This window comes from Thermobia domestica, chromosome 1, assembly GCF_964235325.1.
Source record: "Thermobia domestica chromosome 1, izTheDome1.hap1.1, whole genome shotgun sequence".
In the NCBI taxonomy this organism is placed as follows: domain Eukaryota; kingdom Metazoa; phylum Arthropoda; class Insecta; order Zygentoma; family Lepismatidae; genus Thermobia; species Thermobia domestica.
In genome coordinates, this window is record NC_137454.1 from 33634243 (window position 1) to 33778421 (window position 144179).

Consider the following 144179-nt stretch of genomic DNA (forward strand, 5'->3'; position numbering starts at 1 on the left):
AATTTCATTTCATAATACGTATTTTTAACAAATGTATTCCCCTTTCAGATGCAACTTTCTGATTCGTAAACTTCCCAGTTAACAGGTTAATTAACATTAGAAATTTGACAATAATAAGATTATATTATAAAACCATTGTTTTAACAATTAGATTTAGTAAATGACATAATCATTTTTAACAATTAAAAAAATATTTTTTTTTAAATTTCACATACCAATAAAAATAACTTTCTGGTCAGGTTAGAGAATATCATACTCGTATTCTCACTTACGGTTGGTATAGTTAATTTTGCTAAAAGGTGGCTCTATTTTTTTAAGTATAGCAGCACTAACGTTGGGAAGCTAGCACTAACCAGCATTAACGATTGGTACAGTTACTTTCAGTGCTTTAATTTTTGTATATGCGTACGCTGACGACGTCAAGTTGGCATACAACACAAAAGCCGCTCTATTTTTTTAAGTACCGCAGCATTAAGAGCCTGCCTTACTAAAAATAATACGAAATTTACCATTTTTCTTTTGCTTGATTATTCATCAGTGAAAGGAGATAATGAAATGCAAGTTACCACAATCATAGATAATGCTATTCTACAACAGAAAATATGAACCTGAAGAATGTTCAGTGTTGCCATCCATAGAAATTACAGTGGTGCCAGAAAAACAATTTCCCTAAAATCTAATTTAAGGCAGCGACTAGAGGAACAAACTCAATTGCATTTGATTACGTATCATGTTGTTTTGGTTTCTTGTGAACTACTTTTTAATTAACATTATTATTTACTTTTAATAACTGTGTGTTAAAACTATTTTGTTTATTACAAAATAAATACAACTATTATTTAAAAAGTAGTTCACAGGAAACCAAAACAATATGATACGTAACCAAATGCAGTTGAGTTTGTTCCTCTACTCGCTGCCTTAACGTAGATTTTAGGGAAATTGTTTTTCTGGCAACACTGCCATTTCTATGGATGGCAACACTGAACATTCTTCAGGTTCATATTTTCTGTTGTAGAATATCATTATCTATGATTGTGGTGACTTGCATTTTATTATCTCCTTTCACTGATGAATAATCAAGCAAAAGAAAAATGGTAAATTTTGTATTATTTTTAGTAAGGCAGGCTCTTAACGTTGGGAAGCCAGCACTAACGTAGTACTAACGATTGGTATAGTTACTTTCGTTAGTGCTTTAATTTCTGCATATTTACCTTATATACTAACTTGACGTCAAGTTGGCATACAACAAAAAAGCCGCTCTATTTTTTTTAAGTATAGCAGCAGAAACGTTGGGAAGCTAGCACTAACGTAGCACTAACGATTGTATACTTTTGGTTCTGTTGACTAAATGTGTGTATGCTAACTTGACACACGTTATAGCTTCGCTTCATATGCCTCTCTACTGAGCTGGTGAGGTTCAGACGGGTCTCCAAGTGTTTCCAACGTATTATTTTGTTACCGAAAAAACAGAAATGTTGAAGTGTTGACTTTATTTTATAAGAAACCAAAGACAAAGAACATATACGGTAAAAACAGGGTAGGCCCGGCCTCAGAGCCTCATAGTACGCTTCGCCACTATATATATATATATATATATATATATATAGGGGAAGGCGTTGTACCTTTGAAACAATCTACCTTTGAACACCTGTGCTTTTCTCGAATTCAGAGCTATCTAGGTGCAATGATTAAAATTCGTTTGAAAGAGTAAATGAAAAAAAGCACTACAAACGCGTTTGGCTGTTGTTTACTGAGTGTTGTACCGAGTAATGCTCCTTTTAATATTTCACCCCCAAAACGAAGATTTTTTGTAGTTACCTTTTGAATTTTGTGCTTTTCAGTTTTCTCAATTTGTGATATTTATTTGTCCAAACTTAGGGTAGAATCATTGGTGAATATAGTAATATTTTTAGTTTTAACTTCTGTTCAATATTTAAGCTAGTGGAGAACTTTTTTTTCGTAATGGTGACCCTCTTGTACCTATGAACATTAATGCATCGTGTACCTTTGAACGATAAATAATACTGTTTAAAGCTACACAATGTAAGTAGTTAAAACAATTGATATATTTTATAGAGGTTAGGTTAGGATATAAAGTTATTAATTATAATTTTAAGTAGTTTCTAAATATTCACTTATTGTATAACATTTAAGGTTATGTTAAGAGTTGTATATGCTCAACTTTATTGTTTACAAGTTTTTGTTAGAACTTCTCTTCAATTTTTAATTAATAAAATTTCAATTCTGGGGAACTTTTTATAGCTAAACCTTTTATTGCAATTTATAACTATTAATATTTATGTCTTCTTTTTATATTATTGCCTCAGAAAGGCAATGTGCCTTGTAAATATCACTTTGTTCAAAGGTACAAGAGGGTCTGTTCAATGGTACATGACCATAATGTACCTGTGAGCAAAACGGATGTGTTCTTATTACATCCTATAAAAGCTACTGTAATTATGTAACACGTTTAAAAATCATCCTATCTGATAGCAAAGAGATGGCACTTCAAATATACGACAAAAATTGAGGAAAATGTGCTGAATATTAGCACAAAAATTTCGAAGACTCTAAAAGTGTTCACGGGTACAACGCCTTCCCCTATACACACACACACACACACACACACACACACACACACACACACACATATATATATATATATATATATATATATATATATATATATATATGTTTGTGTGTGTGTGTCAATTCAGAAAAAAGACTAATTAATAACTTTTCCTGTTTTTCTTAGATGTTTCTATATTTGTTGAATGCGTGCGGTAAACTGAAAGCTATGTCAAAGTGTGTCGGGAAAATCAGTGTATACTATTCACGAACATTTAGACTTGCAATAGAAATAACTTATATGGTTACAGAGATAAACTTTGGGATTGTTTCGTTGGTTGGGGTAACCCCAAACATGTTGTACGTACGTGGACGATATACTGTAAATTTTATTATTTGTAACTTTAGTAAATATTCTATTTTAACGAGCTAACCATAATGAGGAACATGAACAAACTCATCTAATCTTTTGATTTATTTCAAAGGAAATCTATTCATAGACTAAATGAAAGCAAGCTACTCTGCTGAAGGGAATAACGAAATATGAATTTAAGGAAACTGTCATTAAAATGAAAACAGAGCATTATGTCTAAGTGTAGAAGTTAAAATGTATGCGTTAGTCTTTTGTTTCCTAGAACTGCAATCTTTACAAATCCAGTTCTTTCGTGTGCCATTCGACTCCGCGATAATCACTAACTTTCCAGTGCGATATTGCCAGTGTTGGGTATCTAAGTTACTTGTAAAAATGTAACGCGTTCAAGTTATTTTAATTTCCCTTTAAATGTAACGCGTTACTTGAACCAGAAATGTAACTGGAGGTTACCCTACTTCCAAAGTAATGCAGATAACGCGTTACTTTTAGGTCCGAAACTTTGAATACGTAAAAAAGAACTTTCTTATTATTTCAATTTTCCCTACTACTACTACTACTACCACTATAATAATAATAATAATAATAATAATAATAATAATAATAATAATAATAATAATAATAATAATAATAATAATAATAATAATTATTATTATTATTATTATTATTATTATTATTATTATTATTATTATTATTATTTATTTATTTATTTATTTATTTATTTATTTATTTATTTATTGATGATAAAGACCACAGCCGAGGCCAAAATTGTCATATATACAAAAATATACAATAACATATTAGGAGAGAAATACAAACAAAACAAAACAAATTAAAAATACATCAAGTCATCACGACCAAATACAATATATATATATATATATATATATATATATATAAAACATTTACACATAAGTTTGATACAAACTAAATTGTAAAATAAAGTTACAATGTAACCTCGATTCAATAACTATTAAATTAAGCAAGATGTATTATTAAGAAATTAAATATATTGAACGTAATAAAAATAAACAAATTACAAAAAGATTTATAATAATACACATGGACAGATATAAACAATGTAGGTAAAACAAAAACAATGAAAATTCAATAGACAATATACCAAACCATGGTGAATTTTGTATATTTATTAAATAAAACATTCCAAATATTGTTTTTTGAGTATTGTAAAATTCGGATCAAATAAATCAATTTTAAGAGGTTTTTATTTATATAGTCAACACTAGTAAATAGTGCAGAACCAACGAATTGATTATTACATAATACTGAACGGTAAACCCTAGACTTATACAGGGTAACTTTGATATATAAATATTCAATTAAATTCACTCTAGCGTGAATTATATCATGAATAAATTTGATTTGCCTTAAATTTCGCCGAACTTCCAGAGCTAGTAAATCCAGTTTAGCAAGAATCTCCCTATTAGTCATATCGTATAATTTAAATTTATATTTTAACCAAGTCAAGAAAGAAATCTGGACTGACTCCAGAACTTGAGTGATACTAGTAAGATTACGATTCCAAATTAAACTAGCAAATTCCAAATGGGATCGAACATATGCACAATATAAGATTTTACATGTTGCAATGTCTTTACAATCTCTAGCAACCCATTTGTTGAGTCCCAGATTCCTTCTAGCCTTGGAAACCATGGTAGAAACATGATGACCAAATAGTAACTTAGAATCCATCATAGCACCCTAGTCTTTGTTGATTGAAACAGCTTGAATTGTATGCTGATTTATTGGGTATGAAAAATACGATATATTCGTTTTCCTAGAGAACGATATAATTTTTATTTTGTTCATGTTTAAGGGAAGTAAATTTTGTACGGACCATTGATAAACTGAGTTAATATCGGCTTGTAATTTAAGGTGATCCTGATTACTTACTATTTCTGAAAATATCTTCAATTCATCCGCGTACAGTAAAAAGGGGCATTTGAAATAATTACCAATATCATTGACATATATTAAAAATAATAATGGACCCAAGTTGGATCCTTAAGGAACACCCGAAGAAATCTTGTACACAGATGACTTGAACCCATATATCTAACTACAAATTTACAATCAAACAAGTAGGAACCGAACCAAAGTATCAAAGATTTAGGAATTTCAAAGGAATGAAGTTTCTTAAGAAGAATATAATGAGATATTTTGTCAAAGGCTTTAGCAAAGTCAAAATAGATAGTATCGACTTGACCACGATTATGCACAACAGGAGAAACCAATGTCAAAAATTTATTCAAATTTAGTTCAGTTGACTTACCCTTCAGAAAACCATACTGTTCGGATATAATACAGTGTTCGACGGAACTATAAAGATAATTGTAAATAAGCTGATCAAAAATTTTAGGTATTACATTAAGAATAGAAATAGGTCTATAATCAGTTACGAACCTTCCATCAGTTTTCGGAATTGGAGTTACAACAACAGTTTTCCATACATTAGGATAGAAATGAGATGCTAAACTCCAATTAAGCAATGATGTCAAAATTTATTGCCTTATGTCTCTAATATTGCCTTATGTCCATCTTTAGCATTTATTTTATTATTCGTATACTTCCAAAATCTTTTAGGATTATTTTTTAAACTATTCTCAATTTTATTATAATATTTAGTTCTATCAATAGTAAGTTGCTTTTTAAAATCAGAACGAAATTTAGAGAATACATTATAATCCTGAAGAGATTGGGTTCTTTTATACTTCTTATGAGCATTATTCTTTTTTTAAAGCAAGTAAATTAAATTACGAGAATACCATCTCGGATATTTAGAAATTGATTTGGTTACTAAAGGAATATTATTCCTAATTGCATTCAATATAACATCATTAATATTTTGAGCAACAATATCGATATGGATTCAACAAAATATTGACCCAAGGAAGTCTTTGGACTTTTTTTTATATAAAGAAAGATAATCACCCTTTTGATATAACAAAAAGCTATCACTTGGTATCTCCTGTATTAGAGATGATAATTTAACAATAATCTCAATCGGATCGTGATACTGATCAGGCGGAACCAGAGATACCACAGAATTATTAGATTTAACATAGGTGTTGTACAAAATTAAATCAAGACCAGACGTCCCTGAAACAACGTTCAAATTCATATCATATAAAAAATTAAATAGAATTTTAGCCTTGATTTTAGAATAATAGTTTATATCATTTGAAAGATTTCTATTCGTCCAGTCAACTTTGGATATATTAAAATCACCAAAAATCACTACTTCATAGTTCAAAAAGTTCACTTTGGAAACAATATAATTAAGATAGTTCGTAAAACTTGTAACTGAATAAGTTAAGTGAAAATAACAGCATGCAACTAATAACTTTTTCCCATTAAACTTATTAATCTCAATCCAAACACACTCAATTTCAGATTCCAAGTCAAATCGCCTTTGACAATTTATATTTGTTTTAACTGCTAGCAAAACACCACCACCTCTGCTACACTGATCAGTAATATAATTCATATCAGAACGAAAACATTTATAAGTTTCAGGAAAATAGTCATCAGTATGTTGTTTATGATTAAACCATGACTCAGTTACAGCAATAATATCAAAAGAACAGTCGGCAACAGAAGAAAAAAATATATACTTTTTGTTCTAAGTCCTCGAACATTTTGATACAAAATATGGACTTCCGTATTGAACTAGTTATTGTTATTAACATTATTTATTTGATTTTCAAAATTAGTTGTTAAAAGTTTGCCATAAAACGGACCGATTAATATGCCACTGGGCCAAATCGTAGGATCATTAATAATCCCAAAGTCAGATTCAAACACTTCAACATGAAAAGAGGCATAAGTATCGTATTTAGTTTTTAATCTAGTACATTTGACATAGGTTACATTTCTATCACTCACAATAGACTCAACATCACTTTCTTTTACTGATGGATCAAATCTAGTAACAAATAATGCCCTTTTTCTACTTTTAGCAGCCAAATCAATTTTATCAGAACCACTACCAGAAATCAACTTACGTTGATTTTTATTTAAACCAGTACTAAAATTCCCTCTATTATCTGTCTCCCTTGATCTTTTGTTCTCTAATCTCCTTTTATTACGTGAAATAACTTGAACCCATTGATCTTTGTTCGCATCAAACTCAACTTCTTCCTGATTACAGTCTAAAAATTGTATATTCTCATTTCTAGTTAATTCTGGGAAATGATCAGGATCACTTATATCAACAACCTTAGGATTTTTACGAGAAGGTTCTACTGATACATTCCTCAAACAATTACAGGATTTATTCACAAGTAATTCATTAAGTTTTTCATTTTGAGACCTTAATCGCACTATTTCCTCTTTCAAACTTTCAAATTCCCTTAGAAATACTCTCTTCAGATAATTCAGTTTATTTTCATAATAAACTGAAATAAACTGAATTTCTCCAAAGAATCTTCAAAGTTTGAAATTATTATTATTATTATTATTATTATTATTATTATTATTATTATTATTATTATTATTATTATTATTATTATTATTATTATTATTATTATTGGACGTTCTGATTTTTTACCAATCATCGTAAATGTTTAGAACTGTAGGTTGATAATAATAGCGCTGCTATACCCTTTTATGCGTATAGTTAATTTCTAGTAATAAAGTAGGCCTTCTCATCAGTCACAGTTTATTCATAGAAACCCCTTACTGTATATCGTTAATTATGGCACCCATCAGACATATCCACAGTCATATATATATTCACAGGGCCGGATCCAGGATTTCTTGAAGGAGGATGCACCAATAACTACCACTACATTTGATTTAAATTTTTAAGTTTTTAAATGCCTTTAGGCATCTGTGGTGTGAATGAGGAATATTAGTTTGTTTCCTGCCACTTCCTGCCACTTCCACCATTTTCATTCATTTCTCATCATCACCGTCTCCTTTAGCCTAACCGGTATAATCGTGGGACGTAAAACTTAGATTTCATTTCAGTGGACCTACAATGCAATGCTTACCATTTAATTAATTTATGTAATTTTTCATTCAATGACTCATACATAGAGCTCCTTCGTGGCTAAGCGGTTAGCGTACACGCCTTTGGCGTGGAAAACCGGGGTTCGTTTCCCCGCGGGAGCTCATGTGGTTCGTATTTCACGTTAATCAGTAGGTCCCGTCTCATATAGCCTTGCTGATGAAAGGGATGTTAAACTCAAAATCAACTCAACTCAATGACTCATACAGTGTGATTCTTATCATTATCACCACAATGATGTTAAAGATTTTTCACTATTTCTCATGTTAGTTTTTATTTATCGTTTACATTTCATACCATCTCTTCAAGTATTGAAAACTAGCCATCTCTTCTACTTTATTTGCTCTGAATATTACAAGTGATACAACTCAATTATCCGAGGCACAATTTCTTTATTTTTTTCCATATGTATTTCAATCTTAAATTCTTTTCAGTTTTTCTTTAACTTTTGTGATATCATGTTAATTTTCGATTCAGACTCGCAACGACAGGCATATTATCTGGAAAGCAAATATTCCAGTACTTTTAGTTTCTATTAAATTAACCTGTATCCTAATTGAATTGAATTGGATTGAATTTTATTGTGTTCAATGACTATTTACATTGGCTGATTGTCACATGGTATAGAACATGTCAATGATGTGATCATACAAATACATATTCATATTATGCTAAAAACATAACTACTTTTACGATATTTCCTAGATGATAAAAATATGATAAAATATTGTGGTTTCCTTGTTTTCCTTGCAATTGTTTAACAAACAAAGTAATATTATGAAGAGGAACTTGGAGATGTGACTTCGTTCTCGTATTATATCCATGTTTATCCGAATTCTTATTGTACAGTTCTTGTTTCTTGTGTACTAAAAGTAATATTTCGTGTGTATATATAATGAAGGAAGTGGAAGGATATTTAGGTCTTTGAATAGCGGTCTGCATGATGTATAACATAAAGTATTGGTGATTACTCTTATCACTTTCTTTTGGAGTATAAAAACTTTCTTAAATTCAGTGGATGAACCCCAAAAGGCTATTCCATATCTAATTTTGTTCTGGAACAGTGCCTTACTGCTTTTCTGCTTAAAATAGGAACAAGTTACCTTAATAGGAACATTGCAGAGGATAATTCATGTCTTTGCTACTCTTCTAGATACTGGGGGGCGCGGTGGCTCAGTGGTAGCGCGTTCACCTCCGGTGCTTGGGATTTTTGGTTCGATCCCAGCTCGCGCCGTGTGGACTTTGTGGCAGACAAACACCGTGCTCGTGGGTTTTCTCGTGGTTCTCCCGTTTCCTCCCACTTTCTTCATTCCACCATTTCACTCATCTCTCTTCATCACCGTCTCCTTTAGCCTAACCGGCATAACTGTAGGACGTAAAACTTAAAGATTTCATTTCTTCTAGATACTAAATAAAAATATCATGAAAGACAAAATTTTTGTTAAATATTTTTTTCTTTTCAATTTCACTATCCTGTATCATTTCTTGCATTCCAATTTTTAATGGTTGGTTCATATGTAGCCCAAGTTTCTTAGGAGTTTGATTTCATTTTAACTTAAGCATGTTTCAGATTATACATATAAACAGATAACAGGCTTTCCTAATCAACGACTACTGCATACATTTTCTTCCTTTTATCTGAAAAGCTTTCATCTACTTTATTCGATTGAAACTAATTCGATCTAGTTATGTCAACCGGCTCGGCCCAAGTCTTGAGCCACCAGCTCATTTGGAATTCCGGCTCAACTCGGTTCAATTGAGCCAACAGTTAGAGCCGGTTAGATTGGGATGAGCCATTGGCTCGGTTTTGATGAGCTACTGGTTCGGTTCGGTTCTGCTCAGGTGAGCCATCAGCTCGAGTCGGCTCAGTTGTGATGAGCCATCGGCTCAGCTCAGGTGAGCCATTGTTTCGCTTCGACTCGACACAGGTGAAACATTGGTTCGGCTCAGGTGAGTCTGGTGACTCATCGGTTCTAGCCGGCTCAGTTAGGGTGAGCTGTTGGCTCGGCTCTGTGGTGACTAAGCCGTAAGCCGAGCCGCTTGAGCCGTTGATAACACTAATTGGATTTGTGCTATATTCTGATCTTAGTTTGAATACTCCAGCACACCAGGCACCGTAAACGGGGAGCTGATCGTAGTTGTGGGAGAAAAACAGGAAAGTACTGTCTTAGACAAATATAGTTTAGGCGAAAGAAATGAAAGGAGAGAGAGACTGGTCAATTTCTGTAGAGAGAATTTATTAACAATTGGAAATACCTGGTTCAATCACCACAAAAAAGAAGATATAAATGGAAGTCCTCAACAGAAAGCCGAAGATATCAGACATACCATGTTATGATTCAGGACAGGTATCGAAATAGCTTGAAGAATGCGAAGATCCTTCCAGGGGCGGACTGTTTCTTTGATCATAACCTTGTGCTATCCGAAGTGGATATTCAACTGAAAAATGTAGGCAGAAGAAAAGTAGGCAACAAAATGCTGAATACTGAAAAAAAATTAAAAACGAGGAAGTAAGAAATCTTTTCCTTGAAAGAATCGAAGAAAAATATTCAAATGACAAAAGGATAGGTGCAAGTAGTAACAGACGGTGGGAGTATATTAACTTTTGCATACAACAGGCTGCAGAAGAAGTAGTAGGTTACCGCGAACACAAAGCAGCTAAGAAACCATGAGTTACACAACAGATGTTACAGAATATGGGGGAAAGGAAGACGTGGAAACAGGTGATACACAAGAGGGCAGACAGATGTATAGGAAGTTAGACAGTGAGTTACGAAGGGAAACAGACTAAACAAGGAAAGAGCTTTACAAAAGAAAATGCGAAGGCATAGAAAGAAGTAGAAACAGCTGGAAATCATGAGGAAATGTACAAGGAGGTGGAATCTATGGAACTTAGTTAGAAGAAAACAAAGGGGTATTACGATAGCAGTACAAAATAAGAATGTGAAGGTAGTCAGCGAGAGAAGTGGTCTTAGGAAGATGAAAAGAATATGTTGAAGACTTATATGAGAGTAGGAATAGAACGTGAGCCTAAATGTTGAAATAGAAAATATTGGGTTCTAGTGAGGTAATGTCACAAAAAGATACAATTGGTTTATTAACTCTTATAGATTCTACATAGAAAAGGACAATTAAAGATATTATTGAGAAGAGGGATAGAAACTGATCGGGACATTGGGTAAGAAGAAACTGTATCGTAAGGGACATGCTAGAATAGGGTTGCCACACTTTAAAATTAGAAAAGCCGGGGATGAATTTGTGTGTCACAAATACTGACCTAGGATTCTTCGAACCATTTTTTTTTTTATTTTATAGATATACCATATTGACTTCACACCTAGTCTTCCTTTCCAAGCGTGGTGCTTGGGGTCCCGGGTTCGATCCCAGCCTCCGCCAAGTGAACTTTGTGGTGGACAAACACCGTGCTCGTGGGTTTTCTCGGGGTTCTCCCGTTTCCTCCCACTTTCTTCATTCCACCATTTCACTCATCTCTCATCATCACCGTCTCCTTTAGCCTAACCGGCATAACCGTGGGACGTAAAACTCAAAGATTTCATTTCATTTTCATATTTTCCTTTCCAAGCGCTGCTATCAGCTGAAGGAATTCCATTCCACTTCGCTATGCCTCTCTTGCTAAGCAACAGCTGAACCCTTATTGGTTCAACGCGTGGGTGTGTCAAGGATGTGAGCTGTAGTTCACATTTATGCCACGGCTCAAGACATTTTGGCAGCACTATAGTGATTTCTTTGTTAAGTGACATTTCCAATGTACTTTCCTAACGAAACTAAAGCAAAGCAAATTTAGTTTTTGCCTTTAATGTTTTAAGTTCAACAAATTTGATTCTAGAATTTTAAAGTAAGTATTACAGTAAGATATATGTAATTGTAAGGATATGTGTAAGGCAAGTTTTCAAAAATAAACAAATAAATAAATAAAAATAAAAATAAAAAAGAAACAAAGAAAAAAAGCAAGCGATATATGACAGATATTGTTCGTAACGATTTTCTCTCTGGGAAATAAAATAATTTCTAAATTTTTATCATAAGAAAGGAAAAACATATTTAGAAGTCTTGGTCCATCTCTTATAAAATTTTTAATCATTTTTAAAGATTGCTACTTGAAATCGGACTAACATACAAAATTACCACGGTTTCGCAATATATGAAATACAGCATAAACACTTTAAAAGAAAAAAAGAATGAATCTAATGTAAACAAAATGCTAAGGATACCGTAATTGAATTTGCAACTATTTCTGAATATATAAAGACTAGGTGAACACATAAACTAGGTAGAAACATAGACTTGTCCAGCTGAACTGGACTGAATGGTCATCAAAGAAATACGGAACCCATGAGATCATACATTAGTATTCATGGGTTAAACCAAAATGTGTATGATTATGTAACTTTTTTCTTTTTCTTTTTCTTTTTCTTTTCTTTCTTTCTTTTCTTTTTTCTTTTTACATATTTTTCATTCCCTTTAACTTTCTTTTAAAAAATCTCTATTGCATAAAATCTCCATTCCTAAAGCGGGATTTTTTTTGTGGTTAAGAGTAGGGATGGGTAAAACTTCTTTTTATAAAAACCGGAAACCGGTTTCTAGAAAAATCGAAACACAAATACCGAGATTTCGGTTTTCTCGAAAAAGCGGTTCGGTTTTTCACCGAAAACGGTTTCGGTGAAAACTTTTGGGAAACACACAAAACTATTTCTGCAGAAATGGATTCGGTTTCCGGAGAACAACGAAACACTATTTTGGTCAGAAATAGAACATTTTTTTTTTAAAAAAAGGCGGAACCGGTTTTGAAGAAAACCGAAACCGGATCCGATGAGAAACCAAACCGGTTTTGGAGAAAACCGAAACCGCTTTGTTGAAAAATTTCAAAAACGGATTTTTCTAAAAACCGGTGTTTGTGTCCAACACTAGTTAAGAGATGATTAATACAGGGGATGAATATAGGACCTAAAAATCGGGTGGTACCTGCTAAAATTGGGTAATATGGCAACCTTATGCTAGAGGGTATGGTGGGAAGAAAGAGAGAGAGTGTGTGGTCGAAAGAGGCTACAACTGATGGACGATATCAAAACAGGAAAATCCTACGTGAAGACAAAGAATTAACGGAAGACCATGGATCATGGAAGCTTCTCAGTTTTGGCAAGTGACCCACCAATAACGACAGAATACCTGTGATGATAACAGGTAACACAAGTATCAGTTGCAGTCCTTGTTTATCATACAATTTATACATGCAGGTGAAAGAAGAAGAAGAAGAAGAAGAAGGAAAAGTTGACAGAAAACACGCAAGATGATGATTTGCTGACTATTGATTACGTACGTATAAAAACCGAAGGCTACTCTCCATGATAGTTCACCTATAGTTTCATTAACATGGTATGAGTTGCGTATTTCGTATGATCAAGATAACTATGAGCGATATTCGAATAGGAAAGAGAAAGAAAAATACTAAACACTTCTTGCTCGTTTCGTGCAGAGGAAAGTTTGAAAGTTGCGTGTCCTTCGCAATCACAGCGAAATAAAACTTTCGTAAAGGGGCGCATTTTTAAGTAGGAATAGACATGAGACGAGAAGAGACAAAAATAATACGAGGTAAACTCTTTATATATATATATATATATATATATATATATATATATATATATATATATATATATATATATATATATATATATATATATATATATATATATATATATATATATATATATATATAATTGAAAGTGACTACGTTTGTGACAATAACTCTTAACACCTGACCGATCTTAATCAAATATTCAACATAAATAAGGTTCGGGCCTGGGATGGTTTTTATCATCTCACTTATGGGGCGTTTACACTTAGTCGATTTGCGTTCGATTCAGTTGAATTGACGTCACTTTCAACTTAATCGACCGTGTAAACGGGACTTCAATTTAATCGCTTGTTGATCGAAGGCGACTAATCGACTGGCAACTGAATTGAAAGACGTTCTATTTTCCTCTGCTATAACACCGCAAATTGTACCAATTACTGCTTGCTTGGACATCTTTAAAATTGCCAGTCGATTTCGAATCGACCAGAGGAGAGCGAGTCGACAAGCAGCATTCAATTTCGGTTGAAACAATTGAACACATCCATCGATCTGATTCGGCCTAGTTGCTTCGATTTAGTCGCAAATGCAACGAGTCGATTTAGCCGTGCGACTAAATCGACCAAGTGTAAACGCCCCATTAGACAGTCGTATGAGTGAGGGCCGTATGAGACAATGTATAACATTTTTATAACAATCGAATGGCCATATTGAATAGAGAAACTCATTCATCGTACACTAACATCACGGGAACACAAAAACCGTTATAACAGTAACCAAAACATTTATTTACTAAACAAAGCAGTAAAAATCTATCATATTTATCATTTTACTGGGGAAATTGTTCATATTGTGAATAGGGATGGACAAAACTGTTTTTCATAAAAACCGAAACCCGAAACCGACATTTCGGTTTTCTCCAAAACTGGTATCGGTGAAAACTTTTGGAGACACATAAATCTATTTCTGTGGAAACAGATTCGGTTTCCGGAGAACAACGAAACACTATTCTGGTCAGAAATAGAACAAATTAAAAAAAACGGAACCGGTTTTGGAGAAAACCGAAACCGGTTTCGGTGAAAAACCGAAAAACCGGTTTTTGTGCCCACCACTAGTTTTGAATCAGTCTAAATATTCCGTGATACACTGGATGTTCCAACGCGGATATTTTCCGAGATGGACATCAGTCATCCAGGAAATATTTTCAATTCAGTTTAAGATTATGTAAAGAAGTAAATTTTCAACAAGGGATCAGACGGGCCGAATGAAAGGGTTCAGTGGGCCAGCTGTTGTACATGGCTGGTCTATAATCAATGCACTTGGTGTATTGGCACATATATACTCAATGTTTATACAGAGCTGTCTCGTATTCGATTTGAGCTCAATTTTCATTGTTACTTCATGTGGCTCGGATTCCACATTAAGCTGTAGGTTCACGTCTAACGTAGCGTCAGTGCTGAGAGGGACGTTAAACTCCAAATCAACAAACTAATTTACCTCGACACTTGATTATACCGTGTAAACGAAGTTTGATGCCTAAGTTTTCAGAATGATTTTCTCAGTGTGGTAACGTTCTTGATTGAATATGCTTACCTCGAAATATCCCCTCAAATAAATGGAATGGGATTTTGGATTTTTTTTCTATTTTATCTTATCAGAAAATACTAAAGTACGATTGATAAATAATTATAGGTCAATTTTACAACTTTGGTTGGCCACTATTTTGGATCGAAACCATATATAGGCGTAGTTGTATTAGTTTGTTTAGCAAATATATTTCTAAGAATATATTACTTAACCAACCGATTTTATTATTTAAACTGTTTGTTTGGTGATTCCGTGTTACCTATCTATTTGAATTCGATTGGTTAAAAATACCAGTCTTTCAAATTAATAAATTCTTTAAAAATGTAAATGGTTTTAGAAGCTAAACATAAGGGACACTTGTACTTATATATTTTTAGTGGATTTATGCATAAACTTATGTTACTCTAAAATGTTGATATGTGTGAAATATAGAGGCATTTCCTAACAAATATGTGCTACAGTTTAGAATTTTAATCTCTCTCTCTCTCTCTCTCTCTCTCTCTCGCTATATATATATATATATATATATATATATATATATATATATAGAGAGAGAGAGAGAGAGAGAGAGAGAGAGAGGGTGGCCCATTTTAATCTTTCCACGGAAAAATCTCGAAAACGGTTGAACATAAATGAACTGAACAAAACTTCAAATAGGAAACACCATGCGGAAAATCAAATGGTGATATCGTGGTGCCCCTCAGGGCCCCTCTTCAAGGGGCCCGGGGTTCGACTTTAAAATTTTAAATGGAAACATGGGGCGAATGACACCTCGTTCGATAGATCTTTAAAAACTAAAAAGCGATGTGGTAAAAGATTTTTCATACCGATCACCGTATTCAAAATGGGCGCCACGATTTGTTACCTATATCAGATAAAAGTCCAGTAGCACTAATATGAAAACGGTTGAACATAAATGAACCAAACAAAAGCTTAAATAAGAAAGCCAGGGGGACATCGAATGGTGTTGTCGCGATGCCCCCCAGGGACGCCCTTCATGGGAGCCGAGGGCCCAACTCAGGCGTAACTTAGGGGGAGCAAGGGGGCAACTGCACCCCCGAAATTTCTGAAGTTTATTAGGATAGTCATCCAGTGTTATCTGTGAACTGAGCTGAAGCGAATACGACATCGTGTTGCTTAATTTTATGTTTTTGTTTCACTGTATTAAGGCCTTTAGGCGACGAACCAGATCAAGAGAAGGGAGGGGCAAGGTAGTGAAAAGACAGCGACCCTGGCCTAACAAAAGGTACAAGGTAAACATCAGTCACTCAGTCAGGATGGCCGGTCGGAACAGAGTTCGTGCCCAATGCTGCTCGTTAGGCATACACACTGCCCAGGATTTAAGGGTCTTCACTACAGGGAAATTAAACTACCGCTAATTTTAGAGTTTTTCTGTAATATCTTCAAAACAAATAAAAATATTCGAAAAGCAGAAACGTAGTGAACTAGATAATACGCTTTTGCATGTAATACCTTTACCACAATTCACCTATCTGCTTTTGATATGCCGCTACAAAACCCGCAAAAAACGCTAAATCTATCTAGGCCTACAATTGCAAATCGAAAGCAGATAGATGAGTTGTGATAACGGTATCACATGCAAAATCGTATTGTCTAGTTCACTACGTTTCCGCTTTTCGAATATTTTTATTTGATTTGAAGACATTACAGAAAAACACTAAAATTAGCCATAGTTTAATTTCGCTGTAGTGAAGACCCTTAAAGTGGCTTCAGCGAATAGCCGCCTTGCCAGAATGCTTATTCACAGTGATTTGCCAGAACATAGTCAATAATGAAAGTAACCTTGATCCATGTTCCTGATTTGGTTTGATAAATCATATGAATAGTCGTTTCATAGACGGAACCAAAATATTAATTAAAAATTAATGCACAAAGTTTGTAAAGTGACAAGTGTTGCACACGAACTAAATTCCGACAGGAGGTTGATTTGTCGAATCGCAGTGCCGGCGCGTTCCTCTACTACTAACTGGGTAATTGTCACTCATTTTCGATGCATGTGATCTGAATTGGTTCACACCTCACTTTATTGCTTTTTTCGTTTTTAGACATTATATGTTTCTTTACGACGGTAATAATAATTTATAAAAGTGTAGTGTCAATTCAGATTTTTTTTTTATTTTTCGGTTACATTAGAAATGCTTGTAATTTGAATAAAGATAGAACTTATTCTGAACATGTTTTTTTTTTGGGGGGGGGGGAAGGTCACAGATCCAATGTATAATTGTGATTGAACTATATCTAAAAATAATTTATTCATGTTCAGAGATGTTCATAACTTCTCCATTACTGATTCTGACTGTTTCTTAGGCAATGGACAGTTATTAAAAAAAAAATCGTCTTATCTATGCTGATATTATTACGAAATGTTCGACTGTAAACTGTCTTTAAGTCTGAAAAAAGTTCTAGAATAACAATGGGAATGGAACTCTGATTTTAACCACATCTGATAATTTCTTGCAATAAATGTTTTGCTACATCCATCTTAATAAAGCGTGCTGAAGAAAGGGGATGCGGTGTACGTTGATGGTCAAAGGAAGTACAGTACATGAGTATTATCTTGATTTGTGAATTTCACATTAATTTGCTATTATGCAACCACACATAGCACAGTTTAACATCAAAGAAAAGTCGTTGATAACACTTGCAAACCAGGTTTTAATAGTTGATATTATTAGATAACGGTGATCTAAGCAAGATAAATGTAATACAAACAAAAATTATAAACAAATAATTGCAGAGATACAGAAATCCGAAATGCTGTGAAAACGAACAGCAGGACATAAGATTAGAGAAAACTATTCACCGAAGAGCGAGTGTAGCATGGTACAGTCACTGACATCTCACTTTTTCTAACTAATGGTAATATTGTGAGTAAATGATGATGAAAGAAATTATAGAATGAACAGTGGTGATCTCGAACAAACCCATTAACACAATGTTGTCCACCACGGATTTACGTACTAGTCCAGTCAATATTCGGTTTGATCCCCAACAAATTGCAAGAAGAGATTTTTTTTTGTTTTTGTGGTAGAAAAAAGCATTCTGAACAACATATCAAAAATTAGCAAAAATGAAACATTCACTTGGCCGCCATTTTGGAGTTTGTTACTAAACACCTTTCTCGGAAAAAATAATTATATCTTCTCACAGAATTAAGATAGAAACTTCGTTCTTAAGTCAAATTGATGGTAATAGATAATATAAATGAGGAAAGGTAGTACAGTCTTATGATGATGCCGACATTTTTAAATATGGCGGCCATTCTTCCAAAAAATTTGTTATATTCGGTTCGTTATCTACCTTAATTGGCACATAACTATGAAACCGTTAAAGTTTCAAAAAAAAATCATCCGAAATAACTATTATAGAGTAGAATACGTCGTCCAACATGATGTCGTCCACCACGAATTTACGTACTATAACGTATTAAAAGAGTACATATTTGTTCTGAACTATTACGCTGGACAGAATAATTATAAGAGATGCTCGATGTGTCATCCGTCACCTCAATACAATACTCTGCACAAATTGACAGTGATTCACGTACACGATTGGAACGCATAGGTGTATTATGAATCTGCTAATCTACCACGAATTCTTTGTTCCAATTCATGTATTTCGTTTATTTGTGTTTTGTATACAATATATTTTTAAGGTGTGCCACAAATAAAAATTCAAAAGATTTAGGTCAGGAGTGCGAGGAGGCCACTATATGGGTCTTCACTGCCCTATTCATCCGTCTTTGTAGTACTAATAAAGAAATACACGAAAGTCTCGCAGAAAATGTGGTGGAGCACTGTCGTGTATAAACCAAAGTTGAGTCTTTCTCAAGAAAGGAACATTTTCCAACTATTCCGGAAGATTTCGTTGAAGAAATTGCAGGTATGTTGCACGTGTGAGACGTGATAAAATGTATGACCCTAGAAGTGCGTTCCCCAACATGTCTGCCCAGACATTAATCGAGAATTGATGTTGGTGTCGGGTAGGTAAATTTGTGTTAGGTTTTTCTTCTTCCAGTTGTTGTTTGTTGTGAATATTGACAACACTATCTTGCGTGAACCCCTCATCAGCAAATATGATTAATGAAGGAAATAGAGAGTTTTCTACCCACTGATTAAGATACCACTCGCAAAGGTGTTTTCGCGGACAATAGTCTCTTTTTCCTATTCCTTGCATATCTTGCAAGTGAAAGGGATAGAGTTGTTCACGAAACACTTTCCACACAGTTTCATGTGAAACACCTAGCGTTGCTGGCCTTTTTGTACTGGTACATGGATCTTCTTTAATTATCTAAAGAATTCTGTCTTCTCGAGCAGGTGTCAAGACTGTCCGAGGGTGCCCAACTAAATCATATGTAGCATGCATATACCGTATAGATAGCAGCAAAAGTACTACGGTTGGGAACACGATTTGCAAAATATTCATGATATAGTAGTTGTGCTGTATGTGGGTTCCCATAGCCATGACCATACATAAGATACATATCTGCCATTTCATTAAATGTGGACTAATGACGGATGACACATCGAGCATCTCTTATAATTATTATTGTTACCTAGATTCTTGTTCACCGTAGTACGCAGAACAAATATGTACACTCTTTTAATACGTTATAGTACGTAAATTCGTGGTGGACGACAACGTGTTAATGGATTTACTCGAGATCTCCCGTTTCCTCCAACTTTTCATTCTATCATTTCTTTCATCATCATTTACTCACAATATCTACCATTAGTTAGAAAAAGTGAGATGTCAGTGAATGTACCATGCTACACCCGCTCTTCGGTGAATAGTTTTCTCGAATCTTTTGTCCTGCTGTTCGTTTTCACAGCATTTCGGATATCTCTATCTCTGCAATTATTTGTTTATAATTTTTGTTTGTATGACATTTATCTTGCTTAGATCACCGTTATCAAATTATATCAACTGTTAAAACTTAGTTTGCAAGTGTTATCAACGACTTTTCTTTGATGTTAAACTGTGCTATGTGTGGTTGCATAATTGCAGATTAATGTAAATTCACAAATGATGATACATATCTAGAGTACGTTTGTTTTATGTTGGCACGCTTCCCGCCTAAAGAACGGATCTATCTGCAACGCGTTGTTGCCACGCCACAATTAAGTTGAGAGTTACAATACGCTAGGAAATACAGCAAAACGCCAACCACTCACAAATCTCTAACACACTTGTTTGTGTGGCAACTAAGCACTTCAACTACCCACCAAATAGTAATGGCCTCATTTGATGGGCTGGCTGACAACTAACGCCACCCACACGACAAAGCCAATAAACGTCTATTGGATTAAAATGTTCACGTGAGTGCTAGCAGAAAATACTTTAAAAGCCAACCAAGTGCATTGGCGAGAAGTGCCAAGATAAAACAAATGTACTCTCACAATAGACGAAACTAGCAATAATTTATGTTTCTATTTAATTTCGTAATTATACATTTCATTATTTCTTTACAGGGATGCTAATTTCAGAGCCACAGAGGAAGACATTTTCACCCACGAGGTGTTTGCCACAACTAATACAAACCATATATCGTGCTGGAAGACATCTAAAATTCCAGAAAGAACTGCACACGAAACTACTAGCAGAATTAATACAGGTGTTACAATGAAGTTTTGATAATGTCATGAACTCAGATGAAAAACAGACTGTAAATACAAACAAACCGAAACATATTTTTACTGTGTGCTCAAGGCACAATTGCCAGCAAAATGTGGAATCAATATCATTGTTGATCATTTGGTCACGCAGCACAACGTATCTATCACACCATTAAACCGGTCAGATAACGGCATAGCCATTTGGACCTGCGAGTGCTCCAATGTGGATAATAATTATTTTCAACAAATATTTACTATTCCTGATTGGGGGTCGTTTCTTTTTAGACAAATAGAGGTTACACATGAAAGTGCAATGTGGATATGCCACTATATAGATAATGAGGAGGATAAAAAATTTAATTACACCATTGTGTTGAAAGACTCACTAAATGAGAAATATACATTCTCTGCTGAAATAAAAAACTATACAGATGAAAAGTCGGTGAAGCATGGTAATTATATGACACTCAGTAATTGATATGCCTGCAGATATGACACTCACAGCAAAATAAACCCAGAAAAGTTGGCTGTACTGATTATGGAAAGAGCCGCAAGGAAACGTGTTTAGAAGCAAACTGCATCTAATAACAGCATTTCTAGGTAAGTATACGCACATAAACTTCGGACTGAACTTTGGTATACACATCTACACGGTTTGACCGGAAACTAGTACGACTAATTTTTAAACAAACAAACAAACAAACAACAACAACAAAAAAAGTTATTCACAATTTTGACTTATCCACTTAACAGTTTTCAAAATATGCCCTTTCTACATCAACACAGCGTTTGCAGCGACTCTGCTAATCACTGAAGGCTTCCTGAATAGCAAAAACTGGAATGCTCTTCAGCTCCCCCGTTACAGCCTCTTGAATAGTGCTGTCGAAATCGGTTTTTGAAAAAACCGAAAACCGGTTTTTGAAAAAAGTGAAATTTCATAAAACCGAAATGTCGGTTTTGAAAACCGCATTTGCGGTTTCGGTTTTGAAAACCGCATTTGCGGTTTCGGTTTCGAAAACCGCAAATGTCACAAAAATTCTACAGCACTACTCTTGAATGGCCTGAACCAAGCCGTGGTGCCGTTCTTTCATCGCACTTTTCAGTCAGGGGAGGAGCAAGAAGTCTGCAGAAGTGACATCTGAGCTGTAGGATGGCTGGGAAAGCTGTGTGATACCGTGTTTGGTCAGAAAGTCCATGACAGCAAAGGCAGTATGGCTCGGCGGATTGTCGTGATGAAGCTTCCATGATCCAGCGATTGCTGGACGGACGCGGGCGACCGTTTTATGAGTCTTTAAAGTACTTCCACTTAGAATGCAGCATTCACAGTCTGGCGTAAAACTTCACCGAGTAACGCTGCTCTAACAAACGATTCATTGTGGAGCTGACAAGTCATCTTGACAGGGGTTCACCTTAAACTCGACCTACACTCCGTGTAGGCTTGAAGAGGACTGGTGACTGGTGCGCTGGTAGCTAAGACCCCCCCTCCACCTAACCAGCGCAGTAACATCCCACTCCACCAAGTTTTGGCGGAAAAAATCAGTCCGACTACTTCACGGACAAACCCTGTATCCTTCGGTTCAGTGTGCAAATCAGGTTTTTGATATTAGGAAGCAGGGAGGGTGTAAATCATACCCAATAGGACACAGAGGTCTAAAAGGTGCAATATATCTAAATGTAACAATGATGCCCTCTCCCAACAGATACAAACATGATTAACTTACAATAGTAATAAACAAGAAATTTAGATGCAGTTCCAGTTTACGCATTCATAAATTTGAAAACAAAAAAATCTGATCATGGCGCTAGTCAGGCCAGGCTCTGCCATATGTGCAACGGGACCGCGCCAAGGTTGGACGATGACAAGGTTGGACGACGACAAGCCTGGACACTTTTTGTGTCCAAGCTTGTCGTTGGTCAACCTTGTCGTCAGCGACCCAAAATGAGATATGTCAAAGCATCTCGGGGTCGATCCCGACAAGCCTGGACACTTTCAGGAATGTGTCCAGGCTTGTCGTTGGCCAACCTTGTCGTCAGCGACTTAAAATGAGATGTGTCCAGGCTTGTCGGGATCGACTACGACAAGCTTGGACACCCCAGGAATGTGTCCAGGTTTGTCGTCGTCCAACCTTGTCGTCAACGACCCAAAATGAGATGTGTCCAGGCTTGTCGGGATCGACCGCGACAAGCTTGGACACCCCAGGAATGTGTCCAGGCTTGTCGTCAACGACCCAATTTGAAATGTCTGTTCCAACAAACTCTACCAGTTAAGGCGTTTCCAGTTCATACATACATGTCCTTCAATATAGAGTTGCAAGGCTTGCACCTATATCACGGTGGTATAAAAATAACACTGCAGTATAATTAGAGAGAACAGTTGCCCTTGTACATTGATAACACTAACTGCCCTTGTACAGCCGTACAAGTGAATAAACAGTTGTATTTGTCAGATCATTTAATTTAGAAAACGAACATCTGGTTGCTTAGTGGATTAATACCAAGGTTCTTCGAGACCTTTCGTATTCACCCACCAAGTGACCACAAATGATGGTTATTGTCCAATATTGAAGGATATGACGAACACAACTATGTATCCATTTATTTATTAAGTGTCCAGGCTTGTCGTTGGCCAACCTTGTCGCCAGCGATCCAAAATCGATCCCGACAAGCCTGGACACTTCAGGAATGTGTCCAGGCTTGTCGTTGGCCAACTTTGTCGTCAGCGACCCAAAATTAGATGTGTCCAGGTTTGTCGGGGTCGACCCCGACAAACCGGGACATCATTAGGAATGTGTCCAGGCTTGTCGTCGACCAACCTTGTCGTCAGCGACCCAAATTAGATGTGTCCAGGGTTGTCGGGATCGACCACGACAAGCTTGGACACCTCAGGAATTCGTTCGAGTCTGGCGCAAGAGGATAAATTGAGAAGTGTCGAAACTTGTCGTTGTCCAAGCTTGTCGTCGTCCAACCTTGTCGTTGTCCAACCTTGTCGGAAGCGACCAAAATTAAGTGTCCAGGCTTGTCGTCGTCCAACTTTGTCTGCGTCCCACGTTTATACACTATTTATATACAAAACCTCTACACTCATGTTATTGAACAAGAGATAAATCGAATATATAGCATGTGCTGTAAGCCATGAATGATGGCGTTAATCCGAAAAGAAGAGAAAAACGCAAAAAAATTGTATGCACGCAGTTAAACAAAATTATTTAACTACATAAACTATGCATTATTTTAGAATGGAAGGTCTTCTTCGTTCTTTTGGGCTTCAAAATTTCTATGACTTCATTGAAATCTGAAATGCTGCTCGCCAAGTTTTTCTGAATAGAAAGCATCGCTACTGCAAATGTTTTCCGCTTTATTTTCTTTAGGGTCTAGAAACACCTCTCTCCTCCAATATGAATTTTGTTAGCATTTCTTTGTATAAATATACGGTACAAAAAGTCCATTTTCAGAAACCACGTATTTTTGTCTGCTCTTCTAGTATAAAGAAGCATGAAATCTGATATATTTTCCTTCGAAAATGAAAAAAAAAATAGTTTAACACTCCAGCAAATTAGGCTAAAGAAGACAGATGAGTATTGGAAGTGAATGATTTGATATTAATTTTTTATGCTCTCCGTCAGAAATCGAACACTGGATCATGTGCACGAAAGACACAGAGCTAAGGATTAGACCAGTGGTAAGACATTTTCTTCTTCGAGACGCGATCGACCCCCTCCCCCCAGAATAGGATTTTACTTAATAGAACTTATCCCATAATTTCCACCTTTTTATTATATATGCTAAATAAAATCTATTGACTTCGAACGACCGCCCCACAAACTTTCAGCCTGGATCCATCTCTGCTACCAACAGACTTATATTTGTTTTTTGCGAGTTTGTGTTCTGTGAATAACTTCTTACTTCTAAGCGTCTGTATCTCCGTCACCCTATCAATTGAGTCAAGCGCTGCCAAGCGGAGGAATTCGTAACTATTACAGAAGCTGACCAGTTGCGGAAGACCTTGCAACTGGAAGTGAGGAATACGCCAAGATATGAGCGATGCAAGAATAAATCCACTTCCCCATGTTAAGAGATAGGAGCTCGCTGCCATATGCTCAATGTTACTGCTTTCAGTGGCAACGCTCGCTGCCACTGAAAATATAAATCTCTCTCTTTCTTTCAATTTTATTTAAATTGAATCTTTTAGAGATGTATCAATGCTGTCTTGCGCTCAAGAGAAAATATTTATGGTACTAAAACCGTCGTCAGCATTGCCACACTTGGTACAATTGTACCGAATTCAGCCCTTTTTGTCATTCATCGGCCCGTTGGTACCACGCTGGCATTTTCAGCCCCTTTTGTGAAAAGTTGGTACAATTCTACCCAATTCAGCACCATTTAACAAATAGCTACTTGCCACATTTTGAAAAGTGTCAGTAAGAATTTTTCTACCTCTCACTTTACTCATACTTGTGTTGGCCTCTTAAAACATGCTGTTGAACATTCATTCCGTGACGTTGCACCGCATAACGCTACGAATTTTGTGTGGAAAATTCGTAATTTGATCTATACCGGGAAACAAATGACGCTAGATGGGCGATTTGTTCCTCGTTTTATATATTTTTTCGTATACGGTCATAATACCGTTTTGGTTTATTGGTCACTTCGAAATAGAGGCGCGTTTGGTTTCCTTACAATACACACCGAAGATAACTGTTTTTCCTTTTAATTTGCGGACTCTGTTATACTTCTTACGTGCGAAAAAAAAATTCATTTACTTCCACGGTTGTTCGAGGTCCTCCTATTTGGATGTTTTTAAAAAGTAATTTTTAAAAACAGCACTTTCTTGATTTGGACTCTTGGAAGAGGGGTGGGGGAGTGTTCTAGAACTTTACCTCTTTTAGTTTCGTGTTATAGATACATATATTACAGTGGTATAAAATAATGAATTCAGCCCTTTTTGTTTCAATTTGGTACTACTCTTCAGCCTACTAAAGAGCTAGGACTGTGGCAACATTGACCGTCGTTGAAGTCCCCTTATTGGTGGCAGTCTTTGGTCACTCACTATGTGTCCCATCATTCACAGTGCCAAGGAATATGACAATTACGTACCCAGTGGCGGATCTAGAAGGTAAAAACTGGGGGCAGCCAGTACCCAGACTATGATAGGTATATATACACTTTTATATATATATATATATATGAATAATAGCTTAAATTATTTTGTCACTGAAAAACTGGGGGCTAGGCCTTGGACTACCCACTGATCTCCTGGATCCGCCATTGTACGTACCCGACCGTTCTTTGCAATAATACATATCTGTCTGCATGTCACCTGCTGTAGTCCTCTACAATATCTCTGGAACTGCATTCCCCGGAGTTCCCAGCCCTGGCTATCTACCTTCCTGGAAAGCGAGTGTCACGAGCCGCACGCACATGGTTACTGTAATGAGGTGAGGCGCCATCTTGTTGGAAAAGCACAAGTCCTCTTTCCGCCTCAATATTGTCCATTTGGGGAAAGACGTACTCTATCAGCATGTCATAGTAAACGTCCCCGTTTATTGTTTTTTCTACAAAAATGAAAGGGCCAATCCCACGATCTTCCATCAAACCGCACCAGACATTAAGTTTAGGAGAGTCACGTTGATGCTGAATAACTTCATGTGAATGTTCTGCCCCCAAATTCTGCAGTTATGACGATTAACTGTTCCACTGACATGAAATGTAGCCTCATCAGAAAAGAGAATCTTTTTTAAAATAAAAACTGACATCATCAATTTTGTGTAGGAAGTCAGCAGCAAACTCATACCTTTCGATTTTATCAGTAGGTTTCATTTCGTGCAACAGTTGTAATTTGTAGGCGCGCAACTTAAGTCTTTTACGCATAGCATCATACACAGTACCTTTAGGCACTCCTAATTGTAGACTACGTCTGGCCAATGACTGTTTCGGGCTCCGAACACAAGAAACACGGATCTGTTCACCAACATCTTCAAAAGTTCTCGGTCTACCTGGTGATTTTGCTTTTAAAACACTACCGGTTTCCTTGAAAGACTTTAGCCAATGACGGATAGTTTTTGCTGTAGGTGGTTCACCACCATACTGACGTCTAAAATTACGTTGCACTGTTATAACACTCAATTTTCTCAAGCCAAATAACACACTGCGCTTTCTGTTGCGGAGTACGCATTGTTGTTGATTTGCTCTGCACTGTAAGCCTGCTTGGACTGAATTAAGGAAACAGAGGAGAAAAACAGCACTGGTGCCGTCTCAAGGTCAAGCAGACCTGCCGACTGCAGGGGAGCCAAACTCGGAGAGTTGATGAATCAAACACCACAAACTAGAATAGTGTATGTCACTTTGTACAGAGTCTAGGACACATTAAAACTAGGGAGTTCTTTTTTAAACACACTGTATATTAAACTAATAGAACTAGTAGTATTCAAGATTTGATCCTTGAGAAACACCATACAACTTTGAAAAGATTTAACATTGTCTTCTTGGGAATTTCAATTTTAATATTACTAAGAATGCAAAAACAACTATTTTAAATCACAATACCTATACTAATTTTAAAATCCTTACTTTTCAGGTATATATAATTTGATGCGACGATGTCCAGCTTAGAAGAGATATGGGAGGAACTCAAGTGTAGAGTCTGTAATGAATTTTTTGTACCACCAATTTATTTGTGTGGAAATGGCCATAATGTGTGCAATAACTGTCTCTGCCGACATAGGCAATTGTGCCGCCAGTGCCATGTGGAAATCACAACAGTAAGAAATTTGTGTGTAGAGTCTATCGTGAAGAAGATTCGACTGCCCTGTCGAAACCGAGAATATGGATGTGACCAAAACATTCCACTTCATTTGAGGGGTGAACACGAGAGGCGATGCACTTGTATCCCATTCTTCTGTACAATTGGTGACTGCTGGGAGGAAGTGAGGTTGAATTCAATCACAAATCATCTAAATAATGTTCACAACATTCCTTTCGTAGACCTGCAACGACGAGATGATGGGACTGCTATATGGACGTGGCCAGATGGACTCGAAACAGAATTGTCTATTGGTCGAATATTTAGGATAAGTGGATGGGGAAGTTTTCTCTATAGACAAATTGAGAATCATTCGCCACCGTCCCTTCATGTTGTCCAGATTATCCATGCATCAGTTGCTCACGAAACACTGGTTCATAATATGCGGTTGCGAGATACTAACGGACGAGTTACTACGTTTGAAGGACCAATGACATCTGTCAGGATGACACGATCTGAACTGAATGCAAGTGGCAATTATATGATGGTTAGTGGTCATTATCCAGCGGAGTTGAAAATAACGTTTCAAAGAGTTGTTAGACAGTAAAACGGGACTAATAGTTAAAAAAGAACTAAAAGTAGCTAGTCCAGACCGTAGCAGCCGTCACAAGTAAAGGTTATCTCCCAAAAATTGCGGATCCGGAAACTGCACATATATTTAGATAGAGGAGGGCCACGAAGGAATACTGGTGAAATATGCCGGGCCGACAGCAAAGGATAAATCCAAGCAAGCAAGCAACCTCTCATTCACTTCCCATGGGCACATTGACTTAATGTTTTGCAGGTTGATATATGTATGAACACTACACATCTATTGGTTTGAAATTTCACGGATGTTGACGTATTGAACCCAATATAGGCGATCAAAATGTCAATGTGTCAACAACTCGTTTCTGGAATACGAGCTGAGTTGAGTTGATTTTGAGTTTAACGTCCCGTTCAGCAGTGAGGTTATATGAGACGTGGACCTTCTGATTAATGTGGAATCCGAACCACATGAGCTCCCGCAGGGAATCGAACCCGGGTCTCCCACGTGTCTGGAATACGAATTGTACTATGAAAGTACACTATCACTAGACGTGTACGAAAAGCATTACATGGTTCAAAATATCGCCATCTGAAACCAATATGGCCAAACAAAATCCTAAACCAAACAGCTCGTACTACAAAAACGAAATTTGATGTAAAGATCCATTACCACTAGCAGGTGAGGAAAATAATACAAATGGATCACAATTTCTACATCGTGTATTCAATATCGCCGCGAAATACGCATATAAAATATACTCTGTAAACAGTTCAGGTGGTTTCGCATGAAAATCACCTACAATTCACTGGAACAGATTTTGCAGGTGAAATGCCACTAAGTTAAAAAATGTTGCCAGTGTCTGTATTATCTGTCTGAAGAGTTACACGCAATCATATACTGTTCATTTGGGAAGGTCTAGAAAGCACTAGCCACAAACGTCCTAGAAAACGCGTCTTAAAGTTTGCAAACCATATCATATATAATAAAAATCGCCCTTGCCAACACAAAACATCGTGGCTACAAAGGTAACATCGTGGATTACGATCCAAGGGTCCTATCGATACAATGTTAACTTTATGCCTTTCTAGCTTCTATAAATTTTGATGTCTGCCGCTATTTGATTTTCGAATTTTACTTCTTCTTCTAAACCTTATCCCAGTTACCTGGGATCGATTTTCGGATCGCTGCTCTCCAACTATTTCAATTGTGCCATATCCACCGTGACAGCACTCTGCAGCATATCTTCCTTTACACAATCTTGCCATTCCTTCTCCGAGCATATACTCCCGATTGTTGCGAGAGTACATGTAACACCTAATACGTACTTCCGTAGCGCATCATAGACTACAAACAGTTTCTACTTTGTTTCATGTATCTACACCATTTGACCTAACATTTATTTTTATACACTCTATAAGTTATAGCGTCAAATTTTGGTGAAATATATGGCACTCCGACGCCACAATTTCACCAAAACATATGTCGTATCGACATAATTGCATGACTTTCAACAGAAACATTCCATGAATGATAAATGGACCAATACATATTTAGTTTGCTGTAACAATGTATAGAATAATTAATAACTATGTGAGTAACGAAAAATGCGTTTTTGATTTGCGCCAGGTGCGAACATAGGGCCCTTGGATCGTAAACCACGATGTTACCTGTGTAGCCACGATGCCAGAGTTGGCAAGGGCGATTTTTATTATATATGATATGGTTTGCAAACTTTAAGACGCGTATTCTAGGACGTTTGTGGCTAGTGCGTTCTAGACCTTCCCAAATGAACAGTATATGATTGCGTGTAATTCTTCAAACAGATAATACAGAAACTGGCAACATTTTTTAACTTAGTGGCATTTCACCTGCAAATTCTGTTCCAGTGAATTCTAGGTGATTTTCATGCGAGACAACCTGAACTGTTTACCGAGTATATTTCATATGCGTATTTCGCGGCGATATTGAATACACGATGTAGAAATTGTGATCCATTTGTATTATTTTCCTCGCCTAGTAGTGATAATGGACCTTTGCACCAAATTTCGTTTTTGTAGTACGAGCTGTTTGGTTTAGGATTTTATTCGGTCATATTGGTTTTCAGATGGCGATATTTTGAACCGTGTAATGCTTTTCGTACACGTCTAATAATACTGTACTTCCATAGTACAATTCGTATTCCAGACACGTGGGAGACCCGGATTTGATTCCCGGCGGAAGCTCATGTGGTTCGGATTCCACGTTAATCAGCAGGTCCACGTCTCATAAACCGCTGAACAGGACGTTAAACTCAAAATCAACTCAACTCAACTCTATTCCAGACACGAGTTGTTGACACATTGATATTTTGATCGCCTATATTGGGTTCAATACGTCAACATCCGTGAAATTTCAAACCAATAGATGTGTAGTGTTCATACATATATCAACCTGCAAAACATTAAGTCAATCTGCCTATGGTAAGTGAATGAGAGGTTGCTTGCAAAAGTCGATTGGCATGACCTTCGGGAGCCATATTGGATTTATCCTTTGCTGTCGCCCCGGCATATTTCACCAGTATTCCTTCGTAGCCCTCTTCTATCTAAATATATGCGCAGTTTTCGGATCCCCGATTCTTGGGAAAAAACCTTTACTTGTCAGATAGTGGGGCATCCAGGCTCAAATGGTTGGCTAATCAACTGCCAATGTTGTAATTAATTGATTTATCGAACATTTTTCAATGAACTCAGTTGTCAGCTACCGGAATCAAGGAAATATAAATTGTAAACTGGAATACATATTACCGCAAACTTAAACATAAATTTTTCACTGCGTTAACGCAAACCGTTGTAGAAAATGATCCCATAATTCCCAATAACGAAACTGCAGTTGCGATTGAGTGTGCGAGATAGAAATTGTTGCATAGAGACCGGAAAAAAAAAAGTTTTAAAAATTGAAATTGTGACTAGACTGATTAATTCATAAATTACATTTTGTTTCCGAATTAAACTACCTCAAAACGTTTTGCTTACATCAATATTACATGAAACATACCACTTTACCTTTTGGAAAATACATTTTAAAAAAATCTCCCTATTAAAATATCATTGCAACGAAGACTGCAAATTCTCTTATCCGTAGCACTCAATCAGGGACGTCATTTAGGGGGGGAAATTGCCCCCCTCAAGAGTTTGAGGAATACATATACTTTAATAGATTGCCTACTAATATACTAGTACAAAACGGGAAAGTCTTATGTCGGTGATGCTCTTTCCCCCCCCAAGCGAAGTCTGAAATGACGCCCCTGCACTCAATTCTTGCTTCTTGAAGTTTGAACGCAAATACAGCAGTTCGGATTCCACCTTCAATTGTAGATATATGATTTATAGTCTCGGTGCTGAAAGGAAAACTAAACTCCAACCAACGTAAAGCCTTTCTGGTGTGCTGCTAATAAAATAATTCAATTGACTGCCTCACGCGTGTCAGGTGGATCGAAACATAAACTGTATAGGAAGTGTTTCAAAGATACGATAATCATGCCTGGTGTTCTCCATGGATGCGAAACATGGTCGCTCATTCTGAGGGAAGAACGTAGACTGAAAGTATTTGAGAACAAGATCCTGACACAAATATTCGCACCCAAAAGGAAAGGGAATGGGGAATGGTTTAAACTTCAAAACGAGGAACTACATAATTTATATCGTCTACCAAACATCGTTAGAATCATCAAATCTGGGAGGCTCAGATGGGCTGGTCATGTAGCGAGAATACAAGAAAGTGGGAACGCTTTCAAAGTTTTAACTGGAATTCCAGTCCGAAAACGATCATTAGGAAGATAGGCACAGATGGGAAGATAGAAGTCAATGGAGAGCTTTTGTGAATGTGGCATTAAACCTCCGAGTTCCATAGGACATAGAGTTAGTTATTTAGTGTTTTAAGAACTCACTGATATCAGTTGGTATTCGTTTCAAATAAATTTGAAAAGTTTTCAATGAAACGACTATACATTCGGATCGAGAGAAAAATTTTAATTCCAATTATCCTACACGTACACATCTATATTATAGGTTAAACTGGAGTTATCAATAGTACATAATGCTAATAGGCTGATACTTTTTCTTTGTTAATTAGAAATGAAATTGTTCATGAAGAAGAATTAAGACTTACATTTTAATGTCAACTGTACACTTTACGTTTACTTCTAATAGTTTATTTAATGGATTGTTGTCTATTTCTTAGATACTTTATGTTGAAAACAATACATGACTTGAGTTACAAAGCTAAACCAATAGCGTACTTCCTTTCATAATTCGAGTTATTAAATATGAACTGGAAGTAAGAAAAAACATAATTGTACTCACACGATCTCAGCAGTGATAAAATATACTGTATACCGGTAGGCCTATATATGGCACATCTTGTACAATTAAAAATAAGTCCAACATTTGTAAAACCACAAAAGAGTAAAAATGTTACTACACATCACATTCATCTGATCAAAACAGTATTAGAAGTCTTATAGATATGTGGTTTTCAACAGCTGGTCCCCGGGCCGGCTCTAGTCCGCGAAATTATTTTTGATTAATGTCATTAGGAGTGTGGTGCTTTCTACTTTGCTGGTCTCAAATATATCTGTTTGTTGCCGCTCCACGAGTATTGAAAGGTTGAAAACCACTACCTCAGATCATCGCTCTTGGTAGTACCGGGAACACTTCACTTGGGACAATAGTGTCCTTACATAGTCATACTCCTTGGGTATTGCTCCAGTTTATCATTATCTTAAAACTTACATAAACAGCAAATGTTTGCATTGGCAGTACTGATACAGACATGTACGACATGCACTTTATAGGAAATTAGCAAAAAATGGTATAAAAGGTCGCATATGCTTATTATGATACAAAGGACTTTTAACGGTGCAGTTATACTATACAGATCCATAGATTTTAAAATTTACAGAAGAAATCTCTAATATTTTAATAGAGTAGTGTATAAGTAATGGAAATATGGTGTGCACTTACATCTGAAATGCGTATTTACGTGGAAATATAGAAATTAAAGTAGAACCTGAAATGCACGTAATCTTCAATAAGCTACCATAAAATTTTCGCAAGTCTGTAATTTCCCCATTTTGTATCGAGAATAGAACCCAACCAACCCCTTCGGGGCTTCTAACCCGCTCCCACTACTGGTACTACTACTACCACTACTACTCTTACTTCTATTCCAACTACTACTACTACCCGTTCCTCCTCCTACTACTACTGTTACTATTACTAAGTACTCCTACTTCTACTCTTACTACTACTTACTCCTACTCCTACTACTTACTTCTACTACTATTACTCTTACTACTTCTACTACTACTCCTACTATTACTACTACTTATTCCTCCTCCTACTACTACTACTTATACTATGGATCCATAGTAAAACTGTACGTTGCTACCTGTTAAAGTGAACCTGCACCGGAGAATGCAAGAGCACACCTCAGAAATGATTGCTGAAGGTACAATAAATGAAACGAAAAAGTTTTTTTTCTTTTTAAATGAATTTCTGTGTGGATCCGTATAGTGAAACTGCACGCTTTTAACTTTGTACAAACAAGGATGTTCCTCACATTTTTTAATCAACATAATAATAGTATCCCTACTCCAACTCATTTTTCTTTACTACAATTCAATTTCCCACATAAAACAAAGAGCATGGATATTTCACACAAAATCTTTCGCTTCCTTTTAACACACCACGAAATAGAGCAGGTTCTATCGACAAGAAATGCCATAGGATATGCCATGTCATGGGAAATGCTGTAGCATTTGCTATTTTACACGGTGGGATATCGATGATACGATTTTTGCTAAGAGAAATGCTACGATAAATGCTTTCGTCTAAAACTAGCCTTAGACATTGGAATATTGCATATGTTGTCTGAAGGCCTCGACCGGAGTAAAACTGCGTGAGCTGAGATCGTGTTGTAGACAATGCCATCTAACAATCCCACCAGTCGCTATGATCAAAAATGCATGCTGGTAGATTGCGTATGTCATGGTTGCAACAATGTGACACATTTATGAAGACCTGCGACTCCGTTCGAACGCAGTAGTGTCTTTATATTATACGTCCTTTGGCATCGACAAGGTGCAGTGACTCTTGTCCATACATTTCCTGTTCGTTTTATGAACATTTTAACATTACACTAATGGGTTCTTTATTAGCCAACTTATCATAGTACTACTTCTTGCAGTTAACTGAGAGATGTTGCTATGTATGTGCAGACGTTATCTCGCTAAAAAAAAAAAAAAGTCATTTGCACGTCAAATCCTGTTTGAACAAAGTTGTCATTCTTTATATTGTAATTTTTCACAAATAGCTGTTCTATTTGCAAAATGCTAGTAAAATATTGTTGTTTCCGAGGCCATATAATGTGAAATTTGAGTCCAATGGAATGTCATGAACTGTGTATCCAGATTCCTGTTCTGTAGGAAAATATCTGGCAGTAGTAATTGATTCACTTAATATTATTTTGTAAATACCATCTGGTTAATATCATTTAATGTTTTCATGCAAACGGATACAGCAGGTAATTTTTTCCCGCAAGGATTTTAGGTAACCTAGAAGTTGTATTGGATGTTGTAGCGGTCACCTAGGTTTGAAAGTTTCAAGTCATTTCCTATCTTAATTTATTCATTAAAATTAGACGGGAAGACCCTTAACAAACAATGGGTTCGATATCAATCGCTCTATACAAATCACCTGAGTTCAGTCAATATTTTTAAGATTTGTTACACGCAGCAAATGTAGATACGAATATTAATAACATTTACCGAATCTAATGTAGTTTATTGCAATCTCCTAAATTTCTCACATATTGACTTATTTGTAGCGACATACATTACTAAATGTAGGTGTTCTATAGTTGTTAGAATGTTGATATGGAAACTTTTATACATCCAAGTTTGACTCAAAACATGTTCTTGTAATATTTATTACTTTCACAAATAAATATTTCTTTTTCCAAGTTTTTGTCTTTGAGCAGCATGATTTCCCTTCTTCATTCTTACTGACTATTTGGAGAGCAAGAGATTTTGTGTTGAAGAATGAGGTGGCCATGCCTCCTTAAAGCCAGTTTTTAAAGAATAATGAAAGAAGCAACTTGACCTAATTTTTCGTCAACAATACTTTAGTACGTTCTTCACTTCAAAAATCTACCGATGGATAAGTGGAATACCGTATACACAGAGGCAAATGTGAGGGGGAATACGGGTAGACGTCGTTCCTCCACTTCCAAAAATATCTATTACGCCCCACTTGCTAAAAATTACAATGGTCAAGGTGACTTCAAGCGTTTCCCTACCTTTTCAGATCCACTTTTATACCTGCGTATATATCTAATCCTTCTACCTCATCATACATTTCAAATTCTGATCCTTCTTCACATCTTCTATAGTTCTATACTAAATAATATTTTTGGGAGGCCACATCCATGTAGAACTCCTCTTCTGAATGCACCCTGTCATTTATTCACATATTCTAAGAACACTTACTTGTTAATTCTAAGTGTTTCCTCTGATTCTTTGATCCTCCCATTTCAACCAAAACTTCTTCAAAACTCCTGACGTAACTAGTTCACTCAGACAAAAGCCTTTTCTAGATCAATAAACACAGCAAACACTCCTTTCCTTTCTCTGTAAACCTTTAATAGATTACTCTTAATAGGCCAATCACATTTATTGTATCTACTCCGCATCTAAAAAACTGCGGCAGCTATCGCCGTGCAGCTAGGCCACCCAATATACACCGTCTTATCCCACAATCGCGTCTGGTGAAGAGACACCTATCTCTCCTCCTTTCTTCTCTCCGATATTAAAATTAGCTAAAAACATGAGCGCAATTCTAATTCCAAACTACAGACGTATTGGTATCGATAGAATAAAATAATAAAACCGAGACGAAACAAGATCCATAAGTTGATGTAGGGAGAAACAAGCACATAAAATGAAAAATTGAAACCAATGAATGTCTATTACCAGAGGTTCAGAAATGAGGCAGGCAGAGATAGAGAGAGAGAGAAAAAGGGAGAGGAGAAAAATAAAACGGAGAACAGATAAAAATGTGGAATTTAAACGTAGTAAGAAAAGAACCTAACATTATAAAGTTCCATTTCCAGAAATCCAACGGTAATATAGAAATAACGTTTGTTTTTATATATTTTTCAGGACTATCCGAATATATATAAAAGATGCTTGAAATAGTCATTAAGTCACTTTAAAAAGGATAGCTTACTCAGTTTCCAGTAGAACTGTAGATCTCCGAGACACATCTAGGATAATGTCAAACATTGAACACATATGCTTTGTTTCCGCATGAAAATTTGATACTGTTCATTGGACGTACTGATCCAAAATTCATAGTTAGCATAGGTCATATCCTCCAGTCCAGTCTACTAATGCAAACTGAACAAAAGAAAAAGAAAGAAAGAATTGAATAAGTGCTATTTTACTGCTAAATTTATATCAGAAATACCCTATATTAAAAGTAGAAACTGTATCGTAATGAAAAGTTACAAATCTTCAAAGGAAAATTGGATGTTCCTTATTGATGTAGCAGACCTTGGATGTTTCAAATTTCAACGTGAATAACACATTGAATTATTCGATGGAAACAAATTTTGTTTCGAACTACTAGAAATAAGATTTTGTTTTCAAATAACTAAAGTGGGGACCATTTTCTAGTCTTTTCCGAAGATTTATCTGTTCCGATCATCTAGTATAAATTTCATCTATTGCGGATATAACGTAATTCGCACAGATAGAATTAACACGCTAGAGCTCAAACGGATCATCGTGTCCGTCGGGTGATGTTGGTTAGCTTAGGAACCCGGGGTCGAGGATTAAAACCCGTAGTGACCCGGTAATTCGACTGAGACTCCGTAACCCAGACGATAAAAAAGAGAATTTACTTATTCCCTTGCGTTTAAACAGCATTTCGTTCAAAGATGACCAGAACTGGAGTTATTATTTCCAGAGCACGAAAAACACGATGTAGAAATTTCCAGTTAATTAGATTTTGCGGACCAGAGCCCTATTCCACCATTGAACTTTGCAACGTTTCACTTTTCACTTTTGAACATTTGCAATGTGAAAAGTTTTTGAGTTCCACCATTATTTTTGAAGGACTTTGCATTTTGATGTTCTGCAACTGCAAAGTTATTTTTAGTCATGAATGGAAAATGTCGGAATATGAATGTAATTGAAAGGTAAATAACAGGGTATAGAGTCACAAATTACAGTGTATAATGGGAATTTTATTTTAGAGTATGATTAGACCTTTTATAAACAACAAACATGACATGTAAATGCTTTCGTTTGTAATGAATAAATAGAGTTTCTGTTGCGAAGTAGTAATTATTAATTGAGTTAATTCATGTGTTTCCATTATTTCATTTAAACTGAGTTCATAAGTCCAGTATTTAACAAGATAGTGGTAATTGTTACTATGAAGTGCTGTGGTACCAATTTCATAAAAGTTATTTATTTTGAGTCAAGTTTGTTCTTAAGCAAATATTCCTGCAAGTAGGTTATTTCGTAATTTCTTTCATGATGCACATATTAGTTTATTATGAAGAAGTACAGAGTAACTTAAAAAGATATTTTACTGAGTGCATTTTATACAAGAATTTATTTATTTTACACTTTCGTAGTTGGTATTGTGTCTTGCAGCAAACCAAATAAATTATGAGTTTAGTTGGGTTTCAGCGACAATTATTGTTGTATAGTAAAATATATACAAATCAATTAATTAAAAATAGGAATATAAAGTTATCTCAATCTGGGTTTTGATTAATTTGTCTTGTACTATGGACTTGGAGAGTGTTTCCCTTTGTGTATTTGCCAGGTGTGCATCTTAGTAATTATAGTGCTATTTCGTTAATGTTCTCCAATACGAATTCTACTTGCTCACTTGTCAAACGAAAGCATTTTTTAAACTAAAATAAATTCATGCCGTGGAAGTTGATTGTGCTTTTATATACTTTCTAGGAATCTCATCCTCACTTGATACCTACGAAACATTTTCAAACGACAATGGCTCTTAGTAAATCGTTCAGGCAAAGCGAAACTTCTCTTTGCAAAATACGATACAACTTTGCAAACCATTCCTTTGCACTTTTCAGTTTTAAAATGATGGTGGAACAAAAGTCAGAAATTTCTGCGGTGTTTGTAAATTTTCGCTTTGCACTTTTCACTTTGCAGAAATATTTTTTCCTGGAACATAAACCTTGCTGCAAATTGCAAAGCGCAAAGTGAAAAGTTGCAAAGTTTAATGGTGGAATAGGCCCAAGGTCCATCGGCCTCTTGCTCCATTTTAACTTTGGAACTTTGTGTGCGTGAGACAGAAGGGAGAGAAGTGAAAGATGCAGACAGGATAGGGAAACGTCAAGAAAGAGAGGGACGAATATAAATATGAAACATACTTATCATTACAGTGTATGATGAAGAACGCACACTACTCGAATTCTCGCCAGTGATGCCTTGTCAGATCTCCAACAGAAGATGAATCTCTGAGCCATTATTTTATGCGAAAAAATTATACTCCTTGACGGGGAAACGAACCGAGATTTTCCATTTAGTAGTCTAGAACTTTACAACTACACCACGGATTGCTCTACCCCAACTTTGTTTAACAAATGGTGTAGTGTTTCTTTCTAAGAACGATAACACGAAAAGTGTATACTGTAGATCAATGAAGTGTTTCGAATATCTTGGTAATTCCTTTGCCCTTTCCCAACCAACATTCGTAAATCGTCTCTATCATGAGACAGGTGGTCCACATTCTTAAGTATTGCTCGTCTAGTATGAGAAGTTGATTCTTCACAATCACTTTATAAAAGAAACAACTTCGGCGAAAACAGGATTTGAACCTATGTTGGATAGCTGTACTATTCGTAAATCCATTACGTTACTCCTACACTATCATGCCACCAAAAACTACAAGCCAGATATTACTTACCCTACTTACAAGCCAGCCCTGATCTTTGGAACGAACCGGCTTCTTCCTGTAAGGTTATTTACAACAAAGTGCATAACGAAATTCATTTATTCGACGATATAGAGAGAAATTAGTGTCGACTTATAAAGGAAATAACATACAATTCAGGAAAAATTACAGAAATAAAAACACATCATGCAGTAATTTCAGCATGCAAGTTCAAAAGTACGCGAATAATAATAATTGACAATTATACTGTGAACATTTATTATAATTATTGTGCGTGTTCCAGTTATAATGGAGCAAGAGCCCGATGGACCTGGTCTGCAAAATCTAATTAACTGGAAATTTCTGCATCGTGTTTTTCGTGCTCTGGAAATAACAATTCCAGTCCTGGTCATCTCTGAAAGAAATACTGCTTAAACGTAAGGGAATAAGTAAATTTTTTTTTATCCTCTGGGTTACGGAATCTCAGTCGAATTACCGGGTCACGACGGGTTTGAATCCTCGACCCAGTGGTGGTTCTAAGCTATCCAACATCGCCCAACTGAAACGATGATCCGTTTGAGCTCTAGCGTGTTAATTCTACCTATGCGAATTACGTTATATCCGTATTAGATAAAATCGATACTGGATGTTCGGAACAGATAAATCTTCGGAAAAAACTTGAAAATGTCGCCCTCTTTGGTTATTTGAAAACAAAAATCTTATTTATACTAGTTCGAAACAAAATTTGTTTCCATCGAATATTTCAATGTTTTATTCACGTTGAAATTTGAAACATCCAAGGTCTGCTACATCAATAAGGAACATCCAATTTTCCTTTGAAGATTTGTAACTTTTCATTATGATACAGCTTGTACTTTTAATATAGAATATTTCTGATATAAATTTAGCAGTAAAATAGCACTCATTCAATTGTTTCTTTCTTTTTCTTTTGTTCAGTTTGCATTAGTAGTCTGGACTGGAGGATACGACCTACGCCAACTACTGAGTTTTTTAGAATGAATTTTGGATCAGTACGTCCAATGAACAGTATCAAATTTTCATGCGGAAACAAAGCATATGTGTTCAATGTTTGACATTATCCTAGATGTGTCTCGGAGATCTACAGTTCTACTGGAAACTAAGCTATCCTTTTTAAAATGACTGTTTCAAGCATCTTCTATATATTCGGATAGTCCGGAAAAATATATAAAAACAAACGTTATTTCTACATTACTGTTGGATTTCTGGAAATGGAACTTTATAATGTTAGGTTCTTTTCTTACTACGTTTAAATTCCACATTTTTATCAGTTCTCCGTTTTATTTTTCTCCTCTCCCTTTTTCTCTTTCTCTATCTCTGTCTGCCTAATTTCTGAATATCTGTGTAATAGACATTCATTGGGTTTTTTCATTGTGTGCGCTTCAGTTCCTCCCTACATCAACTTATGAATCTTATTCCGTCTCGGTTTTATTTCATTTTATCGATACTAATACATGTATTAATAGTTTGAAATTAGAATTGCGCTCATGTTGTTAGCTCATTTTAATATGGGAGAAAAACGGAGAGAGAGAGGGGTCTCTACCAGTTGCGTTATGAAAGTAAGGTCTTTAGCTCTAATATTGTTCGGGCTCTATTTCTTACCCAGCAATATAATCGTCGCTTTCAAGAAATATTTTGAGCACTCTTCCGCTTCATACATTTCATCACAGAGACGGAGTATCACTTTCCTCTCATTTTACCACTATTCTTAATGAATCTGGTCACTTTTCAATTCCTCATTAAGGATATCGCTTTTTCAAACTCGTCCCGAATTTGAGTTCCTGACCAAGCTTGCTTACTATATTTAGTTCTTTACCATCTAGGCTCTGCAACCTACCTTTACTCATGTACAACTTCAACAGTATTTCCAGCTTCCTAAGATTTCCTTCTCTTTTTGGAACTTTTGCATTCGTATTTTCTACTGCCATTATAATGCGTCTTTGTTTCCTCCAAAATTATAACTTCATCTCCTTGCGTATTTCCTTACATTTTCCTATTTCTCCTCATCCTTTCTACTGTTATAAAGTTCTTCTCTTCATTTTGTTTCCCATCGTACGTTTCCACTGTATTATTCCGTTTCCAAGAATCCCTTTATCTCACGTTCCGTAACACATTGTCCTGGATAGAAGAGTACGCCGAAAAAGACGCACATGAAGTTAAATAACGAATTATGAAGGGAAACAGAACAAGGCAATAATTTTAAGTTAATAAAAATGTGAGGACAGAAAGAGTAAAAGAATGTGATGCCAAGGACGTCATTGGAAGATGGAAAGAATACATTGAGGACTGAATGAGTGAGGGATAGACTGCCTAGTCTGCAGATGCTGAAGAAAAAAATAATCAAACGTGATAAAGGTTTCAGATATTTGGGACGAGTTTGAGGAAGCAGTATCCTAGATGAGGAATGGAAAGTAACCTGGGTATATAATATACTAGCTGAATTCATTAATGTGGGGCAAGGGTAAAAAAGAATTGTTTCGATTTGCGCGCCGACAAATATAACGCGAGGGGAGCTGCCAAAAGATTTCTGAAGGTGACAGTGATACAACTGGCCAAGAAATCAAACCCCAAAAGGCGTGAATGGCACATCATTGTCAGTCTCTTACCAGATGCAGCTAATATTATGTTCTATGCAAGAACCAACTGTGGAGAAAGACGCAAGAGGTGTCGGTGGCTTAAGATTAATCTGTGAAAAAATATTTAGAAAAAAGGAAATAAGTGTTATATTCATTGATCTAAAGAAGGCTTTCTGCAGGGTGAAATGGAAATTGCTGATGAGTTCTAGGAGGTTGGGTTGGAATGTTATTATCGAACACTCAAAAGGAAGTTCAATGAGTAAATGTTAGAACAGGGAAAGAATGACAAAGAGTGTAACTAGAAGTGGAGTTTAATAGAATGTTGCCACTCACTAAGGTTATTTATCTAGAAGACAGTGAAGAAGTATCATTAGGAGCACGAGATTTTCGCACAAAGAATTTGAAGATTTCGCGTATCGTTTTCCATATTTCGCGTTTTGTCGCATTTTCCAAATAAAGTTACTCATTTTGTAGCTTTTGTGAGAAAATACTCTCTGACATTTTAAAAACATGTTCCTTTTATTCATAGATCACTACAGCAATCAACCATTAATTATCTAAAAACAAAATACACTTAATATTTCACTTGACATTGTAAATTTCACTTATAGAAAATTATATATACATTTTAAAAAAATACAACTGAAATAAAATTAGTAACTAAACTTACTATGAGTAGGAAAGTTTTACTGCCTTCTGAAAACGCATCGGCAAAGGTTACATTTAAGCATTAACCATAAGCAAGTTACATGTTTCCACATTTTTTCCTTCATTGTTGTACGTGTATTACTTATCACCGTCTATACCATTGGCTAATTAAAACGGTTCCTTCCCATCCAGCTGAGATGGTGATAGCTAACGCGCAACATGCTCTCTATGGCAACTCTCTCGTGGCTAAGTGGTTCGTGTACGCGCCTTCGGCGTGGGAGATCCTGGCGGGAGCTCATGTGGTTCGGATTCCAAGTTAATCAGTAGATCCAGGTCCTACATAGCCTCGCTGCTGAAAGGGACGCTAAACTCAAAATCAAAAAATGTTCTCTATAGCTGTGGCCGAATCACCCAAAATGCATCGTTCACGCCACGTTCTACCGTTGTTAGCGGAAAACTGGTATTTTTTTAAATTATCGAAAACGTATATTTAAAATTTCACATATTGTTAGAATTTTGCGCAAAACTGCCAATTTCGCGTTTTATCGCGCAACGGAAACTAATGAAAATACACACAGAATATCATAAAACGCCACGAAACTGAAAATTACTTAATTCTGAAGCATGTCGTTTCATCGTGCATCGCGAAAAACTCGTGCCTCTAAGTATCGTGTACTACATAGGAAAGACAGCATTTCAGTACAAGAAATAGGTGTACATAATTTGTGGGTATTTCATGTTGCGGAATCTCATTCGAAAATTAATGTTAGAAGGACACGGGGTAAAAATGTACATTAAGACGACATATGCAATGATTTTAGAACGGAGCAAGAGTCTGTATTAATTATGAAGAGACAAGAAAGAATTCCAGACTAGTTTTCGGTAATATTAGTACAAAAAAGTACGAAATGCGAACTGAAATAAATGAAGGATAGGAATGGCGCAAAAATACATTTAAGAAGAAAAGTACATTGTGTGACCCTTTGAATAAAGAGTTAAGAGAAGTCATTAAATGACTTGGTGACGTATTGTACTCTATGAAGTAGAAACATGAACACAATACTAAAGCGACGAACAATGATGCAAATATTTTGTAATTCTGGGTTAAGAAAATGAATTGGATCGAACAGAAAATCAACGAGAAAGCGCTAAGGAAAGGTAGAACAATGCTGAATGTAATTAAAAATAAGACAAATTGGGTGGAACACTGCGAAAGAAATGTACCCTGATAGATGTGATAGAAGATACAGAAGAAGAAAGACGGAGAGAAAGGACTACAATTGATAGACAGCATTAAAACAGGCAATTGTTACATCAAGACGAAGTCAGCTGAGGACCGTATCACATCGAAGCTTCTCAATTTGTGGTAGGTAACCTACTAATGATGGCGGAGTGTACATATAGTAGTGATTTATGTATTTTACTGACACGTATGGTTTTGAAACCTTGTAGTTTATTTCTCTTTAAATATGTATTTTGCTATATACGTACTTCATTCTCCTTTGATTGGAAAAAGTTATTTTACCATGTATTTTATTTCTCTTTCGATTGGGAAAAGGTATTTGGCCATGTATTTTGTTTCTTCTTTGACTTAGAAAAGCTATTTTACCATGTACTATATCTCTCCTTTGATTGAAAAAAAAAGTATCTTTTAACCATGGATTTTTTTCTTCGATTAGGAAAAGTTATTTTACCATGTTTCTTTGTTTCTCCTCTGAGTTGGAAAAGTTATTTTACCAAAGATATCCCTACACTCATATTGAGTTCCTCCATGGGTAAATGGTTATCGTTCTCGCCTTCTATGCGAGAGACCTGGTTCGATCTAAATAGGGTAACTTGTAGGTTGGATCACACGTTAAGTTCTAGGTGCAAATCTCATGTAGCTTAAAGTGATAAATAGGAGTATCACAACAAGCAAACACTCACGACAGAAAAGAAACTATACTAATACAAAGTAAGTATTCTGCTCCCTACAAACGATAAATCATATTAAAAAACAAGTTCTAATAAAATAATTATTATTTATTTTCAAAAACACTTCTAACAAGTAATAAATTTTCTCTAAAAAAACAATGTAAATAGGCACCACAAAACACAATATTTTTGCACTAATGTTTTGTAAAAATTAAAAACTGGTACATTTTAAAAATTAATTTCCTAATAATGATAACAAATAAACGAGTTACTATAAATTTGATACATATAACTGTTTCATGCAGAAATATAATTTACATCAATATATATATATATATATATATATATATATATATATATATATATATGTAAAAACACTTCTCTTTAGTATATGTATGACCAAAAAATAAGTATATACAATTTTCATAGTATTTAAAATAATGGCTAAAATCTTTCAAAGTTTCACAATTTTGTCAAATGCGACCATTAGATATATATTTGCATTGTTCAACTGGAACAACTTATTTTAATTTTCGAAGCCCATTTTGGTGGTGGACTTGCAAAACCTCTTGTTTCAGCGGCTTCCTGAATTTCATATGGCTTTCGAATAACTTCCAAAAGAAACTGCACTTCACTGAAATCGTTCTGCTCTGCTTTTTCAATCGCCTGCTGCAGCATCCAATTTCTTAAAACGTATCTCGGGTTCATTCTTTTCATTTGCGCTTTTCGCGATGCTTCACCAATTTCGTAACGTTTCAACTGATCCCTGTAATCAGCAACAAACGTCAGATAGCTATCGTGTTTTGACAACTTTTCAAGCGCCCAGTATTTCTCTACTACGCTCGGACAATCCAAATCAGCCACATCGATTTCCATGAGTTGATAAAACGTCATTGTGAAATCTGCTCCTGTTTGGTCCATCATTTTCAGCAGCATATCAACAAAAGATGGTTCTTTGAAATCTGGAAGCCCCAACTTAAGCATAAAATTACCAATTTTCATGGTTTCAGTATCACTGCGGTAGGAGGCCAATTCTTTGATGATACGATCGCACTGTTCGCGAGTGATCAATGGCTCCATGGCTTCAATGAACTTCTTAAGGTTCCAAAATACTACATCAAGTTGCTTGTTGAATGCATATCTTCCCGCGCTGTCCGACAGATTAGACACCATCGCCAGATCTGTCTCGTCCATAAAGCGGTACGGCCCATAATCCATCGTTAAACCAAGTAAACTAATATTATCCGTGTTAAGAACGCCGTGAGTAAACCCAAACATCTGCCACTGGGCGACTAGTTTTGCATTGCTTGTGCACACTTTGTAGATGAAATTGATGTAACCCCTGAGGTCGCACGTACAGTCTGGGTAGAACATACAAATAATAAAGTCAACCAGTTTTTTCAATGAAATAAGTTCTTTGTTTTTCGACAGAACTTCGATAGAACCGATTCTAAACCAGGTCTGCGACAGACGAAGGACCATAGCAGCTCGTTCTTTACGTAACACTCCATTTCTGAGTTCATCTCGTTCCACAAGATCTTCACTAACTACCAAGGCAGCTGCTCGAGTCGTTGGCACACCTTTAAAAAAATAACAATAAAATTAATAGAATTTATTAACGTATACGGAAACCACATTTTTCTTGTTTATTTATGTATTCCTTCATCATGGAAGAAACCGTTCATAGGACTTACTCAATTTTCTCAGCAAAAGATAAATTTAGGTTAGTTTTGGATTGAGATTCGTAAATAGATATTTAAAGAAAGAATGTCCAACATTTCTCGCTATGGTTTTCGAATATTATATCGTTTTGTAATTTTCAAAAGATGGTCGTTTCGCTCAACTTATTGACAGCTTCTTCAGGGTCCGTATGAGAGCAGAAACATGGTAGTGATATTTTGCTTTTAGACAGACCCTGAGGAATCTGGCGAATTTAGGCTTTCGGCATCGATGGCCATTTAGCTCGACACATCTGAGGAATGACGTCCCTCGGCGAGCACACTATCCGAGGACAGGGAACGAAGGATGTGGCCTGGGACCTATAAGTTAGGTACCACCCCAGCATTTGCCTGGTGTGAATAAGGAAAAACCAGGAAAACTTTATTCAGGGTGACTGACCTGAAAAAGGTTTTACGCTTTTTCGACCGAGTGCCCCTAGCGGGAATCGAACTTTGGAATCCAGCGATTGAATCAGCGAAACGATCGTGAGTTCAAAATTACAGTACACGACGAAATCCTAAAAACGATAGAGAGAAATGTCGAATTCTAGATGTAGAAGTTTAACCCTTCGAGTAGTAAGATCAAAATGTTACTTAAATGCCTAAGATGGGGTCATTTTGACACCATAGGTTTAGGGAAAGTAAATTGGTCAAATGATAAACTGGCAATGAACACTTATTAGAAACGGCAAAACAATTTTCACAACATTACGAATGTTTAAAATAGCACAAAACTTTAAGGGAAAAAGAATTACGAAAACACTAACATTTTATAAGAATAATTAGTATTCATCTGACTGGTGACCTACCAGGCTATTTCTATAACAATAACCTAACCTAAACTAACCTAACCAGTTGCAAGAATACCTGTTAGGTTACGTTAGATTAAAAACTTTCATTTATTCTCTGATTGCCCATTGACGATGGGGTCAATTTGATCCCATTCACCATTTCTGTAAATAAACAAATTAAAATCTACGAACCTTACTTAAGTATACAAAATTATTAAAGAGACACTTGTAGAAGAATTCCTAGCAGATCATTTCAGCATAAATTTTCAACGCACAAAAAACTACAAAATGTCACTTTGGGGTCAAATTGACCCCATCTTTGTACTCCAGGATTAAAACAACTAATAAAGGAAGAGTGTGTTTCTGGTATAATATCTTTCTTTACTGCTCTAATCTGACGTGATTCACAATACTCGAAGAATTTCGTTCTATTTAGGTTGGAGAGTTGGTTTAAGTTGGGAATCTCTTTTAACACCGAGGCTATCTAAGACGTGGACCTACCCAGATTAAGGTCTCCGAATCACAATAAAACGTTCAAATTTCGAGGCTTTCACATTAGTAAATGAATCAAGGACTCCATGCAACAAGGACGCGCGCTAGCCACTAGACCAGCAGCAGAGAGGGCTATATCTTCTAGGAAAATATGCGAAGTAAGATACTTCAATTTTGATAAATAAAGGAAGATTTACGAATGTTGGCAATTTTCCTATATGCTGTACTAAACAATTTCTTATTTAAAAAGAGTCTCTATATTTTTCCAAATAAGAGATTCTTCAATGAGAAAGACAACAAACTTCAATTTTAATTTGGATAAATTATTTCTGAATGTTTTACATCCTTTTCTATTTTAAAATTAATAATAATAATAATAATAATAATAATAATAATAATAATAATAATAATAATAATAATAATAATAATAATAATAATAATAATAATAAAAACTTTCCTTAACTTATCATTCGCAAAACAATGGTATGACTTCAAGGAATGCATAGAATATAAAAATCACATTATTCAGACGTAAAAACAACGAATAATGTTAAAAGCAATCTAATCATCTGGAGTACTATAATTTCATTATGTTGTATGTTACGTTTACAGACTACCACTAATACAAACTACATTGAAACCTGTCAATTTGGCCACTCATTTAACTTGACCGCTTACCTGTGAAGTCATGAAGATATAAAGATACCTATTAATTAAATTAAATTAAAAAAAAAAAAAGAACTGGAGTTGAAAACACGTCAAATGACTGATCTGACATCGGTCACGCAGTGGCCGCAGTGCCGGGATGTTGGTGATAATCTGTTACGACAAACTCCGCACTATGTGAGGAGTAGAATTGCAGTGTGCACTAAACTGACACAGGAAGGTCCTACAAGTTGTCGCTCAATCTAATTGCCGCATAGCACATCTGCTAGAGCATCATAAGAAATGAAAATGAACAAAATTTAAAGTTTTATGGACCAGAAGGATAGGAGCTACGGGGCTTCAAAATTTGAATATCCAAAAAATTATATCATGGAATTATGTACGTTTAAAGTAAATATCTTGAAAACCTTTAAAGCAATCAGAACGAAAGTTGCACAATATAATGAGAACAAAATACCCTATCGAAAACCACGAACAGTGTTGCCATAGGTGAAGCAGTGTTGCAAACTCAGCATAAAATATTTTGTTTGAAATAGCACCATATATAAGTGTGCACAGATTTAGACTGCACTATTATCACTAAACGTGACAGAGAAGTGTAGTGGCACAGTGTTGTACATTGTTAGAGCTACGTGTGCTGAAAATGTTGAATGGAGAAGTATATGTGGCGACCGATGGTAATAAAGGAATGCATTAGAAAAAAGGTGAGGGTTTTGCATAATACTTCTGTAGCCCCGGTAAGAAAGAAGAAAACTCGCGAAAACAAAATGATGCACGCAAGGAAAAAGGCACATATTCTGTAAACTATTTCTCTAGATAATCTTATCAATATTCGGAAGAGTACTTTCTTGGTTTATGTCTTTCGTATTAAGTAACATATTCTTTTATTTCCTCTCCTCACATACCATATGATTATCTTTGTACACTGTAATATTACCATATTCACTTAGAAATATAATTATTTTATTAGTACCTGATTTCGTTTTTAGTCGGCCCGGATAGCCGTGAACCGACATATTAGGGATCGCGGGTTCCAATCCCTCGTCGGACATATTTTCGTTGTACTTTTCACCTTATATTTCATTGTTATCTTTCCCTTTCATAGTGGTTCGGATCCCATTTTACACTATAGGTCTCGTCCTATATAGCTTTGGAGCTGACACAGGACGTAAAAATGGCATCACTCAATTTTGTTTTTCAAATGCATAAATTTTTTGTGATACTGCTATGTTATACTATTGGTGTTATGCATTTGAACTAAATTCATAGTATGAGACCCAGATTCCTTTATTACCATCTGTTACCAAATATCAGACTTCTCCATTGTACGTTTTCAGCATACGTAGCTTCAACCGTGTGCAACATTGTACCCCTACACTTCGCTGTTATGTTTAGTGATAATAGTGCATTCTAAATGTGCATACTTGTATATGGTGCTATTTCAAACAAAATATTTTATGCTGAGTTAGCAACACTGTTTGTGGTTTTCGATAGGGCATCTTGTTCTCATTATATTGTGCAATTTTTGTTTTGATTGCTTTAACGGTTTTCAAGATATTCCATGATACCACAATACATAATGGTACACTCATGTCCAAAATTATTGTCGCATGTCTATAAATTTGTTGTTCTAGGAATATAATTTGATAACGAATTCGTCCGGTATTTCTTATAATGTTAGTATGTGTATAATCGGCAAAGACATGCATGTGGCAAATTTCATGTCTAAAGAGCAGTAAATAAGAACAATAAAACGAAGATAAAACTTTCTTCTCCATTTAGAAAGATTTTGTTTTACTCATTCTAATTTTCGTATTTATAATTCTTTCCCTGTGAAATTTACCACAAATATACATTTCCCGATTATACACATAGTATCAGTATTAAAAGTGTCCTGCAACATCATTATCAAATTATATTCTTACAAGAAGACAGTTATACATATGACAATCATTTTGGACATGAGTGTACATAATTCCATGATACAATTTCTTGGACATTCAAATTTTGAAGCCTCGTGGCTCCTATCCTTCTGATCCATAGCACCTTAAATTCTGCTTATTTTCATTTCCCATGATGCCCTATCAAATGTGCTATGTGGCAATCAGATTTGAACGACAACTTGTGGGACCTTCCCGTATGAGTAGACGGCGACAGAGTGAACTGACTGATCTCTCTAATATACAAACAGAGCAAACTGTTCGCGCTCGGTTAGGTGGCGCGAGCGTCACGGAAGTAGCACCACTGTTGGGCACCGTGAAGGACAATGTCCAAGATGATGACGCCCTACAAAACTCATGGGAAAACCACATTGGCGAAGAGCAATAGTGATCGAAAGAAAAAACTGAGTGACAGGTCCCACCGAAGATTAAAGCGGACAGTTACTCAGAACTCTCGTGCGACTGCAGTGGAAATGACGAAGGAACTCACGCATAACCTCCGAGACATATGTCGACAATCACAGTTCGCTGCATGTTACATGACTAGTCATATACGGGTCAGGTTGCATGAACGAAACCGCTGATAATGGACTATAACCCTTTAGCACGACGCCAATGGTGCCGTGAACATGTAACATGAATTGCCGATGCCTAGAAACATGTGATAGGGTCGGATGAATAATCATTTACCTTATTTCAAACCACAGGCCGTGTTTACGTGTAGCGGACTCCCGAAGAAACATGACGCACAGTATCTCTGCCTAGTCGTCAAATACAGGGCAGTTCTGTAATCCTGTGGGCAATAAAATACTGCTGTAATGATGCTTACTAGTGACGTCACTGCCTGTGATTATGTTGCCATCTACGGAACTTATGGTTCAGACGTTGTATCTGAGTAAGGATGTATATTTCAGGACTCTCAGCCGGTGCCTTGAGCATTCAGGACGATAGTACCCCTTCACACAGTATAAGCCGTTGTGGCGTGGCTTGAGAAACACCGGGATGAAGTTGAACATGTTCCATGGTCCGTTTTGGAGACACGAATCCGGAACAGATTTCCGCCTCCATCTTCTCCCACAGAACTGAGTGATGCATTGCACGCGGAAAAGTGTAATATTTCACTTACTACCATTCACGACCTCTATGACTCCATTCCAAACCGCATCAGAGGTGTTCTGAGGGCCAAACATGGTCAAACGACATACTAATTAGGTAAGTTGAACTTTTTCAGGTGTTACCATTAAATTGAAAAGTATCTATAGTTCTGTTTTTATTTCTTCAAGAATCACTAAATCAATGTTGTTCTTGTTATTATTTACTATTACTTTCATTTCTTCTTAGTATTACATGTATCAGTTATTATAATTAATATTTGATGTTTTATTCACTTCTATTATTACTGTCGTTATTATTTAATATATAAATTACTCCATTTATTACTTCCTCTCTCTTCCGCACTCTTACTGAATAGCTGGTTCCATTACTTGTGTCTTCCTCCACTAAATTCTCTCGATTTTCCACCTGTATTTTGCTACGGTATGCACCCTGCACATGTTACCTCTGTGCCCTTTACAGTTTAATTTCTTTTTATTTTTATCCTTCTTATAAAGTTGTGAGCGAAAGTGCTTAAAATATACTAAAATATACTTAGTTTCACTGTTGTGTGATAATATTTTCATTTTTGTTTTTGGATACGTAATTTGCTTTTACATATACGAGGGTCATTTCGTAAGTCGTGGCAATTATATTACAGCCGTCATGAATGCTGCTACAATGGAAATCCGCTATACGCATTTGAAGTTCAAAGCAACGTACAAAAGTACTTTCAAAAGTTTCTGGCCTATCATTAAGATATGGCGCCAGTGGTAATATGCCCTTTATGACATACAGTGCCATCTATGAAAGAGATAATGTATCCATTTCAATGCCTAACTGCGTCAATTTTTCTTGAAGAAAATCATTTAAATCAGTCGTCATGCATGACAATGCTCCAAATTACGCAGCTGTTATTGCCAACGCTGCAGTGGTAAATCTGAGTTGTAGAGTGGATGTCCAATCTCCTAGAAGCCATAGTTTACATAATAAAAATGCGAATGTCGGGAACTTTATTAAACGATTTTGAAATATGAAAACTTTATGTTTTACGGCTTACGGTTATACCGGCTAGGCTCAAGGAGACGATGACGATAAGAAATAAAAGAAATGATGGAATGAAGAAAGTGAGAACCCCGAGAAAACCCATGCATACGGTATTTGTCCACAATAAAGCTCACTTGGCGCGAGTTGGAATCGATCCAAGGACCCCACGCACCAGAGGTGAACGCTCTACCACTGACCCACCGCGGCTCCGATTTAAACAATTCTGAGGCGGGAACAAAAGTCATTACCGTTTATGCGGGACAACAAGGTTCCTATTTATTTGGCAAGCACGAATTTCTTTACTTTTTCAAGTTGTCCAAGATTTACAAATTTTGCGGTCTATATATAATGTAAAAAAAGCAACTAGATTTTTCCCAATCAGGGGACTATTACATCTACTATTCGTGTACAGTTCTGGTTATAAAAAAGTGAAACTGCCTTCCAGAGACTGTCCAAAAAATGACCCTAGATCCTTACGAATTCTCTTTAGGTCTTGCTCTTTTTCCATGATTTTTTACCACAATGGTAGGAGGAAAATTGAGCGATAATATTGCAATATACATATGATAATTTCGTTGTAGAGAAACAAAATAGCTACAATACAGAAAATTACGGTAATTTTAAGTCGCAACTGTGAGACATTATTTATATTCTTAATCTAGAACGATAAAGTAAATGATGGAAGTAGGGAAATTAGAGTAGCTACAAACACACGACAATAATTAATAATCTCTTCACGAGATTTGCTAATTGTTTCACTACTAATTCGAGTGTCTTCAAAATAGTCCAGTTAACTTCTTTGCAGCCACACTAAGAAGTAATTTATGAAAAACTCATTAAATTCACCTGAATAAAAGCAAGAATATTTGAAAACCTTCTGCTGTTTTCTGGTATAACATGTGATTCATGCCACCCGTCTTTTGTATAGGAGGTTGAGAGGGAATTATGTTTCAGGACACAAAGTAAAATTGCATTTAGTTGCAATGTCAGTATAACAACCTAGCAGAAAATAAACCGAAGCCTGAATGAATTTTGCTGCGCATAAGACGAGTTACTTTTCTTTCTTTTCTAAGATGAGCTCTTAAAACTATATTTTTGTTAGGAAAACTGAAAAGAAAAAAAAAAAAAAAAAAAAAAACTTGTAATTTATTTTCTGTAAAGTCCTTCAGCAAGTAACTCTGTAATTAGTATTCAAAACAAACATACAAACACAATGAGAAGAATCTTTACAAAACATATAATGATTTCTATGTTATTTCTATTTCTGGTGCGTGAGGTCCCTGGACTTTGTGGTGGACAAATACCATGAGTGTGGGTGTTCTCGGAGTTCTCTTGTTTCCTCCCACTTTCTTCGTTGTACCATCATCTTCCATCTTATTATCACTTGTTTTCATATTAACCAGGTGCATAAACGTGGGACATTAAATTAAACACAAATGTTCTTCTATTTTTAAATATGACCCCTCCCCCCCCCAAAAAAAAAAATTTTAAGCTCAATTATTCTCCCTACCTTTTAACAGGAAGAAAATTCGAATATTTAGAATGTAAGAATAATACTGATGTTTCGTTATGTTAAAATAACTCTTACGCATTTTGAATTCACAGTATAAGACGACTGAAAGAAAGTTGGATTCTTATATAACAGCATTCCTTATTAAATGTTCAGTAGCTTATATTTATGTATATTTACGTCACTTTGCACTTAATAACGTGAAAAGAAACAAGAAATTATGCACGTTGCTTTTTTTTTTTTTTTTTTTTTTTTTTTTTTTTGGGGGGGGAGGTAAACTAACATTAAACTAAAATCCACGACTGTATTCATATTTAACTTAACAGTCTCAGAGAGGACTAAAAACCAAGATTACATGGTCGATATTTCTGGAGTTTCGTCTGTTACGGTACATGAAGTTGGCAACTGTGCACAGTTTCAGCCACTCGCTACGTTGTGGCACTGGTAGTAGGTAAACACAAATGGCGACTCGTTTGGAAAACTGAAAACTGGTCTCGCGAAGAGGTCCGCTCAGTTATTAATCGATTTCTGTGGGCGAAACATGTAATAACGGCTGAAATTCACGACAGCTGGTAGCGGTTTACAGAGACTATAATGTCTTGTTAAGATGGCGCAGAATGGTGTCGAAAGTTTGCGGCTGGTAGAGAAAACGTCATCGACGAGGTGTGCGCAGTGACCAACTCAGCACGGATTCAACAGATTTGAACACAGCTTGCGTGGAGGAGCTGATTCAATACAAGGAGGATCGTGTTACGCCATCTGATGGCCGAACTGGGAATGTCGTTTGGAAGTACCTAGGAGGCTGTTGCTTCGCTTCACACGAGGAAGCAAAACACTTCGTGACAACGTGCCTGGACACGCAAAGGAAGTCTTCAAACTCATCTCACGCTGTGAGAAGTGCCTCAACAGGGTGTCTACAAGTTTAGAGAATACAAATTTCTTGACGATTTTACAAATTTTCTTGACCAAGTACTACAGTATTTTAGGGTATTTTTATTTTAATCCCCTACCAATGGTCGATTAAGATGAAAGCTAAAGGTATTTTACACTTTTGTCTTAGCAACTATAATTAATAAAGACTGTACATCTAATTTACCTAATCTTACCATCTCAGTCTTATCTCTCAGAGTCCACTTTAGCTTTCATCTTACTCTTTTCAAAGTTCTTAGTTTGTGGGGACTTTTTTTTTTCTTTCTTTGACACCACTCACATATTTTCTGAGAGGCGTGATCATTTCTAAGGCTCTCTTAATGACTTCCAAGATTTCCAGCCACCTGATTGAACAAAACTTTAAAGGAAATCTTAAGGAACCAGAAAAGTGTGTATAATCTGCTCGTCTGGAAGGATAATCATTGAACAGATAAAAAAAAGAGAACGAAAAAACTCATGAAGTGACCACCCAATCTAAATGTTTATTCCAGTAGTCTAATAGGTCTCGTGTCGGCACTAAATTATAAAATGTTTTACTTCCTTGCCTCAATTAATGCCTTTAAATCTACCATTTCTTTTTAAGTGTTCAGACTGCACACTTCAAAATTAAATAAAAATAATTTAAAAATAATATTTAAAAAATAACTTTTAAAAATTCCAGGTTCCTCTTTCTATTCCGGGTTATTTCCACGTTTTCCAGGTTCAAAAGTAAATTCCAGACTAATCCCAAGTCAGTAGACATTCCGTTATTAACATTGATTTTGATTCCTGAAAGAAAAAAAAAAAAAGTATTTTAATATCCTCAGTATCTCAGCTACATCATCACTGCAGCTGTGTATCTGCACGTAGTTGTATATCATAATTGGGATATAAAACACAAATTCTTGGCCTACCGGGCAATTTCTTGACATTCTCGACCTAGTGTTTCATTTCTTGACTTTCCCTTGACTTTCTTAACCTGTAGACACCCTGCTCAACCGATATGGAGATCTTGTAAACTTACCTTCTGATCACCCCCGGAACTACATCATATTTTTTTTAATCCAATGCATAGCCGTATAGGAATCCAAAATATAGTTTCTAATCCTGGGATCATCAGAACTTACCATTCTAACATTCTCTTACAAATTCTTTAACATTTTAATTTTTTTTGCTACGAAATTATTTTAAACACTATAGTGTAGTATTATAACAAAATTATAACACTGATTTGCATATATATGGACTAAACTTTTGAAAATAGCTTTAAGAAACGAGAAGTGCACACTTCACTCCGGTCCTTCTGCATGATCTAGCAAGGAGAACAAGTCCAATGATAAAATAATGAAATGGAAAAGCTGCATGAAAATTACAAAAATGATAAAACCTACGAAAATTTTGTTGTTGCTGTTGTTGAGGACAAGTATGATGAAGGAACAAGATATTAACGGTTTACTGTATGTCAGAAAAAAAAAGTCATAATGACGTAAACTTCATCAAGAAACACCTGCAGCAGGATCCAACTTGACTACTTTCTACGTTTCATTGCTCTGAGTTTTAACGAGCAAAGCGATAGTAAGGTCCTCTAGATAGAGTTAACTGACGACTCAAAAACCAAGATAAATCACAAAGTGTGTCTGCAAAAGATGAAAAAACCTTTTTTGTTGCTTATAACTACTTTCTATTGTTAAACTTTGTACAGTCCACAGAAAAAAAAAACTGCAACATGAGCATGTAAGTTTATTCTGAAACGACGAAGTCTTTTGCTCCAAAATAAGTGTGCAGGGGAAGGAAGCCGAGTTTTCTCCTGGCGTGATTCGTGCCACTTAGACGTTATGTTGATTCCCAAGGCGCTGTTAGGGCGTAGTTTTACAATAAACTTACATGCTCGTGTTGCAGGCTTTTTGCTGCGGACTGTACCTGTATTTGCTTTATAAATTACTCTTTTTCTTACATATTTTATTTAAATCAAGGAACTTAAACTGTCAAATGGGGCCGCGGTGGCTCAGTGGTAGAGCGTTCACCTCCGCTGCTTGGGGTCCCTGGTTCGATCCCAGCCCCCGCCAAGTGAACTTTGTGGTGGACAAACACCGTGTGCGTGGGTTTTCTCGGGGTTCTCCCGTTTCCTCCCACTTTCTTCTTTCCACCATTTCATTCATTACTCATCCTCACCGTCTCCTTTAGCCTAACCGACATAATCGTGGGACGTAAAACTCAAAAATTTCATTTTTATTTTTTTAAACTGCCAAATAAGATCATATTGTTCTATAAAAAGTAATAATGGAAAAGAATAAGCTTTTAAACATAGATTAAGATATATTTTATATACATTATTATTTTTTGGGGGTCTTATAACAAAAGGATAAATTACAAATCTAACAAGCACTTGTCCCCCTAAAGTTTTATTAGGAAACTAGCTAAAATGACCCTTCTTTGAACGGGGAGAATAGGTTTACGGAAAATACTTGAACTTTTTCTCCATTAAGATATACATTTCAATGAGTGTAATTGTAAAAGCCCATAAAATACTCTACTTTTGTTTTATCACTCACAATAATATCAAAAAGATATCACCCACAACAATGAATTATGAAATGAAATGAAATCTTTGAGTTTTATGTCCCACGGTTATGCCGGTTAGGCTAAAGGAGACGGTGATGATGAGTGATGAATGAAATGGTGGAATGAAGAAAGTGGGAGGAAACGGGAGAACCCCGAGAAAACCCACGCACACGGTGTTTGTCCACCACAAAGTTCACTTGGCGGGGGCTGGGATCGAACCCGGAACCCCAAGCACCAGAGGTGAACGCTCTACCACTGAGCCACCGCGGCCCCAAACAATGAATTATGATTCAATAAATATATCAGTATATAATATTAGTCATCCGTAACACACGCCTTCATACTCATTCAATCATTCGGAGCTCTTTCGTGGCTAAGCATTTAGCAAACACACTTTAGGCGTGGGAGACCCGGGTTCGATTCCCGGCGGGAGCTCATGCGGTTCGGATTCCACGTTAGTCAGTAGGTCCACGTTTAGGGATGCGCACGAGACAAGATTTGTGGCTGTCTCGTCTCGAAAATGTGCTGTAAAAGTGATGTCTCGACTCGAAAAATGTATATATTTCTATTGGAAGAGCCGTGTCTCGACTCGAATTTTGTCAGGAAAATCCTGTCTCGACTCGTCTCGTGCGCATCCCTATCCACGTTTCATATAGCCTCGCTGCTGACAGGGACGTTAAACTCAAACTCATTCAATCATTCAGGGGCTCTTTAAGATGACCAGAATTTTAACTTACAGGACGCCTATCAATTGGGGGACCTGTCAACTTCTGACTCCCATATTGAATGGGGCGCCAGCAATATTTTCAAGTCACAAAATATACAAGTAACGCACTTACGCGTAAAAGTTCCAAGCACTCAACAGCATTTAAAAGTTTCAGTCATATCTTAAAACTATATGAAATGAAACTATTTAATTATAATTATCTGTTGATGAGTAACAAAGCGTCATCAATCACTCAGTGTAAACTTCAATTTTTACAGACATCTGAAACTTTATAATTTATTTACGCACATATTGTTAATTAAAAACTATATAAAAAGGCATACCAAGATAATGCATTGCTTCTGAAGCTAAGAACTCCCTAATAGAAGAACGTAAAACAGCTCGACCATCGTCCATTCGGGAATACGGTGTCTTCCCAGCTCCTTTTATTTGAAGTTCCCAGTGATCCCCGTTCCTGAACAACAAAGAAAAAACGTAATATAGAACATACAATTATAATTAAAAGGAACATTTTAAGATTTACTTAATTATATTTAAATTATGGCTAACAAATTGTCCGCTACACGTTTCAATGAATATGGGCAATACATTTTAAACGAATAACTATGAACGTAATGTTGTTAGTAGAAGACAATCTATACATGAAGATAGGTGAATACAGAAACATTTTTATTTCATGCTATTATAGTTAATTGACAATATTTTACTTATTATGTTTTTCTTTTCCTATTTCCATTTGTCTTCACTGGAATTTTTATATATTGAAAATAAATGCATTTCATAACAAGCATTTTAGGAATGATTAAAAAAATGCATCAAAAGATTTCGATCATGGTCAAAAATTAGTTTTCGGATAAGGGCTACAAAATTTTTAAACAGCCCCTAACTTGAGTTTTCGTAGCTTCTAGGGAATAAGCACATCATACTGAGTCAAGTGATAGTTTGAGTTTGGCTACACTATATGTAGTTCTCTCCAGACATAAGGCGTACATGAAAATTTTTGATTGAAATATGATGGATCTTGGATCAGGGCCACAAAATTTTTGAACAGCCCCTAAATAGAGTTTTAGTATTTGGTCTAGGAATTAATTCGTGCGGGTGGACAAGAGATGGCGCAACGAACGGAGCGTCCCACAGTTCCGTGTATCCACACATGTGTTGCCAACCCCTGTCATCGCGTATCGTTCGTAGTATAGGGCAGTGGATTAAAGCGTCAACAACACCAGTTTGTAGTTAAGTGAACATGGCGCAATTTGTGCCTGATAAAGTGTTTTTGCGGGGTGTCCTGCTGCATTTCTTTAACATGCAGAAAAGTGCGACTGAAAGTCATCGTATTTTGGTGGAAGTGTATGGTGACCATGCTCTAGCTGAGTGAACGTGTCAGAAGTGGTTTGCACGGTTTAGAAGTGGTGATTTCGGCTTGGCAGACCAAGAGCGAGCTGGACAGCCAAAAAAATTTCAAGACGAAGAATTGACAGCATTGCTCGAGCAGGATTCGTGCCAAACGCAGGAACAACTTGCAGCAGCATTAGGCGTTGATCAAACAACAGTCTCCAAACGCTTGAAAGCCATGGGAATGATTCAAAAGATGTCACATTGGGTTCCACATGAATTGAAAGACAGAGACGTTGAAAGACGAAAAACCATTTGCGAATTGCTGCTTCAACGACAGAGCAGAAAGGGGTTTCTGCATCGAATTATTACGGGTGATGAGAAGTGGATCCATTACGAGAACCCTAAACGAAAAAAGGCCTGGGTGAAACCAGGTGAACCAGGTCCATCACAACCAAAACGAGATATTCACTGTGCAAAGGTTATGCTGTGCATATGGTGGGATATGAAAGGTGTGGTGTACTATGAGCTGCTGCAACCGGGTGAAACTATGAATGGAGAACGTTATCGACGACAATTAATGCGTTTGAAGCAAGCTCTGGCCAGAACACGACCAAAATGGGAGAACAGACATGATAAACTTATTGTTCAACATGATAACGCTCGCCCACATGTCGCAAAACCGGTCAAAACCTATTTAGAAAATGTCGGATGGGAAGTTTTACCCCACCCGCCATATTCACCAGACGTTGCTAATTCGGACTACTACTTGTTCGATTGCATGAACAACGATTTGATTGGACAGCGGTTTACTTCTTCAGAAGATATCGAAACATGGGTCTCTGACTGGATCGCTTCCAAGGATGAGGACTTCGTTCGCCACGGAATCCGTACATTGCCTGACAGATGGGCGAAAGTGGTGGCTAGCGATGGACAATATTTTTCTTAAGGTATTTATGTATTTTGTGTTTGTACTACAGCTTCAATGTATGCGTACCAACCGCACGAATTAATTCCTAGACCAAATATTTTCTACGAAATAAGCACATCATACTGAGTTAAGTGATAGTTTGGGTTTGGAAATGAAATGAAAAAAATGAAATCTTTGAGTTTTACGTCCCACGATTATGCCGGTTAGGCTAAAGGAGACGGTGATGATGAATAATGAATGAAGAAAGTGGGAGGAAACGGGAGAACCCCGAGAAAACCCACGCACACGGTGTTTGTCCACCACAAAGTTCACTTGGCGGGGGCTGGGATCGAACCCGGGACCCCAAGCACCAGAGGTGAACGCTCTACCACTGAGCCACCGCGGCCCCAAAAGTTTGGGTTTGGCTACACTATATGTAGTTCTCCAAATATAAGGCATACAAGAAAATCTTTGATTGAATTATATTGGATCTTTTCATCAAAAAATGCGGAAAATTGTTTCATTTTCGATCACAGCTGAACGGTGTGATGCTAGACAATGAAACACGGATTTTTTATGCAGCAGTCTTTCAAGAATCTGGCTGCATGTAAGTAATTTTTGTTGCAAATATATATCTGCAAAATAGACACTACTTTTTATTTTGGGAAAGGAATACACTGTTGTATACTAAAAAGAAATATTTTGAGATTATTTAATGTTGTATAAGTGAGACAAAACTCAAGGCTAATACATATTTAATTACAGAAAGAGTTCGAGTATGTAGCTAATACTTTGTTGTCTTTAATTTACAATTTCTAATTACTAGATGTGATTCTGCATATTTTGTTTACTTGATCAGACAGTTTCAGCGGGGGAACTGCTGAGTAATTTGATAGTTTGGTTGACTCTGAGTTTTAATAAAAGCGAATGCTTTAACTCAGATATGGAACATTATCTTTTTCCTGAAATCGCATAATAATGAAAAGACGAACTTTATACACGATGATTCAAAGAAATGGGAATTTTGAAAGTTGTGTTGGCAATACTAGGCGTTTGGTAACACTTAATAACGTACGCCGGCCTGTCAACGATACCCTACAATTTAGTTATCATGAATGCTTGGAGTGTTGCGCAACATGCTTTCGCGATCAAAGCGTTTTACAAGAACAATGAGAGTGTGGAGGGGGCACGTAGAGAATCCCGCCGTCATTTTAATTTAGGACGCCACGATCGTATTCCATCAGCACGTCCAATTGAAACATGGATACGCAATTTCGAGCGAACCGGCTAGGCAATGAAAAAGAAACCTCCAGGCCGTGTACGAACCATTCGTACACCAGACAATATCCAAGCTGTTCGAGATGCTGTCATAAGAAGTCCACGTCGCTTAACCCGTCGTCACTCAGCATCTTTACAGTTGCATAGTTCCAGTGTTCGAAGAATATTAGTGCAGGACTTTGAATGGCATCCAACAAGTTGCAGATCGTCCAGGAACTGAAACCCTACGATCATGTTATGCGACGACAATTTTGTGAACTAATGCTTCAAAAGATTATCTTAATCTTCAAAAAAATAAATTGTATTGTATGTATTCTAAACTGGCATTATTTTTACTATGAAATGAAATAATTAAAAAAAAAGTTTTTATGAAATTATTTAATTTTCAAAATTTCCCGTTTTTTAATCACCCTGTACTTTGATCTTTTAACATCCAGAGAGTGTGTTTGTAGAGGTAGCTTACTGGACATTAGCATTATTTTTCTCTATCGTTAATATTTTTGTTAATGTAATAATTAGGGATGTGAAAAACCTATTTTTTTATAGTCACTTGAAATTGGATTTTATTGGGCAAAAATGTGTGTTATTTCTTTACATATAGTTAAAGCCGTATTTCTATTCAAAATACAATTTAAGCATTCATATCCTACTGTACGTATGAAACTCCGAAATTTCCTTGTTGGGTTGAGGTGGCCCAGTAATAGAGCGCTTACTTGTGGTGCGTGGAGTCTCAGGTTCTATTTCCATCTCCCGCCAAGCGGACTTTATTAAGGGTTCTCTCGTTTCCTCCCACTTTTCTCATATCACCACAATTATCCATCTCATGATCACCGTCTCCCTTAACTTCGGTGTATAATCGTGAGACATTGAACTAAACTTAAAAATAAAATGTCGTACGAAGGGAATGCATGACGTCACATCCGCGATCTGTCCTCCAGATTTGCACCACTGACAATCAGTTCAATTTCAATTTCTAAAAAAAGGCACTAGACAATTTTGTAAAGTAACAGAGGTGGGTAATTCTATTCCCTATTACACTTAGGATTCAAATCCCTGGACCAGCCGTTCTGACTGAAAATTCCTTTAGTTTTCCTTAAAACACGCCAGGCAAATCCTGGAGTAGTGCTTCAAGTTCAAGAGTCAGAATTGAAAAAACGGCTTAATTAAATGGATATTTCTTTTAAGTCGTTTTTTTTTAAGTACTGAAGAGTTGGATTTTTTTTTTTTTAATTCTCATTTCGAGTTGCCAATTTGCATTATTACGATTACAGGGCCTTTCTAACAGGAGTAACAAACGTTAGAAAGGTCTTATGTGTAGGGTGATTAATAACGGAGAAAATATAAGTTAAATTGTAGACTGTACGTGTTCGCGGATTGATGCAATAAAGTGAGGTAGGTGGCAGCAGAGCCTAATCTGACAGTCTTTCAAACCCACTGTGTTATTAACTAACTTACGATATGTATGCTGCTGTATTATCATGGGGGTCAAGGTAGAACAAAACGAGCCCTGCGGGGCTTATAACAACCTTCATTCGTTCAGCTATGTTTCGTACCTTAGCTAAATCACTTTTTTTAATCAATAAAGTTGTGTGGAAAGTGGACTAAATACCACGTAACATTACGTCACACTCAGGTGGTGAAACTTCAGTGTAAATTTAACCTCACCCTTTGGGAAGATATGATATTTAATCGCCCGCATTGTTTAAGTCATGAATTACTAGTGTACAGCTGCAACACTTAACAGTTCCAAGGTTCTAATTTTGCGCTGTAATTCTATATTGATGTAGGAAAGAGCAAAAGAAGCACGAAAATAATAAATATTTGTGATTAATAGTGAATAAATGAAATGAAATTATTGTGTTTTACGTCCCACGTTATGCCGGCTAGGTTAAAGGAGACTGTGATGATGAATGAAATGGTGGAATAAAGAAAGTGGGAGGAAACCCACGCACACGGTATTTGTTAACCACAAAGTTCACTTGGCGGAGGTTGGGAATAGTGAAGGCCAGAAATGATACAAGGGAAATTGTAGGTAAGATATATGAAAGTAAGAACAGGTAAGTTGTAATACAACGTTGAAAATGGATTCATGTGGGCTTCTATCTGGGGCCACCATCTGCGGCAGTTTTGCTTGTATTTCTACTCAGATCTCCATACGGACGAAATCCTCTCGGTAAAGCTCGAACCCTTCTGCTGCGCTCTTGTCCTTAGTAATCGGTTAAATAAGATCCGTTCTTTTAGTGACAACCTAGCCCACATTGGTTGGTTTTTTTAAAGCTGATTCGTCCTTTACGCACTCCAGTTTTTATATCAAATGTGTGCACACTTTAGTTATACTCGTCCCTTCTAAAATTGCACCCAGTAATGCCACTCCATCCTTAAGAAAGACTTTCTAAGGCAGTAAGAGTGCATTTCCTGCTAAGACAAGTTCATATTTCATGAATACAAGAATTGTTGGCTGATATTTGGTATCTCCCCCAAACATGCACATATAAGATCTCCAGTGTTACTGGCTATCTGCACCCGTTAATACAACTTCTTTAAGAAACAGACTAATGTTTAGCAGAAGGGGTCCAGGAATTATTAAAAAAAAGTTACAATTTTGGTAATTTATGTTCACAACAGCTTAGGTTAGTTTATGTTACATTATGTTAGTGTAGGAATCCAGCATAATTTTCCAATATATATATATATATATATATATATATATATATATATATATATATATATATATATATATATATATATAATTTCGCTTATTCCTATTAATATTAGGTTAGGTTTGGTTACGTTATGTTAGATCAAAGTACTTGCATCATCCATTTCTCGGTAATAGTATACATGAGAACCCTCTGTCTTCCGTGCGCGAGGATACTTCATATTATATATTTATACGTTACCAAATTAAATCACTGCGTTGTCTTCATTATATGTGCTTAACATTCTATTTTTACTTTCTAGAATAAATTTTGTTGATTTCGATTCGAAAAATGTTAAATATTTTTAAATTTATATCATGATGCAGACCAAAATCCTTGTTGCATATAATGTAATGCGCTATAGCATATAAAGTACAAGGGCAAATAGGTACGTTCTTTCTTATTTTCGTATCAGTGGATAAGTAAATGAAAGTGGGTTTGTTACCCCCTTTCTAAGTTCGTAGATACTCAATGAATAATCCCTAAAAGTATGAGCGTCCAGCTTCTTCTGGAACTCAGACGGTCTTACGTATACTATATCCCATTTCTCCTGTAAATTTTGCTTTGCACGTGCTTCTGGACCCCTTCTGCAAAACCTAACCCACGAAACACTCCCTAAGACAGTAAGAGAGCATTTCCTGCTAAGAAAAGGCAATATTTCATGAATGAAAGTATGCGCCACTAAAATAGGGTAGTACGCATTTTTTTCTACAATATTGTTATACCTGCTTAAATACTCTCCTATAAATATAGCTCTTCCATCTCCAAGTTGTCTCTTCCAATTTCCAAACTGGTGACCAGCGTATCTGTGTGCAAGGAATATTGAATTGGTAAGAAGGATCTTTCCTGTTACGAAATCGATGAATTCTTTCGTTGAAGCTACACAGGGATCAATATTCAGGCAGTCCCGCAGTACATCTTCAGAAAAAGCAACCAATTTTGTATCTGTAGTAAAAGGCGTTGGTTCTACAAGTGAGAAAACTGCATTTGGAATATATTCCCTCACCGAATTCCCTTCTTTATCTAAAGGAAGTTCTAATAAAGTACAAGGCACAAAGGCCCACTCATTTAAGTTTTTACAAAGCGGTATTAGAAAATCTCCACCTGACATTGTCACTCATTAATTTGATTATGCTTTGTGAATTTATATTTTACATTAACTTTATGTATTATTCTTATTCACACTTTCTAAACTGTTTTTGACGCAATTTTTTTTTTCATATATTGCCTACTATTATTACCCAAGGTATATTATTACTGCACTTTGTTTTCCTTACTGCTTGTCAACATTCTTTTGTCAAATCTCCGTGACAAGTGCTGCCAAATCATGCCAAATTACCGCTAATAATTTTTCGAATTATCCCACAACAATGAAAAAGACATGTAAGACTACAAATCCTTTTTAATAGTTTATTGAAATATAGAACAGCCTGTAGACAGAAACATAGAACAAATATTTCAATGTTTCTTCTGATGGAAATTGGAAGCTAAAACTTGATTTTTAAGCTTTGAAATTATTATTTTTCCATTTAGGCAAATGATGACGTGGTGGTGCAATTGAATTTGACCTGGCAACTATGTTAGGATGATAGGCATTTGTTCTATAGGTGAATTGCATTAATAGTTATAATTTTCCTACGGCGTTGTGTACGATTGTGCGGTTTAGGAACTGTAAAATAGTTTTATATATTTATCATACAGTTCTAGAAGAGCAAAAACACCATTATCCAAAATGGAGTGCTTATTAGGAGTTGCTTGTAAGGATTTTGCAATGTTGGCTGCGGATATGTCAACAGCTCAAAGTATTCTTGTTATGAAAGACGGTAAGTATGCAGTGGCATGTCATGCTGTCAGAAGTTCAATTTAAATGAAGTGTATAGAAGAGAGAAAGACCTCTTTGGTTAACTTTACCGTGCCCGCTCTAGATGGTATACTCATTCAGAAGCGAGAAATTACACTCTTATTGATTTTATGTAAATGGAACAAAACTTTGTAACGAGCTAACTTTCCAATCCTTACCTTATTCTACTTTACCCCGCCATACTCTACTATAGCATTTTAAAGCGGCCCTACGTATCGATGCGCAGGTGGAGCGTGTATTGTAAAGTTTACCTGACGTATTTAAATAAGCAGGAATTCATTTTTATTATGCTAACTTGCAGATGGCGCCCCGAATTAGACACACAAATGGTTTTCAGCGTTCTTTATTATGTATTTGTAATATAACTTACGTACAATTAGTCTTTCATTTGCTCTTCACTAGATACAAGGAGCCGCGGTGGCTCTATCACGATAGTGGTAGAGCGTTCACCTCTGGTGCTTGGAATCCCTGGTTCGATCCCACCCCCGCCAAGTGAACTTTGTGCTGGACAAACCGTGTGCGTGGGTTTCCTCAGGGTTCTCCCGTTTCCTACCACTATCTTCATTCCACCATTTCATTCATTACTCATTATCACCGTCTTGCCATCATTTAGCGTAACCGGCATTAGCGTGGGACGTAAAATTCAGAGATTTCATTTCAGTTTTTAGCTAGATACAAATTTATCAACATGTTATTACAAAATAACATGTTGATGAATTTGTATCTAGCTAAAAACTGAAATGAAATCTCTGAATTTTACGTCCCACGCTTTATTACAAAATCCGTGTAACGTGGGTTCCTATCACCACGGCATGGCGCGTCCTCAGGTTGCGGATCGAGGAGAAGGCCTCTAGATATAGAGGTTAGCTGCGAATATACTGAATAAGCAGTCGCGGACAGCCGACTAGGAGTGGTCCTCCAGCTTGGGGGTTTGGGTAGGGCTAACAACCTCATCCTGTAAAAAAAAGCACTTGTTCAGAAATATTCACAAAAGCCTCGGACAAGGACTGATAACTTGGCACGACCTCAGCAAAAGAAAATGGACATGAGATTTGGAACATGGAATATTAGGAGTCTTTATAGGGTAGGCGCGTTAAAATCCGTAACGAGGGAGTTAGAGAAATACAGGATGGACGTAGTAGGAGTTCAGGAAGTTAGGTGGGAAGGAAATGGATCTGAGAATTCCGGAAATTTTACGTTCTTTTACGGGGAAGGAAATAAAAATCACCAGTTAGGAACAGGGTTTTTCGTTCATAAACGTATATTACCAGCAATTAAACGGGTTGAATTTGTTACTGACAGACTTTCTTTTATTACTCTTAAGGGACGGTGGTGTGATATTATTGTTTTAAATGTACATGCCCCAACAGAAGATAAGGATGACGATATAAAAGACAGTTTTTACGAAGAAGTGGAACGGATATTTGACCAACTCCCGCGATACCATATGAAAATTCTATTAGGGGATTTCAATGCGAAGGTAGGACGAGAGGATATTTTCAAACCGATTATAGGGAACGAAAGTCTGCATAAGGAAAGTAATGACAACGGTGTTAGACTCGTGAACTTTGCAACATCCAAAAACCTAATCGTGAAGAGTACAAAATTCCCACATCGCGACGTTCATAAATACACTTGGACATCACCAGACGGGAAAACACATAATCAAATTGATCACGTTTTAGTAGATAGAAGAAGGCAATCTAGCATAATTGATGTCCGGTCATTTAGAGGGGCTGATTGTGACACTGACCACTACCTGGTAGCGGCGATAATACGAGAGAGGTTATCGTTGAATAAAGGTAATATTCATTGTCCGAAAACGGAGAGATTCAATTTAAAGAAATTAGAAGAGAGCCAGGTAAGAGAGGAATATCAGATTGAAGTTTCGAATAGATTTTCGGCTTTAGAAGATTCGAAGTGCACTAGTGTTGAGGATAACTGGATTGAAATTAGAGATAGCATTAAAATTTCAGCAAAAGAAAAATTGGGACACGCGGAAATACGTAGGAACAAACCATGGTTCGACCAGGAATGCATAAAACTAGCAGAGAAGAGAAAACAGGCAAAATTACGCTGGCTACAAAATCCGAATGAAATGACTACACAAAATTTCGCAGATATCAGGCGGGAAACTTCCAAAACTTTTAGAACAAAGAAACGCGATTTTCTGAAAGCTAAAATTAAGGAACTTGAAGATAATAGTAAAAATAAAAACATACGGGACATGTATAAGGGAATCAACGAATTTAAGAAAGGCTATCAACCTCGTGCTTATATATTAAAGAAATCTGACGGTACAGTTCTCACTGACACGGATAGCATCTTAAATAGATGGAAAGATTTCTTTGACGATTTGCTTAACACGCAACCAAAAACTAGTGTTCGTGGAGAAAAGGAGATACACACCGCAGAACCGTATATTCCAGAACCCAACCGAATAGAAGTAGAAACCGCTATAAAGAAATTAAAGAAACACAAATCTCCGGGTGTAGATGAAATTCCGGCTGAGTTAATTTTAGCTGGAGGCGAAAAATTGTGGAACAAGATGCACAAACTCATTCTCCTTATCTGGAACAAGGAAGAATTGCCACAAGAGTGGAAAGAATCAATCATTGTTCCAATCCACAAGAAAGGCGACAAAACTGACTGTAATAATTATCGAGGCATTTCTCTTCTGTCAACATCCTATAAAATCCTTTCAAATATTCTGTTAGCAAGACTGACCCCATATGCAGATGAAATTATTGGAGATTATCAGTGCGGATTTAGACGAAATCGATCAACTATCGACCAAATATTTACCATTCGCCAAATACTCGAAAAAAAGTGGGAATACAATACCCCGGTACATCAACTATTTATTGATTTTAGAAAGGCGTACGACTCGGTTAGGAGAGAAACATTATACAACGTTCTTGCAGAACTTGGAATACCGAGAAAGCTAATTAGATTAATTAAGATATGTTTAAATGAATCCCAAAATAAAGTCCGGGTAGGAAATTTTTTGTCCACGAGCTTTCACGTCGAAAATGGCCTGAAACAAGGAGATGCGTTGTCGCCATTATTATTTAACTTCGTTTTGGAATACGCTATAAGGAAAATCAAAGATAGCAACCAGGGCTTACAGTTGAACGGTATTCACCAGGTTATGGCATATGCTGATGATGTAAATTTAATAGGAGATGATAGGAGAACAATAGAAAGAAATGCAGAGATCTTATTAAACGCTTGCAGGGACATGGGTTTAGAAGTAAATGCAGAGAAAACTAAATACATGGAAGTGCGTCGGAACCGGAATACAGCAAATTATGGATGCGTTAAAATACTAAATAATACTTTTGATAAAGTGGATACTTTCAAATATCTAGGATCAATATTAACAGAGGAAAATCATATTCACGGAGAAATTAAATGTCGACTAAAAGCAGGGAATTCGTGTTACTATTCGGTTCAAAATCTCTTGTCGTCGCGAATTCTGTCGAGGAATTTGAAACTTAAAATATACAAAACGATAATCATGCCTGTTGTTCTGTATGGCTGCGAAACATGGTCACTTACTCTGAGGGAAGAACATAGACTGAAAGTATTTGAGAACAAGATCCTGAGACGAATATTCGGACCCAAGAGGAACGGGAATGGGGAATGGCGGAAACTTCATAACGAGGAACTACATAATTTATATGGTTTACCCAACATTGTTAGGGTCGTCAAATCTAGGAGGCTTAGATGGGCGGGTCATGTAGCTAGAATGGAAGAAAGTAGAGACGCTTTCAAAGTTTTGATTGGAAGACCAATCGGAAAACGACCATTAGGAAGACCTAGGCGCAGATGGGAGGACAATATTAAGATGGATCTCGCAGAGATTGGAATACAGAGTAGAAACTGGATGCAGTTAGCTAAGGATAGAAGTCAGTGGAGAGCTTTTGTGAACGCGGCATTGAACCTCCGGGTTCCATAGGCCATAGAGTTAGTTAGTTAGTTAGTTATTACAAAATTCCATCTACATACAAAATTCCATCTACATTTTATTAGTGCGCAAATTAAGTTCCTTTCCACCGTTAAGCGTTACGAACTATGCACTAGTTAGATATAATGAAAACATTTCTTCTCATGTTTGCATCCAACACTGTGAGCAACACTACTACAGCAATATGTTTTCCCCGTTAGCCTAGCCGACATAACTATGGGACGGGCAAGGTTCTAGAACACAGGTCTCCCTTCCCATTTAGCTGTAATAAGGACAGAAAACAACGTGCCCTGCGGGGCTCTAACCCGCCTTCAGTCGCTCATGCTCGCTCGGCAATACAATTTGGATTAAATATTAAACGTTGGTATAGAAAGGAACCATCATGTCTACTCACCTATATGGGGGGGGGGGGGACTGTGTTCTAGAACCTTCCCTGTGGAGGCGTAAGATTTCATTTCATTTATCAGTATTATGTAAATCAGCTTTTAGAACGAGTTGGGTGTGGAACACTGGTTAATGAAATATATGTCTCTGGTAAATCAAAAATTATAGAATATATACGAAAATGCTATCATGATCTACGTTGCCACACAAAGAATTCGGATGGCATTTAGGATCTGCCCCAACTAGTTTCATGGCTCCAGAACCGAGTACTTTGTTTTTGTCTAAATTGTGATAAAGATAGAAAAAAAACGGACCCTGCGGGGCTTCTAACACCTTTCGCTCAGCTATATTTTGTAAAGCAAATAATACTGTGCAAGTTATATGTGCAAGATTGGGGGAGATACTAAATATCAGCTGACAATTCTTGTATTCATGAAATATGAACTTGTCTTAGCAGGAAATGCGCTCTTACTGCCTTAGAAAGTGTTTCTTAAGGTTGAAGTGGCATTACTGGGTGCAAACTGATTTTAGGAGGGCCGAGTATAACTAAAGTGTCTACAGATGTGACATAACGATTGGAGTGCGTAAAGGACGAATCAACTTCAAAAAACCAACCAACATGTGCTAGGTTGTCACTAAAAGAACGAATGTTATTTAACTTAGTACTAAGGACAGGAGCGCAGCAGAAGGGTTCGAACCTTACGGAGGATTGCGTCCGTATGAAGCAGGCGCGAAGCGACTGTGGTTATACACATAAATGAGGATAGTGAAAAAACACTTTGTATGGTATAAAGATACATACCTTGCATGTGGTAGTCTTTGGCGTACACGCCTTTAGTGTGAGATATCCAGGTTCGATTCCTGGCGGGAGCTCATGTGGTTCGTATTCTATGTTGAGATGTAGGTCCACGTTACATAGCCTCGCTGCTGAAAGGAACACAGGTTGTGACGGGTTTTGGGGGCCAGAAATTAGGTTTAAAAAGAATGTTTACATAAGGAATGAGTTTATATTACGGAAGGGTAGTTTACGTAAGAGTAGTAATCTGTGAAGTGGAAAGAATGGGAACGCAGTATATTGAAGTTTTTGAAATCCGTGGCCGATCTGTACAAACCGTGTAGGTAAGTACAAATTTAAGTTTCCGTGAAATACCTAACGTACCCAGAATTAACAAATGTTTAACAAATAATTATGATTTTTAGCAGAAAATTTCTTCTTCCCTCGTCCCCGTCCAAAGCCGACATGTCAGGGACGCTGATCTGAAATCCAAATCAAATCAAATTTTGTGCACTGTCTTTACATAGACATTTACTTCACTTCGTCATGTGTTTCTTATGAAGTAATACATCCTAAAGAGCACACTTCCCATTTCGTATTTCTACCTTATTATACATGTAAGAGGTAAGATCCCGATATATTTTGATTATTTGTGCAATCTTATTGTGAAAACAAATAATACATTTTTTTCCGTGGATTTTACAAATTTATAGCAGGTTAGCTGTTGCAGATGGCTGCCTTAAAGTACAAAATATACAGAGAATGAACAGAATCAGACGAAATATCAACATGAGAGTAACAAAAAAGGTAATGATGATCATCAGTGTAGGGTGATTAATTAGGGGAAAAAACGAAGTCGAATTCTGGACTTTGAGTTTACGTATTGATGCCGTTTAGGTACAGAGTCTATAGAGCATAATGTGGCACTGTTTCAAAACCACTGTCTTATTAACTAACTTAAAACGTGAATGCTGTATTAATAATAATAATAAATACAGAAATGTAGATTGGAAACTAACAGGGTTGGTTGGTTTAAACCAAGGTGGTTTAAACCAAGGTTTAAACCAGCTGGTTTTTTCAGAAAAACCAACTGGTTTAAACCAAAAAACAAAAAAATGTTCGTAAAAGTGTAAGTGTTTGTAAAATCTTGATGAACACACATTTGTGGGTTATCACGTTTCACTCCCGTATATTATTCGTATTATATTCAGACCTAAATTCCCCATTCATTACTCAAAAAAGATTATACTACAAAAGCAACTTTTTTTTACAAGTTTATAAATGTTTATTTTGTGATTTTTTTGTAGTTATTATTATTATTATGTAATTGCAATCGAAGAAAAATTCTAAATATTGTTTCGTTTCAATGTTTACTATTGATAAAATACATCGAAAATGCCGTACTTTTTGTGTGTGTGTGTGGGGGGGGGGGGGTCATACAGACCCCGCGAGAGGCATTTAGTGAAATAAGTATCTTTGGTATCTATTTATGTATAAATGAGTCTGAGCCAAAGTGGACTCAAATAATTCGTATCTTTATTCCCTTTTCTTATTGATATGCAGATTAAGTCGGTGTATTTCTTTAATTTGGACGATTAAAAGTCGTTGTTAACTAACTTGAACTAGATTAGTTCTTCTGTACTCCGTCGTACTTTGAAATTGTTCATATGTAATTAATTCTGTGTAATGGTTTCACTTGTGCAACTGTTTATCTTTTTGTCCTTCTGAAATGACTCTTGACAGTTATATTAAGAAGCATGTAAAGATCAGTACAACGTATTTTTTTTATCAGGATTCCTTCGTGAGTGAGTCGGCAGACGTATCGCATTTGTGACCTATTAGTCCTGGTTCCGAGTTCAAATGGAGGACAATTTCTCTCGGATGTAACTCGAGAAGCGGTTTTTATTCCGCTTTAAGCTTATGTGACCCCTTCCAGCATAACCCGGTTGTTGCATGATAACATCAAGGCGAAACAAACTTATTTCTGTCCATATATGATATGAATATATAGAGCAAATCATTTAAACCATAAAAACCTGGTTTAAACCAAAAAAACCTGGTTTAAACCAAAAAAACCGTTTTTTTTTGTTTTTTTAATAAAAACCATGGTTTTTGCCAACTCTGGAAACTAATAAGAGGAGTTGTGTGTGAACTAAATATGGTGAAATTGGCCAAAATGTTGGATACTATCCAATTTTATGGGGACATAAATTTGTAAAATCCCCGTAAGGAGTATGTTATTTGATTTTACAATAAGGTTGTACAAATATCCAAAATATATAGTGATCTTATCTCTTACAAGTATTATAAGGTAGAGATACGAGATGGAAAGTGTGCTCGTTATCATGTAGTACGTGAAGTGCTATGCAAAGACAACACACAAAGTGATCAACGCAAAGTTGTGCCAGATGCAAGGGATGTGTTTTTATGACACAGGGAAAACATTATCCTCGTTTGTGCCTATATCCACCGTCACCGACGTGCCTGCTCCATACTGATGCACCTCTTCGCTGCCGCTCGGTACCCTCTGCTACGCTCCTACCCTGACTCGATTAGATAGCATTCGTGCTTTTTACTGGCCACCGAGCACAAATTTATTTGTTATTAAAAGTTGATTATTATTTTATCCTTTGTACTTTTTATGCCATATGTGCACACGTTGTAGTTATATCTAGTCCTCCTAAAGTCATTCTACACCTATTGCTGCATCTCCTCCCTTAAGAAAAACTTTCTAGTGCAATAAGAGTTAATTTACTGATAAGAGGTTGTGTTTGATAAACATAAGTATGCTTAAGAACATAAGTATAAGTTCCATAAACATAAGGAAACTTAGCATAGAATTAAGTATTTTCGTATGCGTTTTGTAATTTTTGATGTCTCAGGAACATGTGTTTGATGAGGGGTTTCACCCTCAACCTGCCACTTCTCTAAAAATTCATTTGCATTATACTTTAGGAGGATGTTAGAGTGCTGGTTACACACGTGAGAAAGTAAAGATTAATTGTTTTCGTTATTTCTAAATAGTGCATAGCGTGCAACACTTAACAGTTGGAAGGTACTAATTTTGCACACCAATACAATATAGATGAGTACTATCTAGTGAAGAGCAGAGAAAGCAAGAAAATAAGAAAAATTTTTGATTGACAATTAAGAGTGAAAGACGGAAATGAAAGATAAGTAATTCTACATAAGGTATATTAAAATAACAAGTAAGTAGTAATAAAACGTTGAAAAAGTTTCATGTGTGTCTAATCCAGGGCCACCATATGCGAAAGATTAGCCATTTGTTCCCCATAAAATTGGTTTATATGCAATTCCCCTTTTATTAGTTTCCGCTCTATATTTCTGTATTTTCCTCCATTACTGCAACATACACGTTCTAGGTTAGTTGATAAGACGCTGAATTTGAAAAGTTGTCATATTATGTTCTGTTGCCTGTTTAAGGTTCATTTCATGTGAAATCAACCAAGCCCAAAACCTCATGGTGTCAGATTTCGATGAAACGTGGTGTACATGTAGGCCTCTATGAGAGATGATCATGACCAAATTGTTGCCCTGTACCGGTTTAGAACTTTCTAGAATGTTCCAGATGATTCGAGTACCTTCCAGTATTTTCACATGTTTAGGTCATTGCAATGTACTATGATTGATAATGGAATGTTCCAAAGATCCCCACAGGATTACTGAATTACATATTGCATTAAAAAAGCATTACTATTAGGTCAGTTACACCTTACTTCAGCAGTACTGGCAAATTGGAAAGTTGCCACATTGGTGCCCCAAGTCTCTCCCGACATAGTCACACGAAAATCATTGTAGACTCCAGGCCCATTTTTGGCCCAAGTTGACATCTGGCACACTTATACTGGGCATTAACAGTTTATTATGATTTCTCTTCTACCTAAGTACAGGTTAGGATTATGTTAGAGTGTACTGAATAAGCGTGTATTCCGACCCGATGCGTCTAGAACTTGACAAATCGAGTATAACCCGTATAGTGTCTGATACATATTAAGAATACGGAGAGAAATTTGTATAATAGTGAAAAACTAATTTCTTCGTGGTAGTTTTCATTGTTCCCTCATGTCTTGTTTACTGTTCCTTTGGTGCCGATGCCCGATTTGGAACAGATAGAGTAGAAGGTACCATCAGAAATAATTGTTCTTTCACTATTTATCTCCTAATGCCTTCTACACTTATTTTCTTTGCTCCTGCCTCATCTGTGTACAGATTTATATATTTGTATGCCTGGAAAATTAATACGCCATTAAAACACACCAACCTGTGCCAGGTGGTCACAAGAAGCCAGTTGCATATTTTGCGAAGCTAGAGGTCCCGATTGATAGAATTGTAGTGCGTTCGTAGGGAGTAGGGACATTGCCGAAGTGGGTATGCGGATACAAGTAAATAAGCGCAAAAATGCACGCATCAACGTCTGCTAGGTAGTCACTACGACTGTTACTGCTGTATAGTAATCAAAATTTTAAAGGTTGTTTCTATGTTCACAAGTAATTTATATTTTCTCCGCATATGTACACAGGTTTCTTGACCATTACATTTCATTTCTGAATTAACAGATTTTACCTGTAAGTTTTAATGAAGAAATATCCCCATGTTCTTTATGTGCACCTAGTATCTTCCATGAATAACGTCCGTATGGTAGAAGAGTGAAGGGGAGTAGACTAAAGTTGCCAGGAATAAAATTTATTAATAATATGGGTTAGTTAGCATGAATACCGTTTTTTGAATTAAATGAAATGAAATATAACGTCCCACGATTATGCCGTTTTCGGCTAAGAGAGACGATGATTAAGACAAGTGCATGATGATGGAAGAATTTGTGAAATGAGAAAGTGGAAGGAAATGGGAGTACTCCCCCAAAAAAACCACGGACACAATGTTGTCTACCACAAACTTACGAGGGGAGGCTGGAAAGTTCATGAAATCAAGAAGAAATTTACCTGGAAGAGCCATTTTAATACACTATTTAACGTATTGGCCCTGAAGCTCAATACACTTTTCACAACGATGTTGTAACATTTCTTACCCTTGCAAATAGGTCTTGTCCTGTTGTGGTAACCAGCCCTCCACCTCCGCAATGAGTGCCTCATCGGATGAAAGATGTTTGCCTTTGAGATGATAGTCGGAAGAGATGTGTGAAGAGGTGATAGTCGGAGGGGGCCGGATCAGATGAGTAGGATGGGTGAGGTACATAGGTGAAGCCCAGATCCACCAGCAATTGCATCGTTTGATGAGCCTTGTGGGAGGGTGCATTGTCCTGGAGAAACTGAACACCACTGCTCATTATTTCCCGACGTTTTTTCTTCAGAGCCTCCTTCAGCTCAGTAGTCGGAATAAACCCGAACATTGATGGTTTCACCCATTTTAAGATATTTGATAAGGATGTCATCGTCCTTATCCCAAGACACCGATGCAGGCACCTTCCCAGCTGATCTTTAGCTTCGTAATTACTTTGGTCGAGGAGATCTACTGTGGCGCCAGTCTAGGGATTGCTGTTTTGTCTCTTGATCATAGAAGTGCAGCCATGTTTCATCTTCTGTCACCAATCTGCGCAAGAACTCACCAGGGTTTTGAAACTTTTGCAAAATTTCCTATAACATCTGCGCCCATGTTCTCTTCTGGTCAGTATTCAAACATTTTGGGATCCATTTGGTACTGACCTTCCGCATGTCCAAATATTCTGCTATTATGACACCCACACGCTCACTCGTTATGCCCACACACGCAGCAATGTTTTTGGCCGATATGCACGTATCCTCCGTGATCATGTCATGCAGTTTGTCGATGTTTTCCGTGGTCACTACACTTGAAGGTCTGTCTGAGTGAGGTTCATCTTCAGTCTCACGATGACCAATCTTAAAACACCTCACCCACTTCGCTACTGTTGTATATCCAGGAGCATGTTCCCCCAAAGTGCCCTGTAAAATTTTATGAATTTCCATAGAGGATTTGTTTTGCAGCACAAAAAACTTGATGACACTGCGAAGCTCATTCTTCTCGAATTTCCTTAGATCCTCCGCCATATCTTCTTACAGAACCTGTAACAAATGAAGTAACAATGATAAATTGATCATATATGGGATAGAGATTCACAATGTGACCTTTCTGATGACTACAATGATATGTTTCAGATTTTTTTTCTTCTTTTTGATTTCGTGGATTTTCCAGCCCTTCCTCGTATTTAGCCAGGGATCACATGCACCAGCGGTAACCACGCCATCACTGAGCCACTGTGCACGTCAATACGTTTTTTTAAATTGAATTGAATTAAGTTTAGCGTCCCATTCAGCAGCGAAGCTATGTCAGACGTGGACCTACTGCTTAACGTGGAGTCTAAACCACATAAACTCCCTCCTGGAATCGAACCCGGGTCTCCCCGCCAAAGGCGCGTACGCTATCTACATAGCCATGAGGGAGCTCAGCATTAATTCGGTGTGGGAAACTTACCCCAAGTATTACTTGGACAATTATGACTTCCTTGGACAATAATCCCATTGGATTACAGATACGGTATGTTGGCCATTTTACACTAAAAATATGTTGCTTGTAACATAAAGCAACAGTATATCAACTGAAATACTAAAAATACTTGCATTACTATTTTGCAACTGAATTTGGCACAAGGCGGATCGGATGAGATTATTGCAGGTCCGTTTCTTTTAAAGTAGACTCAAATTACGTGTACTGTGAGTGGATGCTCTGAAATTAACTTGGGGAGGTAGAGAATGACAATTGAATATTCCATTTTATGAAAAACAACAGAATATCCTTTTGAGACGAATATGTGATGCTATATTAAGTGTTTTCCTAATAGTTTCATTAACTGGAACTCTTTTTATCTCAGTGACGAACAATGGCCCTATTGAAATTAAAAACGTCGTTTAGTTTAAGAAAGTATGTGCGACAAGCCTTAGACCAAATAGGCGAATAATATTCCATTACAGGAGAAATCACTCTGGTATAGTAAGTTGCTACTACTGTCTAATTTTGCATTTCTGTAAATCTGTACAATATTCCTAACATTCATATATATATATAAAACATTAAGAGAATGTGTTCACTGAAAGTAAGATTGTAATGTAATTCCAAGATGATCATCACTTGTACATTTTGATCAAGTATATTAATAATACTCTTGTTTAATAGATATTTCTTGCGAGAGTGGGGGCGCGGTGGCTCAGTGGTAGAGCGTTCACCTCCGGTGCTTGGGGTTCCTGGTTCGATCCTAGCTCGCGCCGTGTGGACTTTGTGGTGGACAAACACCGTGCTCGTGGGTTTTCTCGGGGTTCTCACGTTTCCTCCCACTTTCTTTATTCCACCATTTCACTCATCTCTCATCATCACCGTCTCCTTTAGCCTAACCGGCATAACCGTGGGACGTAAAACTTAAAAGATTTCATTTTTTTTCTTGCGAGAAATTGTAAGAAAAATGCATTTAGTAGGATTTGCCAAGTTTATCAGAAAGATAGCTTGCAGTGATCTTTAGAAGTTCATTCTGGATTCTGTCATTATTAGCTAGAGCCTTTCTATTTCAACTGTGCCTCTTCTGGCGCTGCTGTCGATATATGATTTCCCGTATCTCCCTCGAAAGAAGAGAAACAAGTTGCTGCGGCCGAGATCTTTCAATTGTTGGATGCAGAAGTGTTGCCACAATGAATTATTTCACGGTCTTCGCTGTGCTTTATCTTGTTAGCCACTCTAAGTAGCCTACGATCTTCACTGATCAAGGTCAAACGACTGATGTTAAATTGGCAACAAAGCTCAGGTCATTCATTTCCTTTTCGTAAGCTAACGAAGGGTTTCATTCATCAGAGGGTAGGCGGGGGTAAGACCTAAGTATGTTTCACATATTTTCCAGTTGATTTGTCAACCAATGTTTCTTATTGTTACCACTCAAGAAAATGTTCGAAAGCTCAAAGAAATAACGCTTCGGAGATAATTTTTGCAGTAGTACTTGATGCTGTTTATTAAATAATATGCTTAATTAACATTGTTTCTTGTGAAATATAAATGTATTAGCTTTGTTCCTTTGCAACAGAAATATATTTATTGCCTTGTTTGACGTTTCTATTTTTCAAAATCTTTGGGTAGGCACGGGCTTCTGTGTGTTCCTTAGGTTCATTCCAGATATTGGATCGTTTGTGAGATAGAGAGGATGAATGATAAGACACGGTACATCTACATAGTACAGCAGTAGAGGTGGACAGATCATCGGTGAGCCTAAGAGACACGTTGATATGTTAAAATCAAGTGACCACAGTACCGTAGGCGTAGTATGGGAGAAAGGTGCAATGATAACAGCTAATAGGAGTAATATTTAGTTATTGTAACTTTGGGAATGACACACGGCACTCGGGAAGGGGGCATTGACATGGACATGGTCCCACGGTGGGCGCCAGATTACTAGAGAAAGTGTTACTGATCATCATGTTCCTGCATGATGGAAGTCCTATCATATAGTGAACATATTCTCGAACAACTTGTAATCTCCGGAATGGTGGAGCATTACATATATGTTGATATACATTTTTTTTTCTTTCTTTTGCCTGTTCTTAGAGGAATCCCTTCTGAAATTTAGAGATACCTTAATCATCCATCTTGTATGATGTCCAGAATGAATGAAATCCAGAATAAATGTGGAATATTTGTATAGTAAAAGTGCCCTATATGTCTCGATCTGATTTTTTAAATATAAAGTTTACTGAAAGAAAGGAAAAATTACATTATACATAGTATAAATTACAAGCGTACATAGGAAATTCCAGATGTACAGAAGTATATATACATATGTATGTAAGCGTTTTTTAAAGCGATATCGCATCGCAGTTTGCGATGCAAAGTCATGGAAATGTGATACAACTTGAAAAATGTATCAAATTGCGATCAGGGTGTCTACTAATACCGGAAATACTTGAATTATACTGGAATTTTTGATACTGGAAATAATGGAAATATACTGGAATTTTGACCCACATACTGGAAAAATAATGAAACTGGTAATTTGTCAACAATACTTTTTTGTAATTGTTTAGAAACAGTTTTGTATCCATTGAGATTCTAAATTTTTCCAAAGCAAGAGTTGTATACATTTTGTAATCAGACATTTAAAGCAATGGGTGGAGTGGAGGGCTGTGAGGGGAGTTGGGAAGCCCTTTAAAAATGTTAAAAAGTCATTGTATTTTTTAAAAAAAAATCACGGCTAACTAAATTTATTAAAAGTATTCTTTTGATGGTAAAACAATTACAAACCTGGAATCATCAAGAGCGTGATTATTCCTAGAGAACTTTTTTTAAAAAAAATCATTGTATTAGGTACAGGAATTTTGCTGATAGTTGTACAGATTATACTGGAAATATACTGGAATTTTGAAAATGAAATTCAGTAGACACCCTGTCGATGTATCTTTCATTATTATCACGGAAGCTAAAATAAAGAGCAAGCTGATAAATATTACTATTATTTCAAGAAACGTTTCTTTGAAGACTCGGTTGCTGTAAGAAATGATGCCTCGACTCAGGGTTACAAAACAGTTTCCCACTCTCTTTCATTCCCTTTGTCGGTTTGTTGCTACTGGGACATTTTCCATTTCAGATTTTGGGGTCATCCTATCCTTGTTTCTGAGTGTATAATAAAAAAGGTCTCTTGAAGAAAAGGCGCATTAATAGTAGAGAAAATAAGTTCAAACTATATTGGACTTAGCCGATATATAGTGCAGCATAAATGAGGCATGGATATGGTTAGTAAAACGCGGAAGTGCGTACTGTGGATCACTGAAACAGTGACGGCATTCTTCAGCGCCAAAGATATAGAGAAAATACACCCGTCTTTCTTTCCCTTTTCTTTTCGCTTTTCATTTGAAGTACTAATATATTGGATATCCATTTACGCTCCTTTTAAAACAGCATACAGTACGAGATTTCCCCTCGCGAGACGGCACGAACCTAACTCAAATAACATTCTGATCAAAGGGACTCTCTTAATTATTCCACAATTGGGTGGTGTTATGCAACAACCATTCAACCCACAACGAGTCAGTTGTGGGGAAATCGCAGTTATAGGTCTCTCGACCCCATAAGATATTACCGTATGTGGGTTGACTTTTCTCTTTATAGATGGCAGACCGATCGCAAACGCGTTACCAGGATTTTTTTAGTGTGTTCCTTACATATGTTCGAACCTTCCAGTAGGGTTAACTCATTTTGTGGGTTGACTGGTTGCACAGCACCGCCCAGTTGCTCATTATAGTACAGAAAATGCGATACAAAATTTACAAATTGCAATACAAATTAAAATTTGATCTTAATTTGCTACACAAAATATAAATTGAGAAAATAAAAACTGATATATGTACGTATATGTATCTTTACACACATTGGAGAAAGTGTAAGTAATTTATAAAATAATAGTATAATAATAAAAAAATTAATTTACAAAATACCTAAGGAAAGGAAGAAGTTTGATAATTATTAGTAAGTTTTGCAGGTTTACGTGTCAAATGTATGTATGATGTGTCCCTAATATACGATTATACAGTGACAAGGTTGCTATCTTTGTCGAAGTGTTGAAGAAATAAGTTACATATCTTATTAATAGAAATCATATTTTTTCGTAGTAACAAATCACCCACAACCAAAAACTTGTAGATCAACTGTAAACAGTTATAGAATCTTTCCAGCCGGTCGTCATAATTCAGTACTGATTGATGTACAAGGTTTTGTTGAGGATGACTTGTTCCTAAGAAAGTGTTACTTTTATAAATAAGATATATACAACTTTTTTTCTTCAACTGTTCAACAAAGCTGGCAACTTAATCATTGATATAATTGAATTAAGGATTTAACAGGCAGTTGAGGTAAATACTCGGCGTATAAATATTCTCTATTGGATATATGTGTAATACATACAATTTCTTCAATTCCTTATTGAAGAATGTTGTTTGTTTTTAATTGTAGACGAAGATAAAATCTATAATATATCTTCGAAGCTGATGATGGCTGTCTGTGGTGAGGCAGGAGATACCACTCAATTTGCTGAGTACATAGCTAAAAATATTCAGTTGTACAAAATGAGGAACGGCTATGAGCTTTCTCCCAGTGCTGCTGCTGCATTCACCAGACGCAACATGGCGGATTCGCTCAGAAGCAGAGTAAGTAACTCCATATTCCTAAGTTTAGATTGTGTAATGTGGCACAAGTTTCTAGAGAAAAAATATGTATTCGTGTTTATTGTATTTCTTGAATGAATAACATGCTTATCTGTGTGTTCCTTTTGTCTCTTGTGTTACTAGATCTGAAGAATCTAGTTGTAACTTCTGAAGAGAATATTAATTTTAGATAGAGAGCACAGAACATATTTTAAAACTGCTAAATACGTACTTTGTACGTTTCTATGTGGTAGAAATTGTTTTTTTCATATCCTGTACTTCAAAACTATGCGGATTCAATCGTCTGGGTCATTTATGAATTGGGACTTACAGTTGAATTCTTCTATTTATTCTGAGCTCCCTCGTGGCTAAGCGGTTAGCGTACGCGCCTTTGGCGCGGGAGACCCGGGTTCGGTTCCCGGCGGGAGCTCATGTGGTTCGGATTCCACGTTAATCAGTAGGTCCACGTCTATATAGCCTCGCTGCTGAAAGGGACGCTAAACTAAAATCAACTCAACTCTTCTATTCATTCTTTAAGAATAAAACCCGTGACCACCATTAGAAGATTGATGAGTGTTATAAAAGTTAATACACACTAATTTGTGATCATTTCATGTGTAATTAATTTTTTTTTATACAAATTAAAAATTAATTTCATAGCGTATGCAATGATTATCAATTATTCACTTGGACTAATCTTGGTATACATGTGGTATTTAGTAATTGACGAAATTTTTAGTAATTCCGATATTCCTCAGCGGAGTCCTTTTAGAGCATGCGCATCAAGCTCATCACATCACATTAGCATTTCGACACTAACTGAACAGTTATCTTTATCATCTAGATTAGTCCAAATTAGTAATTGTAATCATGCGTCTGTTCAGTCGCTTAAGTTGATCAATTACTGTTTTTTATTTTTTAATTTGTGGTATTCCTATCAGTCTTCTAGTAGTTAAGTATTTTATTCTTCAAGAATAGAAAGGAGAATCTAACTAATTTCGTGTCATCAATGACCAGGGTTTGCCCAAGTGGGCCCAGCCCGAAAAAACCCACCGGGTTTTTTCGGGTTGGACCCACCTGAAAAAACCCACCTTAAAACCCACCTGGGTTTTTGAGCTTTTTGTTAATATATTATTGCTACAAGTAAGTTGATCACATTAAAAGTGATTTTTATCAAATTTTGGACTTTCTTCGGGCGAATTAAATGCTTTCACGTTAAGGTATACAACATTCTACATAAGACGTTTATAAAGTTCTGAATGCATTGAATAAATGAAGAAACCTTACCTTAGCTTGAGATAATTATATAACAATTTAATGTATTGATTATGCTTATAGCCTATTTGAAAAAAATGCAATTTTATATTTTAGAAAACACTTTCCGTAAATAGTGTGCTCGCCGACTCGGCTATGCCGAGGGAAGTTATCCCTCATAGGGGAGACCGGGGCACATTGCCACAATTTTCACGTTTTATTTTCTTGTGATGCTCGTGTAAGGCCGAAAATTATAATTTTTAGTATACACATACTTTGTTATCTTGTGTATAACATATATGTCTCTGTCCAATGTACCTCGCTCTGAACTGGACTTAGGTACTATGTTTTATGATCAATACAGTTGTGACAATGTGCCCCATATGCGGGGTAAGTTTTCACAATATATGGGGCAAATTGTCACATGTTATTTTTGTGGCACTTTCCAGAAATTGGTAGATATTAATGTAAATATTACTAATGCAAAAAGACTGTAAATGTTATCAGCATTAAATACTTAGTGTCTGAAAGAGAATCAAAACATAATTAAATGAAAGGGGAAACTATACTTGTTAAATAGGAAAGGAAGTAGGAGGACCTGTAGCTTATATTTTCTCAACTTAAAAAATTTATTCTTACATCAAGCTTTGTAGGAAAACCAAAACTGCCATGAAAACAGAACTAACTCATAACTAAGGAATCAAAACTACAAACTGAAAGGTCATAACAAAATGACGAAATTATCAAATCATAGTCTACGTCTCCAATAGGTCTACACAAAATTAGCCAATTGCATTTAATTTGATTCTGATTGTAGTTTATGAATTGGAAACAAATTCCTCTGATAGGACTACTGTATAGCTAGAAGAGGAGTAAATATTATTACGAAGTTTAGTTGCGTTTTATTAGTACGCACCGCAAACTAGTTTGAAAATGTTTATCCTTTTGCTTCTACAAAGTACCATACCTGGAGGTCATCGTCAGACTCACAGTTAATACACACGTAAAACAAGTTCTGCTTCCCTCAGTTTTCGCAGGCCGATTCCGTACATCGAATGCACTGAATCCACTTCTCGCTACGTGTACTCGCACTGTATGGATCGCCATAATTTAAACACAATGTATCGTCGTCCTCTGAGGAAGAATCGTAATCTTTGGACCTTCGTGCGACATTGTTTATAGGTGCAAAACTATTTGCTTGGGGAGTTCTTATAGCAAGATCACCATATCTTTTCAGAAATACCGGATACCAGTCTGGTACCTCTTTTGTATTGAGTCCAAATTATATGTGCAAAGCTTGTTGTGGAATGATACTAGTAATTCTTCCTAGTAATACGAAGAGTAACCTAATGTAAATGAGCATTGGCCGAACTGTAGTTCGCCATCTGTATCACGTGTACAAAATCTTGTCAATGTTCTGTATAGTGGACATTAAATTCTTTAGCAGCTTTAGGCTTACGTATTGATATGGGGTTGTTATTTCTTTTCCTAGCTCTTGCTGCAACCAGTAGATCTTCCATTGGTGGTGCTTTCCTCTCTGTCTTTCTTTTGTATATTCTCACTGTCTGCGAAACAGAGATAACCCTATCGTTTGTATCATACATAACACACAGTGTGGCACACTGTCACAGTGACAACATACCCCGTCTTATTTGTGACAACTTGCTCCACGTGTCGCCATTACTCTTTTTACAAAATATCTATACCAAACGACAAGATTAGGCGCATTCAAAGTAGCACATCATGAAGCTCTATTTGTAACCTACATAACACACAAAAATATTTGCTTCTACCGCTTTCACGAACACACAAAACAGCAATTTCAGGACTCGGAAAATTTACATTCCGGCACTGAAAACAGACAAAGTTCAACTGACGCAGCACTGTTGTTCCCGCGCATCTCCAAACGAGTACAGTTAGTAGTGACATCTAGTAAGTAAACAAGAAAGCTGCACCGGCGCGCTAATGTTTTCGCTTTTTTTCAGAATTGCTACTGTGACAACGTGCCTCTTGTGACAATGTGCCCCGATCTCCCCTACGTTTGACGAGTTTAAAGCCATATGTGCCGGTACTACCAGTAAATATGTAGTGCATTAGTAAAACTATTAGTATTATTTCTTGTAGCACAAGTATTCTATTCTATTCTATTCATCTCCTCGCGGGAGATTTTATAATTAAAAGTCACAGCACTAAGGCCAAGTTGACTGCTTCACTAGAATTGTTTTAAATATTTTTGTTGTTATTATAATTGTAAAAGATGGCCCGTTCCAAAATGGACGAATTGGCCTGTTTCAAGTAGTTATGTTTCCACACTAGTTTGTGAAGTAAAAAGGAAGGCAGAAGCGTAGAACATACAAAAAATATGTAAATCACTATAAAAATTGTAATGCACTAAATTATGTCCAAAATTGAAATTGTTGTTAAAAATGAAATTGAAATAATTGAAGAGCATGACGCTCCATTGTGTAGAACATTCTACGCCATCTTGCCAACCTCCACAAGTATTCTTCAGTAAAATTTAGTTTTCCAACAATAACAGTTTAGTTCAGTTATTTGTTGGTACTCTTCAAATAAGCATTCTTTAGAATCAACACCAACAATAGCGTAAAAATTCTTGTCAAATTTAAGAAGCTTAATGCTCAGAGTTCGGAAAACTACGTAACACTTACTACTTTAAGTGCTGAATTCAAACTTCCGTACTAGTGGAAGTTTTGATGTACAGTAAAGAAAGCTGCATTTTCGAGGGAAAAAAAGTGATCGGGAAATTCCCGCAATTGAACGCACAAAGCATCAGAACTGAATACTTCAACAATAAAACTGTTTATTTTACGCTGGAAGATATTTAATTTCATAAAGACATTTTGAAACATTTATTTTATAAAATATGAACTATATCTTTGTCAATTGTTTTAAAAATTAATTTTCTGGAAAGAAACGTCTTGCAACAACTGCTCGGGAATTTCTCCTAATTGAACGCACAAAATATCGAAAGTGACCTTCAAATAAAACCATTTATTTTACGCTGTTAAATTAATATATTTAATGTTCATATTTTTGCAAACGTCAGTGAGGCTTCTGGGATGATTCGATCTACATTTGTTCGTTCGTCTGCCTGTCCCACACATACTACAGGGTACCACCTTCGATGCTTTAAGTTTAAATTTTCAGGGTACAAGCACGAGACACACTAATTTTCCTGTATAGATTTTGGCGGCATACCAACGTACAATTTCAAAATAGTGGCTTTAAAAAATATAGCTGATATCCACGCTACAAAGTGCAATTTTCGGTCTTTTACGTTGAAATTTTTAAAATATAAGCACGAGACACTCTAAATTACCTGTATATATTTTGGCGGCGATCTAACGTAAAATTTCAAAATGGCGGTCATTTTTTCAAAACAGCAGTGAATAGAAAATTGTTGCAAGTTGTGACAATGATAATCTTGAAATATAAATCTCATTTTAACACTTTTACCTCAAAGACATTGAAATATTTCGAAAAAACCCAATTAAACCCGAAAAAACCCGATTAAACCCGAAAATACCCGAAAAAACCCACATGGGCCCAGGTGGGTTGGGCGTTTTCAAAAAAACCCGGGTTTTTTCAAACCCTGTCAATGACCCAGACAGTGAAGTCCGCAAGACTTAGAAATATGGTTAGTAAAGAAATACATTTTATGCTAGTTTCAAAGATGTCAAGTAATTCACAAAGAGTTAAAAAGTGACTGGCTGGGCCGGGACTCGAACCCGGGACCTCTGGCATACTGTGCCGATGCGTTAATCACTACGCCACCCAGTCCGCTTCCCAGAGCAGTCACTCACTTTCGAGTCTGTGCTATCCACTCGGACAACGTGGGTTGTACAATATGTCTACTGATATTGGAAATACTTGAATTATACTGGGATTTAATTTTGATACTGGAAATATGCTGGAATTTTGATCTACATACTGGAAAAATCCTGAAACTAGTAATTAGTCAAAAGAGTTGTATGTACATTTTGTAATTAGACATTTAAAGCAGTGGGTGGAGTGGAGGGCTGTGAGAGGAGTTCGGAGGCCCTTTTAAAAAGTTTAAAAAAATCATTGTATTTTTAAAAAAATCAAAATTAATTAAATTTATTAAAAATAAAATATTATTTTCATGGTAAAACAATTACAAACCTGAAATCATCAAGAGTGTGATTATTCCCAAAGAACTTTATAAAAACTTTGTATTAAGTACAGGAATTTTGCTGATAGTTATACTAAATATGTTGGAATATAGAAAATAAAACTCAGTAGACACCCTGGTTGTACCAGAGAACCACTGCTATGTTTTCCGTCATAGATGCTCAACATATGGACACAGGGATTGTCCAATCACAGTTGTTCTGTGGTACGTGGTCCAAGTGGAGAGGACCGACCTCGAGAGTGAGAGAGTGTTTGGCTGTTCTGGAAAGCAAACTTGAGTGGCGTAGTAGTTAACGCATCGGCACGGTATGCCGGAGGTCCTGGGTTCGAGTCGCGGTCCAGTCACTTTTTCGCTCTGTGCGTTATAGAGTTCACATCTACAGAAGGTCTGGTGTGTTAAAGGATCGATTGCTTCCTCTTTCATTAGTATCAAGTAATACTTAAGGTGTTTATTGATTTAGTATTAGAACAGTTCCATTCATATTTGATAGTTTCGCATATCAAAGACATATGTGATGACATAGCGCCCATGGCAGAAAACGGTGGAGAATTTCGTCAGTCTTTCATGGTTAAACATGTTACTGACGGAATTATGTGAAATGAGAGTAAACAGGGAAGCGAAAGTCAAGGAACGATAAGAGTCAAATGTAAGCTTGGAAAAGAAGAAAATAGATTATGTAAACCCTGTTTTGATTGCCTTGGAGGTAAAAAGTCAAGTGATTTGATTGAAATGAATAGCTTAAGCGAAGAATGGTGCAAGAAGAAAGGGATTGTAACTTTCTAAAGCATTTTGGTAAACATAAAGGAAAGCTTCATCAGGACTTACTAGAGCATAGCGCATTACAGACCAGAAGCGTGGACACTTTGAAAGATGGAGAAGTAAAAGTAGGAAGCTTTTGAAGTGTGTTGATGCAGAATATCTATTGTATCCTGGATAGAAAAAAAAGACATTTTATTTATTTATTTATTTATTTATTGAACAATCAGCAGATACAGCTCAGAGGCCCTTTTATACTGGATATCTAACAACAACAACAATGGAAAGGATTTGGGAAGGTATCGACTAGGGCCTCTATAGTAGATACAATTCCGGCATTTGCATGGTAGGACTGAGGGAAACCCTGAAAAACCCGTCAGGATGGTCGGCAGCGGGAATCGAACCACGACCTCCCGAATGCGAAGCCAGCACTCTACCACTTGAGCTACTTCGCTCGAAAAAAAGAGAGTCTAATAGCGATAGAAAAAAATACACTCAATGACTATCCATCGAATACCATATTCGGATTGGGTTACTTGCAACAGAAAATAAAGTCAGGCAAGAAAATCTCAAGTATTATACCCAGATAAGATATTAAAACGGAGTTCTTACCAGTGGGTAAAATGTCTATGTCAAATCAGGGATAGGGAAGAAGCTAGTAGATAGTGGTACGACGCTTACAATTGCGAGGACTCCTCGTTCGAACCCAGACCATGTGAGTTTGTGGTGGATAACATCGTGCCCGTGTGTTTTCTCGATGTTTTGTCCCTTCCATTCCATCCCTTTCTCATTATTATCGTTTCCTTTACCGTAGCCGGCATAATCGTGGAACATAAATTCAAAGATCTCATTTCATTTTTACTAAAAATTCAAAGGAAGAAATGAAGCAATCTCTGGGGTCTTTAACCATTGCATTGCTCTCTGTCGCTAATAGAAAGTGGTATTTGAAGAAGGAGAAAAAAAAAAAAACGAAACTTGGATAGGGGATGAGATGCTATGTTCACTAATTATAACAACAAAAAATACTGTTACAGTATATCCACTATTTATTATCAACAAAAATACATAGATTTTATTACAACAAAAAATACTTTATGCACTATAGAAAAAAATCAGCAAGATAAAATAATTTCCGACTGTGAATTAGCAAACTATGATTTGCTTAAAGTAAACACGAAAAAAAGCGTCTCAAAATGTAAATAAATTGGATTATTTCGTTTTCCATAAGATTAAAAACAATGACCTATGAACAACAATATTCCATAATAGTTTAAGCAAAGATTTCTATATAGTATATTTTAAGTATGAAAGCGGTGAATTATTTAGGCTCTCTTTTTATGATTAAATGTAAGCAAGTTGTAAAAGTTTAAGCCTGTTTTATAGACTTAGTTACGTAAAATTATCTTTTGAGTTATAAATTTGTGAATACATTTCCCAGAACATACACATATGTAAGGAGTCTCAGTAAGGAACATGTGAAAAAAGTAACAACTTTTTCTGCCAGAAGAGGAAAAACAGTAGTTTTTTTTTTAAATAATACAAATGTTTCTGCACATTATTTGTTTACAAGGGAACATGAAGATAAGTGTGAAAAATTTATAAAATTGTTCACTTAAAGTCAAGAATATGTCTAAATATTTATGAATGGCGACATTTTCAATGAGAACCTCCATCTTCGTCATCGGTTTACATAAACACACACTTCAGTTTTAATCACGTCTCATGGCTTCCATTATGTAATGAAAAAACAAAATTTCAGGTATGGTTAAGTTTAGTCCCAGGGTGGATTTATTTAAATCAGTCTGATTTAAATCACTTGATTTTTTAAATAAAAACTAGCTGAACCTGCGCTCTCTACACAGCGCATCATTCGCATATGAGCATAAATCTCCTTATCATTCCTTACAACATCTGTACATGTCTCTTTACAGACACAAGTGAAAGACGTATTGATTAAAAAAAAAAAAAAAGCCAAGGGGTATCATAAAGGGGAGAATTTTTTCGATTATTATTTCTCAATATCTCGCACCCTTTGCAAGATTTGAACCTGCTTCCGGTTGGAGTTTCTAATTCATGTATGACCAGTGTTTTCTTTCTTCTTGCATGCAGTATGTAAGAAGCAAATACATTACATACACAATTAATTATAATGTCAGTTATATATGGTGTTCATTGGTCAAAACACTCCCCCCCCCCCAAAAAAAAAAGGTTCATCTTAGACTGGAGAAATGGTTATCCTTCCTTTCCCATTATTATTTGGCCATGTAACAAACGCCTGAGACATATACAACCCCTATATACAACAGTGTGGTGTTGGAATGTATAATGTTTAGGATGTGATGCTTTAGTTTTTTTTTAAATTTCAACACTTCCAATGTACCCGTAAAAATGTAATAAAGAAATAGTGGCCATGTTTTTTAAATATTCAATTAGAACTGGACAATCTACATGAAATTTGCAATCGATCAGTGAAAACGTCATCTTTCTAGAGCCTGTAGTTTCCGAGATCTCATTGTCGAAAGGATTGGACATAAACATATAAATGTAGTTTAAAAGAGCTCCAAAGATGTTAGCACAATTCATTTGCATTTATTGCGGAGAAGGCTTATTAAAGGCAAAGGCCTTTGAACAATAATTTAAAAGGATAAACTTTGTGAAAAATATTTCTTTAGGTAATTTATTTAAAGAACACTTTTAAAAATATTTGTCTTTGTTATAAACTTGAAATCACAAATAACCGTAAATCAAAGGTTTGAAAGCTAAGGTTATAGGTTTGAGTTTGGTCGCTCTTAATTGGTAGTGTAGCATTTTAATAGATAGATCGTTGATTTAAATCAAATTCCGAAATATATTTAAGTGAAAATATGTAAAGTCCCGTGTCTGTTCTGTTATTTCGATTATGGAAGATGATAATCATAATACAATGAGACTCAAATGTACAGTATGTACAGCATAGTACAAAAACAAGTGTCATGCAGAGGATTAGGGAAAATCCCGTTTTAAACGGTAACAGGGCCATCCTGTTTTCTTCGTAACATAGGGTTTGTATTATAAATCGTTTACTATTCCATCGACATTTAAGACGAAGATTCTTTTGTGTGCGCGTCTATATATTTGTTCCCAGATAATAGGGCGTATTTAGAAGTGTCCTATCCCCTCTCTGAATTTTTTTTAGATTTTATAACTTTAGGCAAAATTTATGTATTTCGTGCCGCAAGCTAGTTACAATTTCCTTAAAAATATGCCCCTGCCAAATATCAGTAACTTTTGTGGAAAATAAGTGTCACTTTGATAAACGTTGCTGTACTTTTTCACTTTGATAAACGTTGCTGTACTTTTTCCTTAACGCTTAACCTTTTAAATTATATCACCTGCTTTTAGGTGATAGGATAAAATCTTCATTATTCGATTAAAAAGTACCAATGAAGCTTTTTACTTCGTTTTTCAGGACTGAAGGCATTGTAGAGCACGTTACATATGCTTTCACGCCTATCTGCGTCGAGAAATACGATTTGATGACGTCATAAATTTAAAAAATATATTTTTTGTTGTGCCTATTTTTATTATTTTTTGGCGGGCCTACATTTTGCATTCAGAAGACTGAAATTCTGCACACTCGTTCAGTGCATCCTTAATATTTTTCAGATGATTTCAGATCTCTGCGTGAAAACAGGGGAGTCCAGAGGGTCCCGCCTAAGATGGAGACATGAATGGTACCATCTGAAAAGCTGTTCTATTCTGAAGAGAATGATGTACGAACCATGATCTTAGGATAAATAGGGATGCCTCAGGAAACTGTTACCTGAGATCCTGTTTTATACGAGAATCTGGGGTATTTGGGGATATTATTTTTCGCGGGCTTACTTTTGCATCTAGAAATTTGAAATTTTGGACACTCATTCACTGCACCCCTTAGTATTTTTCAGATTTGTTTAAGATCTTTGCCTTTAAACAGAGGCGGTACAGAGGGATAAAAAGTAAAAAAGGGGATATTTCTTAGCAGAAAATCCCTTTTTTTTTTCGTGATTTTCCACCCCAGATAGCTTACACGATGGAGACATTTGAATGGTGCCGTTTGAAACTCTGTTTTATTCTGAAAAGAATAATGTACAAATCATGATTCTAGGATAAATAGGGATGTCTGAGGAAATTTTTATATTAGATCCGGGTCATCTGGGGTTCCCGCCCTTTCTATTCAAGATAGAAGCTTGAGATTTTGTACTCACATTTAGTGCATCCTTAGTATTTCCCAGTTGATTTTGAGATCTGTGCGTTAACATAGGGGAGTCCAGAGGGGCTCAAAATTTGAAAAAAAAAAAGTCAGAAAAAATCCCGACTTCTCTCAAAATTTTCCGCTTCAGGGACATTATAGGGAAAATGTGAATGTTACCGTTTTAAGGGCTGTTCTATTCTGAAGAGAATGAGGTATGAACCATGATCCTAGGATAAATAGGGATGATGCTTGATTGAAAGTCTACCTCCAAAAAAAGCCATAATTTAAAATTGTTAAGAAACATTCGGGTTGATATAGGTTAACGATTGGAGATTAATTCAAAATTCAACCCCAATACTTTCACTTAAATGGCTTAATTGGCATCTAATACTAATTCGTAATGCGTTTTCTTCAGTTCGCGACTTGTATTATACGAGGAGAAAGATTTGATTTAAATCAAAAAATCATCAAAAATTATTAAAAAGAAAAAAAAAATCATGATTTTTTCCACCCTGTTTAGTCCTATAGTTCTGTCAGTAGTTATAAATGGTTCAGTTTCAATAGGTAATCACGTGAGACCAATTCGTTATTTTTAGCTATTTATTTGAATTATTTTCTAGGGATTTCAATAAATCAGATTTTGGTGTGGTTTGACATCTGTGAACGAAGCTGTATTGGATTTTTGTTTTTCCTTATATACTGATCTCTTTTCCTTTTTGTGCAATTATATAGGGTGTTGCAACATTCATAAGTTTCTATTCAAAAATTACGATAATGGTGGTATTAGTTTGCACCTGAATTATATACTGCTCTTCGATATACTTTATATACTATGTGAGTGTGTTAGATAGGTAATGAGGTTGGCAACACTGAGCACGAACCGATAACGCGAGCACGAACCGATAACGCTGATACCTCCACCTTCACACTACAGTTGTTACACGATTGTTGAGAACGTCTGAAGTGAAGTTGTGTTTGTGAGGTTTTCCGAAAATTAACCGGAGAAGTTTGAACAACGTTGTTCCATCAAATTTTGTGTAAAGCTTTCCGAATCCACTATTGTGACTTACCGAAAGTTACAAAGGGCTTATGGAAAATATTCTCTGTCCAAGGTACAAGTGCTCTGATGGCACAAATCCTTTTTTAGAAGGCCCAGAACAAATGGAGGACGAATAGTGAGATTGAGCAGATCCAAAATTAAATTGATTTTTTTTTTTTTTTTTGACAGTCGGGCGATCGTCAACAAGGAATTTGTGTCATCAGTAGAAACTGTCAATTAAACTTCTTATCGGAAAGTCCTTGAAAAACTCAGGAAAAGGATAACGTGTGCGATCAGGCATCGCATTGCACATACTTGCATGCTGCATCAGGACAGCACATCATGTCACACGGATATCTTCATCAATGAATTTTTAGCAGAAAAAAAAATCATTTTTGTGGTTCCCCCTGCCCCTGTTCGCCAGATCTCACTTCCTGTGACACTTTTTTTTCTTTTGCTCAATAACCACTTGAAAGGGTGCCATTTTGGTATTTTGGATAATATCCAGTAAAGGGTAATCGACGAGCTGAAAGGTGTTGCAGCAGAAGCCTTCTAATACTGCTACAAAGATTGGAAACAACGCCTCCATTGCTAGATGGTGGCCCCGCGTAGCGTAGTCGCTAACGCTCTCGCCTTCGGTGCGAGCGGTCCCGGGTTCGATTCCCGGTGAGGATACTCGGTCGAAAAAGTGTAAAACGCTTTTTCAGGCCAGCCACCCTGAATGAGGTTTTCCTAAGTTTTCTTCATTCACACCAGGCAAATGCCGGGGCGGTACCTAACTTATAGTCCCCGGCCGCTTCCTTCCTTCCCCCACCCTTTCTTCATTTCCTTTCCCCCGGATTGTGTGCTCGCCGAGGGACGTCATCCCTCAAACGTGACGGGCTAAATGGCCTTAGATGCCGAAAGCCCAGAAATCTAAATCCTAAATCCATTACTAGGTAAATGCACAAGGGAATGAACTGTACTGATAAACTTTTAAGAGGTGGTTACTCTTATCAAAAGAATAATTTAATATATATATATATATATAGACCTGTGGAGAAAAGTGCACAGAGCTAGGACCGTCCAGAAGGATGGACAAATAAATTGCAATATATGTTATTTCGAACAGGACGTATCGTGGAGTGGCGGTCCATCGGCGCAAACGAAGTCACATACACGCCATTCGAAACTAAATATTTCAGCATGTGCGCGCAAGTCATTCCTCAAGGGCACAAGTCCCAGTAATACTCCGAGCAGAATTCCCAGATATACACAAACTTATGGTGGGTCCAGAGTAGGCAAAAAAGCAACGTCTTGCTAGGAATTTAACATGTAATAAATATGTAGGAGGTCGGAAGTGTTAGTCAGGTGCTTTGCCTGGGGATCGTCCAGGCCCCGGACGGCCCCTGTTCTTAAACTACGCACTTTTCTCCATATGCTCACATGAACTTTTTCTCCCCTTATTTTGCTGTGAGGAATCACCTCTTAAAGTTTGTTGGTATAGTTGATTAACGCCCTGTACATATACTTGTGACTAACATTTCCTCGGAAGGTGAAATCACCATTATATGGACATTTCTTTGTCGGTCGGGTCCCTGGTCGGTATTCTGCTCAGATTTATGCTTACGTAGATTTGCGTTCTTTTTAAAATAATCCAAAGTAGATTTCGTGCCATCCAATTTAAATTAATTAGGACTCTGTTATATATTTATGAACACTTTCGAAACTCTCCACTGGCATCCGTAGTATGTTTTGACAGTACGTTATCCAAAATCAAATAAATTGAAAGTATATGATGCGTCAAAGAAAATATTGTTAATTGAAAATAGTAAAAAGTACTGCAGGAAAACATACAAATTCATTGTCCCTCGCATTTCTTTTTAGACTCCTACAGTCAGGGCCGTGCCGTGGGGGGAAGGGCGAGCGGGGCGACGGCTCCGGGAGCCGAAGTAAAGGGGGTGAAAAAATTCGAGAGAGAAAAGGAAAAAGACAGGAAAAATTGCTTGGAATATATGTATGGGGGCGCCGTCGTATACTCACCCCGGGCGCTGATTTTCCACGGCACGGCCCTGCCTACAGTAATCATATGAGTCGTCCAGTTCCAAAACAGCTCTTATCCATTTATAGCAAATCCCAGAAAACCGATAAAAATGTAGGATCTGCGTGTTTTGTAGAACTGAGAATGCTTGTGTGTTAATGTGAATAACTTGAACATCCTCAAATATTTCCAGTTCTACAAAACGCATGGATCCTACATTTTTTTTTTTTTTTTTTTTTTTTTTTTTTTTGTCGGTTTTCTGGGATTTCATATAAATGGACAAGATCCGTTTTGGAACTCGACGACTCGTATGGCACAATCTACATAAATGCTTAACGCTTTGAAATTGGCTCTGCTAAGTTGCTTTTTGCAACAAGATGTAACATTTGCGATCTGAAATGCTGGAAAACATTGCATATTTTCAGCACTAATAGTACTTTTCAGTCTTTGGAATACGTATTGTCATACAATCAAATCAAAAGTGAAGAGGTGGATAGTTCGACATTTAGTTGAAAATATCCCAAAAATTTGCAGAAAGCTACATGAGTTTGTCGAACTAGTGTCGATTATCTCAATGTGAATAAAAAACTGATTCTGTGAAACCGTTTGTGGCTTTCTATAATCTTCGTTTAATAGTAGTTCTTTAAAGTGTGGGTAGTTCAACACTATAACTTTCATTTTGAGTTTTTTTTTTTTTTTTGCTGAAGTTGTAGCGTCCGTTTCCAACACCGAGGATATATGAGAAATGGATCTAGCATTTAGGATGGAATTCAAACTACTGTGCTCTCCCACAAGGAATTTAATATGTAACCACATGCACCAAAGGCGCATGTGCTAGCCATTAGGCCAGCGAAGAAGGCACATTCAGTTGGGCATCCATATAAAAAGACCCGTTATCGTAATTAAAAATTGAACGTATACTAATTGAAGTTCCCAAATATTAACACTAAATTGGCTCGAAGTTGTAAGATGATGATTTTCAAGTAAGTGATTTGGTAAAATCAACAGTTTGAAAAATAGTGATGAAAAGTAAGACCAATATTTAAAAACAATGTGATGTATTCAACATAGTTCTAAAAATAAAAGCAGTCAGTGCGTTTAAAACGTTAATCTAATAAAGTAAATATGGATAGAATACCAAAAGACTTAATTATTGAATTACAAACATCGTCGTGAAAATTATTTAGCATAGATACTGTGATGGGTTGTTGACTTGTTTCAAAATCTTTACAAGAGGAAGGAGTGATTTTCGAGTAGGAATTTTTATAGCAGTGAGTCAAGGAGCTTTTAAATTATCTCTACAGTCGGTGATCATAATTATATATATATACATATATATATATATAAAACCTGAAGGTGGGGTCATTAAAACGTAGCGTCAGTTTGCCGACAACATTTCACCTTTAATGCATTAGTATAATTTCAATTTTGATTTATTAACATACATCCTATTAAGTCATTAAATAGTACATACCGTACTTTGAGACTGGTATGACGACAAGCAGTTACAAAATGGTGCAACGCTCCCTCAAATAAAAATTATGTGATCAGTTTACGACCCGTTGTAATATTTGGTTCTTGCAACATTGTATCACGTAAATTAAAGCGTATTTTTGCATCGTACTCATCAGAAGTTTACGATGCTGTTCACCGGACTTGTCAAATGTTGTTACAGTGTATCTTCGAAAATCTAGCTGCTGCCTTAATTGTAGTATTTACCAACTATGTACACGTATTTACTATTATCAATGTTGCTTAGTCTCATATGTGTTCTCTATTTATTTATATTCAGGATGAGCCAGACTCAATTAGGCAGTTTTGAATAGTTCCTATTTTTATGCCCGAACATTTTTTGGAAATTGTGGTGGGGCTCCTCTTGCTGGCACTACCGTTCTTGAAAGTTCTGTCGCCTATGAAGTTCTGGGATGATAGTTTCCCTCAGTAACTGTAAATAACTGTCGCCTGTGACGCCAGCTTACAGGAAAAACGGGCGAATCATTCCTTCGTACGTTATACTTTGCTTCACACCATCACTCTCGGTAACTGGAAATTGTGTTGTGGTGCATTGGGGTTCTGTGGCCGCCAAAACATGCAGTCATGTCTGTTGACCGATGCTGATGTGTGAAATTTAGCCTCATCAGTCCACACAATATTCCGGATAAGGCAAGGCTCTCGTGAAACTTGATCAGCATCAACTCTGAAAATTCAACTCGCTTGTCGGAGGCGTCGTTATTAAGAACACTAATAAACCGTGGACGATAATGGCGTCAGCTTCATGGCACTCAAAACTACGTAAACTTGACCTCGAAATGTCCAGCGGGGCAGGTGAATGGCGGGTATACTTCGATTTGTAAGGAGATAATAATTCCTCAGCAACACGTGCTTGTATCTCCACAGTTCTTGGTTAACAAGTGTGCTTGGGATTCAGATAACTGACAGTTTCATCAAGCTGCTTGTTTATTCGAGCGATTGCGTTTTTGTGGATTGCTGGCTTTCCAGACTCTTCAAACATCGTACGTTGGTCTTAGATACATTGTTAGGAACAGAGAAAAGGCCCATTCTGTTCTATAGACAACCGTCTTCCGGCCATGTTTTCATAATGCGCACTAAGTAAACAAGAATATTAGCCTCGTTCCCAGCACACGTCTGATGGTGCCATGTATCGACAACAAACGGCACTTTCTCGTTTTTGCATGTTGTTTGATTGATTGGTTATTAATGATCAAAATCTGTCTAATTGAGTCTGGTCCCCCCAGTGCAGTACTTAACTACGCCATCCTAATTACATACTCTTACACTTGCAGGTGACTTGATATATTGCGAACAGTGTATTTTATCGGTCAGGTAATTTTTTTAGTCTGGTGGTGACATTTCTGTATTGTTCGATTTGTGTTTACGGCCTTTGTTAACAACCCAGCTATAAAGACCAAGTAACAATTCGATAGAACTTACCAGTAAATCAGTTGTGTTAAAATTGTTCTAAACAGTTTCGACAGTGACGCCTTCCTTCCTCAGTACTTCGGAGTTAGGTTTGCAAAATCTTATCACATCACTAATATTTGTAATATTGTTTCGTAGTTATTTGCAGGCCCAGAATCTACAGTTTGAAGTGAGATCATAATCACTGTAGTATATCCGATGTTTCGTTGCGGAAGTCGAACCTAGCACCTCATGCATCAAAGGCGTATTTCAGTAGTAGGATAGTTTTAAGATCAGGCTCAAATTACATAGTTAATAAATACTATCCGCTGTCAATAGTTGATTTAAATTGAACAACAAACGACGAACAAGAAAAATTGAGGAAAATATCATGAGATACTAGGTAGACTTTTCACTTTATATAGCGAGTTGAAGTAATTTGTGAACTTGCTTATATTTCCCGAACTGAGTTTTTTTCTCTCAAGCAATCCTTTCTGACTTTTAGCACAACTCATGAAAAGGAGCTGCTGGTTACCGAAAGTTCGCTGTTAACAAAGGATACTTGTCAAGATAGGAATTTTATAATAGTATGTATATTCACACTGTATTATAAACCTTATATACTGTCACGATTATTGCAATCCTATCTATAACTTATACAGCCCGTTTTGCAGGTGTTTTTATTTATTAAATAAATTAATGGTAGCCTGTATTTTGACGTAAAATTGTGCGTAGTTCTGGATTCTAAATGGTTGGTCAGATTAATAAGAAAACTTTGTGTTTTCTTGTTAGTGTAGAGGAATTTTATATAATAGTTTCTAATTTCCAGTATTTTCTATTTCAGACTCCTTATTTCGTAAATATGTTAATTGCTGGATACGATGATGCTGGTGGACCAGAACTGTATTTTCTAGATTATTTGGCTTCACTGGTGAAGCTCCCATTTGCTTCTCATGGTTATGGAGGGTTCTTTGCGTTGAGCATATTCGACCGGTATTATCGTCGAGGTAAGTTCATTAATACTTTTTTTTTCTTCTTTCAGTAGTAAACTTGATTACATAAGACAAATACAACTGAACCCTGTGTAAACTAACGTTTTAATAGACGAAGGTTTGGTTATGATAGAGCTTTCATTCTATTCTTATTGTTTGTTTTTAATAACACAAGTCAGTATATACAATTAAGTAAAGTTAATGTATCTGCTGTTTCAGAGTCTTAACGTATTCTCTCCAGGACTTGTTTGAGTTTAGTGAGTAACTTATAAATTAAGAACATAAAAAATTTTCAAAAATGAGCCAGGTAGTAACTACGAAATTCTGTTAAATAAACAAATGAACTTTGGTAGACAGTAAAAAGGATCATGCGCTAGAGATTCCAGTTTCATCCAGTAGCTAGAATGTTTGCTGTCATCTAGTGGCGAAATGTGTAACTTCTGTGCTTCAATAATAGAATGGGGCCGCGGTGGCTCAGTGGTAGAGCGTTCACCTCTGGTGCTTGGGGTCCCGGGTTCGATCCCAGCCCCCGCCAAGTGAACTTTGTGGTGGACAAACACCGTGTGCGTGGGTTTTCTCGGGGTTCTCCCGTTTCCTCCCACTTTCTTTATTCCACCATTTCATTCATCACTCATCATCACCGTCTCCTTTTTAGCCTAACCGGCATAACCGTGGGACGTAAAACTCAAAGATTTCATTTCATTTCAATAAAAGAATGTGGGATATGGATAGTTACTATTAAAGTCACCGTTACCTGTTAAGACGGGGATGCAAATAAGCAACAAAATTTTACTAGCCTATATCCCACAGTAGAAATCATTCACTTACCTTCGGTATGATATTAAATACTCGCCCGCACCGATGAACCACTCGTCCCGGGAGAATGGGCGAGTGGTTATTTGCATCCCTGTTTTAAGATGTTAATGGATTAACTTAATTAACGAACTCGGCCGAAATAGTCATTCTAGCTGTCTGCTGCGAAAAACAGAATTCAAAAAAATTTCTTTCGTTTAAGAATTATCGTGTTGGCTAACGGATGAACGTAAGTCACCGTTACGGTGTTGAACAGATTGGCTCCGTTAACGAAATCGGCTGAAAAAAAATTGCTCTAGCTATTTGTTGTGAAAAAATGAATTTCAAAACTTCGCTTCTGTTGAATAGGTGTTTATTCACAGTTTCATTGCCAAGGGGCCCAGAAGGTAGACGTTGATCAATAGATGTAAACGGAAATACTCGTCAAGTCCTATCTAGAGGTACCGTTATTTTGTCCCTAAAGCCTCAGGAACTTGGTCAAAAAGAGCAGCAAAGATAATAGGGTCATTGATGATTTAGAGAAACTGAGAGGTTTTAGGAATGAAATCAATCTAGGAATAAGATCAGTATGCAAATGCATTTAGCAGTGATGGTTAAAAAATCTTGAACCAAGCGACCGATTTCGATCAAATTTTCAACAAATGAGTTACAGGCTTGGGATGATTTTTTGTATAATTTCATTTTGACGGTTCAACATAGGGGAGGGGGAGATATTTAAGAATGATGGAGAATGACCGAAATTAGTGTCGAATTCTAGTTTTCGGGGTCGCTGAGATGAACAGTAACACTTCAGATCCACTTTAAATCCAAATTCAGTCCCGTAACTTGGGGGAGAGGGGGATATAATATATATATATGACTGATATCAGAGAGCGCTTCAGTAATAGTAGAAAGTAACTGACTAAATGGAACATATAACTATTTTTTTTTTTTAAATGTTAACCCAACGAAGCGTGTAATTGATGCTAGTAAAAAATAATTATGCTATTCCTGTATAGAAAGGAGGAGCGATCGTTTTTTTGTAGTTATTTTAGCATCATAACTTTAGCTTGGCTATTTCTCGCATTAACTTGCCTTAGAGAACTAGAGAACTTTCAACGTGAGAGAATAAAACGCAAGTGGGGATAAGAGGAAAGAATGACCTGATAGTCGCGAGAGAAAGAATGACCCATATCGTTTCAAGGGAGACATAGCTTTTCAGTAGTTTTTCAACGAAGAATTCTTCAAAATTGTATGACTCTTATATATAAATTATGTAGAAAAATAAAATACTTACTAATGTACTTTAGAATTTCAGAATTTAATTACATGTATGTATTTTTTTCAATTAGAGAGCAAATTAATAATCTTGAACTACATTTTAGATTGATTTACCTCTGAAATTTTATTGTGAAATCAAGCTTACGAAGTCATTGTCAAATCATGTAGTAGGATAGGTTTAAGGCGAAGAACACTCACGGTGGATTCAGTAAATTCGGTCCCCGCTAGACTAAGCTCTGTCGTGCATATAGAGGTAGCAAATACAACTTTCGCATGGAATAAGGTTCGATTCCCGGTAGGAGCACTGTGATTCAGATTCAACGTTAAAAGTAGATACTGAAAATCAGGGTGGAAAAAAATCATGATTTTTTTCAAAAAAATCATTTTTGTTGATTTTTTTGATTTAAATCGATTTTTTTTGATTTAAATCAAATCTTTTTCTTCGTATGATACAAGTCGCGAACTGAAGAAAAAACATTAGGAATTAGTATTAAATGTTAATTATGTCATTTAAGTGAAAGTATTGGGTTTTAATTTTGAATTAAATCCCAATCGTTAACCTATTTCAATCCCAAACAATGTTTCTTAAGCATTAAGGAAAAAGTACAGCAATGTATTTATATATCAACATGACACTTTTCTTTTCACGAAAGTTACTGATATTTGGCAGGGGCATATTTTTAAACAATTGGAACTAGCTAGCGGCACGAAATACATATAAAGTACATAAATTTCGCCTAAAATTAATTAACTCACTCTATGACCTATGGGAGGTTCAATGCCATGTTCACAAAAGCTCTCCTGACTTCTATCCTTAGTCAACTGAATCCAGTTTCTATTTTATGTTCTTATTTCTGCGAGATCCATCTTAATAGTGCCCTCCCATGTGCGACTAGGTCTTCCTAATGGTCGTTTTCCGATTGGACTTCCAGTTAAAACTTTAAAAGCGTTCCTACTTTCTTCCATTCTCGCTACAGTCCTGCCCACCTGAACCTCCAAGATTTGATGACCCTAACAATGGTGAATGGTATAAATTATGCAGTTTCTCATCATGAAGTTTTCGCCATTTCTCATTTCCGTTCCTTTTGGTTCCGAATATTCGTTTCAGGATTTTATTCTCAAATACTTTCAGTCTGCGTTCTTCCCTCAGCGTAAGCGACCATGTTTCACAACCATACAGCACAACAGGCATAATTATCGTTTTATATATTTTAAAGCTTCAAATTCCTCGACACAATTCGCGATGATAAGAGATTTTGAACTGAATAATAACACGAATTCCCTGAAGGAATTCCAAAATAAAAAAATCAAGATGATCAGTTCCAGAAGAAGAAACACTTGTGATTGTTAAAAATATGCTTTATGTGACGTGAAAAACAGTTCAAATGCGAGTTGTCCGTGCATTTAAGACATCTATACATAGCAGGCACGTTTTTATACTTTTCTGTTGGCTATTTTATTTCCTCTTACAATTTTTCCTGCACAGACACGGCAAATTTTCTGCAATCACATCGCAGATCTCGGCATGTTCTGCAATGGGGTCAAGTATCCACTTTATCAAAAGTATTATTCGATATTTTAACGCATCCAAAATTTGTCGTATTACGATTCCGAGGAACTTCTATGTATTTAGTACATAAATTTCGCCCAAGATTTTAAAATCTATTTTTTTTTTTTTTTTTTTTTTGTTTGTTTCGGAGAGGGGATCGAACCCTCTAAATACGCCCCTCTTATCTGGAAACAAACAAATAGACATGAACACAAAAGAGCTTTCATCTTAAATGTCCATGGTGATTTCCCCGTTGGAACAGAAATTTTAAAACCCTGTGTTACAAAGAGAAGAAATCAGGGTTCACCAGTAACCCGTTCAAACGGGATTTTCCCTGATAGTTCCCACATGATACTCGTTTCATGCTGTGCTTACATACATTTGAGTCTCACTGTATTATGATTATTATCTTCCATAATCGGAATAACAGAAGAGAAACGGGATTTTACTTACTTTCACTTTAAATTAATTCATTTCGGAATTTGATTTAAATCAACGATTTTTATTAAAAAAATCAAGTGATTTAAATCTTGATTAAAATCGTGATTTAAATCAGACTGATTTAAATCAATCCACCCTGCTGAAAATGAATAATCGAATTAATTCTCATTTGATTCACAAACGACCGGAGTCGAATCAATACTTGAATTTCAATACATCATGAAAGTGTTACCATGTTCCTATTTTACAAGTTAATAAATGTGGTAAATATACTTGAAATAATACTAGTTAACTTTTCATTGTTACGTAGCTTTTTACTATCCATTTTAAATTGCATTGTTAATTATTGTATATGTTAGTGGTATGTAACCAAGAATTTTTACAAACTCAATTTGAGATATTCATTTGGAGAAATAGTTTGAGCAGTGTTAGCAACATTAATTATTTTCCATTTTTGAATAGCTTGAATTACTTGTGCAGAGTAAAGTACTTAAAATTAAGTTAAATGTAGCATACATACTGGATGTTGATTATGCAATGTGAAATTCGCTGGTTTTTTTCTGTAATACTTTGTACCTCACATCAGAATTTAAAGAATGCGTTCAAAAGTAAAAAATCACTACAGTCCCTAAAGGCGTGGATTGCTTTTGTAGGGGAGAGGTACAAAGCTGCTTCTCTCGTGCAGAACTCTAGAGGCCCCATTGCTTGTATCTTTCCATATTCAAGATTAAACAATTCAAAAGATGGAGTCGTAATCATGGCTTAAAAGATGACGGGCTTAAGTACGAAAGACCAACTACGCTAGTGAAGTAACTAAAATTTTACAAATACGTAGAATACTTATTAACTTGTAAATTTGGATTTCCAGTGTGTCTATCAGTTACGAAATCAGAAAACGGTCATGAAAGTCAAGAAATTTAGCTTTTGGGTCACGATTTTTTTTTTATCTGTACAAATATAAGTTCTGGAATATTTCGTTCTATAAAACGTGAGAATTCACTACCAAAAATATCTATGGTTGGCTTTAGTTGCTATCAAATCGCAAGCAAAGCACGCTTCTTATCGCATGGATGAAAATTCGGCCTAATTCGCTCTTGAGGATGTTATGAAATTTTATGGTTTGATAAAGAAAAGGTCACGAAAAAGTAACAAAATTTCATTTTGGAATTTTAGTAAACACCCTGATTGATGTCCAGCAAAACAATTAACAGTGAAATTAGGGCATCAATAATTGCTATTTCGCCAAGGAAACTTCTCTGTATTAGCACACTTAGTTTTGACCTTACTCAGGTATCAGTGTAATCTTGTAACATCTATTCTAACTAAATAGTCAACTCATTAAACATAACTATAAACAAGATTCGTCATTCTAACTTCGATACAGAATCACAGCTATCCTTTTAAAAACAGCAGAAGCTAATCAATCTTCTTTGTACAGTCCGCAGCGAAAAAAGCTGCAACATGAGCATGTAAGTTTATTGTGAAACTACGCCTAACAGCGCAGGGAATCAACATAAAGTGTAAGTGGCACGACTCACGCCAGGAGAAACCTCGGCGTCCTACTCTGCACACTTATTCTGGGGCAAAAGACTTTGTCGTTTCACAATAAACTTACATGCTCATGTTGCAGGTTTTTTGCTGCGGTGTACAGACACTTTGTCCAATAATTTCCACCTTCCACAGAAAACTTGTGAAAACCTTAGTAGGTTTACATAATTACAGTATTTGAGTTATATCATTTATTTCTTTTAATGTTACAGTATACTTCTATTGCACATGTAGCCTAAATGATAGGTATGCTTTAAACCAGTTGTTTCCAACATGGGAAGTGTGAAAAACGAGAAAGAGGCCGTAAGCTAGTGATAGAAACATGTGTGATTAAGAACAAAACTAGTAAAATGCAATACTGCACTACAATAATATGCTGAAGTTTTCCTGGAAATAAATTGGCTTATTATTATTATGAATGATTTGAGAATACAATATTACATCTGAAATCGCAAAATGGGTCAGAGCACGATCAGCAAGGAAGAGGGGGAGCGTGAAGTGTGCAGGGTTCATAAAGGGGGAGAGCCAGTAAGTGATGTTGAAAACCACTGCTTTAAAGACTGACCAACAGGAAGTAGCACCAAGGAGGAACTGTGCTTTTCTTCAAGTAGGAAGGGGTCAGACCAATCGAAATTGATCGACAGAACATAAAAAGTGCAATATAGTGATGCATGCCTATCACTACAGGTAATATACGAATGGACTAGGAAGTCTGTAATAGATCGCTTCTCTTTGGATCATATTGCGAATAGTGACGCCAATTATACACTATTACTCTTCCCTCGTGGAGTGTTATAACTTGGTGCTCCCACCTGCCGGTGGCTCTTCAAACTACAAAATTCCAAGACAGTATATTTGTTGGTAGAAAGTACTTAGAAATTTCGAAATGCAGTTCAAATCAGTACTTCACAAATTGAATAATCCGAAATAGTCAAAGGAGATAAATTTGTGCTGACCATCAAGCTCTCTCTCTCATAGCGATATGGTTAGCACGCATGCCTCCGGAGCGCGAGACCCGAGTTTGATTCCCGATAGGAGCTCGTGTGATTCGGATACCATATTCAGCGGTGGCTCCATGTCTGATGTACCCGCGGTGTAAAAGAGACATTAAGTTTGAAAGGAATAACTACCAATCAGTGCGGATCTACGAATCCGGATACTCTATATATTCTTAAATTTTATTCTTCACGGCTCCACCCTTTAGACCAAAGCAGGTGATGAGAAGAGAATGATACATATAATTAAACAAGTAGCAGTGTTTCATGTGTACCACGTGAAGGAGTTTGGTTTGTATGACGAGATATTTTCTCAACTAATATTGAAATTGGAAGTAGGGCCATTCCATATGAAATCAACAAATCAAGGTGGCTCATGTATTTTAGATTTTCTTCAAATTTTGTATCCAAATATAGCACACCTGTCGAATTTTGCAGCTCTACCTCAAAGGAGATTTCTGTAGGAACCATTCGAAGTTTGGGAGTTTTGTGCAAAAAGCACCTAAGTCCGCCTTCAACTTAAAGTACTAAAACCGCTAGATCTCTGGAGATATTGAAGCTACTTAAAAATGGTTTTCACTAAAACAATCTTAGAATTTGTAGCATTTTAAATGATTGAACTAATAAACTTCTCAAATGGGGTTAAGCATATGAATTTCGCCATCAGAGAGAAAAAAAGGACAAAATAATGTCAATATTTGGCCATTATTTCTGAAAAAGTTCCACCTATCATCAACCTCAAATTTTCAAAATAAGTAGCTCCGATATTCCTCTTTAACATATAAAAAAATTAGGAGGGTGTTTTTTGGTATGTTCAAAAAAAAAAAAAAAAAAAAAACAAAAAAACAAAAAAAAAAAAAAAATTGATACAATGTAAGTTGAGGGCAGATTTAGGCACTGTTTGCACAAAACCCCCAAATTTCCAATGTCTGTTTGCAATTTTCCGTGTTGAAAATGTTTACAATTGTCAAAACTGAGGTGATTGAATAATTGAATTGTGCCAGAAATTTGAAACTTCAAGTACCATTGCTGAAGGGACTCACATTCTGTCATTAGTTCCAAAATCATGGACAACTATAGAGCTATTGAAACATTCCAGCCAACCGAATATCTCGTTCGTGTATTAAAAGAACTTGCTCAGTCATAAGATATAAGTTCAAAGAATGGGTTCAAACTGACAGAACCCAAGTAGAGACAATGATTAAAGATACAGAAGACTTCATTGAGATTTTGGTAGGAATAAAATGACAAATTAGCGCTGCAACACTTCATAGCCAAATTAGAGCAACTACTTCAAATACAAACAGTAGAGACTTTGGATGACAAATCATGTTTAATTATAGTTGATTTTGCTGAAAACTTCTCCTGTATTATTCAAGATGAAGTTTAAGAGTAGCACTGGACCAGCATTCTACTCAACTGTACAACATTCTAATCTTTTTAAATGCAACATCTTAAGAGATCCTGTAACTTCTGTTATCAAATGTTTCATTATGTTATGTCAATGATAGGTTAAAGCACGATACAGTTACATTTTATGTTTTCCAAGTTATTCTTTTGAAGTATGTTAACGATGTTTTTCCTCAAATTAAACTTGTCAACTTATGCCTGCATGAGTGATTTTGGACGCACTTGTGAGTGGAATATTTTGCCACAAGTCACGGCAAAAGTGTTTGCGATGACATAGTTGAGACGCTGAAATGTCTAGCAAGACATACTAGTTTACAAGGGCCACTGGATGACCGGATTATTGCTGTTGCCGATTTCTTCGATTTTCTCAAACTACAACCATTGTCAAACTATAACCAACTATAACCAAACGCTTTTTATGCTGGAATATGTTGGAAAACTTTGTCCAATGCTTCAAAAGAGACTGGAAAAGCCATAACGTTGCAAGGGATGCGTGAAATTCATCATTATGAACATATTAGCCTGTTGAAACTAGTTACCAGTCGTGTATCTTCTTCAAAGACAACATTAATCTAAATAGTTGAGCAGAATCGAAAGACATTAATCTTTCATGTGAGCAATTTATTGTGTGCATTTCTGAAGAGAAATAGTGGATTGGAAAAATAGTTGAGAATTCACAGGAACATGGTGACTAAGGTAAATTTCCTTCATCCCCATGGACCCACGAAAATGTTTTTCTGCCCAAAAGCACCCGATACGTGCTGGATTCCATACGAAAACTGCATCATTAATATTGGAGTACCCAGTATTTCAACTGGTTCTGGCAGAAATTACAACATTTCTGAAGAAGAAATTCAAGCTACTGAGAAGACCTCTAAAATTGGTAATAAGAGATCTTAGGCTCAATATTTCAAGTTGCTTACAATCAACAAAACACGTAAATGTTATTTGTGTATTATATAACGATAGTTCACTTATGATATTAAATCAAACCGCACTATATAAGCTGTGTAATAGGCACATATTGTTTTAAAGTAACTTAAAGCCATGCAAGTCGTATTACTAGAAAATTAATGAAACTTGAATTATGTTGTTTTCCTTCACCATATCAAAAAACACCCTCCTAATTTTTTTATGTGATAAACAGGAATACCAGATCTACTTATTGTGAAAATTTGAGGTTAATGTTAGATGGGCCTTTTTCAGAAATAATCGAAAAATTTTGACATTATTTTTTCTTCTTTTTTCTCTTTGATAGTGAAATTCATATGCTTACTGACACTGACACTCAATCCAGCATTACAGGGCACTTCATCACTGTTGTAAAATTCTGTGACTAAATTAAAGGTATTTGCAGGAATACTATATCCTTTCTTAAAACTAGGTTTGGCTAAAATACAATGCTTCTTTCTGATCTTTTGAGCTTTACGAACGAGATACTCGGTTGTTTAAAATGTTTCAACAGTTTCCATAGTCGTCCATGATTTTGGAACTAATGATAGAATCTGAGTCCTTTCAGCAATGGTACTTGAAGTTCTAGATTTCTGGCACAATTCATTTATTCAGTCACCTCAGTCTTGACAATTGTAAACATTTTCAACACGGAAAGTTGGAAACAGTCATTGGAAATTTGAGAATTTTGTGCAAAAAGTGCCTAAATCCACCCTCAACTTACATTGTATCATAATTTGTTTTTCTTAAAGAACCTAATGTCTCACAATGTTATGAATTGTTACATGAATGTACTTTGAATAAAATGGGTTGAAAACCAGTGGTTATCCGTAATGTACTACAATCAGAACATATGTCAGTTACGGGTTCAAACTTTGTCACGCACATATGTATGCGTTCTTCATAATTTTATTGTAATTCTTTTTCATTACCTCTTCAACCTAGAGAGCATTATAATGGGATGCAAGACTCAAAGAAATAATAGTTAGGTTTGTTTTTGCTAGTTCAGTGCAATGTACAGAATTGATCTGTGCGTTCAAGTAATCGTGTTTCAAAAAGTGCATTTTATATGCCATTTGTAAATATGGCTTGTGTGTCACTATTGCTTTTTTTTTTTTTTTTAATTCCAGATATGACGTCAGAAGAAGCTTATGAACTAATGAAGAAGTGCGTCCGGGAGATCCATAAGAGGCTTATAATTAATATGAACCAGTTCGTTGTACGCATAGTGGATGCCAATGGAATTCGAGAACTACCGCCTATTACAGCGAAGAGTCTTGCTGCTGAAGCGTTACAGTCAGGACTGTGAAACAACTTTTAATTGTTGAATGTTAACATTATTATTTTGTGAAGATTTGCATTTTTTTTAAAAAAAAAAATAAGTAACAGTAAATAACTTGATAAAATTGTTTCTACTTTTAAAAAGTTCATTAAACACAGTAAACTAAAGGAGTTATATTTTTGTTTTGCTTACTCATTGCTGCCATTTTTAATTCTCCGTAAGCTTTCAGCACGCAGTAGTGTATTCTTCAGTCGGTTGCAAATTGAGTGGAAAGAAGCATTTTCTTTTGATTCTTATGTAGCATCAACTTCCATCTCCTCCAATCATTTATTGGCTACCCGAAGTACACAAAGCTAATGTACCAATCAGATCGATTATTTCAAGGAGACGATAAATTGGCATATAACTTAGCTAAAAGGCCACATGAGGTAGGTGTCTTTCGACCCATCAGTGAAAGAGTTTAAGGAACGTATTACGTATGAACAAGTGCTTGTTTTATGTGCATATGCCATGTGTACATGAAGTGTTCGGTCCCGCGTTCGCCCTTTTAAGTGCATGTTTACCTCTTCGAACTTTGTCCTTCATTCTGTCCTCTTTATATATTTTCACTAATGACTTCAAACTAATGTCTAGAGTAAATTTTATAAAGCTCCTTGTTAGTTAAATAATATGTGTTCTTTCCTCTTTTGCGGTAACCTAGATTCGATTCCCGTAGGAGTATGTAATGGGGTTCCCACATCAAGTTGTGGGTCCATATCTCTTTTACATATAATAATCTTGATGCTGCTGACTCTCATTGAAAACTTACTTAAATAAATAGAAAGGAAAAAAGTAAGAAAAGCTCAGATCGATATTTGCATCTTGCGTTTCTGCCCAGCTGATTTTCAATAAAATAAAAATTTGAGGCGTTTCAGGTAGTAAAAGCAAACACAACTCAAGTTACGTGCAATTTAAACGCTCGGAAATTACATTTGAGCTGTTCAAGTACTGTAGTAATACCAGAGTGCACTGTGGCAGTCAGTTCTGTCTGTAGTGGAAGTCGTTCTCATCTTTCCCTTAAAAAATACAGTAAGAAAAAAGAAAAAAAAAAAGATGAGAGTGCTTTGCTGGAAACAAGCTTTTGTTAAGGTCACCCTTACTAGGAAATATTTTGGTATGCCCAACAGCGCTTGATACATTGACATTTTCCATAGGAGTCTGTTACCGATATTTTACACTGAGTTGCTTCCAGAAACAAGAACTCTGTTCATGGAAGATGGCACCCTTTGTTGTACTGCTAAAAATACCCAAACATGGCAGGTGCACATTGGCATTCAAAAACTGCCAGGGTCAGTCAGTCCCCAGACATCAACCCAATTGAACACGTGTGGATTATTCTATAAAATTAACCGAGAAAGTTCTATCGCCTTTTCACCCACCACCTTCGAACATCGATATATTACGTAAAACGTACCTGGAAGATCAAAAGTTATCCCCATCAGCATCGACGACCTTCTGCCAATGTTCTGGAAGGCATGGATTCCATCGTGGTAGAACTTGCTGGGCCGTGAAGCGAAGATGATATCAAATGCATTTTGCATCTCTACTAGGGATTTCAACTGCTGTCCTCTTAGGTGGTTGTCCAAGGAATGCAACAGGTGATAATCGGACGGTGAAATGTCCGGAGAGTATGGCGGCTGTAATAGTGTTTCCTATCCAAGGCGTAGAATGGTGTCCCGGGTCATCCTAGCCACATGGGACTTAGCGTTGTCCTTAACAGGAGGACCCCTTTGCGATTCAGAAATATTGGCTCCAGAGTTTTGAGTTTTCCTTGAACACGGTTCAACTACTGACAGTACACAGTTACATTAATGCTCTGAGCAGCTGGTAGCAGTTCCTGATGCACGGTGCCGCGAGCAGTCAACCAAACATGCAGGAGAACCTTTTTCTGGTGCAGTGCTGGTTTCACCTGTTTTGGAAAAGGTTTATGGAATGCTAACCAATAATGACGGCGCCGTAAAGCTTTGTACAGGACCTACTTCTCATTATATGTCAACACCCTGTCCAGAAATGGCTCCTACCTCAGACGAGACAGCAAAGAAACGCAGGTGTCTGCTCGCGTTGCCTTCTGGCCCGGAGTCAAATCATGTGGGACCCACTGACACAACTTGTAGTGCTTCCCAAGTTGATGTAGGTGCTGCCGAATGATTTCTTTACTTACACTGAATTGTAGCTCCAATTCCTCACATGTCTGGCCACTGTTCGCCTCAATTGCTGCCTGAAGATCTTCATTTTGTACATGTGTTAGTCTTCCGGCACGTGGTGCGTCTTCGAGTGTTTCGTCACCGTCCTTAAACTTGTTAAACCACCGCTGCACTATCGCATAGTCACGACACCCTCACCAAAGGTCTGGCATATCTTCCGCCCCGCTGCAGCGGCGTTTGACCGCAGTTTGAACTCGTACAGCATACACGCCCTTATGACACTCTTTGGAGGTCTCATGTTCACTTTATTCTTACGCAAGTAACGTGTAACTGAACTACCACAACCATGTAGTATGTTGGATATACCCACACCAACTCACCTTCGTCTTATCTCCATTCAACTCACGGTGTGAGGACCAATTGAACACAGACCTCCACAAAAAGCGACATAACTTTCTTGGTTACCTTTATAGGCCATTACGTCAGATGCGCCCCCAAGAACTCGCTTCCCGCAGAGAACTCCAATATAAAAGTACAATTTGCGAGTGGTGATAGTCGATGTAGCAAGTAAGATGTAAAGGTTCATGTACTTCGAGGAAACGGTCATCTTCAGCTTACTTATTAAGTTTGAAAAAGATTAAAAAGGTTACAACCTGTGGGAAGGTGAAAAAGAGTAAACTGAACCGAAGTACATCCATGGCCATAACATGCTGTGAAAATAGATTTTGAGAAGCCACCGTATTCCGGGTGTTCTTCAGCACAGGTCTTGCGAGCTTCACTGACATTCTCTTTGAATGTTATTTCGTTGGTGATATGGATTGCAGTGGCGTAGCGTAAGGGAACGCCTGTATGCCCGGCATCCCCTGTTAATAAGAAAAAAGTACGTGTTTCATTATATTTATAAATTGTTTGCTTATAATTATCACAATTATTTCCACTGCAATCGTGGGGATGCGCTCTCTCGCTTTACTTTGGCAAGCGGAACCTACGCATGCGCATCACTCAGATGCACATTTTCTGTCTTTCCTCTTGTTGTACGCTATGTTCCTCGGGCATCCAGGCCTACTGCAAGCATCGCTGTTTTCGTCTGCTTTCTGTCGAATGCGCATGCCCAACTACTCCCCGCCATCCCTTTGCGACCCAACATTTGCTTTAGATATAAGCTGGCGTATGCTCAAGTACTGCCAACTCTATATATTTTGAACTAAGCTATGGTTTCTGTATAGAACGTACGACCGCTGTCAAGGAAATAGAACAAAACATAAATAGTTAGTTCAACGCCATTATGAAGCATGTCGCTTATGTAAGTGATAGTATAAAAATAGTTATGCTTTAATCGTAATTAAATGCATCGTAATTGTAATAGTAATTAAAGGCAAACTAATAATCTACATCATAAATACATATCATGTCCCAGAATGTAGCCAGATATTCTTTGAGAGGACTCACATACACAAGCATAACTATAATGCATTCTGTAGAATCACGGTCACCGATCCGGTAGGCCACCCTCTGCCCTTCACAAAGTTTACTTGTGCTCTTCCGTATATGGATATCTGGCAATGAAGTAGATACACAGAAATAGGCCCACAGAGTTGCTTTAAGTGTTTTCTATTTGTATCTTCAAATGATATAATACCTGAGGTCCGGACCCAAGATGACAAATTTCTAGGGGTGACATAAAAAAAAAAAAAAAAAAAAAAAACCGAGACTGAAGTATGGTATGCGGAGAAAGAAGCTACCCACGAGAAAGAAATAAAGGGAATTATACTGAAAACAATATTTATACAAAAGTGGAGCCGGTTTTTCTCGTCACAATGCTAGTGGCAGAAAAGGAGCTGAGACAATTGCTTATTGGCGTCTAACGTGATCTACGCATTTGCTACTGTATGCCCCACCAGGCGTGCAATTACGGGAGCCTGGGCCCCTAAATGTTTTGGCCTCCTAATTATTAAGAGTAGTTATTGATAAAAGAGATCCAGAATTGTGACGATTGGACCCCCTAGCATATTTGTGCCTCTCTCCTAAACTTTAATGGCTGGTTGCGGGCCTTAATGAGCAGACTCAGCATGTTAATCTTCTATTTGTGTTGTGTAAAAGTATGTGATGGTTGCAAATTATGCCGTGCTAAATATAAAGCTTCTGCAAGTTGTTTAATGAACATGGCTTTACACTCTTTTCTTGTGATAAATTATTGGCTCACCTCTTCCTGAATATGCCCTTACGTTCTGTACTAGATTTATGCTTTTGATTAGCAACATTGATCGTTGGTGGTCAAGAAAAATTGGCGGTATATATATATATATATATATATATATATATATATTTGCGTAGTGATTTGAAATGAATATTTGTTTTATTTTTTTTACTGTAGTATGAAGAAAATTACATTTATAACTAAGAGACAAAGCTGTGGAAAGTGTTCGGCTGCTACAAGGTATAGTACCTTACTAACTTTTAGCAAATGATGACTACGATAACAGTACCAGACACAAAGTTAATTTATTTTTTTGTTAACAACTACCATATCTCGGTTGATTTGCGAGCAGCGCTGCTCTCTGAAAGGGATACGACCTACCCCAAAGCTTTTCATAAAAACGACAACTAGAAATCAGTCGCAAATATTTCAGTCTTCGTGGTATGATGATAGGTTTTCTTGGCTTTCTGGGTGTTCTGTAGGGAATAAAATGTTATGTTTCGTCTGTATTATGTTTGGGGCAAAGGAGTCGGAGTGGTGTTCAAACGGTATTTCTGATTTGGGTAATTTCATGAAGAAAGCTCTAAAACATGAGTCATCGAAACAACATTTGTTGCATAGTGAATCTTTTCACTTGTTAAGGAAAATACACATTCAACATGCATTGCATTGTATTGTATTATATCAGACAAGTGACTAACTTTGGCATCTTCATTTCGGAATACCACGCTACGCTACTGATGGATTGTGGAGGAAGCTGCTGTACGTAACATTTAATTATAAAATTAACGATGGCCCGTCCTAGCACAAAGGCATTGTTCCTACTTCTACTGTGCGAGAAATGATATTTACCTGGGAAAGAACCATGACGTATTCTTCGCAAAGCGATTTTTTTGGGCTGCATTTTGCGTATTCTACAATATTTTCCCTCTGTTACATAACAATTGACAGACTAATACACTTTGCGGACATTTTTGTTGCTCTGTGAAATCAGGTTTGATACGTGTCACCTCGTCCCCGAATCTTACGGAACAAACCTAAAATTGTTTAGTGTTACAGTATTTCTGTTTAAAGCCAGTGTTTCTAATTCGACCCGTTACTACAACCAACTTTACCTTTGGCCTCAACCACACGCGGGAGACCACTCAATTAAGCCATCAATGATCAATTCGATTTTGGTCCAAATTGGAAAAACTGTCTTTGAGGAAAGATCTTGCTCGTTTTGAGCCCTGGTCTTGGACCAAACTTGTGTTTCCTACGGTATCCTTAACTCCAAATCTTACAGAATATCTAGAACTGTTCAGTAATATCATCTTTCTTGTAGTCAGTTTCGAGACATTTGTTGGTTTCAGTTTGGCCGAAAATTTCTTTTTAATTTAAATTTCCACACCTTCACTGTGACGAGCAGTGTTGAAACTGGAAATGGTAGTTTCTCACCACTTCCGCTTTATATAGAGGGATAATCGAGATGACAATCTTAAGATGCTGAATTCATATGAAAAAGACATATCGCGCTATTTCTTACCGTTTTTGCTCTATGGAGATCACTATTTAAACCAGAAGTAGTAGTAGTAGTAGTAAAGGACCCCGCACAATCCTTATGGAAATCGGATTTCGGCGGAATTGCTTGAAGCCGTGATACGTGTAGATATTGTGATCGTGAGAAAAAGTCTCAATGCGCACAACCACCAATCACTGACCGTTTGGCCACTTTTTTGAAAACAGCCGAAGATACTGATATTCTGGATGTCGGGGAAAGTGACTGAAATCGTGATATGTTGTATATATTGTGATTCTGAGAAAAAACTCCTAATGGACACCACTACCGATCACTAACCGTTTGGTCACTACAGAGCCACTTTTTTGAAAACAGGCGAGTATAACGATGTTCTCGATATCGGTGAAACTGAATGAAACTGTGATATGTCTTACATCTTCTCATCGTGAGAAACAGTCTTAATGAGCACCACCATCAATTAGTGACCGTTACAGACGGGTATTACAATATTTAGAATTTTCGGAGAAAATGAATTAAACTGTGATATGTTGTAGATGTCATGATCCTGAGAAAAATTGTTAATTTGTGGCTACCGAGCAACGGTAGATCAGCTGGTAGAGAATTTGTTCACATTCGGGAGGTTCGGCTCTGGCGGGTCATCCTGTTTAGGGTTTTCTATGGCTTTCCGTTGTCCCACAAGATGAACATCAGGATGTTACCTATGCCTAAGTGGTGTTGACCGCTACTCTTTCCATCCCTTTTTCGAATTGAGGGATAGGATAAGATCTATACATTTTCAGGATTTCATACAATTCCACTAAAATCCCAGAGTATCTTTATTTTCTGCTGTTTTCAAAAATGTGGCCAAATGGTCATTTATGGGTGGTTGTGCCCATTGAGACTTTTTCTCAGGATCACAATATCTACGACATAACACGCTTTCAAACAATTCCACCAAAATGCAGATTACCGTTGCCTTCTGCTGTTTTCTAAAAGGTGGCCCTGTAGTAGGCAAACGGGCAGTAATTATTGGTTGTGCCTATTGAGACTTTTTCTGAAGATTACAATATCTACAACATATCACGGTTTCAAGCAATTCCACCGAAATTCAATTTCCATAAGGATTGTGCGGGGTCCTTTACTACTACTACTACTACTACCGGTTTAAATAGTGATCTCCAGGGCTGGATTAACCCCTGGAGGCCCAGGGCTAGAAAAAATGTGGCCCCTGCTGACATCACCTAATATATTTCTGTGAAATTATAGGATCATTGACAGGTGCAATTGCTTTATCCGTTTCGGTGAAGGAGGAACCATCTGGTTTCACAATTTGTGCTTGGATGTATTAATAAGGTTTGTGGCAAATCAATATATTCATCACTGCTACCACTCACTACAAATTCTATTGGTGAATTTTCAGTTATTGAACTAATTGGTTTGTAGCCAATAATACGATTGTTTAGAACACTGGTTTGCGTGGGTAACGTTGAAAAAATGTCCAATTCACTTTTTACACATTCACAGGATTGATGATGTAAGAAAGCCATCGTTGAATTAATCAAAAATGTCTGGTGACGATGCCAATGATCTCTTCTTCTTCTTATGTGATAATTTACGTCTCTTCGTAGGATTGATGGTGTTGTTGATCGTTGGAAGGTCAACCTCAAACTGAGAGCAGTCATCCCATTTTCGTTTATGGTATCCACTTCCCAGCATAGTTTTCAACTTATTTTTAGCTTTTTCTTGTAAATTTGTTTTTGCCTCTTGCATACGTTGATGAAACGATTCTTCCAGCGGTTGATTCGAGATCACAACATCATTAATCATATTGGCACCTGATTTTAATAATTCTTTTCCCACAGTTTTAGCTCCTTGCTTCACAAGTGGTAACACTGAACGAAATAAACCACCAAGGAAACTTTCAATGCCATGTCCTGCTTGATAGGGACTTCCCATATAGACGTTGCCGATACCGGACAACGCTTGTTTTTGGTAGTATTGCAAATACGGATCAGTCATGACGACGACGACGGAAATGTAGTTTTGTACACCGTTCCAAAGGTGAATGGCATACGATGACCTGTGCTATCCCTTATATCGATTTGTATTTGCTCAAAATTCATTTTTTCTACCGGAACATAATGTGCAGGATTAAAGATTTGAACTGCATGACTTCCAAAAGTATGATTCACAGGATCCATGTTGACAATTCGTAGCAAGGGTACCATTGTATCTCTAACAATGACAGATTCAATAATGTCACAGTAGACGTACATTTGTGATGGTAAGCCTAATCGTACATCCGGTGTATATTGTCCCTTTTCCATATCTTTTAAATCACTTTTCGGTTCAAATCCAAGCATTAAACTAACACTTGGTGAGATTTGTACAGAAGTATGGATTTCCTTATTGGGATGTCTTATGAGGCATATATTATTAGTTGCGTCATGAGATATAAATAAATTGGTTTCTTTATGATGTATATTAATTGCATGAATAAGATCCCGTATATTGTTATAATAGCGTACAGGGATCGTTACAAACTTCCACGGTTCTTGATCACTACTACTTGATGATTTGTAATATATTTTATTGTTTTTACTGTTAATGTTCAGCAAAGAATGTGGATAATGAATCTCGACAATTGCCACATCCCATTTCTGGCGAAACTCTACACGTCGTCGTAATTTCGTAAAATTATGAAGTCAATGTATTTTCTGGAAAATAATCCATGGAACTATTACTGGGAAGTGTAACGTAAAAATCTTGATTAGGTTCCATTCTTCTTCTTCTTCAATGAAGTTGCTGACCAACCAAATTCATAGATCGCATTCAGCATACAGCTACGTCTGACGTCAAAGGAATGTGCTGACGTTTGAATTCATGATTTTATCACAATTGCTGACGAAACCGGCTGTGTACTAAATTCATATTGATGACTTCGACCCAAGAATCCTTTGTAACATAAAGATACAGATCCAGTATTTAAGAAACGCAGCAGTTCTTCTTGTTTTGATGCTTCCATGGGTAAATATCTCGCTGGTAGAATTATATTCTTATCATTTTCAAGCTTCACTACGATTCTTAATCCAAACTTTGTAGGGAGTTTTTTCGCTAGCTAAGATTCTATAAGGTACATTCTGTTGTAAATCAGTAATCTTGGTAAATGATTTCATCACATCACGTGTGTTTAGAAACTGTAGACAAGTAGCCATGATGTTATCATGAATACTAACGCGAACGATACTTATATATGATGCAAAACTGATGACGTTGCATTATCATGTTCTGACTGTACTATTGCACCATGATAAACATGTTCTAAACTGTTCCGCTTCTTTACTAATGAATGCACAAACTTTTAAAAAATGTCAAACCAAAATTTTGAAACAAAAATTTCAAACAAAAGATTTTCAAACAAAAAAATTTCATTTTGAAACGAAAAAAAATTAAACAAAAAATTTCAAACGAAAAAATTTCAAAATTTTAAAACAAAAAAGTTTGAAACAAAAATTTCAAACAAAAATATCAAACGAAAAAATTTCAAAATTTTAAAACAAAAAATTTACAAACAAAAATTTCAAACAAAAATGTTTCAAACAAAAATTTCGAAACAAAAATTTTCAAACTAAAAATTTCAAACCAAAGTTTCAAATAAAAAATTTTGAAACAAAAATTTCAAACAAAAAATTCGAAACAAAAATTTTTAAACTAAAAATATCAAACGAAAAAATGTCAAACCAAAGCTTCAAACAAAAATTTCAAAAACTTTTTAAATGTTAAAACAAAACTGAATGCATCAAAGATTTGAAACTCATCAACCAATCAGATTGCACGAAAGATAGTGATCAGCCAATCAGATTGCAGGAAAGATAGTGATCAACCAATCAAATTGCATCAACAATAACTTTGCCAGTGTCAGATTACATCACCTTGTGACTAAATTTCAGTGTTGTAGCATGTATTCCCCTTAAGACTATGAGTCATAAGATTCAATAAGGTTAGCTATCAGATTTCTAAAGCTCAAGGTCAAATCAATCACCACAAATGATCTTAGACTATGAGCTGTGACTAAAGTTCAAAGTATTGTTTCTAATTTCGCGCCTTATGTTAAAGTTCTGTTTATCACAATTCCCAAATTTAAAGAATACTTCTCTCGATATACCTGTCTTAGAATTAATCATATCATTATATGTTCAATAAGGTCAATAATGTCCGTCAATTGTTTACCTGAGTAGAACCAACTGTTTAAGTGCGTACTCAAACTTAAGAAGTACCACAACAAAGGAAATGAATCCCTGTACACTACCTCATCAAAGTCAATCCCGTGGTACATCGTATTGCTTACGTTTATATTTGGTCCATAGGCTGGAATAATCAAAACCAATGACGCAATTTCATTTGACGATTCTCAAATTATCCTACAAAGTTTAAATGTACCAATGTCCTGGACTCCTAATCCCATCATAGGTCAATAACTGATCACGTGATCATACTAATATTTGACTGATTTACCCAAAGAAAGAGATACCACCCAATTCTAAGAACAATTACCAATTATTGATATGACAATAAGAAATGTACCCCTCCCAAAATTTAAGATTGGTACACAAATACACCTGTGTCTTACGAAAAAGTAATAAAACCTGTACTTATTCAATAATAAAGTCGTATCAAAAAAAAGGTCAATAACCTTCAAAATTTGAGTATTTGGCTATAAAAGGAACACCAACATCTACAACGGGTCCTAGAAAACGTTTACCAAATTTTGTTATTTGATAATTCCCAAATTTAAAAGGGCACATAAACATATGAAGGTAATAAACCTCTGTACATACCCATATAACGTGTTAAATCCTTATCAAAGGGGTCAATAACCTCCGAAATTTGATTTTTGGTAGTTCTTTACCCATGAATCGGAACGAGGTGGACCATCCAAATTTATAGTGGTACATATTGAAGACCTGTACGAAGATACCAAATGCTTATATTAAACAATTTCTAAAAGTGAGTGGATGAGCCAAGATACCCCTCCCAAATTTTTAAAGGGTGCATCAATGTACCCATGTCTTATGATAGGAAATGAACCCATATACATGATCATATAACCATATAAGGTAATAGAACCTCATCAAAGGGGAGAAACTGGGCCAAAAACCAAACACATGGTACAACATATTGCTTATATATTTTGGCAAATTTTTTACCCATCAAAGGGAACAAGGTGGACCACCCAAGTTTATCATGATACATGTTGAGGTCATGTACTATGATACCGAATGCTTAAACTGGAAAATTTCCAAAATTTAAAAGATTGGCCATGGTACCCCTCCCAAAAATTTAAAGGGGTGCATCAATGTAGCTATGTTTTATGATAAAGAATAGACACCTGTACATGATCATATAACCATATAAGGTAATAGGACCTCATCCAAGGGAATAAATTGGGCCAAAAACCAAACACATGGTTGTACTAAAATTTGGCAATTTTGTACCCCTAAAATGGAACGAGGTGGACCACCCAAATTTATAGTGATCTCTATTAGGGTCCTACACTATAATACCAAATATATAAAATGGGCAATTTCCAAAATTAAAGGGGAGGGCCAAGGTACCCCTCCCAAAAATTTAAAGAGGTGCACAAATGTACCTGTTTTACGATAGGTAATGGACCCCTATACATGACCATATAACCATATAAGGTAATAGGACTTCATCCAAGGGAATAAATTAGGTCAAAAACGAAACACGTGGTTGTACTAAAATTTGACAATTTCATACCATGAAAGGGAACGAGGTGAACCATCCAAATTTATAGTAATATATATTAGGGTCCTATACTATTATACCACATATGTAAAATGGGCAATTTCTAAAATTTAAGGGGTGGGCCAAGGTACCCCTCTCAAATTTTTAAACGGGTGCACAAATGTACCTATGTCTTATGATAGGGAATAGACCCCTATACATGACCATATAATCATATAAGGTAATAGGACCTCATCCAAGAGGATAAATTGGCCCAAAAGACCAAACACGTGGTTGTAGTAAAATTTGGTAATTTTGTACCCCTAAAAGGGGACGAGGTGGACCACCCAAATTTATCATAATACATGTTAGGGTTCTATACTATTATACTAAATGTTTAAATTGGGCAATTTCCAAAATTTAAGAGGTGGGCCAAGGTACCCCTCCCAAATGTTTAAAAGGGGTGCACAAATGTACCTATGTCTTATGATAGGGAATGAACCCCTATGCATAACCATATAACCATATAAGGTAATAGGACCTCATCCAAGAGGATAAATTGGGCCAAAAGACCAAACATCTGGTACAATGTATTGCTTACGTTTATATTTTGGCAATTTTGTACCCCTAAAAGGGGACGAGGTGGACCATCCAAATTTATCATAATACATGTTAGGATTCTATACTACTATACCAAATGTTTAAATTGGGCAATTTCCAAAAATTAAGGAGTGGGCCAAGGTACCCCTCCCAAAATTTTCAAGGGGTGCATTAATATACCCATGTCTTATAAAAGGTAATGGACCCCTGTATACGTCCATATAACCATATAGGATAATAACACCTCATCAAAGGCGATAAATTAGGTCAAAAATTTTCGAAATTTGAATTTTTGGCAATTTTTACCCATGAAAGGAAACGACATAGACCCCCAATACTGATAGAGGTATATACTATGGTCCTAGGCTACCATACCAAATTTTTAGATTTGGCAATTTCTAAAATTTAAGGGGGGTGGTCCTAGGTATCCCTGCCAAAATTTAGGGGGTGGGCCAAGGTATCCCTGCCAAAATTTAGAGGGGGTGGTCCTAGGTACCCCTAGGTCATTGACCCCGGGCCAAGGTCATTGACCTTTGACCTATGACGTCACAAAGGTCGGGGTCAAAGTCCAAAACGCGATCAGGTGCTACAATTACTACTGCCGTTGACCTGGCATCATTACCTGTTACACCTGAATTTATATCCACCTATATAATTTTAGGTTAGCCAAACTTACACACGGTTGAAAAGTTACTACCAACAGAAGATATGTGAATTATTATGTGTGTTTACTTCAGAAAAATAATATACAATATGATTAGCGTTTAACGAAAAAAATGTCCAGTTAAGGGGCCACATACCAATCGATACAACTAAACGGCGTGACAAACATCTTGGCATTTGAAGGCGGCGCTCCAAGTTCCCTGTAAATGCTGCTATGTGCAAATGAGAGGCCAGCGGTATTGCCACGTTTATGTTGTGCACATCCACGTCTATCCCCTATCACCTGATCGCGCTATAGTATGTCTGCTTAGCCATAGCAACGCCACCTAGATACATCTATGTAAACATGTAAAAGTATTCATAGTAAGTAGTTTTAGGTGTATCTTTAGTTGTGTCATTGGAATAAAATTAGCTTTAAAAATGCTATTTAAAGTTGAAACAACAGTTTTAGAACTACAATTAAATCTAAGTATGTCCTACTTGAATTTGTCATGAAATCATTATTTTGTTTTTCAACCTGGTTGCGAATTTAAACTTGCATAATAAAAGTTTGCATTCTTTCGCAAGTCATATTTTTTATTATTGTGACAATACTAGCTTATTTTTATCCTGCAAGTAGTCATTTCTACGCGAATTTGTGAAAATACGAACAAAATGATCGTAAAAGTCATTATAATGGGGCTAGCACTTATGTTTTCCTTAAGAGTCTTCATCCCAGCGAAATTAAAATACCGCTAATTTTACAGTAATTATGTGATATCTTCAAATAGATAAAATATAATCGAAATGTGGAACAAGAGCGCCCTAGACAATATAATTTTACATGAGTTACCGTTATCACGACTCACTTATCTGCTTTCGATTTCGAGCCATTTTGGAAATGGGCATTTATTTTCGCGTTTCTAAACAGCTGAAAACGGAAAGCCGCTAGGTGATTTGTTATAACGGTACCTCACGCAAAATAATATTGTCTAGGGCGCTCTTGTTCCATATTTCAATTATCTTTTATCTATTTGAAGATATCACATAATTACTGTAAAATTAGCGGTATTTTAATTTCGCCGGGATGAAGACTCTTAAGACTTCTGTGGCCTTCTGATGATGACGTCATTTTGGAGCTGTAAGGCCTTGTATCCAGGTGGCGTTGGCCATAGCCACACCCCTTAGCACTCGGCAACGTCGCGTCAGAGCTTGCGTTTTATTTGTTTAGCTGAAATGCCAAAATGTTTGTGACAGGCTTTAATAGAGCTGAACAAAAGAATATGGTTGAATGGAAAAGCTCACGCAGATTTTTTGGACAAAATTGAAACAATGGAATTTCATTGTGGAACTAAAAGTTGCTGCTATACAAGATCAATGCGAGTTATTGAGATGACACTGGTACTGAAACATCCTCTCATTAAACGCTTCATTCTGACTTCAGCAAGACGATAGTGCATAATACAGTGAATGAGATATCGTCTAAACTCATCATTGACTCTTAAACTTGAATGAGATATCACCTAGACTTATCATTTGACTCTTAAACTTGAATGAGATATCGCCCAAACTTATCATTGACTCTTAAACTTGAATGAGATATCGTCTAAACTTATCATTGACTCTTAAATTTGAATTACACTGAGAAAAAATGTACGTGGCGTACGTAAAATCGTATGTTACATTTGTAAATTCTGTAGTTTTTGGACTTAACGTACAGCAAACGTATAACTGAAAACGCATGTTTTATAATAATTTCTGTATAAGTATTTCATCTGAATATACTTTACTTGTGAAACAATATAGGCGTTCAGGATCTCACATACAAATGGACGTATATAACATATACCTGATGAAGGTACATACATATACGTATGCATGTGATATACAGAAAACTGTTAGATATCAGACATCCTGCAACGGCATAATGTAGCATCTAAGGCCAGTGCCTATGTAGAATACGGATAACGTATCCTTCGTACTGATTTATGTAGTAAGAAAGAGGATTCCATATATTTGTACAATATACCACTGTAAGGAAAACGGATTTTTCTCAGTGTAGTTATCTTCTAAATATATCACTGACAATTACATTTCAATGAGATATTGCTTAAAATTATCATTGACTCTTAAATTTGAATGAGATATCGCCTAAACTTATTATTGTCTCTTACATTTGAATGAGATACTGCCTAAACTTACCATTGACACTTAAATTTAAACGAGTTATCGCATAAACTTAACATTGACTCTTATATTTGAGTGAAGTATCGCCTAAACTTATCACTGACTCTTAAATTTGAATGAGACATCACCTAAACTTATAATTGACTTCTAAATTTGAATGAGATATCTCCTAAACTTATCATGATTCTTAAATTTGAATGAGATATCACCTAAACTTATCATTGGCTCTTAAATTTGAATGAGATATCGCCTAAACTTATTATTGACTCTTAATTTTGAATTAGATATCACCTAGACTTATCACTGACTTTTAAATTTGAATGAGATATCACCTAAACTTATCATTGGCTCTTAAACTTGAATGAGATATCACCTAGACTTATCATTGACTCTTTAACTTGAATGAGATATCACCTAAACTTATTATTGACTTTTAAACTTGAATGAGATATCACCTAAACTTATTATTGACTTTTAAATTTGAATGAGATATCACCCAAACTTATCATTGGCTCTTAAATTTGAATGAGATATCACCTAGACTTTTGAATGAAGTATCGCCTAAACTTATCACCGACTCTTAAATTTGAATGAGATATTACCTAAACTTATCACTGACTTTTAAATTTGAATGAGGTATCACCTAAACTTATCATTGACTCTTAAACTTGAATGAGATATCGCCTAAACTTACAACTAACTCTTAAATTTGAATGATATATCGCCTAAACTTATCATTGACTCTTAAATTTGAATGAGATATCGCCTAAACTTATCACTGACTCTTAATTTTGAATTAGATATCACCTAGACTTATCATTGACTCTTAAATTTGAGTTTAACTAATTGAAATATTGTTCAAATATACGATACATATCAGTCAATAGATCACATGGAACTTAATAAAATGACGTACTTGAAGGGTAAATTATCATGCGTAGTTTTTGAGAAAATCGAGAAAGCAAACATTTTGTGCCTTTTGACTCAAATTTGAATGCGATATATCCTGAACTTATCATTGACTCTTAAATTTGAATGAGATATCACCTAAACTTATCATTGATTCTTTAATTTGGATTAGTGTTTAACTAAAATATTGTTCAAACGTAAGATACATATCAGTCGATAGATTACATGGAACTCAACAAAATTGCACACTTAAAGGGTAAATTCTCGTGCGTAGTTTTTTGAGAAAATCGAGAAAGCGAACTTTTGTTTTGACTCTGAAAAGGTATGTTGTTCGTTGCTAATAATAGTTGATAGTTTATATTTTGCTGGAATAAATTGTTATTTATTATACATGTAACAAAATACGCTATTAACTAGCAGATTGTATCTGTTGTTTGAATTTTTTCTAACGGTGACACACATACCCTTTACGCACATACTACTTGTAATCAGGGGCGGACTGACAAACTTTGACCCACCTCGTTTTTAGTTAGAGAGTTGGCCTACTATCAAAAATTGTTTTACTAGTACAGTTGCCCCATCTATAAATAAGTACTTTCATCTTCATCATATTGGTTTACTCGGTAATTACTCGGGTAGCCGAATAGTTTAGTTCGCTCCTGCTTGTAATGTAAATAAAAACCAAACCACGTGGCGTGACAGCCCATTTTGTGGGCCTAAGCCTGCTCCAGCGCCATCTGCTAGCGACCGGCAAAACTACGTCCAGCCTACATCCAGCCGGCGAGTACGTTGTGAACGCGCTGCGACGCCCTGTCTCAAACAGGCGCATCAGGAGCTTTCTAGACCTAGTGGGCGCCACGTCTAGTTTTTACGTCACTCCCCAGTTCGCCTCACGACGCTGAAAGTCGGGGAAGCACCGGCCGGGAATCGAACCCGGGACCATGCGGACATGAGTCCAACTCTCCAACCACTTGACTACTGTGTCCCCAGCTTGTAATGTAAATGTTTCATTTGAATTGAACTATGAAATAGATTTTTGAGAGACACAATAAAAGAGAGAGGGCATACCTTGCAATGACTGGTTGCCCGGGAGGCTAATTCACCCCCGTGTACTCCTATTTCCTATCCATGCCAAGAATAGGTGTAACAGTAAAGCTGATAATAGAATGTACATTATTATTTAAGTACGAGACGACCTTAGCGTGTATGTTAGTATTTTAACCAGTGTTCGAAGTGGAAAAATACCAGAGGCGGTATGTTTCATTACGATTTTGGTACTCAACATACCAGCTATTTAAATGTTGAAGTAAAGTGAGGGTATGTTGCCTAAAAGATGTCATTTCTATTTACATGATGACTGAAAACCACTGGTGAGCTTCTCTTTAGTTAATCAGAGGGGGGGGGTATTGAGACACTTTGATCCCTCGCCAATAACTTTCTAGAAAAAAATCACCTTATGTTGTATTATAGAGAATTGTCAGTGGCGGTTAATGTTAGTGTTGCAGCGTTGCGCAACGACCAAAGTATTACAAGAAAAAAATATTATTACCAATAGTAGTAAAGAACAGAAAAATACTTTTTAATACTCGCATATATACACTTTAAATAACATATTTTTTTACTTCTGTAACTGTCCGTTCCGTTAATCCATTTAAAAAAACGAAAAATAATCCGTCACAGAGTCTCTAATTTATATTGTGTTGCAGCGAGCATACAACAACCAGATTCCTTCAGCGCGGGAATTGGAGCGAATGTTAAGTCTCCTTTCCCCTATCTCACAAATTAAAGGGACTGGTCGTTGCAGTGCTTCTGCAACACAGCACGGTTTCCAGTGAACGAGAAGGTTTTTCGCGCTAAATAAGATTTCTAAATTTTATTTCACTAGCAACTAACAAATGGAATTTGTTTTTATGCATTCATATTTTTTAAATTACAGGACATACTGAAGCAAATTAATATAATGACAATTAAAAAAAAAGTGATTGCAGAATTACAAAATAAGAAAGAAAATATCCAGTAGAGCAGAAAACAAATGAAAGGAGACCCGCATTTACAAGTTAATCCTTAACTTATATTGATAATGAAGGTTTCTTCCACAGTAATTTGTGATTCAAATATTAAATATCAGTATATAGAATCGCCTCTCCCTCTGTGGATAGCCTAGTATTTTAGTATATATATATTTCTTTTATAAAATAAGTATATTTTATACTCTTGATAATTTCCACATAAAACTGTATGATGGGGACCACCACATTGAATTTGGGACAAGTTAGCAATGCTCAGGGGCGTAGCCACGAGAGGGGGCCACCGGGTCCGGACCTCCCAAAAATTTCGAAACTTGACTAACATTTGTAGACTTTCCTAACGACATATAATTGTTTAACAGACAAACGATTGATGTAGGCTAAATATTTTATTTTACGCCTCTTCATATACTCTCTCTTTTCTTAAAAACAATTGTTCTATCATTTTTTTTGCTAAGAATATAGGTGACAGTTATTACTTATCGTCTTTTCGGATGCAGAATAAGAAAGGTATATATTGCATAGACGTATCGAACCCCTCCCAACACACATTTCTGGGTGTAGAACTGGCAGTGTTGTTTGTTTTGATGTTCTCCGACTTTTACCTTCTGTTAGGTATACATGCTGGTCCTACATCTGGCGGGTTTCGAGGTTTCCTTTCCAGAACATATGACATTGATAAGCATTGTTTCGCCTCATATGAAAGTATATTGTGTTCATCGTGCATTGCGTAACAAGCAAGACAGATGATTTGGAATGTAGTTTTTTTCTTTTATGCACATGTGTGTGTGTGTGTTGATGTAAGAAAATGTGACATTCGGAATTCATATACCAGTACCTCTTTTGTATCACTGTTTTGGTTTTTATTTATTAGATTTAATTTCATTATGTGTGTTTTAATTCTGTAAATAACCTACAAATTCTGAATGAATTGTATACCGTGACTTCTGTAAATAACTTACAAAAAACATTGACCAGCTTTCAACTGAGGAAAAACTTGCAATTAAGGCTTAGACAAAACAAGCAAAGGACAATTCAGGAGAGTGTTCGAAAAAAATCCAGTTTAAATTTACAGGATGTTTTGTGGCAGTAATGTTGTTTGCACTAGATACATTTCCTCAATTTATTTTAAATTTTCCTGGATAAACTGTGAATAAAGCGTGTTCAATGGAATCTCTAATCTCTGTTACGAACTCTCTTCAGTCAACGCTGAAGAGGAATTCGGATCACTGTCAGGGATTGAGTTTGCTAGGATGAATCTTTCGCAATAATCTAGAAAAAATATTTAGTGAATCTACAAAGCTTCTGAAATTAATATTAACTGTACCTATGGCGTCAGCAAAAGACGAAAAGTATTTTTCTACATGAAAAAGAAATTGAAACTTTCAAGGAATTGAATGTCCCAAGAAAGGTTATCGCCATTGGTTATGCTTTCCATCGAAAAAGACCTGACAATAAGAATACCAGAGTTCAACCAGCAAGTATTAGACAGATTTGCTCCAATCAAAGAGAGGAGAATGAACTTACTAATTAATTAAGGTGATTAATCGGATAAAATGTTCTGCATTTTTTTATTTTTTAAAAACAGAATTTTATTTAATTTAACATGTCACATAGCATTTGCATCTAAAGTTATGCTGATTAGTCAATGAGTCACTTTATATCTTCTGTCTCTTATCGTTCGTACTGCAACACCCGAAACCACAATCCACCGGTCGCCACTGAGAATTATACATGAAAATGCTCAAAAACCGAGTTTTTAATATTAAGAATTTCCTGCGGGAAAGCTCCCCGGACCCCTTACTCGACTGACGAGGAAGGTCCATAAACCGTGAGAGTTGAATTTTGATGAAAATTTGTGACAAGGTTCAGTTCGAGTTGCTAAGTAACGTAGTAATAGTCACTCGATGCGCAAATGCTTCGTTGAGCTGCTACACCAACGCCATCTTGAAATCCAGTAGGCAATGTCCAAGAATACCCTTTTGACACAAAAATGAAAATGCTTTTGATAGATCTGACTTCAGTATTGTAAACAAGGGTAAAGCATCTATATGTGGGAGTACTTCCAGTGCATGATCGCCATTTTGAAAGACGCCACATTGAATCGCAGTCAAATATGATAAATGGTAAGGGGGTCATGTGGGGTATCAAATAGCACTGGAATTTACTCCTGAATCCATTTCCGTAACCGAAGTTTACATATATGTTTTCACTTCAGAGCTCTCTCGCTCACAGGAACATATAAAAACTGTGTGAGTTAGACTTGTGTTATGAGGTACAGTCGTGCGAGCACTTGCAGGGTTTGCACTACAATAGCCCACTATACCAATCAGATCTTCAGACTAGTGAGAGATATCGTTAATTAAATTGAAATGCCTGTAGTGAAAAATGGAATAGCAGCATGCTACAAGTTATACCTATTTCAAAGTGCGATGGAATAGACTGCTCGTCGATGAAACACATGCCTAATAGTACTAACGAGCAGAAAATACCAAAGGGATTGTTCGGGAATATATTAGAAAAATGATATAAACTGTGAATATTAGTTGAACGACCAAAATGGTTCGGATTCCACTATAATCAGTAGGTCCACGTCTCCTTTAGCGTAGCAGGCATAAGTGTGGGACGTTGGACTGAATCAAGAAAAAATCTATTTTAGGCAATTTTATATGGTCCGTTATAGTGTGTTAAGTTTTCTTCCCCAATCTTGAAACCTTAGGCAAAGACCATCATTGTTGCAGAATATTGCGTTCTTTTCCAATACTCTTACTTGACAACCTATAATTTACCGTGCATATTACGAAATTAAAATACTTTAATGTATTTATTGCCAGTTTGTCTAAATACAATCGATTTATTGCTGACGCATTGAACAATTAAGGGGATTTAAATTATCAGTTCACAGCCAATTCTTAGAAGATACACCTGGAAACTTAGAATTCAGTTCTCTTGTGTCTGTTCTGCTATTAGTGATAGGGGAATGCATACACACCTGCTAAGAATAGATGGCAATAAATATTATTACAAGATTCAATACCAAGTTGCAATCCATAAAACAAGCCTCTTTCTTGCTTTTTCCTTCAATATTAAATAATTAAATATCTGCAACTTTCCACCTTTAACGATAAAACACTTGCTTATAATAAGGGCAACACTAGTTTTCATATCAAAACTGTGATAAATAACTAATTGTAGCAGGTGTTCACTTGTTCGGTGTACAAATTATGTGGCAGAATTTTCATAATGAAAATGCATTCTGTTGTTTATCATGAATTTTGTGCGCCAGTTCTAAAGGACATGTTTGCATATGCATGGCAGAAATGTGGGTACGTCACAGGAGCAATAGTTGGTTCATTTACAAATGTTTTGCAGCAGTGTCGGATTTACGTATAAGCTAAACAAGCTATAGCTTAGGGCCCCATACTCATGGTGGCCAAAAAAATTCAAGGAAAAAATTGAATGTACATTTTCAAAATACGTATAAGAAAAACAATAAATGAAGTAACATCTACATATAGCAATAGTGCTTCGTTTGTGTAGGCACCTATGATGTAAGTAATGGGGCCCCTTCTGCTAGTCTGCTTCGTAAAATATCACTGGTTTCTTCATTTCTGTATATAGGGTCCTACATTCATCTGGACACATAAAGGGTCCCATTATCTTCAGTAGCTTAGGGCCCGACCAAACCTAAATCCAGCTCTGTTCTGGAGACTAGTAGAAAATAGTGTCTGTGGTCATGAAGATTGTGACGAAAGTGCATTTGTTAAGTATTTGTACTGCTCCACGATACAGAGTGCTAATCACTTCGTTTTGGATCTCAATCATCAGAACTGAAGAGCAAAAGGTTAGTAGGTTAATATTTGCTTATGTGCATCAGTTTATATTATTTTTCTATTATTTTTTCTATTAATTTTCTAATAACTTCAAGATATATTCTTGTGAAGTCATATGTGCCGTTGCACCTAACTTATTATACAGCATTTAAATACTATGCATAATCGCAACACACATAGACTCATATATATAGCACACTTTGAAATAGGTATAATTTGTTACAGTGCTGCTATTCCATTTTTCACTACAGAAATTTCCATTTAATTAACGATTTGTCTCACTAGTCTCAAGATCTGATTGGTATAGTGGCTATTGTATATCAAGTGACTAATACTGCATTAGTTAAAATCCTGCAAGTGCTTGCACGACTGTATTTCATAACACACATTTTAATTGCACAGTTTATATATGTTCCTGTGAGCAAGAGAGCTCCTAACTCTGAAACGAAAACAGATATGTAAACTTTGGTTACGGAAATGGATTCAGAAGTAAATTCCAGTGCTATTTGATACCCCACATGACCCCCTTACCATTTATCATATTTGACCGCGATTCAATATGGCGTCTTACAAAATGGCGATCATGCACTGGAAGTACTCCCACATATAGATGCTTTACCCTTGTTTACAATACTGAAGTCAGATCTATCAAAAGCATTTTCATTTTTGTGTCAAAAGGGTATTCTTGGACATTGCCTACTGGATTTCAAGATGGCGTCGGTGTAGCAGCTCAACGAAGCATTTGCGCATCGAGTGACTATTACTACGTTACTTAGCAACTCGAACTGAACCTTGTCACAAATTTTCATCAAAATTCAACTCTCACGGTTTATGGACCTTCCTCGTGAGGGTTCTTCCAAAACCCGGAAGAATCGACCCCACAGCAGATAACTCCTACATCCGCTCATGCTTAAAGCATAACACATATGAATTAATACAAAAAGATACACAATAAATACGAAAGGAATAATTCAATATGGCACATCAAAATATAAAATAGATGAACTTCTTTGAACATACCTCATTTTAGAAACAAAAGGTAGGAAAAAGATGACAAAAATGTCGATGTTGTCAACTTAGAAATTATTTCTACATAAGAAATAAAATCTTTTTACGTGCAAAGCTATTCGTCACTTACTGTGTACAAAAAAAAAAAAAAAGATTTATTAAAGGCATTTAGCATCTACTCTCACGTGATAATATGACTGAAAGAGTAGAGGTGGTATGCCTTCATCACTGAAAAACCAGAGGCGATATGGCATACCATGTCACTTCGACCACTGATTTTAAGTTATAACAATGTTTTATGTTTTTTTTTTTTTTCCTTTTCAGGGTTTCTACTTGTTTCCATTTTGAAGATAATTATTAGATTTCCAGTTTGGGAGTCGACTAACCTGTTCGACCTCGCTTGACGATTTCTGTACAGCATGAAATCCTTCCCTCAAATCGTTTCGTTTGGCTGTAGTTTCCCGTACGACCACCAGGGGGTTCTGGTATGCAATAACGTTCCATAGACTTGCGAGTTGAGTCAATCTCTCATTAAATGCTTCCCATTAAGCTATTATGCTTCAGTGAAACGTAATTGTTCCAGTTTATGTCTATAGTTACAGCCACTATGCGTTCCTCTCCTATCGTCATTACAAAAGAATTGATTTTTTTTTTAACTGCTGCTGTTCTCTCTCTCCATTTTTTCCTTGTTAATAACTGTCGAAAGCAATTAAAAGGTTCTTCCCTGTTCCAGTGACGATGGGCAAGAGTACTGATCACGTGCCCACTGAGCATTGTTCTCGCTTTTTTCACGCCTGGGTTCTCCCCTGAGCTAGTTAGTGCCATAAGTTCAGTTGGCTGACAATAACTTTGTGCTTTGTCCTGCGTTTTAAAAAAAGCCCTTTTGTGTAAAACAGTTACTTACAGTCATTCGAGCGAATTGCAAGTGTTGGAAAAACAAAACAACAACGCGTGTCTTGTTGAAGATTCAACTCATATTCCATGGATATTCCATGTTACACTCAACGGTTTCTTCAATATTCCTAGTTAATTTCGAGAGAATTCACAGAGTCTTGGAGATAGATGGTGAAGCTTCGTGGATCTGCTGTAGAGGAGCGAAATCATTGAGTGGTTGAATAGTACACCGCTTTTTTTTTTTAATTAACTCAAATAGTTTAGTCAGTGTGAAAACAAATGCAATGCCACCAGAATCAAGTGTAGCGTGCAGTGCCGTGCCGTGAAGAACGGGGGCGAGTGAGGCGACGGCCTCGGATGCCGAAGTAAAGGGGCGCAAAATGCGGGGGTCGAAAGAAAAGAAAAGAAGGAAAGAAAAAGGGAGAGGTAAAATTACTGAAAATATTACTAGTATGTACTTAAATTCTCTTCCTGCTTTAGGAAATGGTTCTATAATGTTGTTCATGTTAGAGAAATGCTTGTGCACATATCGCACATGCGGTGGAAGAGTGTTACAACTCAAAAAATGGCAATTTTGAGTTATCATTGCCATTGGATAGAGAGAAGGAAGCTCTACCATGTGATATTTTTTTCATAAACATAACTCAAAAATTACTCCTAGATGACAGAAATACCAGTACTCCAGGCAGCGATTTTGATACTATAGGACGAGAGAATACAGTTGTATGTCAGTTGAGAGCTAGCATTCAGTGAGGGCATGTGTTGAATAGTGTTACATTTTGAATTATACTACTATTCTTCTCCACACCCAAAGCTTATCAACGGGCCGCGGTGGCTTAATGGTAGAGCGTTCACCTCTGCAGCTTGGTGTCCCGGGTTCGATCCCAGCCCCTGCCAAGTGAACTTTGTGATGGAGAAACACCATATGTATGGGTTTCTTCGGGATTCTCCCGTTTCTTCTTATTTTCTTTATTCCATCATTTCATTCATTTCTCATCATCACCGTCTCCTTTAGCCTAGCCGGCATAACCGTGGGACGTAAATCTCAAAAATTTCATTTCATTTCCAAAGTTTATCGATAACTGGTAGCAATTTCAGAAGCAAAGAAAAAAAATTGATGCTCCTGGTGAAGAGTAACCACATTCCCAAAGTGCATCACGCATTTTATTAAAACCTTAAGATAAAAACAGTGGGTGGCACGTAAGTTGCAATAAATTAGATAATCTGTCGGTAAATAAACGGCGATAAGTTAAATAGCAATATTAAATTTTCCTTTGATGTTATTGTAATCCAATTTTAGTTTTTCTTCATTTCAAAAGTTGTAGTTCTCACAATTCATTTTATATAATTGATTGAAAGGAATTCAATGAAAATGGAATCGTTACATATTCCGTCTTACATTGTGCGAATCTAAAAAGAATACGGTTTTGTGGATTACGCTAAATTACACTGGTTTATAATAGAGATGCAAAAAAGCCGGCTTTTTTGAATCGATGGTTTTTTCACATAAAAAGCCGGCTTTTTTGGGAAAAAAACGAGAATTTTGGAAATTTTGGCTTTTTTCAACTTCATGATTTTTCTATCTAAATAGCTTTCTTATAGTATATTCTATAGTTAGATAAAAATTCCATGACCTGAATGTGATATTTCGCTCTTAAATTCATCATCAAGATGGATGGAGCACATGTTTTACGAATTAAAGGTAACATGAAGAATGTAGTATTTGAGGGTAATTTTAGAGACTATTTAACTTTATTTTAACTTTTGAGTTATCGACATCTTTTTTATTCTCTAGTTTGTAATTCGTGTTTCATTTCTAAGAGCTCTTAGTATTCTAGCTTCTAGCGCAAAAGTTAAACTTGCCCGTTTTTCTATTTATCCGTCAAAGCGTACGTTTTTCAATATATCCGTCAAACCGTACTTCCACATTTCTGGTATACTGTAGCTGTGAAGTGATTTAGCAATAATTTTCCGGACACAACCTTGAATACCAATTTATACAAATAATCAGTAGCGGATTTAGAAAAGTACTTTAGGAGGGTTTTTTCTGATTGTTTCGTTTCCTAAAAAGTCCTAATTTTATTTGGGAAGTGCTTGAAGTTTGAGTACAGGCATAACTAATATTTCGTTTCGTTTATATGTTTAGCAATAATCTTCCGGATACAACTTTAAAAATCATTTTATACTGAGAATCAGTGGCGGATTTAGAAAAGTATTTTGGGAAGGGTTTCTTACTAATGTTTAGTTTTTTTTTAAACATTCGCAATTTTTATTTGACGGGAGCTTAAAGTTTATGAGTAAAGGCATAAACAATAGATATTTCGTTTGTTGCAGACATTCCGTAACTTTGGGGAACGGGCTTCAGTCCGAAAGACCGCCCCCCTAACCTTCGCAAAACCGTCACTGCTGGTAATTAGTAATAATAACGATTTAAAAACAATAAAAAAGGAAGTCGCCCAACTCACAGTACACGCACTATTTCTACATTCACAGATGGAATGAAGAAAAGCTTTGTCAGAATGGTCGAATGCTGGTTGAATCCCGGACTTCCCGATAGAAGCGCAAAAGCTAATCACTCAGTCATGTTTGTTGTGCAGTTGTATTTAGCTTAACTTAAATATATTCCGTAGTCTTTTTTTTTGGGGGGGGGGGGGAGTTCCGTAATGATATGTTGAATCCCTCTTGTTAAAAATTCAGAAAACTTTAGGATTGGGTAAACTGTGATGGTGGTTCTATAAAACTTAACTGTAGAATTTCAAGAATATACAGAACCAAAAGCTCTAGATGTGCAGCCTTTAAGTGTATCATATAAATCTAAGTATTTCTCTTATGTTTTATTTTAATTTTATTTTGTTTCAAAAAGAGGGTATGGAATATTTTGAAGTAAAAATACTACATACTATTTTGCTAGTTATTTGTGTATTCTTTAAAAAGAAGTGTTTACTTTTAGGGTTGGCTGATTTACACCAACTTTTTTTTTAATAACTGGTTTAAACCACAAAAATAAAAAGAATGAAAAATGCGAATCGTGTGAACTTCATGGTAACGTTTCCAGATATCAAACCACCTGCAATAGTTTTATTTCCCTTTCACCTTTTAATCAAGGTGTCCCATGTTCAATTCTCGGTCGAACCACAATCCTTCTTTCATGCGTAACCCAAGTAGCGGTTCGGATGTCAGTTTAAGCGAAAGTCTTCTCCTTGATAACCTCGGTATTTCGTAAGGATGTTAAGCCTAAATATACGAAACAAACCAAATTGTATATTTCTACATGCCTAAATGCGTGTTGTTTTATAAAGAAGCCAATATTGCTTAAATATATTGATAGAAATTGGCAAAATTTATCGATTGCCTACGTAGCTTCCAACATTAGCTTGGATTGGACTTTCAATGATATCTACGTACCGGTACTAAATTTGTAATTTAATACCTCAGTTTTAGCGTACTGATTATGGTACGTTGACCTTTAAATTTTAGACGCAAAGCAATAACAGGATTTTCCCGTTATTGTCTTACATTTCAAGTAATGACGGGATTTTCCCAATGGCTAGGGCGGGAGATTCTCAACTTAAGAAATTTACTGACCGCACTTCTTTAAGCTTATGGGAGTTCTTCCGGCATAACCCCGCTGTTGCATAATAACATCAAGGCGAAACAAACTTAGGCTATTTCTGTGAATATGTAATATAAATACATAAAGCAAAAAATCTAAGTCAAAAAAGCCTGGTTTAAACATCCCCCAAAAAACGGGTTTTTGGGCATATTCAAAAACAACCACGGTTCTTGCCAACTCTGCTTACTTTTGTATATAGGAGGTTAAAAAATTCTTATTATATACATTGGTTAATCCTGTGGAATTCATAATGTACATATGTTGAAGAAAAATTGTTTGAAATATTTTTTCGAAATTCATAGTTTATTTTCGATGTTTTATATTATTATCAGCATCAACCACTAATTAAATGATTTTTTGTGTTATAGAGAAGTGATACAAAGTCTGTTTTATCAATTTAAAGCAGTATTTTGAAAAAAGCCCAAAATTTCCGAAGCAAAAAAGCAAAGCAGAAAAAACCGAGTTTTTTTCCAAAAAAGCCGGTTTTTTTCCGAGCCCTTGCATCTCTAGTTTATAATAATCTTCCTGCTTCGGAACAATAATAATCCCTAAACAGCAAAATCATCGTGAAGCACTGTAATTTAGCTACAAAATAGTTCCGTATTTGATTCTAAAAAGAAACGTTGGATGTAGTATTGCTTTCTTCACCTCACTCATTCTATTATGTCGTCTTCTCTTATTACAGGCTTGATGCTTATCTGTCATAAATCTTGTAATTATGACATAATTATATCAGTTGAAAGAGAATGTATCTAAAAATCATGAGCTGTAAGGGAATTAATTGGCATTTTACAGTACGACATTTAATGTACTAAACATTTAAAGTAAATGTAACTTGCCTTACAATTTAGACACTGGTTACGCGCCCGGTAACCGGACGTCGATTCCGCTTCTGCGGTGATGTCATTTCCTTACAGCGAATGTTTATTTGACGTTCGTAACACTGACGTAACTGAACATAATATTATCGTGTTGTCCAGTTGATGAGAAAATGACTATGGTTATAATCGAGGTGAAGTTTTATTCATTCCTAACGTACACATTTCAACAACAACAACAACAAAAGATGAAGATAATATGAAGCATGTCCGCAAAGGGTAGAAGTAAAGCGGAAAATCAAACCTGAGTTAAATAATTGACTTAATTATAAATGTACACATAGTAAAAGAAGATAGGCTATACGAGAATGAAAACAAAATCCAAAATTTTCATTTCTTATTTAGGAAGATTTTGCCTCATTTTTATCCCATTCGCATGCTTTTCATTGTAGGTCTTTTGTGTTCTTGTTGGCGAGCAAGTTCTTCCAAATTAAGTTACTGGTTTCACACTGTTACCAGCATACATCTTTAGCAACTTAGGTGACACACAAGAGGCACCCAACAGTTTAAGAACCCTCATGTATCAAGGTCTGCAATGATGGAACATAGATCGGATTTGCCGATGTCTGAAATAAAGGATTTATTACAAGGAAGTGACGTCACTGCCGGACGCGTAATTGGTGCCCAGTTACCGGACACGTGGCCACAACTGTTTTCAAGACTGAGAAAGTTACTAATGACGTTTGAGTTTACTAAGACTATGACAAATAGTTTTACTTTGTGATAATGCAAATGTAACGGAGATTTCAATCTTGAAACAAATGCCACATTTATTTACCGTCATGTTCCTTTCTTTGTGCTCAATGGCCTGTAGGTTTATATGAACACTACTTTTTTTCCAAAGAATGAAGAGCGTGTAAAATTGCAAAGGCAATAAAATCAGGGAAAATGTAACATAAAACTACATGAAAGCGGTATAACTTCGTATTGCTTTGATTATGAAGGAAGAACAGGGTAACAACTACAAATATTTTTTCCTCCCTCATACCCCCCATTGTATACAAATAATTCGAAAATACTTATTTCCCTAAACATGACTAATATCTAATATTAGAATATATTTTAATAGCTACAGTGCTTATTCAGACTCATGCATTGCATGGAGAGAATACCAAACTTAAAATTCATTTTCCCAAAAATGTGTGTTTTTGACTTGTAACAGTCTTCCACCGACTCTGCGATATATAAAATGGAAGGGAAAAAGTAATAAAAAGTGTTCAAAATCAAGGAAAAGCAGGATATTCTTACGTTTGGCGCCAACCATGGTGGCGATTTGTGGCTGGTCTGTCGACCTGACTCAGTCGTATGTAGGGAGCACTATCTTATACTCTCGCTCCAGGCACTGATTTTCCACGGCACGCCACTGATACCGTGACCAAAAAAAAAAAAAAAAAAAAAAAAAAAAAAAAGTTGATATGCGTATTTCTGTGTGCACCATTCGTGTCAGATCGTACACACAGGCGATAATCAATTTCACATCAGATACTTTCGAAATCTGGCAACAGTATCAGTTACCACGTTGATTCTTGCTTTTAGGGACGGTAGTTTATATTTTTGATTTCAGCTCCTTATACAATGTATTTGGTAAAACTCCACAAGAAAAGTTGCAATTGTGTGAGATCGAAGCTTTGCGGGGGGCCTAGGAATTTAACCCAACACGTCCGATCCATTGATCTCCGAAACGTATATCCAAAGTACGCAAAACAATACGAACAAAGCAAGGTGTGCTCAGAACCATAGCTGAGGGGGGCGTTGCCCTGGGCGCTGATAGCAAGAAGGAGCCGCACGAGCAAGAAGAAAGAAAAAGTGATAGAAAAGAATAAATAACAGTCACAACAAGGTTTTACTTATTACTTAAAAGTTATGATATACGATTTGTTAATGACGATGTGATATATATAAGGTGCCGAGTAATGGCTTATAGTGTACGCAGGAGCGTTTTCAAAATCAGAAAAGTGAAAATCTGAAATACGTATTCGGCACTTTGATGGTGAAGAGTTTGCGTAGTTAATCACACTTTTCTATCCAATCGGATTAATCACCACGGTTAGAATGAATTTATCAAAATGAGAGAAGTGAAGAGACACGCGCAAGCTACTGTTTGCGCGGTAATATTAAAAATAAAAGTAAACAAGGGGAATAATAACATTTTCGAACTTCAAGCAGTTGTAGAATGGGGGCTTAAGGGGTCAGAACTTAACCCAACGAATTTTGTCTTTTTCAAAGACTGATTACCAGTGATTTTTTTGGTTTCATTGACAATTATGTAATGCTTCCAATTTGAAGAAATTTATTGGGATCATTTCTCTATCAACTACTTGTATCGCCAGTAATTTTTTTTTTGTGCATACGTTTATAGTTGTGTGATATCCTTATCTATCTACACACATACAAAACATATATACACATTATATGATATATATGTGGTATGCGTGTTTGTTCGTTAGTGTATTTTTAATATGTTAATTAATAACAAATAACCTTAAAGGGGCAGTTCGACTTAGAAATGCATATTTACAAATTATTTTCATTTATAGAGTTGAAAATTCTAAAAGTAATGGTGTTTGTTTGGTCGCGATACGTTCAGTCGTTAGCGAGTAACAGAGGAAAAAGATTTTGAGATAACGTCTTCCGTGGTCAAGCTGCGCGAGCAGGCTTCCATTCAGTGCCAAGCATTTCACTTGTGAGTGGTGCGGTGGCACATTCTAAATTGCGATTTCTTCTTCCAGAACTGATTGCAAATACTTAGAAGTGTCATCTGCATGTAAAAAATAATATCTGATGGTGGTCTGCACAAAAGTTTTTGTTCGTTTCTTTCAGAAAATGTGTTCCCGGGGGGGGGTACATTTATTATTCGGAGGGGCACATATTATTTTCACACGGTACTATTCTATTTGTTATTATATTATAGACGTATTATTTTGGTTTCCTCCGGGAAGGCAACCTGAGAGCTCAGGGAGACAATGCCCCCTACCCCCCGCAAAAAACATGTCTGGAAGAAACACTGCTCCGCACAACACTACGTAATCACTGCTCTCTCTCTTTCTCTCTATTTTTTTATACTAATACTGTAGGAATAACAACTATCAAAAACGTCCCTAAAGAATTCAACACAAAGCAAGACTGCTAACTAACCCCCCAAAATCCATTAAATCCACTGCACTATTAATGCTTGATCAACTGCGCACAAGGGAGTGGTTCCTCGCTAGCCCACGGATGACGTCAGCATTTGCGGTTCATAAAAAAAAAAAACGCCTATGAAAGCTTAACGAGACGGCCTATCAATTTTTTTTAAAGGATACGTTTTTCTTATTTTTAAAATTCATTGTATTGCACCAAACATGTTTTTAACTCGAACTGTTCCTTTAAATTCAGAACTTTCATTACGAAATTAAGTAATTACTGAAATTTAAAAGATATGTAGTAGCCCAATTGGATTTTGGATTTTAAATACAAACATTAAATATTCTTCACCTTCATCTATCAATATTGAGAAATTCGCAAAGAAGGCTCCTTAAGAATTTCCGTTACATTTCACAAAATACTTTTTATCGTAAAAGAATCGAAATTAAAATGCTATTTGTCTGCTCATATACAGAATAAAATTACAAACGTTTACAATCATTACTGCAAAATTAATGCTGTCACCCATTTCGAATATTTTAAAAGCACATAATGTCTAATGTACTGAAATTTCATTTCTTATCAATAGTATGAAATGTTGTATATAGTTCAAATTTCCATAACTGTTCTACAAATAGATTTGTATACAACCAAAGGTAGTTTTGTCAAGTTTAACAAAAAAAAAGTTTAAAATAAGCCTCTTTAAAACAACTCTAATTTGTAAAGGAATACATAATGATTGCTTTTGGTTGTTGCAATGGTCTGTCCAAGCAGTTTGATAAAAAAAATTCAGCGTAATATAACAACAAAAGGTGCTTCTTTAATATGTAAAAAAAAGAAGGAAAAATTTGGTTAGGTGAGTGTAAGGTGTGCCGAATTCTACTTCGTCCCGGACGCCGAAATCTCTAGCTACGGCTCTGGATGTGCTCTATCGTGATAAAAGATAGTTTTAAAAGGTAGATGTTTCCATTGTATCGATTTGTGTGAAAACAAATAGTTTCAGCTTGCACTTCCATTCGATTTGTGTGAAAACAAACAGTTTCAGCTTGCACTTCCACTTGATTTTTGTGAAAACAAACAGTTTCAGCTTGCACCTTCCACTTGATTTTTGTGAAAACAAACAGTTTCAGCTTGCACCTTCCACTTGATTTTTGTGAAAACAAACAGTTTCAGCTTGCACCTCCACTCGATTTTTGTGAAAACAAACAGTTTCAGCTTGCACCTTCCACTTGATTTTTGTGAAAACAAACAGTTTCAGCTTGCACCTTCCACTTGATTTTTGTGAAAACAAACAGTTTCAGCTTGCACCTTCCACTTGATTTTTGTGAAAACAAACAGTTTCAGCTTGCACCTCCACTCGAGTTTTGTGAAAACAAACAGTTTCAGCTTGCACCTTTCACTTGATTTTTGTGAAAACAAACAGTTTCAGCTTGCACCTTCCACTTGATTTTTGTGAAAACAAACAGTTTCAGCTTGCACCTTCCACTTGATTTTTGTGAAAACAAACAGTTTCAGCTTGCACCTCCACTCGAGTTTTGTGAAAACAAACAGTTTCAGCTTGCACCTGCACTTGATTTTTGCGAAAACAAACAGTTTCAGCTTGCACCTTCCACTTGATTTTTGTGAAAACAAACAGTTTCAGCTTGCACCTCCACTCGAGTTTTGTGAAAACAAACAGTTTCAGCTTGCACCTGCACTTGATTTTTGTGAAAACAAACAGTTTCAGCTTGCACCTTCCACTTGATTTTTGTGAAAACAAACAGTTTCAGCTTGCACCTCCACTCGAGTTTTGTGAAAACAAACAGTTTCAGCTTGCACCTCCACTCGATTTGTGTGAAAAAAAAAACAGTTTCAGCTTGCACCTGCACTTGATTTTTGTGAAAACAAACAGTTTCAGCTTGCACCTGCACTTGATTTTTGTGAAAACAAACAGTTTCAGCTTGCACCTTCCACTTGATTTTTGTGAAAACAAACAGTTTCAGCTTGCACCTTCCACTTGATTTTTGTGAAAACAAATAGTTTCAGCTTGCACCTCCACTCGATTTTTGTGAAAACAAACAGTTTCAGCTTGCACCTCCACTCGATTTGTGTGAAAACAAACAGTTTCAGCTTGCACCTTCCACTTGATTTTTGTGAAAACAAACAGTTTCAGCTTGCACCTCCACTCGATTTTTGTGAAAACAAACAGTTTCAGCTTGCACCTCCACTCGAGTTTTGTGAAAACGAACAGTTTCAGTTTGCACCCCCACTCGATTTGGGAAATCACAGCTCCGTGACTCTTCCTTTTTCTTTGTACAAGCTGTTTTTGCCAAACAAAACGATTTAACATTCAACCACTTAATCCCATCATTTCTGTACGGCAGTACCATCACAAAATCACACCATTCTTTCTCGAAGACCACGTATTGAAGCGCAGAGAAGGCTAGAAACTGAGTGTTATCGAAAATAAATATTCGAGACAAATATTCAAGCGTAGATATTTATGCTATGGCAAGAGAGGAATAAAAAGGTAAATGATGGGAGATAGGCAATGTGAAGCTTTACGTTAGTTACAGATAACAGAATTCCATATGGATAATAAACTACAGACCTCAGAAATTTGTAAATACATCACTAGAATGAGAAATATGTGAGGTATAGTCCGAACACCTTTGTGAAAGAAGGCGGAAGGACAATGTAATGATCTTATGAAGCTTGTTTATAACAACAATCCTAGTTTTTGACTTGGCATAAAATGATACAATGGTGAGGTTTTATTGGCGAAGTCTAATATTTATGTGGGAATGCATGGTGCATGATTAAGCAGAAGCTATTAGTCAAGTTGTCTCAGATATTCGGCTTTGGTTGAAGAGGGTGTAGGTTCGGTCCCACTGAAAAGTACGGACACTTTTAACTGTCCTTGATGTTTCTGTGTTCGTATCCCTGTCTTAGTGGATTAGAGAGAGAAAAGATAAGACTAGTTAGAAGACGATAGAGACAACAGTTACGGTTTAGGCGAATTTTTAAAAAGTGACTTACGTGTATATTTTCTGTGTGCGTTGTTCCGGGTTGAGTGTGTACACAGGGGAGGGGGGAATTATCTCGACATCTCTTTCTGAATCTTCTTGAGAGATTCGAATCGCCCTTTCCATCTTGGGTATTCTTATCATCTC

The 144179-nt window shown here is 36.3% G+C and overlaps 3 protein-coding genes across 3 annotated transcripts; 2 read left to right on the forward strand and 1 right to left on the reverse strand.

The window, feature by feature from the left end:
* The first annotated feature begins 27379 nt into the window (after positions 1 to 27379).
* On the forward strand, positions 27380 to 28129 carry LOC145678710 (putative E3 ubiquitin-protein ligase sinah). Its single transcript, XM_081749181.1, has one exon. It carries the CDS (start codon positions 27380 to 27382, stop codon positions 28127 to 28129), a length of 750 nt encoding a protein of 249 aa, XP_081605307.1.
* Positions 28130 to 44341: 16212 nt separating this feature from the next.
* LOC145684398 (protein nucleotidyltransferase YdiU-like) lies at positions 44342 to 65217 on the reverse strand. Its single transcript, XM_081756687.1, has 3 exons — positions 64642 to 65217; positions 58021 to 58151; positions 44342 to 45823 (listed from the first exon to the last, which is right to left on the reverse strand). The coding sequence occupies exons 1-3, from the start codon at positions 65025 to 65027 to the stop codon at positions 44751 to 44753; spliced, it is 1590 nt and encodes a 529-aa protein (XP_081612813.1). The 5' UTR covers positions 65028 to 65217; the 3' UTR covers positions 44342 to 44750.
* A 284-nt stretch (positions 65218 to 65501) lies between these two features.
* Positions 65502 to 109857, forward strand: LOC145684402 (proteasome subunit beta type-2-like). Its single transcript, XM_081756701.1, has 4 exons — positions 65502 to 65739; positions 81881 to 82074; positions 99291 to 99453; positions 109536 to 109857. The coding sequence occupies exons 1-4, from the start codon at positions 65649 to 65651 to the stop codon at positions 109712 to 109714; spliced, it is 627 nt and encodes a 208-aa protein (XP_081612827.1). The 5' UTR covers positions 65502 to 65648; the 3' UTR covers positions 109715 to 109857.
* Positions 109858 to 144179: the final 34322 nt, after the last annotated feature.

What these genes read in the sequence shown, in the direction of transcription:
- LOC145684402 (XM_081756701.1), top strand. Translation starts at nt 65,649, where the DNA reads ATGGAGTGCTTATTAGGAGTTGCTTGTAAGGATTTTGCAATGTTGGCT. An exon ending in TATTCTTGTTATGAAAGACG is followed by an intron (nt 65,740 to 81,880) that starts GTAAGTATGCAG and finishes TTTTAATTGTAG; the next exon opens with ACGAAGATAAAATCTATAAT. An exon ending in CGGATTCGCTCAGAAGCAGA is followed by an intron (nt 82,075 to 99,290) that starts GTAAGTAACTCC and finishes TTTCTATTTCAG; the next exon opens with ACTCCTTATTTCGTAAATAT.
- LOC145678710 (XM_081749181.1), top strand. Translation starts at nt 27,380, where the DNA reads ATGTCCAGCTTAGAAGAGATATGGGAGGAACTCAAGTGTAGAGTCTGT.
- LOC145684398 (XM_081756687.1), bottom strand. Translation starts at nt 65,027, where the DNA reads ATGTCAGGTGGAGATTTTCTAATACCGCTTTGTAAAAACTTAAATGAG. An exon ending in ATAGGAGAGTATTTAAGCAG is followed by an intron (nt 58,152 to 64,641) that starts GTATAACAATAT and finishes TTTGTTGTTCAG; the next exon opens with GAACGGGGATCACTGGGAAC. An exon ending in AGAAGCAATGCATTATCTTG is followed by an intron (nt 45,824 to 58,020) that starts GTATGCCTTTTT and finishes ATTTTTTTAAAG; the next exon opens with GTGTGCCAACGACTCGAGCA.